Below are 102,089 nucleotides of genomic sequence, written 5' to 3'. Positions count from 1 at the left end.
GAGTAGGATTTCCCAGGGAGATGCTTACCGACCAGGGGACTCATTTCATGTCTCGCTTCATGGAGGCTCTCTATAACAAAATGCAGGTGCAGCATCTTGTATCGAGTGCGTATCATCCCCAAACCAATGGTTTGTGTGAGCGATTCAACGGTACCCTCAAACAGATGTTAAAAATGCTGGTTGAGTCTCAGGAATGCGTCTGGGAGCGGTATCTCCCACACCTGCTATTTGCTTACCGTAATTTTCCGCAGGCCTCAACGGGGTTCTCCCCCTTCGAGCTCCTGTACGGCAGGTGAGTTCGGGGACCACTTGGGTTGGCAAGAGAATCCTGGGAAGAGCCGAGCCCTCCTGCAGTGTCCATCGTGGAGTTTGTCATGCACTTCCGTGACAAGATGCAAACCTTCACACAGTTGGTGCATGACAACATGACACAGACCCAGGCTGACCCGAAGCATTGGTACGACCAGAACACCTGAGAGTGGGTCAGAGGGTGTGGGTGCTGGTCCCCATACCAAAAGACCAGCTTCAGGTGGCCTGGGAAGGCCCATACATCATACACCCACAGCTCAACCCTGTCACCTACATGGTCACGCTTGACCATTCTCAGGGTAGGCGAAAGGCCTTCCACATTAATATGAAGGTTCATCAAGAACGTGGAGCCTGAGTCCTAAATGTCTGCAACCTGCCTGAGGATGTGGAGGAAGACCCCCTCCTAGACATGCTAACCCAAGTGAAGGCCGGTGGGTCCATCTTGGATGTGGAGATAAGTGCCTTGCTATCCGCACACCAGCGGTCTCAGCTGCGAGCAATGCTAAAATCCTTCCAGGCCGTGTTTACCAACATACCTGGAAGGACTGAGGTAGCAGTCCATGAAGTGGACATCGGGAATCATACCCCAATCCAGCAGACATTCTATCGGATCTTGGATGAGGTGCAGCACGTTATGCACCAGGAGGTCGATGAGATGCTGAAGTTGGGGGTGATTAAACGGTCTAAGCGCGTGTGCCTCACCAGTAGTCCTAGTGCCAAAGGATCGGACCACCCGGTTCTGTGTGGACTACAGGGGGTTCAACACCATAATGGCCTCTGATGCACACCCAATGTCACGCATCGAGGAGCTTCTGAAGTGGTTAGTGTGAGCTATCTATCCATTATGGATCTGAGCCGGGGATATTGGCAGATTCCCCTGAGCCCCAAGGCACAGGAGAAGTCTGCCTTTATCACCCCCTTTGGACTGTACAAGTCTACAGTCATGCCTTTTGGCATTAAAACGTAAATATCCCTTTGATGAGGAGATATGTGACAAATGGGAGAAAGCGCCTAAGGTTGATGCAGCCATTGCGAGTACCGCCAGAGGTATTGCTTCTTCCCTTTGAGGACATGGGCGCCTTGAAGGACCCCCTTGACAAAAAGGCGAATGCCTTTTTAAAATCCGCTTGGGAGGCGTCAACCTGGGCGTTCAAACCAGCAGTAGCTGCCACCTGCGCAGCTCGGGCCATGTTAAAATGGTTAGAAGAACTAGGGGAACAAATAAGAGACAAATGCCCAAGGGATAGACTCCTGGAAGTAATACCGTCATTACAAAATGCAGTGGGATTCCTAGCAGACACTGCCATTGACTCGGTACGTTTTTCTGCCTGGGCAAGCGCCCTTTCCAATTCAGCTAGAAGAGCACTATGGCTAAAGAATTGGAATGCTGACTTCCAATCAAAGGTAAAACTTTGTGCAGTACCTTGTGAAGGACAGTACCTATTTGGGAAAGCGCTAGATGAAATTTTGGAGAAGGCAGCAGATAAGCATTTCCCTCCACCCCCCTTCTTCAGACGACATTGGTGTGACACGCGTCGATCCTTTCGGGGGTCAGGTAAAGCAAGCCGAGGCTGGCCCGCAGATAGATCCACTCGGGGGAGGGCTTGGAATGATAGAAGAGACGGAGGCTTCCTCTTCATTAAGCCCCCTCATAAACCAGACCCTAAACAACAATGACGCCAGAGCCCGGGTGGGAGGAAGGCTTCGTTTTTTCGTCCATCAATGGGAGACCTTACGGCCCTCACAATGGGTAATCGACCGGTTATCCAAAGGCCTACGTTTGAACTTTGTTACCCAGCCTCCTCATCGGATAAAAGTTACCCACGTAGCACTAAGAAACCAAAAATTGCTAGAAAGGGAAATCCTGCTTCTGGAAAAAGTCCTTTATAAGGGTACCACCACAGGATATAGGGAAGGGGTTTTACAGCACCCTATTCCTCAAGCCAAAACCGGACGGGTCACTAAGAACAATTTTCAATTTAAAGGCCCTAAACCAATACATCCGGGTAGAAAAATTCAAAATGGAAACACTAAAAATCAGCAATAAAATTACTGTCTCTGGGTTGTTACATGGCAGTGATAAATCTTACGGATGCTTACTACCATGTACCAATCTGCATAGAACATCAACAGTATCTGAGGATGGGGGTACGGCTGTATCAGGTGTATACCCATCTACAATATCAATGCCTCCCCTTTGGGGTGTCAATAGCCCCTCGTATCTTCACAAAAATAATTTCAGAGATAACATCCTATGTAAGGAAAGAAAATATTCTTCTACTTAGACAATTTTCTCCTTATTGCAGGCAGCCAGGAGGACGGCATGAAGACAGTAGCGAAAGTACGGGAGATACTGTCCTGGCTAGGATGGCTAATAAATTTTAAAAAGTCAAAAATGATTCCAACGCAGATACAAGAGTTCCTGGGGATTTAGATAAACTCAACCAAACATGTCTGTGTCCTTCCGGACAGGAAGGTCGAGGCTATAAAACAAAGGATAAGGCAAGCACAGAGTACTCGGTCCATCTGAGTGAGGGAGGCCATGTCTCTACTGGGTATGCTAACGGCAACGATCCTGGCGGTCCAATGGGCACAACTACATTACAGAGAGTTACAGTGGCAGATGCTATCAGAACAAGTAAAAAAACCCTTACAACTTGAACCGAAAAATCACATTAGCACCACAAATACGGGACTCTCTAAATTGGTGGTTAGAAACCAAAAACCTAAAAAAAGGGGTTTCATGGTCAATACACAATCCCCTGGTTCTAACAACGGATGAGAGTCCATTAGGCTGGGGGGCACACCTCGAAGATCATATCCTGCAAGGCCTTTGGGATCCCCAGATGGAATCGGCCTCCTCAAACCTAAAGGAACGAACGGCAGTAAGGCTAGCAATTCTTCAAGCAGAAGAAGACACAAAAGGAAGACATCTAGTGGTGTTGTCCAACAACTACACAACAGTTTCATACATAAACTGTCAAGGCGGAACAAGATTGAGACTGTTGTCCCAAATCTCTTACACCAGGGTCCGGTAACGCATCCTCAAGTGCACAACCTGCACCTCACTGCGTGTTACTTGAGAGGGGACTTCTAGCAAAGGGATTCTCGGACCTGTTAGTCACTACCCTGCTATCCAGTAGGAAAAAGGTCACATCTGTTAAATATCAAAACGTGTGGGAAAAATTTCTAGAATTTTCGGGATGACACCTGTCAAATACCATCCAAAAAGTTCCAGTGGCCGAGGTTCTAGAATTCCTCCAGAAAGGGTTGGAAAGGGGGTTGTCTACCAGCACTTTAAAAGTGCAGGTCTCGGCGCTTAGCGCCCTGTTTGACCAGAAATTGGCTAATCACCCCTGGGTGTATAGATTCATCCGAGCCTGCTTTATGGCCAGACCATTTAAACCCTGTCCAAGGGTCGCTCCCTGGGATCTAAATTTAGTATTGAATGCCTTAACCTCCTCTCCTTTTGAGCTTCTTTCTGCCATCTCGGTAAAAGCCTTACCCTTGAAAACTGTTCTCCTGATTGCCCTTAAGTCTGCTAGACTTATTAGTGAGATCCAAGCCATATCTGTAGATCCACCATATACTGTGTTTATGAATGACAGAGTAATTATTAAAACTGACCTGGCCTTCTTACCAAAGGTAAACTCTAAATTTCACAGGGATCAGGAGATAGTGCTGCCCTCATTTTGTGCTTCCCCCAAATCTCAGGGAGAAGAAACCTTCCATTGCTTAGGCATCAGACGTTGTCTACTTCAATATCTAGAAGTGTCAAAACCATGGCGTCAGTCGTCAGCCCTTTTTGTCTTCTTCTAGGGGGCAAACGGGGAAAAAAGGCCACAAAATCAACCATCGCACGGTGGCTTCGTATGGCTATATCACTTTTTTACTCCTCTTCGGGGCAAAGCCCTCCACTGGGTGTAACGGCTCACTCTACAAGGGCTATCGCCACATCATGGGCCGAGAGGGCGAACGCATCTATAGAACAGATCTGTAAAGCAGCAGTATGGTCTTCACCTTCTACTTTCTTTCGCCACTACAGGCTAGATCTGGGGTTATCAAGTCTTGCCCTTGGGAGAAAGGTGTTATCTGCTGTTGTCCCACCGTAGGAGTCTTTTCTATTTCTTCCTCTCACGTAACGGTGCTCTCACGGGGAAGGGAAAAAATAATTACGGGTAATTTGACTTTCCAGATCCATGACAGCACCGCACTAATTCCGCCCTATCTTGGTGATGGTAGTAATATATATATATATATATATATATATATGTGTGTGTGTATATATATATATATATGTGTGTATGTACTATATATACTCGAGTATAAGCCGAGATTTTCAGCCCACTTTTTTGGGCTGAAAGTCCCCCTCTCGGCTTATACTCGAGTCATACCCAGGGGTCGGCAGGTGAGGGGGAGCGGGGACTGTCTAATTATACTTACCTACTCCTGGCGCGGTCCCTGGCTTCCCGGCGCCGGCAGCTTCCTCCTGTACTGAGCGGTCACATGGTACCGCTCATTACAGTAATTAATATGCGGCTCCACAGCCCATAGAGGTGGAGCCGCATATTCATTACTGTAATGAGCGGTAACGATGACCGCTCACTACAGGAAGAAGCTGCAGCGTCGGGGAAGCAGGGACTGCACAGCGCCAGGAGCAGGTAAGTATAACGGGGAGGGGGAGCGCTGTGCTGCGCGATACTCACCTGCTTTCAGCGCCGCTCCATCTTCAGCAGTGGCGCTCAGGTCAGAGGGCGCGGTGACGTAATTAGTGTGCGCCCTCAGCCTGAACGCCAGTGCTGAAGATGGAGCAGCGCCAGAACGATCAGCATGTGAGTATTGAAAGCGCCGGGGGCCTGAGCGACAGAGGCGAGTGTGATTTTTTTTTTTTATCACAGTAAATGGGGCAGTCGTCTGTATGGAGCATCTATGGGGCCATAATGTTTGTGCAGCACTATATGGAGCCATAATGTTTGTGCAGCACTATATGGGGCCATAACGTTTGTGCAGCATTATATGAGGCCATAATGTTTGTGCAGCACTGTATTGGGCCATCACTTTTTTGCAGCACTATATGGGGCCATAACGTTTGTGCAGCATTATATGGGGCCATAATGTTTGTGCATCACTATATGGGGCCATAATGTTTGTGCAGCACTATAAGGGGCCATAACGTTTGTGCAGCACTATATGGGGCCATAACGTTTGTGCAGCACTATAAGGGGCCATAACGTTTGTGCAGCACTATATGGGGCCATAATGTTTGTACAGCACTATAAGGGGCCATAACGTTTGTGCAGCACTATATGGGGCCATAACGTTTGTACAGCACTATATGGGGCAAGTGTCTATATGGGGCCATAATCAATGTTTGTGCAGCACTATATGGGGCAAATATCTTTATGGAGCATCTTATGGGGCCATAATCAGCATTTGTGCAGCGTTATATTGGGCAAATCTGTCTATGGAGCATCTTATGGGGCCATTCTTAACCTTTATGCGGGATTATATGGGGCATATTTTAATATGGAGCATCTTATGGGGCCATAATGAACTTTATGGAGCATTATATGGAGATGCACTACCTGAGCCACATGTGTGGGTTGTAGAGTCCGTCTCATGCTACCACGAGTGTGAAAGCACAATCAACATTCAAAAGTGACCAAAACATCAGCCAGAAAGCATTGGTACGGAGATGTGGTCTGTGGTCCCCACCTGCAGAACCACTCCTTTATTGAGTGTCTTGATAATTGCCAATAATTTCCATCTGTTGTCTATTCCATTTGCACAACACCATGTGAAATTGATTGTCAAACAGTGTTGCTTCCTAAGTGGACAGTTTGATTTCACAGATGTTTGATTTACTTGGAGTTATAGTCTGTTGTTTAAGTGTTCCCTTAATTTTTTTTTTTGAGCGGTGTATTATTTTTTCCTCCATATTCAGTCTCTTGATATATTTTAGTAGATACTTTTCTTCCCATTTACTTGACATTTTTGGAGCCACTTTACTTATAACTCTGCATTGTGCTGTTCCTCCTGGGAATGTAGGACGTTTGATCCATATCACAGGGATACCAGATACCCCATCGCTTTGTCAATGGTGGAGTCTGACTTGAGATAACTGATCCTGAGAATGAGGGTTATGCAACTCGTTTAATGATGGGGGGTTCCTGCATAGTGGCCCTGGTTACCCAGCTTGAAATAATGGGTCGGTGTGCAATGTGAATTTGATTGTCAAACAGTGTTGCTTTCTAAGTGGACAGTTTGATTTCACAGAAGTTTGATTTACTTGGTTATATTCTGTTGTTTAAGTGTTCCCTTTATTTTTTTTTTTTAGCAGAGTATATTCCTTTCATCAAAAACGAGGGGAAGGGGGGGGGGGGGGGGAAGTAGGTACACAGCACCAGAGATATACTGTTGGGCTTCAGTGACTATTATAAAGCTTTATATAATATAGCTGGTCGTTAAAGAGATATTTCAGTGCAATCACTTCATGGCAAAATCAACACATACCTACAACAGAACATACCTTCCATACCAGAAGACAAATTGTTGGACTTAGGAAAGGATTTCACGTTAGAGGACCTGTCTGGGGACCATCAATGATCTAAAACCGGGGAAAAGTCCTGGCCCAGATGGGTACTCAGCTGGCTTTTACAAGTTGTTTTCCGCCTCACTGAGCCCAATATTTCTTACAGTATGTAACTTTATCTCTTCAGGAGGCTCCTTCCCTGCTCACATTACGGTATTACCAAAACCTGGTAAAGACCTTTCTTTGTGCAATAATTACCCCCCAATATCCTTGATAAATTTAGATATCAAAATATATGCAAAATGATCGCAAAAAGATTAGGTCCCCTTCTTCCGAATCTGATTAATCAAGACCAGTTTGCCTTTGTTCCAGGGTGAGAAGCAAGAGACAACACCATAGGGACCATTTCACTAATAGAGCAGGAAGAGAGGGGGACTCCATGTGTATCTTGTCGATTGATGCTGAAAAAGCTTTCGACAGGGTACACTGGGAATTCATGTCTCAGGTCTTAAAGGGAATTGGCTTGAAGTAAACATGCTCCAGAGGATCTAGGCTTTGTATACTTCCTATTGTGCAGTAGTTAACCCCTTCACCCCGAAGCCTGTTTTCAACTTCCTGACCAGTCCATTTTTTTCAATTATGACCACTGTCACTTTATGGGGTCATAACTCTGAAAAGCTTCAACGGATCCTGGTGATTCACAGATCATTTTCTCGTGACATATTGTACTTTATGATAGTGGTAAAATTTCTTCGATATTTGTGAAAAAAACGGAAAGTTGGCGAAAATTTAGCGTTTTTTTTTTTTTATAGTATTTATGCACTTAAATTAAAGTCATATCATACAAAATAGTTAATGAATAACATTACCCACATGTCTGCTTTACATTAGCACAATTTTGTTAACATAATTTTTTTTGTTAGGAAGTTATAAGGGTTAGAAGTTGACCAGCGATTTCTCATTTTTACAACAAAATTTGCAAAACCATTTTTTTTAGGGACCACCTCACACTTGAAGTGACTTTGAGGGGCCTAATCGACAGAAAATGCCCAAAAGTGACACCATTCTAAAAACTGCAGCCCTCAAGGTACTCAAAACACATTCAAAAAGTTTATTAACCCTTCAGGTGCGTCACAGGAATTTTTAGAATGTTTTAAAAAAAATAACATTTTAACTTTTTTTCACAATTTTTACTTCAGATCCAATTTGTTTTTATTTTACCAAGGGTAACAGGAGAAATTGGACCACAACAGTCGTTGTACAATTTGTCCTGAGTATGCCGATACACCATATGTGGAGGTAAACTACTGTTTGGGCACATGGCAGAGCTCGGGAAGGAGCGCCATTTGACTTTTCAATTCAAAATTTGCTGGAATTGAGATTGGACACCATGTCGCATTTGGAGAGCCCCTGATGTGCCTAAACAGTGGAAACCCCCCACAAGTGACACAATTTTGGAAAGTAGACCCCCTAAGGAACTAATCTAGATTTGTGGTGAGCACTTTGAACCCCCAAGTGCTTCACAGAAGTTTATACTGTAGATCTGTGAAAATTAAAAAAATCATTTCTTTTCACAAAATGATCTTTAAGCCCGCAATTTTTTATTTTCCCAAGGGTAACAGGAGAAATTGGACCCCAAAAGTTGTCCAATTTGTCCTGAGTATGCTAATACCCCTTATGGGGGGGAACCACTGATTGGGCGCATGGCAGAGCTCGGAAGGGAAGGCGCGCTGTTTTGGAATGCAGACTTTGATGGAATGGTCTGCAGGCGTCACGTTGCCTTTGCAGAGCCCCTGATGTATCTAAACAGTAGAAACCCCCACAAGTGACCCCATATTGGAAACTAGACCCCCCAAGGAACTTATCTAGATGTGTTGTGAGAACTTTGAGCCCTCAAGTATTTCACTACAGTTTATAACAGAGCCGTTAAAATAAAATAAAAATTTTTTCCAGGAAAATGATATTTTAGCCCCCAAATTTTTATTTTCACAAGGGTAACAGGAGAAATTGGACTGCAAAAATTGTCCAATTTGTCCTGAGTACGCTGATACCCCATATGTGGGGGGAACCACTGTTTGGGCGCACGGCAGAGCTCGGAAGGGAAGGAGCATCATTTTACTTTTTCAACGCAGAATTGGCTGGAATTGAGACTGGACACCATGTCGCGTTTGGAGAGCCCCTGATGTGCCTAAACAGTGGAAACCCCCACAATTCTAACTCCAACCCTAACCACACCCCTAGCCCAAACACCCCTAATCCCAGCCCTAATCTCAACCATAACCCTAACCACACCCCTAACCCTGACACACCCCTAACCCTGACACACCCCTAATCCCAACCCTAACCCCAACCGTAAACATAATCCTAACCCTAACTTTAGCCCCAACCCTAACCCTAACTTTAGCCCCAACCCTAACGTTAACCCTAACCTAATGGGAAAATGGAAATAAATACATTTTTTTATTTTATTATTTTTCCCTAACTAAGGGGGTGGTTAAGGGGGGGGGTTTGATTTACTATTTATAGGGGGTTTTTGTTTGGCAGCTGTCACACGCTAAGATGCTTTTTATTGTAAAAAATAGTTTTTGCATCACCATCTTTTGAGAGCTATAATTTATCCATATTTTGGCCCACAGAGTCATGTGAGGTCTTGTTTTTTGCGGGACGAGTTGACATTTTTATTGGTACCATTTTCAGGCACATGACATTTTTTGATTGCTTTTTATTCCGATTTTTGGGAGGCAGAATGAACAAAAGCCAGCAATTCCTGAATTTCTTTTAGGGGGAGCGTTTATACCGTTCCGCGTGTGGTAAAATTGATAAAGCAGCTTTATTCTTCTGGTCTGTATAATTATAGTAATACCTCATTTATATCTTTTATGTTTTGGCACTTTTACACAATAAAAACTATTTTCTATAAATTGTTTTTGCATCGCTTTATTCTGAGAGCTATAACTTTTATTTTTCTTCTGATGACGCTGTATGGCGGGATTTTTTTGCGGGACATGATGACGTTTTCAGCGGTACCATGTTTATTTATATCCGTCTTTTTTATCACATTTTATTGCACTTTTTGTTCGGCAGTATGATAAAGCATTGGTTTTTTGCCTCGTTTTTTAATTTTTTTTGCGGTGTTCACTAAAGGGGTTAACTAGAGCGGGTCATTACGTTTTTATTTACATAAATGGATTTATTGGAAAATATTTATTTTCTTTATTTGGGTATTTATTTTATTTTTCTATATACATTCTATTTTTTTTTTTTTTTTTTTACTTTATAACATTTTCCCCAGTTGGGACATCACTATATTTCATCAGATTGCTGATCTGACACTTTGCATAGCACTGTCAGATCAGCGATCTGACAGGCAGTGCAGGAGGCTTTCCGGCGTCTGTTCTCAGCAGGCGCCAGGAAGCCACCTCACTTCAGGACCCGGGAGGAGCCCTGTGGCCATTTTGGATCCGGGAACTCCATGAAGACCACCGGAACAACGCAATAGCATCGCGTTGTTCCAGTGGGAGAGCGCAGGGAGCGCTCGTGGGCATTGCTGCGGGGTGTCAGCTGTCACATACATCTGACACCCGCACGTGATCGCCGCGGTGCTTACCGTGAGACCGCGAGATCGTGTCTTCGTACTAGTACTGCGGTTTGCGGGAACACAGTTCCTGCAGAGCAGTACTAGTACGGCGCATGTCGGGAAGGGGTTAAGATTAATGGTGTACTTTCGAGCACATTCCCAATCAGGAATGGTACGAGGCAGGGGTGGCCACTTCCCCCCTCCTATACATACTAACAATGGAGTACCTGGCCACTGCAATATGCAATAATTCCTCAATCAAGGGAATTAATTTAAGGTCAGAAGAGCACAAATTGGCACTTTTTGGATGATTTCACTTACATATCTGGGAATCAAAACAACTGCTAAAATTTCTAAATTATATGATGCGAATTTCAAAATTGCCCTACATAATTAAATTAAAGATAATTAAAGATGGCAGCAACACAGGTGCAGCAATGCAATACCGATGAAACAGCCACTCTCAACCTACCAATCCATGGAGGGGGTGGCTGTTTGGTATATTAGTGCACAAAAGATAAAAATCTGTATGCGGTGTTATTCACAAACAGGTGATGCAGGGCATCTGGCTTACAGCCTATTAGTGATACCCATACTCTTAGATCTGGCGGGCTGCCCAGTGCTAACGTGGGGACTCTTGACGTGGGTTGCGAGCTTCCATATTTTGGCCATAATATCAGCTAATACCTCTCATATATTGATGTGGTGTTTGCACTTTATTTTATCCTTGTAAACTGTGGCATCTGTTCACACAGGATGCATTTTGGTTAGCACTGGGCAGCCCGCCTGATCGAAGAGTATGGGCTTCACTAATGGGCAGCACTGTGGCTCAGTGGTTAGCACTGCAGCCTTGCAGTGCTGGAGTCCTGGGTTCAATTCCTGCCAAAGACAACATCTGCAAGGAGTTTGTATGTTCTCTCCGTGTTTACGGGGGTTTCCACCAGGTTCTCCGGTTTCTTCCCACTTTCTAAAAACATACTGATAGGGAATTTAATAATAGGGTAATATATGTAAAGCGCTGCGGAATATGTTAGCGCTATCTAAAAATAAAGATTATTATTATCAATAATAGGCTGTAAGCCAGATGCTCTGCATCACCTGTATGTGAATAATGCCGCATTTTTATCACAGCCACCCCCTCCATGGATTGGTAGGTTGAGAGTGGCTGTTTCATCTGTATTGCTGCAACTATTTTGCTGCCATTTTTAATCCACTGCACCCCGATAGTGCATTTGTTTGGAGGCCTGGGCAGGTAAGCATCTCTGCCTTTTTTCTGGTGTTTTTTGAAAGATTTTAGACAGAGCAGTGAAAAGAATTATCAGAAGAGCTGTCCTAGGACCACCTGTGGAGGGCTACAGAAAGACCTGGAATCAGCAGGTACAATGTAATGCACTCCCCCTCCTTGGCCTGTAAGCATGCTCAACATGTGCAAGGCTCCATTGCTGAACAAAAAGCATGCTCATGTGCATTTAAAGTTTGCTCAACATTTAGAGTCAACTTGTGAAATACTGGGAGGATATAGTCTGGTGAGATGAGACCAAAATTGAACTCTTTGTATGTCATAATCAGGGGTGGATTAAGGGTAGCCAGGGTCCCGGGCTGTTCACACACTGTGGGCCCCCCCGGTCATGTGACGGGGGTCATGTGACAGGGGTCATGAGACGGGGGTCATGATATACCCGAACCAGATTATTCCAGAAAAATGGCCGGGCCCTACTCTACTGTAACCTATTAAATATTTGTTAAAATCTGCAATACAATTTAGGTATATCTTGACCAATAATATCACATACAAGGAACAAATACCACCGCACCATGACCAGACCACAAATTACAACCACAGTGATCGAATAATATCACATACAAGGAACAAATACCACCGCACCATGTCAAGACCACATATTACCACTTGGTGACCAAATAGCACATACAAGGGACAAATACCACAACACCATTTCCAGACCACATATTACCACCACATAGTGACTGAATACTACAATACTGATCAGTAATGAAAAAAAAACAAAAAACACAATACTATCACCATAAGTGCCAGTATTCACAGGAGATCTGTAATTAGTATGCAGTGTCTGTGTAGAGGTAATACAGAGATCACTGGTGGTATTATACACAGGAGCTCTGTATATAATGTATAGGTAATACAGTGATCACTGGTGACATTGTACACAGGACCTTTGTATATAGTATACAGTGTATAGTGTCAGTGTATAGGTAACACTGACTCACCAGTGATGTCTCTAGGTGAAGTCCTTCATCTTTCATCCAGCACAGACCGCCATCATTTCTTCCAGCCAGGACTCGTTTCTGCAGGAAATAACAGTTATCTCGAGCTCCGCTTGCAGAACACATTACTTAATTTTTCACAACTTCTACATTACACCACATGAAGAAAAAAAGGTGATAGTGTCACTCTGCACAGTAACAGGACCGACCCCCATTTAAAACAGTATACTCAAAAAATAAAATAAATACATCACTGCAGTAATAATATCCCTTAATTAGCCCCTATGGTAATAATATTCCCCACCCTGGCCCCGTTTATCTCATTCCTGGCTCCAGCCATATGTTCTCCCATCCTGCACTCATGAGTATCCATTCTACACCATATGATCTCCCCATCCTGCCCCATCTGTCTCCATCGTATCCATCCTGCCCCATGATCCAATCCTGCCCCATGTCTCCAATCATGCCCCGTGTCTACATTCTGCCCATGCCTCCAGTCCTGCCCCCAGTGTGTCCAGCATATTACCCCCAGTGTGTCCAGTATATTACCCCCAGTGTCTCCAGCAATCTGCCCCAGTATGTCCAGCATATTGCCCCCAGACAGTGTGTCCAGCAATCTGCCCCAGTGTGTCCAGCATATTACCACCAGTGTGTCCAGCAATCTGGCCCAGTGTCTCCAGCATTGCCCCAGTGTGTCCAGCAATCATCTGCCCCACTGTCTCCAGCATTGCCCCCCAGTGTGTCCTCCAGCAATCTGCCCCACTGTCTCCAGCATTGCCCCCCAGTGTGTCCTCCAGCAATCTGCCCCACTGTCTCCAGCATTGCCCCACTGTCTCCAGCATTGCCCCACTGTCTCCAGCATTGCCCCCCAGTGTGTCCTCCAATCTGCCCCACTGTCTCCAGCATTGCCCCCAGTGTGTCCTCCAATCTGCCCAGTGTCTCCAGCATTGCCCTTAGTGTGTCCTCCAATCTGCCCCAGTGTCTCCAGCATTGCCCCCAGTATGTCCTCCAATCTGCCCCACTGTCTCCAGCATTGCCCCCAGTGTGTCCTCCAATTTGCCCCAGTGTCTCCAGCATTGCCCCCAGTGTGTCCTCCAATCTGCCCCACTGTCTCCAGCATTGCCCCCAGTGTGTCCTCCAATCTGCCCCACTGTCTCCAGCATTGCCCCCCAGTGTCCTCCAATCTGCCCCACTGTCTCCAGCATTGCCCCCAGTGTGTCCTCCAGCATTGCCCCCCAGTGTGTCCTCCAGCATTGCCCCCCAGTGTGTCCTGCAGCATTGCCCCCCAGTGTGTCCTCCAGCATTGCCCCCCAGTGTGTCCTCCAGCATTGCCCCCCAGTGTGTCCTCCAGCATTGCCCCCCAGTGTGTCCTCCAGCATTGCCCCCCAGTGTGTCCTCCAGCATTGCCCCCCAGTGTGTCCTCCAGCATTGCCCCCCAGTGTGTCCTCCAGCATTGCCCTTAGTGTGTCCTCCAATCTGCCCTACTGTCTCCAGCATTGCCCCCCAGTGTGTCCTCCAATCTGCCCCAGTGTCTCCAGCATTGCCCCCAGTGTGTCCTCCAGCATTGCCCCCCAGTGTGTCCTCCAATCTGCCCCAGTGTCTCCAGCATTGCCCGCCAGTGTGTCCTCCAGCATTGCCCCCCAGTGTGTCCACCGATAACTGATCCAAAAAAATACAAACAAACAAAAAAAACAAGCAGTCTCCTCACCTGTCCGCGCTCCAGGTGGCGAGCTCCCTGCAGCAGCGCACACTCGCCGGCAACTGACGATGATGTCAGATGCCTGCGACGTGTGCGCTGCGGCCGACTTCAGCTGCCAGCCTCCAATTGGCTGGCGGCTCTTGTTGTTAACTATTGACGTGCGGGCGCGCGCCCGCACGTCAATAGGAAACCGCCGCAGCGCCGGAAGGGGCCCGGTGAGCAGATGAGAAGGGGCCCGATGCGGGCCCCCGCTCTCTGCCCACCGGGTCCGGGGGCACACAAACGCCACCCGGCGGGCAGTCACAGACGATTAGCGGAGGGTCAATCTGTGCGGTACCCCAGGGCCCCCCCAGACCACTGGGCCCTGGGCTACCGCCCATATTGACCCTCTGATAATCCGCCCCTGGTCATAATACATACCATGTTTGGAAGCCAAAAGGCACCACATATCACCGCAAAAACACCATACCAACAGTGAGGTTTGGAGGTGGGAACATCATGGTGTGGGGCCTGAGGCTGTTTTTTTAGCATACGGCGCTGTCAAACTTCATATACTTAAAGGAGGATGAATGGACAAATGTACCAAGACATTCTTGATAAAAATCTACCAGGATGATGAAGATGAAACAAGGGTGGACATTTCACCAAGACAATGATCTCAAACACACAGCCAAGGAAACTCTCAACTGGTTTCAGAGAACATAAAGTTGCTAGAATGGCCGAGCTGATCACCTAACCTGAATCCAAGAGAACATTTATGGGAGGAACTAAAGCTCAGAGTTCAAAGAAGGAGCCTACAAACCTTCAGGATGTGAAGTGCGTTTGTGTGAAAGAATGGTCCAAAATCGCACCTGACCAATGCATGCAGCTTGTTTCTATCTCCTGCACATGTTGCATGTAAATGTGCTGATTTCCAGCTTTTTTTCTTTTTTTTTTTTTTTCCCCACAAGGATACACTCAGAGGTAAATGCTGGTGTGAATATTGCTGCTTGAGGTCCGCAGTTAAGATGCTACATGGGAACATAGCCTTAGTTGCTGTGGTCTGTACTAACTGGAGCATCTAAAGGTGTTTCATAAAGGGAGGTGCTAGTCTCAGCCCAAAGGTTTCCCACGATGTAGTCACAGGATCCAATTCTTTAGGACCTCACAAAGCCCTCTGGTCTGCCATTTCTTCTTTATTACAGCACAGACCAGTGGAACCCAGGTAAGGATGGAAACAGGAGCTGAGGGGGTGAGTTAATGAGTAGTGTTATACCTAAAACTATCCCCTTTCCGTAGGTCCCCCAGGTTGGACCTCCAGTAAACCTGAGACTCTGCAGAGTCTGGGATCTAGAGCTGTTATCCGGATGAATGTTACCCCCTTCCATGGCATAGGGGACAGTTTGTGAATAACCATTTAAGGATCCTTAATTCGGTGACGTACACGAGGCCTAGTATTTTAGTTTTGTACTGTTTTCGTCCTCTAACACAAACAATCCCACTTGGAAACCAACAGAGTTTTCCCTTTTAATACAAGCTGGTCATAAAGGTTTACGCGCTACACTGAGCTCATAATAATCAAGTGATTAAGTGATCCTGGGAGTAACTGGTGGTAATGACGCACACGTCCCTGGCTCATTCCATCGCACATGCTCACAAAGTGCCGGCATTGTGGTGGCTTTCATTTGGGCTAAGGGGTAGAGATTTGTGGGATTATTTAAAATATAATACGGGGGGAAAGAAGTCAGGGATAGGATTTGTGAACCCATTCTCTTTGCCATGATGCATAGCTTTTTTTTTTTTTAAATTAATTTATCTATCACCAAGGTTATACAGGAAAAAACAGGAAAGTAAAGACCGGAACAAAGACTGAGAAAGCATTCCAAAAGGCTGGACACGAACAATAGTCAACTTAATAAATTAAGCTGCCTTGTCTTTAACCTACATCGCTTCATTTTTATGTGCTGTCTCAGGTATTAAGTCTAAAGGACAGGATTATTGATAATGGTGCCTTACTTATCAGCCTGTCAAGATTTTTTTTTTTACCTATTTATTTAGTCTTTACAGCTCGCTCTTCTTGTTGTCTTTCTCACTTTCTTGTGTTTGGGATTTCCAGTTAATTGAAATAAAAAAAATTCTAATTCTTCTGTCATTGCAAATTCTGAAAAAAAAAATAGAAGTCTTCTTCATGATTTACCTTTTTTGCTCTAAATGCAAACAATGAGTCTATATATAGTCTACAGTGCATATATATCAATCATTATTGCCATTTTAAGGGTCCCCATGCACATTATGCTAATGTTCGCTTAATCCGCTGATATCAATGGTTTCGGCCAAATATCTAATGTGTATGGGGCGCCGACCAACTGATAGCTGGAAGAGATGTTGGTCACATTGTTCTCTCTGAGAGAACCCGCTGGCTGACGTCATCCAGTGGCTTTCTCTTAGGCCAGTCTCACACGTCCAGATAATTCCGGTACCGAAGAAAACGGTAGGAAAAACCCGTGTGCTCACGTAGGCCATCCGTGTGGGATCCGTGTGATGTCCGTGAGAACGTTTTTTAGGGTCTGTGTGCTGTCTGTGCTGTGCGTGTGTCCGTGTATTTCAACAATTTTTACAATTTTAACCCTATGACAGGAAAAACGCACACGGACAGCATCCGTGTGCGGTACGTGTTTACACGGTCCCATTGACTTTAATGGGTCCGTGTGATCTGTGCTCTCCCACGAACACTGACATGTCTCTGTGTTTTGCAAACGGACACACGGTCCGTGAAAACAAGCTGACATGTGCAGAGACACATTTATTTTAATGTGTCTACATGAGTCGGTGTCTCCGGTACGTGAGGAAACTCTCACCACACTTACCGGAGCCACTGACTTGTGAAACCAGCCTTAGGCTAGTTTCACACTTGCGTTGGACAGAGCTGCAGAGGGCTGCGCAATTCCTCCATTAAGCCCTGCCCACTGCCTCACCTCTTCCATTCAACTCCACCTACATCAGCATGCATCCTGCGTACCTATCTTTAACATTGGGTATGCAGGCCATGCGAATGTATGCTGATGCCTCCGCTTGCGTTGTTTTGACGCTGCGTCGACCGCAACAAAATGCAACATGTTGCGTTCGGCGCAGCATCAAAAAGATGCAAGCAGAGGCATCTGCATACATTCGCATGGCCTGCATACCCAATGTTAAAGATAGTCCAAAAAAGGAAGCCGCACACCACTGTCTGTGAATAAGGAGCTATTTTATTTAGCCCATGATGGTGATGTTTCAGTTCAGTGTAGCGAACCTTTATCAAACAGTGCTTGGAGCTCTATGTGGTGCCCATAATGCTTTATGGAGCAATATATGGAGCCCATTCTATGTGGAGCAATATATGGGGTCCATTATTTTGTATGGAGCAATATATGGGGTTTATTCTGTATGGAACCATATAATAGGGCTCATTGTACTGTATGGAGCCATATATGGGGCTCATTAGTCTGTATGGAGCAATATGTGGTGCCCATAATACTGCATGGAGCAATATATGGGTCTCATTATTCTGTATGAAGCAATATATGGGGCTCATTATACTGTATGGAGAAATATATGGGGCTCCTTAGTCTGTACGGAGCACTATGTTGTGCCCATAATACTGTATGGAGCAATATATGTAGCTCATTATTCAGTATGGAGCAATATATGGGGTTCATTATTCTGTATGGAGCACTATGTGGTGCCCATAATACCGTATGGAGCAATATATGGGGTTTATAACTCTGTATGGAGCCATATATGGGGCTCATTATACTGTATGGAGTCATTATGGGGCTCATCATTCTGTATGAAGCACTATGTGGTGCCCAAAATGCTGTATGGAGCAATATATGGGGTTTATTATTCTGTATGGAGCATTATATAGGGCTCATTATTCTGTATGAAGCAATATACGTTGCTCATTGTACTGTATGTAGCAATATATGGGGTCATTATTCTGTACGAACCAATATATGGGGCCCATTATACTGTATGGAGCAATATATGGGGTTCATTATTCTGTATGGAGTATTATATAGGGCTCATTATTCTGTATGGAGCACTATGTGGTGCCCATAATATTGCATGGAGCAATATATGGGGCTTATTATTCTGTATAGAGAACTATGTGGTGCCCATAATACTGCATGGAGCAATATATGGGGTTTATTATTCTGAATGGAGCATTATATAGGGCTCATTATTCTGTATGGAGCACTATGTGGTGCCCATAATACTGTGTGGAACAATATATGGGGTTTATTATTCTGTATGAAGCAATATATGGGGCTCATTATACTGTATGGAGCAATATATAGTGTTTATTATTCTGTATGAACCAATATATGGGGCTCATTATACTGTATGGAGCAATATATGGGATTCATTATTCTGTATGGCGCCCTGTGGTGCCCATAATACTGTATGGAGCAATATAGGGGGCTCATACTGTATGTAGCAATATATGGGGTTCATTATTCTGTTTGAAGCAATATATGGGACTCATTATACTGTATGGAGCAATATATGAGATTCATTATTCTGTATGGATCACTATGTGTTGCCCATAATACTGTATGGAGCAACATATGGGGCTCATTCTGTATGGATCACTATGTGGTGCCCATAATACTGTATGGAGCAACATATGGGGCTCATTATTCTGTATGGAGCACTTTGTGGTGCCCATAATACTGTATGGAGCAATATATCGGGCTCATACTGTATGTAGCAATATATAGTGTTCATTATTCTGTATGAACCAATATATGGTGCTCATTATACTGTATGGAGCAATATATGGGATTCATTATTCTGTATGGCGCACTGTTGTGCCCATAGTACTGTATGGAGCAATATGTGGGGCTCATTATTCTGTATGGAGCACTATGTGATGTCCATAATACTGTATGGAGCAATATATGGGGCTCATTAATCTATATGGAGCAATATATGGGGCCTATTTTTCTGTATGGAGCCTTATGTGGTGCCCATAATATTGCATGAAGCAATACATGAGGTCCTTTATTCTGTATGGAACAATATACAAGGTTCATTATTCTGTATGAAGCAATATATGGGACTCATACTATGTGTAGCAATATATGGGGTTCATTATTCTGTATGAAGCAATATATGGGACTCATTATTCTGTATGAAGCAATATATGGGACTCGTTATTCTGTATGGAGCACTTTGTGGTGCCCATAATACTGTATGGAGCAATATATGGGGCTCATACTGTATGTAGCAATATATCGGGTTCATTATTCTGTATGGAGCTCTGTGGTGCCCATAATACTGTGTAGAGCAATATATGGGGCTCATTATTATTATTTATGTATTATTATTTATATAGCACCATTGATTCCATGGTGCTTTACATGAGAAGGGATTACATACAAGTTACAGATATCACTTACACTTACCGTAAACAAACTAACAATGACAGACTGATACAGAGGGGCGAGGACCCTGCCCTTGCGGGCTTACAGGATTATGGGGGAAGGAGACAGTAGGTTGAGGGTTGCAGGAGCTCCGGTGTTGGTGAAGTGGTTGGTGAGGCGGCAGCGGGGTCAGTGCAGGCTGTAGGCTTTCCTGAAGAGATAGGTTTTCAGGTTCCATCTGAAGGATCCAAATGTGGTTGATAGTTGGACGTGTTGGGGCAAAGAATTCCAGAGGATGGGGGATATTCGGGAGAAGTCCTGGAGGCGGTTGGATGAGGAGTGAATAAGTGTGGAGGAGAGAAGGAGGTCTTGGGAGGACCGGAGATCACGTGAGGGAAGTTATCGGGAGATTAGTTCAGAGATATATGGAGGAGACAGGTTGTGGATGGCTTTGTAGGTCAGTATTAGTAATTTGAACTGGATACGCTGAGGGAATGGGAGCCAGTGAAGAGATTTGCAGAGGGGGGAAGCAGAGGAGTAGCGAGGAGAGAGATGAATTAGTCAGGCAGCAGAGTTAAGAATGGACTGGAGAGGTGCAAGGGTGTTGGCAGGGAGACCGCAGAAAAGGATGTTGCAGTAGTCAAGGCGGGAGATGATGAGGGCGTGCACAAGCATTTTAGTAGACTCACGGTTCAGGAAAGGACGTCTGTCATTATTCTGTATGCCCATTATACTGTATGGAGCAATTTATGGGGCTCATTATTCTGTATGGAGCCCTATGTGGTGCCCATAATACTGTATAGAGCAATATATGGGGCTCATTATACTGTATGGAGCAATATATGGGATTCATTATTCTGTATGGCGCCCTATGGTGCCCATAATACTGTATGGAGCAATATATGGAGCTCATTATTCTGTGTCGACCACTATGTGGTGTCCATAATACTGTATGGAGCAATATGTGAGGCTCATTATTCTGTATGGCGCCCTATGTGGTGCCTATTATACTGTATGGAGTAATATGTGGGGCTCATTATTCTGTATGGAGCACTATGTGGTGTCCATAATACTGTATGGAGCAATATATGGGGCTCATTATTCTGTATGGAGCAATTCATGGGGCCTATTTTTCTATATGGAGCCCTATGTGGTGCCCATAATACTGTATGAAGCAATATACGGGGTTCATTATTCTGTATGAAGCAATATATGGGACTCCTTATACTATGTGTAGCAATATATTGGGTTCATTATTGTGTATGATGCAATATATGGGACTCATTATACTATATGTAGCCATATATGGGGTTCATTTTTCTGTATGAAGCAATATATGGGGCTCATTATACCGTATGGAGCAATATATGGGGCTCATTATACTGTATGGAGCAATATATGGGGCTCATTATTCTGTATGGAGCACTGTGTGGTGCCCATAATACTGTATGGCGCAATATATGGGGCTCATTATTTTGTATGGAGCGCTTTGTGGTGCCCATAATACTGTATGGAGCAATATATGGGGCTCATACTGTATGTAGCAATATATATAGTGTTCATTATTCTATATGGAGCCCTATGTGGTGCCCATAATACTGTATGGAGCAATATATGGGGCTCATTATTCTGTATGGAGTGCTTTGTGGTGCCCATAATACTGTATGGAGCAATATATGGGGCACATTATTCTGTATGGAGCGCTTTTCTGTGCCCATAATACTGTATGGAGCAATATATGGGGTTCATACTGTATGGAGCAATATATGGGATTCATTATTCTGTATGGTGCACTGTGGTGCCCATAATACTGTATGGAGCAATATATGCAGCTCATTATTCTGTGTGGAGCACTATGTGGTGTCCATAATACTGTATGGAGCAACATATGGGGCTCATTCTGTATGGAACAATATACGGGGCTCATTATACTGTATGGAGCAATATTTGGGACTCTTTATACTATGTGTATCAATATATGGGGTTCTTTATTCTGTATGAAGCAATATATGGGGCTCATTACACTGTATGAAGCAATATATGGGGCTCATTATACTGTGTGGAGCAATATATGGCGTTTTTTATCCTTTATGGAGCACTGTGGTGCCCATAATACTGTATGGAGCAATATATGGGGCTCATTATTCTGTATGGAGCGCTTTGTGGTGCCCATAATACTGTATGGAGCAACATATGGGGTTCATTACTCTGTATGAAGCAATATATGGGTCTCATTATACTGTATGGAGCAATATGTTGTGCCCACAATACTGTATGGAGCAATATATGGGGCTCATTATACTGTATGGAGCAATATATAGGGTTCATTATTCTTTATGGAGCACTATGTGGTGCCCATAATACTGTATGGAGCAATATATAGGGTTCATTTTTCTGTATGGAGCCCTATGTGGTGCTCATAATACTGTATGGAGCAATATATGGGGCTCATTATTCTGTATGAAGCGCTACGTGGTGTCTATAATACTGTATGAAGCTATTTATGGGGCTCATTATTCTGTATGGAGCATTATATGGGTCTCATTACTCTGTATGAAGCACTATGTGGTGCCCATAATACTATATGGAGCAATATATGGGCTCATTATTCTGTATGAAGCGCTATGTGGTGTCCATAATACTGTATGGAGCAACATATGGGGCTCATTATTCTGTATGGAGCAATATATGGGGCCTATTTTACTGTATGGAGCCCTATGTGGTGCCCATAATAGTGTATGAAGCAATATATGGGGTCCATTATTCTGTATGGAACAATATACGGGGCTCATTATACTGTATGGAGCAATATTTGGGACTCTTTATACTATGTGTATCAATATATGGGGTTCTTTATTCTGTATGAAGCAATATATGGGGCTCATTACACTGTATGAAGCACTATGTGGTGCCCATAATACTATATGGAGCAATATATGGTGCTCATTATTCTGTATGAAGCGCTATGTGGTGTCCATAATACTGTATGGAGCAATATATGGGGCTCATTATTCTGTATGAAGCACTATCTGGTGTCCATAATACTGTATGGAGCAATATATGGGGCTCATTATTCTGTATGAAGCACTATCTGGTGTCCATAATACTATATGGAGCAATATATGGGGCTCATTATTCTGTATGAAGCGCTATGTGGTGTCCATAATACTGTATGGATCAATATATGGGGCTCATTATTCTGTATGGAGCACTATGTGGTGCCCATAATACTGTATGGAGCAATATATGGGGCTCATTATTCTGTATGGAGGACTATGTGGTGTCCATAATACTATATGGAGCAATATATGGGGCTCATTATTCTGTATGGAGCACTATGTGGTGCCCATAATACTGTATGGAGCAATATATGGGGCTCATTATTCTGTATGGAGGACTATGTAGTGCCCATAATACTATATGGAGCAATATATGGGGCTCATTATTCTGTATGAAGCACTATGTGGTGTCCATAATACTGTATGGATCAATATATGGGGCTCATTATTCTGTATGGAGGACTATGTAGTGCCCATAATACTATATGGAGCAATATATGGGGCTCATTATTCTGTATGAAGCACTATGTGGTGTCCATAATACTGTATGGAGCAATATATGGGGCTCATTATTCTGTATGAAGCACTATGTGGTGTCCATAATACTGTATGGATCAATATATGGGGCTCATTATTCTGTATGGAGCACTATGTGGTGCCCATAATACTGTATGGAGCAATATATGGGACTCATTATTCTGTATGGAGCACTATGTGGTGCCCATAATTCTGTATGGAGGACTATACTGTCCAGTTTCTGAGCTATTGTAGAACTGACAATATATATCACTCATGTAATGTAAGAAGTGAAATCTTTGGCAATGTACTATACCTATATTTCTCTGCTGTATCTGTGCATCATGAATTGTGGTATGTGGTAAAGGGGCCCACAGAAACCTGGAGCCAGCCCTGGTTAGGTCCAACACTCCCATGGATCAGTTATTTCCTCTGGTGGCAGACGAGTGTATAGTTTACTACGAAGTAAAACAGCCAACTTTCATACTGTTTAGTGACTGCAGGCAGGTACTGCGGATCAGTGCCTATTCTCTGCAGTAGAATTTGATCTGTAGTACCCGGCAGATGCTACTTTATTTTTATATATATATATATTTTATTCTATATAATGTAGCAAAGTCAGGTAGGACTAGGTTAAATCCTTGCATTTAAAGTCTTCATATGGCTACGTTCACATTTGCGTCGTTGGGCGCAGCGTCGGCGACGCAACGCAACCAACAAGCAAATACACAACGCAGCGTTTTGCGACGCCTGCGTTGTCATAGGATCGCACAGAGCAGGAATTTTGGCGCAGGGAAAACGCTGTGCCTCTGTGCCCTGTCTGTGCGTCAATATGACGCATGCGTCGAAAAACGCAATACAACGCATTCCGGAGCATGTCCATGCGCCCCCCATGTTAAAGATAGGGGCGCATGACGCATGCGTCGGTATGCGTCGACGACGCTGCGCCCAAAGACGCTAATGTGAACGTAGCCGTAGATGCACCTGGCTAGTTTTGGCTAAGAATCGGTGGGTTCACCTTGTGTCAGTCTGCTGGGGTTTGAGCAGAGTGGATTGTTGTGAAGCCTGTGAGTGACCAACCAAGATGTGAGCCGTAGCTTGGAGGGAGACAACCCAGGACCTCTGACTGGAGACTACACTGTCTTAGGGAAGCTGAGTAGTCTTGTGTGCTGGAGCTGCTGAGAAACATGTGGAAGCTGCAACTGTGCCCAGAGTTCAATACTTCTGTTTGGTGCTGGATGCTACTTGATATATGTTCTTGACTACCGACATGAGAGCATAAATCATCAGAAAAATACTGCTAACTAGAGATACACCTTTAATTTGCAACACCACCAAAAGATCAAAATAGGTGCATATAATCTCTTACAATATAATGTTTATTGGATTTATACAATCATAAACAAATTTATTTTAAACGGAATAACCCAATGGAGGACCACATAAATACATTCACATAGATACACTTAGTATCATTTTAGTTATATCCTCACTTGTCCAAATAGGTATACAAGACTGTTAGTCCATGACAATCAAATTAAAGTATTAGTGGCCGGACATACAGCTCTGGCAAAAATTGAGACCACTGCAACATTTTTAGTTTGTCTGATATTTCTCTTTATAGGTATATTTTTGAGTAAAATGTAAATTTTTCTTTTATTCTATAAACTTCTGACAACTTTCTGACAACTCCAAATTTCCAAGCAATACATTTTGTATTTTCTGAAAATGAGAAATGGTCAAAATAACAAAAAAATGCATTGCTTGCAAACCTCAAATAATGCAAAAAACTAAGTTCATAATCATTTAGAAACAACAATTCTAATGTATTAACTCTGGAAGAGTTCAGAAATCAATATTTTGTGGAATAACCATGATTTTTAATCACAGCTTTCATGCGTCTTGGCATGCTTTCCACCAGTCTTTCACACTGCTTTTGGGTGACCTTCTGCTACTCATGGTGCAAAAATGTAAGCAGTTCTTCTTTGTTTGATGGCTTGTGACTATCCATCTTCCTCTTGGTTGCATTCCAGAAGTTTTCAAAGGTGTTCAGGTCTGGAAATTGAGCTGGCCATGACAGGGATTTGATGTGGTGGTCCTTCATCCACACCTTGATTGACCTAGCTGTGGGGCATGGCGCATTGTCCTGCTGGAAAAAAACAGTCCTCAGAGTTGGGGAACATTGCCTGAGCAGAAGGAATCAACTGTTTTTCCAGGATAACCTTGTATACATCATATACATCCTTCGCAAAGGTTAAACTGCCCAATTGCAGCCTTTCTGAAGCATCCCCAGATCATCACCGATCCTCCACCAAATTTCACAGTGGGTGCAAGACACTGTGGCTTGTACGCCTCTCCAGGTCCCCATCTGACCATTAGATGACAAGGTGTTGGGCAAAGCTGAAAATTAGACTCATCAGAGAAGATTACCTTACTCCAGTCCTCTATGGTCCAATCCTTATGGTAAATCCATCAAAATGGCTCTCCTTTGCTTCGCATTGATGAAAGGCTTTTTTCTAGCTTTACATGATTGGAGCCCTGCTTCTAGGACCCTTTTATGAACTGTTCTTGCCGTGCACTTCACCCCAGCTGCCATTTGCCATTCCTTTTGTAGGTCACTTGATGTCATCCTGCGGTTGCTGAGTGACATTAAGATGACGGTCATCCCGGTCAGTGGATAGTCATTTTTGTCCTCTGCCGGTCTGTAGCTTTATTGTCCCCAATGTCTGCTGCTTGACCTTGTTGTAATGGACTGCCGTCTTAGAAATTTTAAGGATGGAGGCAACATGACGCTCACTGTGTCCCTCTGCTAGTAAAGCCAGAATTAAGCCCTTCTTTTCCTTACTCAAGACTTTTCTTTTCAACTCCTTTGGCATGGTTTTAAAATTTATTTTTCGTTCCTGTTACTTCCGGGATATTGCTAGAACCTTGTTTAGCCATCCAGCTTGCCCTATTGCAAGAGGATTGTGAACACCACAGCAGTGTTTTTTTTATACTTTCCTTCGTTAAATACGATTTGGTTCAGGTGATCACCTAATCAGAAGCACATTAAGTAGAATGAGGTGACCTCTGGTTGAAATTCAACTGACACTGGAATGGAATGGCTGTCAGACATGTAGAGAAGGTGATTTTCATAAATCTGTGCGGTGGTCTCTAAATTTCTGCCAGAGCTGTATGTACTAAAAAGTGGAAAACATTACTGATCTGTCTGACAAGATGATGAGGTATGTGGTCCTGGTGCCCCAACATACATTGGGGCAAGGGGTTTTTGTTTTTTTCCTCCAACAAATTGGCGCTTGTGCAGTAGCATCTATGGGCATCTGCAGCTCTTCTTACGACTAACTCGCCTGCGACACACGCATAACATTGCTGCAGTCCGGCAAGTCTAAAAGAGAATCCGCGGTTGCTGTAAAGTAGGAGGTGGTTCGCCGGACTCATGTCTGTCAGCCACATATTACAGATCTGGTTGTAGGACCGGATACTTTTGAATTAATTTGCACCATCTCTAGCATTGAGTAATCCACTACAAACAAATGTACACTTGTCCCATGTTTTTAGGGACAAGTTAAGTCAATATGGTGTGAGGCTAAACACCAGACATGACAGGGTCACAAGCTCGTCTGCAAATTAATGAGACTAGTGCATGCTGCAATTTCGCCCCCCTCAAACTAGTGGTCAGTGTACAATAATGCCACCTTCTAAATCCATGGTCTCACCTAGTGTTGCAATGGTGGCCACAGCTGAGCCAGTATGCTAGAGGTCAGTGCCAGATAGCTGTTATAAAGCCACATAAGGGTTTGTAGTGCTCTATGGAGGAAGTCCAACAGTTATGGCCGTTATAAGGGTAGACGGTGGGTATAAAATGTAGCAAACGTTATCAGTTTGTGCAACGAGTCGTATGTTGTACACAGAATGGTACAATGCCGGAGGGGGGAGGAGTGTCAGATTTCGATTCCCTTTCAGTCATCCATGTGAACATTTAGGAAACCTCTCGTTGGCATTATTTACCTTGGATTTCTGTCACTAGGGCAAGTCATCTTTGTTTCAACTGATGATGCCTTTAAAAAATAATTAACCGGCTTAAGTGAGAGTCTTTGTCGTACAGGAGCAGTGTTTTCATGTTACCGGCAGTTCATGTAAGGATCTGCCTTGATTGACAGGGCCCCTTCCACATATAAGGCTGTGTATCGGAGTAGCTACAGCAGAGACCAGGCATAGAGCGAGGACCCGGCGGCTCCAAGGTCTGCTCACTCCTAATATTATTCGCTCATTAAATACCTTTTATTTCCAGGCATTTTAAGTGATTTATTTTATGTTGTTTTTTTTTTCTATTTAACCCTAATTTTTTTTATTTTACTGATTTGCTATGATATAAATATAGGTAGAAATGTTATCCTATAAATTGTGTATCCTGCACTAATGCCACTAGTGCAAGTGCTGTAAAGTTTTTTTTTTTTTTTTTTTTCCTCTGCTTCACGATCGCGTTAAATATTTACTTAAAGGGACATTTTGGTAGTTTATACGTGGGGAATTTTTTTCCATAAATGGATAATTAATTCCCCATCTGCGATATGTTCTTAACCAGTATTTTGGACTCTAGTTATTAAGAGTAACATTCATTATGTATTTGGGTTCCCACAGTGAGTATTTGGTGCGTTTTTTCCTCTGCAGATTTTCTGCAGCAATTAGGCTATTTGCATTGTTTATTTTTAATTTTTTTGCAATCACCTTTGATCACTTTTTTATTTGTAACTTATGTTTTTAATAAAAGTCTTTACTTTTGGAAACTTACTGTTAGTTGGCTTTGATAAGACTTGTCATGTGCTGACTACATGGGTTTTTTATGCGTTTTTTGCTTCTTTTTTTAAATCTGTGTATTCTCTGCATCTCATTCATTTTTATATGCATGTATTTGGGGCTAAAAATCATTTTTGCGATTTTTGTTTTGGTAAAAAATGGTAATCAAATTATTTAGTGGAAAAAGATTTTTATGTCTGAAAAAATAGTGACTATTCTGAAAAAAAAAATCACATTAGTCCAGGAAAAAATACACAATTACAATTTTGCGCAAAAAAAAAAGCCTTTAGCAAAAATGTAAAGTATGAACATAGCCTTAGACGGTAATCTGTGCAACATTTTTAATGAATCCTGATTCAAGAAATTATTATTTTAGCCAAAGCTACGTGCATATAAGGAAGCAAAATAAATTCCCAAAGGCGCAAATTTTTCAATCAAATATCTGGTATGTTTAGCCTGTGTTCATAGAGATCTTCTCCAAAAATCCTCCTCAAAAAAGTAAAAAAAAAAAAAGCCTCCAGAAATTTCACACAAAAAGGAGCATTTCCTGAAACTGTATCTTGAAGAGCTCGTGTGAACATGGCCTTAGACCAGGTGAATTTTCCATGACCTCAGTCACTAGACCAATTATTAGTCTAACTTCAGGCCATTTATTTGCGCTAAGGGGGGGTGGTCTGGAGCATTTTTAAACTTTACAAATCTCAGCCTTTCCTTTTTCTCTATACTTTGGAAAAGTCTATTTAAAAAAACTCAACAACTCTCTTTTATGGAGCAAATTAATAATGTGTCTAATTTGATTTGTCCCCACTCCTCCCTCTCCCCAAAAAATGCAATTAACTCCAGGTTTTTGGGCACCCACAATAGTAAATATAGAAGGTATAATATATGAAATCTGCTCCACAATATTTAGTAAAACTTTATTTACATGGTGGGTGACCATATAGTGGACTTTAATTAGGTCCTCGTATTTCATCTACCACATAGAATAGTAGTAGGTGCCGCTTGGCCTCGATGGAGGGTTAAAGAGGCTCTTTGGGCACAGTATCTATGGTGAAACTTTTTAATTACCTTTTTAATGAAATGTAATAATTGTGATTTTTCGCAGACATGGACTCCCACAGCGTGACCCTGATTTCCTTGAATCTTCTGATATTAAGTGGCTGCTGGAACACGCACGCCGTCTCCAACATCAGCCTGAGAACCTTCATCGGCTGCGCTGTGCGAGAATTCACCTTTTTGGCAAATAAACCCGGATGTAAGGGTTTACGTGTCACCACTGATGCCTGCTGGGGGCGCTGTGAGACTTGGGAGGTACCTTATTCCCTTCGATTGCTCCCTTTTTATTTTTTTTGTTCTTTTCACTTCCGTTCTAGAAAGTAAAATATTTTTACTTTGCTCACCGAAAACGACAAAATCTTTCAAAATAACACTTCTAAAAGGTTAAAGAATAGTAATGAGCGAGTGTACTCGTTGCTCGGGTTTTCCTGCGCACGCTCGGGTGGTCTCCGAGTATTTGTTAGTGCTCGGAGATCTAGTTTTCCTTGCCGCAGCTGTATGATCTGTGGCTATTAGACAGCCTGAATATATGTGGGGATTCCCTAGCAAACAGGCAACCCCCACATGTACTCAGGCTGGGTAGCAGCCGTAAATCATGCAGCTGCGTCAACAAAAACTAAATCTCCGAGCACTAACAAATACTCGAAGATCACTTGAGCGTGCGCGGGAAAACCCGAGCAACGAGTATGCTCGCTCATCACTATTAAAGAACAATGATTTTGGATCTCTGTAATGGTTACATTGCTGTCACATGGGGGTCTGGTGATGCCAATGTCTTCTCTAGGGAGATCACACATGATGTTTTCCATGCAGTCTTTTCCATTTTTTTTTATCTGGGTTTGACTCAGCCAAAAGCAAATAGAAGAGAAGGTTTTGTACTTCTACTTCCTCCTTGTTCTGTTCCGGGTGTAGAGGTACAGTTTTTTTTTCACCAAAGTTCATGCAAAACTTGAAAAAGGAGCAATCGTCTCACTTGTTCAAGTGCACAGCGAAACAATCCAGTAATGGCAACAGTCCAAACAATAGCCAGAACTCACATCATCTTAAAAGAATAGCTTTATTGATCCAGTAGTATAAAAGGCATGAAAAATGGTTGAATAAAACAGCACAAAAATTAAAAAGGCAGAAAAGAATTATGGAATCTGCTGTGCTCCCAGGCAACTTGTTTCAGACCTGCGTGGTCCTTTTGGCAAGCCAACAAAGGACCATGCAGGTCTGAAACATGTTGCCTGGGAGCATAGCAGATTCCGTAATTCTTTTCTGCCTTTTTAATATTTTGTGCAGTTGTGTTCAACCACAGTTGGTGCCGTTTATACTATATCCAAAACTACATGTGTTTTTAGCAGAGCAAACTATAGGGAATAAATTACACGTTTTTAGTGGTGACACTGAAATACATCATAAACATACAGTATATGATGCTATCAGTTTGGGTCAGGCCAGGAATTGCCTAATTCAGACATACAGGATTCACATGTGCAGCACCCCAGGGTCCTGGTCGTTGCAGTAATATCATTCTCCTCTAGGGGGGGGAGTGATGTTACGTATGAAGGCAATAAAGGAGATCACTTTACCAGGTATCACAAACCATGCAACACACTTCACACTCCAGTCCACCAGGGGGAGCCATGCTCCTATTTATTAGTTATTATTAACTGGTGGTCTGGATAGGAAGTTGGGCAGAAGCTGGCTGGGCTTCACCCAGTGAGCTGCTATCTGAGCTCCGCTCAGGTAGTTGGTCCCTGACGGGTGGGATCCTGTCCGAGGCCTAGACAGAAGGCCACGGAGCTGCGACTGCCTACCGATGCGGCAGCATCCTAAGAAAGAGACAAGACCAGCGAATTGTATTGTAGAGGGTGAGAAACAAAGTCATAACAAAAGGAGAGGAAACCAGAAGGAGTTCTGCCCTATACAGGCTGCCTCCTTCTGAGGTGCAGGATCTGGTAGCCGGAACACCGAGGGAGCAATCGTCTCCATGCCTTGCTCCAGAGACCGGCAGGACAGCTAATTCCATATTACCTGACCGACCTATACCCAGGAGGCACGGTGGCAACTTGTGGGGGCTGGGGCGTGCTAGAGTCCCTGTAAAAAGCCTCAGGCCACCAGTCATATGGGTTTGTTCCTATCCATCTGGGGGACAAAGAGAAATATAAAATCGACAACAGTTGTGAGGACCTTGCCGAGAAGCTTAGCAGTAAGGTACCACAACACTCAGGTGCTAGAGGAAGGCTACTAATTTCCACCTGGATAAGGGGACTCTAGATTTGCCTTCAGACCGGCCGGACTCTGCCTGCCATGTGATTTGGTGCTCTGCACTGTGGATACTGAAGCCTTCAGTAAAAGGTAAAGAGACTGCAACCTTGTGTCCTCGTTCTTCACTGCGCCTCACACCATCCACCATCTATCCATCTGGGAAGCCCTGGGGACATACTTCACCTGTGGGAAGGTATACCATCTAGCTGCCATAACATCACCCCAGTGGACCCCTAAGCAGCGTAGGTCACCCTGACCGAATACCACAGTTGGCGTCACGAACATTTCCTCTTTAAAGACCTTTTCCTTTTACAACGGACCTCCAGAGGGCCACGGACCGGGTCAGCCACCGTGACATCCCCCTTGAGAACTGAAGGACCCGGTACCGAGTAACCCCTAGCCCTTGGGGACGCTCCACATGCTTGTTCTATCCATGGTTTTCACAGAGAGATCATAGACCCATTAGAACCTGTTCTCATGTCCCCATGTTTTTTTAGGTCATTTTAGCCACAAAAAATATGGGGACATGTCAGATTTTGAGCCAATGCATTGATAAAATCTCACTTTTTCAACTTTATGGCATTGGGAGGAACTTGGAAGCACATGGAGAAATGTGCTTCCAAGTGGCTCAGTGGGTTGCAGTGTTTTGCTTTCCTGGGGTCTTGGGTTCAAATCCCACCAAGGACAACATCTGCAAGGAGTTTGTATGTTCTCCCTGTGTTTGGGCTGTGGGAGGAAACCCATGCAAGACATGTTGATAGTGAATTTACTGCCCCTATTTCTGTGGTAGCCCCATTCAGAAGCAATCTGGCAATTTCAGCAGCCCATGTGTAGTTCTTTTTTTTAATAGAGAATATATGATCTCTGTAATTTATCCTGATTTAAAGTTTTTCACTTTATTTACTACACTTACACTTGCAGTCGTACTCCGATTGATTTTCACATAAAACGTTAGTCTTTGTCCAAGATGTGACTTCAATGTTTCTTGCTGGAAAGTCTTTCCTCGTCAAAGAGTGACTTTCCAGCAAGATACATTAAGGGTATGTGTCCACGTGCAGGAAACGCTGCGTGTCTGACGCTGCATAGAGCCGCAGCGTCAGACACGCAGCGTCCAGATGTTACAGCATAGTGGAGGGGATTTAATGAAATCCCGTCTCCACTATGCGTGGTAACACGCATCCAGCGGCCCTGCGACTCCGGACATGCTGCGCGTCTTTTCAGATCGCAGCATGTCCGTATATCTTGCAGCGACGCTGCGTCGCCGCAAGATATAGCACAGGGCCCTATGGTGGGGAGCGATGATGCCAGATGTGTGCTGTGAACACATCCGGCATCATCGCGTCCCAGAAAGGGGGCGGGGCTTACCGAAGAGCGGCTAAGCCGCTCCGGCGATACCACCGGCCATCCTGAAAGTGGACACATACCCTAAGGGTCACGTGTAACTTTACGGCGTGGTCACGGTGTAGCCTTGGCCTGAAAGTCAATTTGCTTCTCAGTACAAGTTTCTCAGTAACAGTTTAGTAGAAAACAAAGCCATTTTAATTTAAAGGGGTTCTTTAGACTCTGATCACACGGCAGCATTGTTGTAAATGGAGCTGAGCTGCAGTGCCACCCAGAATCTGCAGACAGGAGTGACGCTGTTTTTTTTTTTTGTTGCTTTTTTTGAGTAAAGCAAATCCAGGATGGTTCAGTTCAGACAGGCGCTGCATTTCACATGCTGTCATGTCTGCAAACTTTTTTTTTTTTTGTCCGCAAGTGACGCGACCCAAAAATATACGTAATTATGTTTTTGTTTTTAAAAATAAGATTTTTCTGATTCCTTAGATTCTTCTGGATATAAGATACCGTATGCTTTATTACTACCTATGAATATCTCTATTTTCTTCTTACAGAAGCCTATCCTTGACCCTCCGCTCATAGACGCTTACCACAGAGTCTGCACCTACAATGAGACCAGGCTGGTCACAGTGAAATTACCCAACTGCATCCCCAATGTGGACCCCTTCTTCACATACCCCGTGGCCATCAGATGTGACTGCGGCGTCTGCTCCACTGCGACTACAGAGTGTGAGACCCTGTGAGGAGCCCCCAGAGGCTACAGGATTGTCTTTTTATACTTGTTTTATAGATTTATGTGCAGTAAAACTGACAGCGCCTCCTATAGGTAAATATAGTGTATGTACATAGACATGGGGAGCTGCCCAGCTATATATTCAGTGATGCCATAAAGCCCTGAGATGTTCCAAAGATTTTCTTGTCAAGTTTATTCTAATATACTTTATACCAATTCCTCACATTTTCAATATCTCCAATTGCTTTCAGTAAATGTAAGCAAGAATATTTTTCAGAGGCAGAAAAAAACCCTTTTTGATGTAAAGGGGATGTGTCGCATGTCTTGTGAGACAACCCCTCTAAATGGGTTAAGTCATAAATAGATGAGGGTCTCACCTTTCCCAGTTGTGGCTCACATCTGCCCGCCAGTGGGTGGAGAGGTGGCAGCTGACCATATGCCGCTTCTGTCCATATATTGCTATGGGTCTTCTGAATCCAGATGGGGGGGGGGGGGGGGGGGTACATCTGCTCATTGTGTACAGAACTCCTAAAGAAATGAGCCAGACACGTGCGCGGCCCCCACGTCTCCTCTCCCTGGTGGTCAGACTGTGTACAGATTGGGGGACCTCCTTTGTAGTGACTACTTCCTATTAAACACTTGTATTCTATGGCTATGTTATATATTGTTCCTTTAAATGTTATGTAAAAGTAGGAACTTCCTTATATTTCGAGTACCAAGTTACCGTTTTTGGGAAGATCTAGGTGACCGTCATCACCACATCCATTGTGATTTTCCAGCCTCCCAATGTGAAATCTGCCTTTTGTTCTATTTTCTTAAAGGGAACCTGTCACCTGAATTTGGCGGGACTGGTTTTGGGTCATATGGGCGGAGTTTTCGGGTGTTTGATTCACCCTTTCCTTACCCGCTGGCTGCATGCTGGCTGCAATATTGGATTGAAGTTCATTCTCTGTCCTCCATAGTACACGCCTGCACTAGGCAAGATTGCTTTGCGCAGGCGTGTACTATGGAGGACAGAGAATGAACTTCAATCCAATATTGCAGCCAGCATGCAGCCAGCGGGTAAGGAAAGGGTGAATCAAACACCCGAAAACTCCGCCCATATGACCCAAAACCAGTCCCGCCAAATTCAGGTGACAGAGTCCCTTTAATATAAATCCCTGTTGCCTGTGTGTTGTAGTCCAGTGGGCGGTCCTATTAAGTGATACTTTAACTAAGAACCCGCCCACTGGACTCCTAAGCCCAGAAGAAGCAGGGATTACAGTGAGAAAATACAAGTTATACTGCATTTTTTTCCCCAACAAACCCAAATATCCACCTGTTCAATATCTTCTGCTGGCAGATATGTGTAATGTGACAAGTTCCCTTTAAAGTAACAATTATGGTTCATCCAGTTTTCCCTAAAAATCAGCAGACTTCAGCATTAAATTGTGGTCCCCCCCATCCTTTGGCAAAGTAGGGTGCCAGCCCATTACATATAAGGTATATAAATATATTTATGAGCTTTCCTATTAATGTTACAGACATCATGATAATCTTCTGATTAAATGTATTTTATGTACAAATATTTGGACTGTTATTATATTTCCCAATTTTAAGATTTTTTTTTTTAATTTTTTTTTTTTTTACACCATAAAGTCACATTCCCTTGATTTTACTCTCTGGGGTGACACCAGACCTTTCATCAGATGCCTCAGAATTTATGACTATACCGTGAGAATTTATACCTGGATTTTGAAGCAGATTTTGCTTCAACACCCGCTTATGAATGAGCTTCCTACAAAAAAAAAAAATATATATATATATTTTTTTTTTTTTTTAAATTTACCAGCACCATGTTTTTGATGTAGATTTTGGAGCAGAATCTGATTCAAGTCATATGAAAAAGGTGTGTGACCTCAGTTAGCGGCATCATGCGGCAAAGTACTGCAACAAACAAGCATGTCATTAAAAAAAATCAGCCAGTTCTGACTTTTTGCAGCTTGCTGGTTTTGCTAAATTCCGGGTCACAATGCGACCCCACTCACCTGCCCTATACTGTGGCGTAGTAGTGAAATCCAGTGATTTCTGTCATCCTTAAAGGAAGGACCCTTCTTTGGCGCTTAGTCCATTAGGAGCCAGTTCAGACTACTGACTGTCCAAAGGCTGTGAAAAATTCTCCACAGAAGAGTGCACGTACCCTTAGGGTATGTTTCCAATTTCGGGAAACGCTGCGTGTTTGACGCTGCATAGAGACGCAGCGTCCAGATGTTACAGCATAGTGGAGGGGATTTCATGAAATCCCGTCTCTACTGTGTGTGGAGACGGGATTTCACGCATCTGGCGGCCCTGCGTTTCCGGACATGCGGCGCGTCTTTTTAGATAGCAGCATGTCCGTTTACCTTGTGGCGACGCTGTGCCGCCGCAAGGTATAACACTGGGCCCTATGTGTGGGGTGCGATGATTCCGGATGTGTGCAATGAACACATACTGTCATGATCCAGTTCTGAGATTATGTTCAGCTCTCTTGTCTCTGGACTGGTCATGTGGGAGTTAATCCTCTCTGCCTCACCCTGGAGCTGGCTGTGCTATTTAAGTCCTCTGCAGCCTGGGGGCCAGTGTCAGCTATAAGTTCATCCTGCACTGTTTGAGCTCCTGACCTGGATCCCTGTGCTAAGTGTTCCTCTTTGCCTCTGACTGACTGCACCCGTTTGTTACTTGTTCTGACCTTTGGCCTGTACCCCGACTCTGTCTTACGCCTCACGTTTTGGTTACCACGTTCCCGGTAGGTTCTGACATCTTGCTTGCCCCCGACGATTCTCTGCTCGCCCCTTCTGTACCGCGCTGCTATCTCCGTGTATGACCTTGGCTTGTTTCATGTCCCTTTCATTACCTGTGACACCTGTGTTGTTGTTCAGTGTAGCTGTGCTGTGTGTGCAGCCTCCTTTCCTTATCCAGCACCCCCTGGTGGAGATTGCTCCATACTGCACTGCAGCAGCACATCACACATCCGGCATCATCACGTCCCCAGAAGGGGGTGGAACGATTTTGCCGCTCCGTCCAAACCGCCGACCATCCTGAATGTGGACACGTACCCTTAGTGTTCCCCCTGCCGTTTTAAGTCTACAACTCCCATCATGCCCTTAGATCTGCAGGCTGTCAATGGTATGATGGGAGTTCTAGTTCTGTGGCTAGTGGAAAAAGCCATGATCAGGGAACATTGCTGTAACTTCTAGGTCTAGAGAGGGATAAGAGGAGAGTCTGTCAGCACAAAATGACTGTTCAAACCAAGCACAGGTGCATGGTGCACCCTTGGTGTGGCCAAACTGCTCAGTTCATCTTTCCACCTCCATGTTTTACACCCATCTCTGCTCTTCTCAGCCGGAGCTGTCAATCAAGGAAGAGAAGGGTAAAGGTAGGTGTGCTGAACCGATTGGGTGCACCAACCGCCTGGGCTTGGTTTGATCAGTCATTTTGAAAACCTTTTCGCCATTGTGGTCCCAGATTTTGAAATCATCAATAACAAATGTTGGACATGTTGGTTTGTGGGTTTTATTATATATAGTAAAGTCAACTAAAATGTAGAAAACAGAATCAGAAGCAGTTTCCAGTCTGCTATCCGTGAGACGTATTTCTCTCTCCTCGGCGCTAGTGGAAACAGTCATCATGTAGGCCCCAGAGAGCGGGCACCTTGGCACTGACCTTAGTGTTAATGACAGATCTCTTGCTTTTATCTACAGCTCAGAGAAGGTTCGCCATTTATCCTTCCAGATGTGAAGTCTTTACATTGGTAGTGGCGCACCCTGTCGCATACATACTGAGGGTGTCCATTAGAAGAGAAGGCACATATGGTATATGGAGGCGCGTCACAGTGTGAGGGGATGGGAAGGTGAGATACAGAGAGTTACATGTTGCATTATGGAGGCGTCACAGATCTAGGGCTCCATGCCCGACAGGAGAAGGTATTTTCTCTGGTCATATCCTCCATGTTGCTTTGTTCGCGGGCCGAGTGCTCTCATCTGTCCACACTCTGCGGTTTAGCTCTGCACAATAAACACCATCCGACCTGTAGGAATGAGCTCAGACAATTGTGCAGGAGTTGCGACACTTCCCGCAGCCTTTCTTCTTCTTCTTTGGGTGGAACACGGTGAGGATGGCTTCGTCAAACACGTTCTTGAGCCCTTTTTGAGTCAGCGCTGAACACTCCAGGTAGCATTGTGCGCCGATCTGTCGAAAAACACAAAGACGCGCACACTCAGCACATGATGCCATTCTGTTGGACCTGCTACGCACCGTTATGTCCTGCTGGTCAAGGCCAGGTCCAAGCCATCTCCAGATACGGTGCTGCGGCACGGTCATATCATTACCACCATGGTTAATGCTCTGATGTCTAGGGAGCTGCTGTCAGCATGGATAGGACTTCAAGGGAAGCTTTAGAAAAATTTTGATGTAGGATGGGTCATAAATGCATGACCGATAGCACTATGACATTTGGGAATCCCACAGATCAAGACTAGTGATGAGCGATCATGCTGGGATAAGGTGTTATCAGAGTATGCTCAGGTGCTGACACAGAATCTCCGCCGTGCTCGAATAATATGTTCGAGTCTCCGCAGCTGCACGTCTCACAGCTGTTTGACAGCCGCATCTCAGGCAGAGATTGCCTAACAAACAGGTAACCTCTGCATATGTTGCGGCTGCATAGCAACCGCGGGGACTCAAACATATTTTTGAGGCATGACAAAGCCACTCAATGAGCACCCGAGCATGCTCACTCATTACTAATTTAGGGGGGGAAAAAAAGGTCTGAGGGTGAAGGGCCAGTCTATTGTTTCTCCAGATCCCATACACAAGTGGTACCACATCTGTCGGTATGGAGAAATGCCAGGATATAGTCAGTAAGAAAAACTTTTTCACGTCCCCCTCTCTGATTGATGTGCAAATATTCGGTGGGGGAGATATATATATATATATATATATATATATATATATATATATATATATATATATATATATATATATATATATATATATATATATATATATATATATATATATATATATATATACACACAGTGGGGCAAAAAAGTATTTAGTCAGTCAGCAATAGTGCAAGTTCCACCACTTAAAAAGATGAGTGGCGTCTGTAATTTACATCATAGGTAGACCTCAACTATGGGAGACAAACTGAGAAAAAAAAATCCAGAAAATCACATTGTCTGTTTTTTTTATCATTTTTTTTGCATATTATGGTGGAAAATAAGTATTTGGTCAGAAACAAACAATTAAGATTTCTGGCTCTCACAGACCTGTAACTTCTTCTTTAAGAGTCTCCACTTTCCTCCACTCATTACCTGTAGTAATGGCACCTATTTAAACTTGTTATCAGTATAAAAAGACACCTGTGCACACCCTCAAACAGTCTGACTCCAAACTCCACTATGGTGAAGACCAAAGAGCTGTCAAAGGACACCAGAAACAAAATTGTAGCCCTGCACCAGGCTGGGAAGACTGAATCTGCAATAGCCAACCAGCTTGGAGTGAAGAAATCAACAGTGGGAGCAATAATTAGAAATTGGAAGACATACAAGACCACTGATAATCTCCCTCGATCTGGGGCTCCACGCAAAATCCCACCCGTGGGGTCAGAATGATCACAAGAACGGTGAGCAAAAATCCCAGAACCACGCGGGGGGACCTAGTGAATGAACTGCAGAGAGCTGGGACCAATGTAACAAGGCCTACCATAAGTAACACACTACGCCACCATGGACTCAGATCCTGCAGTGCCAGACGTGTCCCACTGCTTAAGCCAGTACATGTCCGGGCCCGTCTGAAGTTTGCTAGAGAGCATTTGGATGATCCAGAGGAGTTTTGGGAGAATGTCCTATGGTCTGATGAAACCAAACTGGAACTGTTTGGTAGAAACACAACTTGTCGTGTTTGGAGGAAAAAGAATACTGAGTTGCATCCATCAAACACCATACCTACTGTAAAGCATGGTGGTGGAAACACCATGCTTTGGGGCTGTTTCTCTGCAAAGGGGCCAGGACGACTGATCCGGGTACATGAAAGAATGAATGGGGCCATGTATCGTGAGATTTTGAGTGCAAACCTCCTTCCATCAGCAAGGGCATTGAAGATGAAACGTGGCTGGGTCTTTCAACATGACAATGATCCAAAGCACACCGCCAGGGCAACGAAGGAGTGGCTTCGTAAGAAGCATTTCAAGGTCCTGGAGTGGCCTAGCCAGTCTCCAGATCTCAACCCCTATAGAAAACCTTTGGAGGGAGTTGAAAGTCCGTGTTGCCAAGCAAAAAGCCAAAAACATCACTGCTCTAGAGGAGATCTGCATGGAGGAATGGGCCAACATACCAACAACAGTGTGTGGCAACCTTGTGAAGACTTACAGAAAACGTTTGACCTCTGTCATTGCCAACAAAGGATATATTACAAAGTATTGAGATGAAATTTTGTTTCTGACCAAATACTTATTTTCCACCATAATATGCAAAAAAAATGTTAAAAAAACAGACAATGTGATTTTCTGGATTTTTTTTTCTCAGTTTGTCTCCCATAGTTGAGGTCTACCTATGATGTAAATAACAGACGCCTCTCATCTTTTTAAGTGGTGGAACTTGCACTATTGCTGACTGACTAAATACTTTTTTGCCCCACTGTATATATATATACAGCTCTCCCATCCTGAGTGTGGCCAACAATTTTTTGAGTAGATCCATTCTCAAAAAAAAAAGAAAGAAAGGAAAAAACACAATCAAAAGAACAGCCCTGTTAATGTGTTTTGGAAAACAACTTGGTGTTCATATGTTCAGGCCTTAAAAGAAGTTGTCTCCTCCTGGTGCTTTCCGCTAGGAAGACGCTCAATACTTTACAATACAAACGAATGGGAAGGCTAAAAAGAGGCCCAGCTGCCTTTTTGAATCTCTAGTGGTTTCTTCATTGTTTAATGCAGGGGTCCCCAACTCCAGGCCTCGAGGGCCACCAACAGTGCAGGTTTTCAGGATTTCTTTAGTATTGCATCGGTGGTAATGTGATCATCTGCACAGGTGATGATTCCAACCCCTGTGCAATACTAAGGAAATTCTGAAAACCTGCACTGTTGGCGGCCCTCGAGGCCTGGAGTTGGGGACCACTGGTTTAATGGTATAGGAACAAAAAAAACATCAAGATAATGCCATTAAAATGATGTCCAAGAAGACTATAAAAAAAATTTAAAAAAAAAATGTGCAGGTGGAATAAAAAAAAAACAAAACACAATCGGAGAATGACCTAAAACAGAGGTGTCAAACTGCATTCCTTGAGGGCCGCAAACAGGTCATGTTTTCAGGATTTCCTTGTATTGCACAAGGTGCTGGAATCATTCTGTGCAGGTGATTAAATTATCACCTGTGCAATACAAGGAAATCCTGAAAACATGACCTGTTTGCGGCCCTCGAGGAATGCAGTTTGACACCTCTGACCTAAAAGACACTTTGGGTTTAAGTGACTCCCGATAAGGCAATGTTCCCACCATGATCAGTAAAAATGCACCGTGTCAAAAACTCACCCAAACTCATTGTGGGCCTAAAGGAGTGAGTCCTGAAGTCTTCTGCTTGAAAAATGGATGTTGTGAACCCGAAGAGGCCTGAGGAAAAAACATGCCTCCTAAGAAGGAGCGACTCAGCTCTGCCGGACAACTTACCATCTTTGCAAGTTTCATCCCTTGCTCATAACTGATGGGCTTCTCTTTCATGTAAAGAAGTCGAGCCAAGGTCTTGGGGTCATCGCGCAAATCAATCTGGAATTACAAATAACAAAAGACTGACTGTCACTTCCCAACAGAAGCCTAGTGTGTGCAGGTCCCGGTACAAATCACCACGTCCGGACCGGCTGCAGGTCTCCTAACTCCATCTCCATAGCATCATATATGTCTATCAGGCAGGTCAGGGCAGGATTCTCGTGGCCGTACTTAGACCCTGAATATAGGGTCTGTGCCACTGTCCCTCTTCTTCACCCACTTCTGAGTACTGATGACCGTATTGTGGCTGTGTTGTCTCATCTGCAGTTGGGGTCATGAGATCCGGGGTTGGGCCCAGCATTGTGGGCAGGAGGCTGAGTTCAGATGGGTGCATGAAAAGAGTGCCCTATTTTTTACATTCACAATTAAGCGTCTAAGAAAAAAAAAAATTACCTTTTTTTTTTAATATCTTTGATCATTGCATGTCCTTAGGCTAGTTTCACACTAGCGTTTTGAGGAGCTGCGGACTTCCTCTGTGAAGCCCCGCCCTCGGCTGCTAGCTCCGCCTACTTCTGCATGCGGCCGGCCTGCGTACCTATCTTTATCATTAGGTATGCAAGTCGTGCTGCTGTATGAGGATGTGTCGTTTTGACGATGCGGAGAAAAAAAAAATTGCTACAAGCTGCGTTCTACGCTGGGCGCCGCATCGTCAAAACGACACATGTGGAAGCATCCGCATACAGCGGCACAACCTGCGTACCTAATGTTAAAGATAGGTACGCAGGCCGCAGAAGTAGGTGGAGCTAGCGGCAGAGGGCGGGGCTTCACAGGGGAAGTCCGCAGCGCTAATGTGAAACCGGCCTTAGTTTGGCATTTTTTTTTAAACCCATTGAGTTTAAGGGGGCGAGTCTGATCCAAATAAAAACGTATTTTTCTTCTCCTCTCCCACATGAATGCTCTGTTTATGTGGGGATAAAAAAACAATTTATCTAAACAAGCAAATTCCTTCCTGAAAACCTGTCCACAATGCTGTGCTGTGGACCTTCCCTAATCCGTTACATCAATTGGCAGAATATGATAAGGGAAATCACATGGTCAGTACTTCCCTGATATGTTCCCGTTATGCGCTGGTTTCACAGGTCTCACATTCATGGGCCAATTGAGCACCGCAATATCCGGACCGGCTGCGAGTCTCCTGACCCAAACTCAGTGTCGTTGGCATTTATACGGCTGTTGAGTTTGGGACTGGAGGCCCAGCGGCCGGTCCGGACATCGCTGTCCTTACTTACGACAATTTCCCAGTTCTGACATTCACAGCCCAAGTTAATGGAAGGAAAGAACTTTTATAGAGCTATGGAGTAGTGGCTTATCCACTAAAAATCTCCATTAGGATGTGGACCCATACAGATTAGAAAACCATGGCTTCATTCTTTCAGAAACAGCGTCATCTGTACCCATGGGTTGTCTGGTATTGCAACTCAGTCCCATTGAAGTGAATGGAGCTGAGCAACAATACCACACACAACCCCTGGTCAGGGCTGGCAATGTTTAGGAAAGAAAGCAGACATCTTTTTCTAATCCTAAACATCCCCTTTAAGTCCTTCCACAATGTTGTCAGCTGAACACAACTGCTGTTTAGCACAGTCTGTTTTCTGGGAAGCTCTGGACGGTGCAACTTGAAGCTTTTTTTTGGGGGGAGCGATGCAAAATCTGCATCATAAATGGCACACAGGAGGTCCTATTGGTGTCATCACCTCATTTGTCAAAAGGCTTTAGACTTCTAAAGGTACCTGCTGTACATACATGTGCAATGACTGGTATCTGTACTGCAAAGCCTGGTATCGGTTTTGCAAGACTGATATCTGTATTCTGACACAATTACGGTATTTTAAGAGCTGTAGACAGCAACTCCTTGACGTTGCTGTTGGCTCCTGGGCTCGGCAGAAGGGACAATCTATTTACCTGTGTGCCTATTAGGACATAGGGTACATGTGGCATACAAGCCCTGAGCTCTGACACCCATTCCTCCTGCACGTTCTGATAAGAGGCTGGATTGACAACGGAGAAGCAAATCAGGAACACATCGGTGTTGGGGTAGGAGAGAGGTCTGAGCTGGTCATAGTCTTCCTGTAGAGAAGCAAGCAGATTTATTCACATTATTACTACTTTCCATATTTAATGCACTTATTTTCAACCCAACCACTCATTATTCAGTATAAGTGAGTAAATAAAAATATTTTTATAGTTTGCAACAAAAAGCAATATCTGATGTAGCCACTAGATGTCAGCAGTAACATATTCATAAAGCAGCGGGCTGCAGAAATGGGAGATGAGCTGCATCTACTGCTATACTGCTCTACCCTCTCCTAGTGTATCCTCACTCATCCCCTGTAGACTGTGAGCCCTCGCGGGCAGGGTCCTCCCTCCTCCTGTTCTTGTGTGTGCCTTGTGTTGCTCATGTTTATTGTACTTGTCTACATTTGCCCCGTTCACATGTAAAGCGCTATAAAAATGAATAATAATAATAAATAATAATAATAGAGAACACGTTTCGGGATATATAGGACCCGCTCATATCAGTCCTTGTACTTTACAATATGGCCAGGCCATAATCATATCAGCACTTTTTTGTTTTTACCTCTTCTGTTTCCGTCCTCATTCCTATTAGGGCTTCTTCGCTCTCCCCTCCCCCCATTCATTTTACCATCTAATGTACTAAAAAGGGGGGAGGGAAATCCAAGTGCAGCAAAACAGTAGAAAAAAAATTAATTTCGCATTGGGTTTGTGTTTTTTGTTAGGGTATTGTGCTGGAAAAATGGAAACCTGGTGGTTATGGTTCTCGGTGATACCAAGCTTGTATTCTTTTATTTTCTGTTAAATATTTTTAAAATTAGTCTCCTATGAAAACCAGGCCAAGGCCGGGCTTAACAGGAGTACCAGGATGGTGGCAATTGGGGTCTTTAGTAGCCTCCCACCCCAACAGCCATTACAAACCATCAGCACTCAATGATCATCACCTGATGCCTTAAATATCGCTGTCAATGATTGATAGTGTCTTTAAAGGGTTAATCATCCGCCATTGGCTCCCGACATGGAGCATATTATTACATCCTGTGTCAGGTAACAGTAAAAGGGGCACTTGTGTCTTATATACCATAGGAAGATCACTAGGATGTTCGGGGTCCTCTTGCACACGCTATCCTTACACTTCCAGGATTAATGGGGGCTCCAGAGTTTGTGCAGCACCCCAGGTAACCAGTTGCTGCAGTGATGTTGCTTTTCCTTCTGGGAAGTTAATGTCATGCTCAGAGGCAATGGGGTTCTCTTCACCAGGTAAGGCACACACATGCAACACATTCTGAATCCAGGCCAGGAGGGGGAGCTCAGGACCTGGATTCAGGGGAGCTTACCTTAAATATGGATATATGTCCTGGTCTGGAGGAGGAGTTAGGGAGTAGTTAGTGAGACACTGAAGTGGAAGGACATCTGGAGCCGACGTGAGAGGCCTGGCAGCCACGAGGGAGCTGCAGCCTCTGGAAGGAGGAAGACCTGAGGGGTTGAATGTGGAGGAGCCGGAAGGGAAGGAGCAAAGGAGAGGAACAAGGCTTAGAGGGGAACAGCGATGGGACACCCTCAGAGTCATAGCACAGAAGCCGGGTACCAGGAGCCCGAGGCCTCAGTGGAACTGTATGACACTTGGCAGAACCGGAGGATTAAGAACTTTATGTGATTGGCCCACATCACGCCTGAGGAGCCCAGGGCATGATAGACTCCCTGTAAAAAGGCTCAAGCTGCCTGTCATGCAGGTATCTGTCTCAGGACAGGGGGAATAGAGGACTCTGCAGGAAGCTTCAGGCAGCAGGCATCCCATATACAGCAAGCGCTAGTTGGAAAGGCTCACACACCTCTACTGGAACAAGGGAACCCTCCACTGCCTCTGGGTTGGCCAGGCCATGCCATCATCCGTGCCTGGTGCCCTGGACTTTGGCCTGCTAACCACAGTAAACCAGGTAAAGACTTACAACTTGTGTCCTTTACTCATTTACCGGCAACCATCATCACCACCATACACCTTAGGACCCTTGGGGACCCCGCTTCACCTGTGGGAAGTGTACCATCAGTGCTGCAATAACATCCCCCAGAGGACCCCTTTAACACCGCGTCGGTCCCACTATTGACCGAACACCACAGGTGGCGTCATGACAGACTTATAAACATTTTCCCCTTAAAAGACCGTCCCCTTTAGATGAGTCCCAGGGCCACGGAGCGGGTTGCAGCCACCATGACTTCCCCTTTAATACCTGGACCCGGTACCGAGTACCCCAGGCCCTTGTAGGTGCGACTCATTTGGATCATATCTTAGCTATATACTATCACTTTGAGATGGGAATACCCCCATTTATAAATTCTAGAGCATGAAATCTGCTATAGCAAAAATGCAAACCGTGTCAGACTGGGGCATCAAGGGCCACCAGCTACACTGACTTGGGGGTCCCACTGTTCAGCTACCTGCAAATATCACATAACCCTCATTCATATACTTGCCTATATTTCTATATAATAGTAAACCGGGTAGTTTGTTAAATGATTGTTGAGATGATGCCGTTGTCTGTACATAGGTTAAAATGTATTGTGCCAATGTGATGCCCGCCAGGGCTGTGAGGTACTCTGTAACGGGTCCAGTACTTAAAGGGGGACGGTGGCGGCAACCCGGTCCGTGGCCCTGGGTGCCCATGTTAAAGAGAATATAGAAACAAAGAGAGAGGGGAGCGCACATGAATGGTATCAGCCGGAAAAGAATGCAGAAAGGTCATAGACCTACTTACCGCAGACGGTTATGCTGGACAAACATAACAATGTGGAGTGGCTCAGGATTCCTAGTCCTGTGGGGCAGATGAACGGCATCTCCCAGACCTCAGCACAGTGGTATCAAGAAGGAACAGGACGATGATGGATGACTGAAGTCGGGAGATATGCCGCGTGCAGGAGACTCCGAGTACTGCGTCCCACGTGATCAAGGACCTGCCGGTCACGTGGTGGAAGGTCCTGGAGCAGCAAAGGGCAATTTGGCTTGTCAGCTGCAGCTCCCACCGCGATCCCTCAAGGAGGGACCAGTAAAGCAAATTGGAAAAAGTAAAGCGGTCTGCATGGAGCACTGATGACCGAGGCCACCGGAGCACAGGTTAGGGGTTTAAAATCTTTAATCACCTTTTTTACCTTTTTATTAATTTTCACCTGAAGAAGACAGCGATTGGCTGTTGAAACGCGTTGTGATTAAAGATTTTAAATCCCTAACCTGTGCTCCCGTGGCCTCTGTCATCAGAGCTCCATCCAGACCCCTTTACTTTTTTCAATTTGCATGTTAAAGAGAATGTCCTTAAAGGGGTTTTGAATAAAGTTTGTGTTTTTGACACCACCTGCGGTATTCGGTCAGTGGGGACCGACACTGCTTAAAGGGGTCCTCTGGAGTGATATTATGGCAGCTAAGATGGTATAACTTCTCACAGGTGAAGTTGGGTCCCCAGGGCTCCCGGTGTGTGGATGAAGATGGTGGGGGTGTGGTAAGAAACAGGACACAGGTTTGTAGTCTCTTTACCTGGTTTACTGAAGACTTCAGGCAGCCACAGTCCAGGGCACCAGACCATAGGTACAGGCAGGGTCTGGCTTGCTTGGAAGCTAGTTCAGAGTCCCCTTTACCCGGTGAAGTTAGAAGCCTTCCTAATAGCGCGGTAGGTGTAGTTCCTTGCTGCCTATGGCTTCTGTCAAGGTCCTCACAGTTTTCTTTGTCCTCCTTTAAAGGTGGGGCACAAACCCGTATGACAGGTGGCTCAAACCTTTTTTACAGGGTCTCTATCACGACCCGAGCTCTGTGCCACTGTGTCTCCTGGGTGTTAGGGCGGACAGGTGACATGTAGTCGAGCTTTCCTGACGGTTTCTGCTGTGCCTCTTAGTCTGACACAACCTCGGTCTTCCGGCTACCGGTATCTGCACTCTGCAAGGAGATAGCTGCGACTGAGCTATTCTCCCCCGGTCTCACTCTCCTGTGCTCCGCTCTCCTGCACGCTCTCTACAATGTGTTCTTCTCTCTGTGTTCTCTCAATCCAGGAGCTGCAGCACCCTCTTGGCTGCACGTCCTTCTGCCTCAGATAAGCTGATTCAGAGCTCCCCCTTCTGGCCTAGAGTGTGAGTATGTTGCATGTTTGTGTTTGCCTGATAAAGAAGATCTTCCTTCGCTTCCAAGCGTGACATCACTCTCCCCATGAGGAAAGCAATGCCACTGTGACAACCAGGACCCTGGGGTGTCACACCAACTACTCATTTGTGGAGAGCCGATTTCTGCATGGGGGCCCACCGGAGGATTCTCCTGTTTTCCGGTGGGCCTGTCCGAGCCTGTGTACAGATAGTACTTAGCTAGCCGTAATGTGCAACTAGAAGAATTTGTGATCCAACATGTAATGAGTGCAGCAAACAAAGAACCTCATGTGAAGATACATTTACTATAGAAAGGAAAGGTCTTGGCGTTCTTATGTGACATGGCAGCTGGGGACGGCTGCTCTCATCGTGCTCGCTCCGTCCTGTAATGGCTGCGTCACACTGTCGGCAGCGATACTGGTTTCATACAGTGGGATCATTGGCGCCAGGGTGTAAGTATAATTAGTCTCAGGAAGGCACACTCGGCCATTTAATCCAGCACAGCCTGAATCTGTTACATCAATAACCTTGTAACGTCACGGGACACTGTAAAATATGCAAACAGTGCGGGAGGATCAGCGTGTCCATCCGGCGCAGGTCATCAGCTGGATGGCTGCAGAAAACGCAAAAAAATGTACATAAAGATGAGCAGCATGTGCAGGATGCCGCTGATCCCTAAAGATCATGTACGCCAGAAAGTCCTTCTACTGTGCTAACGATTTCCAGACATGGCACGCATCCTACACTGGTGATACACTGTACTGCGCCACAGTTGCTGCGAGTATCATATACATTGACGCCAAATAAAAAGGCTCAAAGAAAGAAAATATTTTCTCCTTTTAGTCTCCTTTTCTATTATTTCTATTTTGCATGGTTAAAAAAGATAAATATTTAGGGAATATATTGAGTGTGACTCCCCTCAAAATTACTTTTCCATAGCTTGCTGGCTGCAGCAGGAGCCTCCCCCCTTTTGCAGCAGATTTTTACACCCTACCCTCTTAAGGGCCTGGTCATTTTTTTGTACTCTCATTTTTTTTCCTACCCTTTTTTTCACTTTTTTAAATTTTTTTGTCCTCCCATAACCATACCAGGACTCGATTTTTGTGGCATGTGTTGTAGTTTTGAATGCTGATAATTTATCATGTAATGTACTGAAAAACAGGGGGGGGGGGGGGGAAATTCCGAGCAGGGTGAATTAGTGGGGAAAAAAAATACAATCCAACATTGTTTTTTGGGGCTATATTTTTAGTACAATTAAACACACATGCACCCGACCCAATGTCAAGCAGGTCTCGGCGGGCACAGCACAGACATCACCGGACAGGCACCGGTAGCAGAGGGCGAGTACTTGCTGGTTATATTTCACATGGGATACTTCCATTTAAGAAGTGGCTGTCTAAATTGTGCACAACCTTTTTACGACTTTTTAGAAAAGTGCTGATGTCGGCAACAAAGTTTTGTTTTTTTAGTTTTTGCACTTTTTGGACATAAAATGAGCAGGGCTTATCCAAAGGAGTGTGACTAGAGCAGGCAAGGAATTCACTTTAAGGAGTTCTCTCAATGGGGAAAATTGCAAAGTACATATAAAAACTAGCACATCTTGTGTACATCTCGTTGCCTAGCTTACCGACCACCTTTTGAAGTTTAGCAGAGGTGGCTGGTTTATCAAGGCAAGGAGTGCACAAGTTCTATACCAGTCTGAAGGTGGTCTAAATCGCTGCAAAAACAAAATTTCCTCTGCTGGTAGAATAAGAGAGTGAGAGAGTGCACAGTTTGGGCAGCGGTGTGACAATGCCGCTGATTCAAACTGTCAATCATTTAAGAGCGCACTGTTAAGCAGGAAACCGGGAGGCTGTGGAGCGGTGCGCTCTTCAAGATCAATCATGAGAACAACTTTAATTTGTGCATGAAAACTGGGTTAATTGACCTTTTGGGGGAACTGAAAGCATAAAGGTGCCCCTTACTTCTACAAAACTAAGGAATAAAAACGTAAAACTTTATAAATTTCAAAGTATAAGAGAAAGTTGTATAACTTTCCATATATGTGGTGATTAAGCTTTATTAATACAAAAAAAAGGCCAGTGCTCTTGACATGTCTATATTAGTGAAATCTTTTGTTCCCCATACAAATAACAATGCAGGAGCATCGTTTCTGGCAATGCTGCATTGTGTGATGTCCCTCATTTACTCCTTTGAGAAATGTATGCACAAATCTACATCGGAGAACTCTTGTCAAGGTTGAGTCTGACCAGTCAGTGCATCTGTAGAACTGCGGACTGCTAAGACATTATCGCCCAAGGGTAATGGGAAGGAACGCCCGATTTGTTCATACATTTCCAGGAGGAATAACAGGGGGGATATCTGCATCTAGAATGGTAAGAAAAGCTGGGGGAATAAAATTATTTTCTAAGCAGACATGCCCGGAGAAGTAACAGCCCTGCTGACTATAGTTGCAGGTTCTTTAGGTGTCAAAAATGGAAATTCCCTTATTAGAGACGGCGGCCGAGTTATGGATTATTACAACTTTTTTTTTAACACAGTAATGTTTGACAGCTGTGAAATATACAATCTGTGGCAAATACCTGTCCTGCGGTGTCGTAGAGTCCCAGGAGATACTGCTTCCCTCCAACCGTCACCGTCACTGAAAGACAATACAAGAACATGTGCGGATATTAGCCGGGGGGCAGCGCTCATCCCTCAGCAGAGGGGGCTTCAAATCTCCTGTTAGTCTCCATTTCATTTTCTGCAGCCATAACGGAACTGTACTGACAGATATCACGTTTCATCGGAGGCGGTGGCGGCGGCGGCTCCTAAAACAGATGGTGCTAGTCATTGAGTGGCGCGAGCGCAACGTTCTGCACAGGCTGACGCTGATTAGTCATTTAGCAAACTGCAAAGACGCCACCGCCGCTCGTGTACTCTCATAATTCACGGGTCCGCACCTAAAGGACTACTGATAACCCCCCAAAAATAAAGACAACGCACAAATAATTCTTAGACTTCTGTATTACATCCCGGTAGAGGAAAATCACAACATTCTGGCTGCGAGCAGTGACCACTAGGGGGAGCCATTTTACCTCCCTTTATCATTGCATTCAATGGGGGCTGTATGCAGTTAGAGCCCCCTGGTCAGACCCCCTGAGATCATTCATTTAGTCAGTGACTGGATGATATGTTGTTTATGGGACAACCTCCTTTGAAGTTCATATACACCTAACCACAGTCTGAATGTATGATCCGGAACAGGGGTCACTAAATCTGCTGTGAGAATGGAGTTTTAAAAAAAACATGTAATAAATAGTTTTTGGAACATCTCCTTTAAAAGAAGACCTGTCGCATTTCATTACTATGTTGGATTATATATATTTTGTTTACCTGGTGTAAATCACACTGTTCTCCTGAATCCAGCGTTGTTTTTCTTTTGTTCCTGCTCCTCTGTGTTCCTGAGATATGGCCTCCTCTTTCCTGCGTGTAATGTAGTCTGTTTAGCCAACTGGGCTTGGTCCTCAAAACCACGCCCACAAGAGAGTTGAGCACCACACCCATTTGACTAAAAAAAAATGGATATTTATATACAGGGAAGATTAGGCCATATCTCATGATTGGAGAGGCGCAGCAATAAAAGAAAAATGTCGTCGGATTCAGGATAACAGCGGCATTAAAATAGAAAATAAAAAACATTTCTGACATGTGACAGTGGCCAATGCAAGCAGCCAAATTATAAGCATATAAAGAGGAGCCAAATATGTATGGAGGGCAGAGGAAGTCGTATACAGCTTCTCAGCTCCCCCTAGTGGTGACTGCAGGTAACTAGAATTTTATCATTTCGCCCTATGTGTGAAAAAAAAAATCACCAATTAAAGGAAGGGAAAATGTGTAAAAGTGGGCATTTAACTGATGTTGGAAATAAATAGTCTCAGCTGGGTCAAACTTTTCTGTGCTCCTGTACCTAGTCACTGTGTGCTTCTATCAGGCTGAGCAGTCACAACTCATGGGCTGTTTCTTCATTATTCCTTCTGGAAATATCTGAATAAACTGACAACTGGGCGTTACCATCCCTTCTAAAGTGTCCACGTCAGAGTGTGCATTCCGTCCAGTTGTCAATTTTTCTATATTTCCAGGCAGAACAACAGAGTAACGACATGATACAAAGATCTAAGAAAAGAGGCTCCAGAACTGGTATTTCCTAATACATAAATGTAAGGTGAGACGACTCTTTGGATACACCTATACACCTAGATGCCAACTTTTTTTTTTAATTATCGGCTTAAAAAGCCGTCTGTATTTAAAAGGGCCATGAACAATGAGAGGATGGCTCCGGAGAACGTATACTATAAAAGGAGCTTACAACACAAAGCCATCACACGTCGTGCCAGAGAGGACGGACCCCCAAGCCATAAGTCATGAGTGCATGGGAAGGAGAGAAGAATGCAAAGCAGAAGTGCAGATCCTAGAGGTGGCACCACTTCATGGGAAGGTACTTAAAGGGGTCGTACAGTTATCACCTAAACATGTGATAGAAGATAAATATATGATTGCTCAGGGTTCGGCTACTGAGACCCCCACTGATCCAGAGAAAGGGGGCCTAAATTCCCCTGTGTGGGTAAAGCTTTACTGAGTATGTGCAATCAATTCTCCATTAGCTGTCTATTAGGCTGCGTTCACACACATATTGTGGATTTTATCCAAAGCAGCCTAGTGCCGCTGCGCTCTTTCCATGGTTTTCTTGCACAATCTCAGTGAAAATACCACAATGACACAGGCAGTCTAAGGCTGCCGTCACACTATCAGTATTTGGTCAGTATTTTCCATCAGTATTTGTAGCCAAAACCAGGAGTGGGTGATAAATGCAGAAGTGGTGCATATGTTTCTATTATACTTTTCCTCTATTTGTTCCACTCCTGGTTTTGGCTACAAATACTGATGTAAAATACTGACCAAATACTGATAGTGTGACGGCAGCCTAACTTTTCTAGAAAGTTAATGGAGTAGCGCACATGCTCAGTAATGCTTCATTCACACAGGGAACTTTAGCATCCCCCAATCTTTAAATCGGTGGGGGAATGGTTTATCAGAGTCCCCAATGATCATGCATTTATCTTCTTTCTTATGGATAAGTCATATCTGTTGATTATGGGACAACCCCTTTGATGAAAATATCCACCTCCCAAATTACTTAAAGGGTTATTTCCAAAATGGTCGAGATAGGGCTCAGCAAAGCCACATTATCATAATAGCAGGGGCTCTCGGCAGTCGGATCCCCAGTGATCATTAGGTTACCCCTATAGTTTGGATAACTTTTTATTTTGGGAATACCACTTTAATACAACTCATACAATGATGTGCTGGCAAATGGTGCCCAAGTATGGCAACCGTGCAGATGTTGTTCAAGGGAAGAATACGTTTTTAAAATGTCATCCCGAACTATGTTCACACAAAGCCTTTTTTCAGACAGATATGCTCTGTTACCTACCTGAAAAAGCGTTAAATGCTAAAAATACTGAACGCGAGCACTGCAATGTAAAAATGACTCGCTGTTCAGATGTTCGGCCTTTGGAGCTTCTTTTAAGCACTTCCAAGTTTCCCAAAACGCAAAGCGGTTAAAAAGAACTGACCTGATCATTCTTGAAGCTGCTATCTTATACATACAACGATAAAAAAAAAAATAGTAGCAGCGAAACCACTGCAAAAAACGGCCGTAGAGACGGCAGAAAAGACACTCCAGGAAAAAAACGGCCGGTGTTTTCTTGGTGTCTTCTGCTTGAGGGGTAAGCAGGTGTTGTGTGCGCTAGCCATTTTTTGAGCTATTTGATATAAAATTGGTGGCTTTCTATGGATGCGTTTTTGAAACAAAGACTCAGTGGTTCCTAATAGTTTTCAACCACAGTTAAAGGACTTTTGGAAGACATCAGCCCAAAACTACTGTCAGGGTATGGTGGGAGTTGTAGTTGTGTAACATCTGGAGACCACTGTCCCCCGTATAAGTCTTCCATAGCCTTCGGTATATGTTCCCATCATTGTTAACATCTGACATAAATTTAGTAAATGAAGTAACAATAATTCCCGAGTGAAACAGATGGGAATGTGCCTGATTTTGGCTTAAATATTGGAATCCAAGTGTCTTCTCATCCTCTCGTCCCGAACACAAGATACTTGTGCTTTTCGTCAGAATTTTACTCGCCACACACATAGCGAGAAGCTGCTGGAGACTTGGCCATTGTGTGTAAACTATAGGGGGGTCTTGTATGGGACCCAAAAGTTGGAGGGGGGTTAAGAAATAAAAAAAAGAAAACTCAATAATATAAAAGACTCATTCCCTGCTGGCTTCTGTAAAACTTGCTGGAATCAATGAGTTTTGGAGAATCTGGGATGACCACAAAGCATCGGATACATGCCCTTTAAAGGGACACTGTCACCTGAATTTGGAGGGAACAATCTTCAGCCATGAAGGCGGGGTTTTTGGGTGTTTGATTCACCCTTTCCTTACCTGCTGGCTGCAATATTGGATTAAAGTTAATTCTCTGTCCTCCGTAGTACATGCCTGCACAAGGTGCAATCTTGCCTTGCGTAGGCATGTACTATGGAGGACAGAGAATGAACTTTAATCCAATATTGCAGCCAGCATGCAGCTAGCGGGTAAGGAAAGGGTGAATCAAACACCCAAAAACCCCGCCTCCATGGCTGAAGATTGTTCCCTCCAAATTCAGGTGACAGTATCCCTTTAACTGGACACATTTGCCATGACTGCAAGTTTCCTACTATATTGCAACCAAGGCTGTGAATTGACTGTTTTTGCTCTTCTACTTAGCAGCAGCTGCTATCTACCCTGATAAAAAAAAAGTACAGCTTAAAGTTATTTTTTTATTTAAAGATTTCTGAAATTCAATATGATATCATTTATATCTTTATAATAGTCAAAACTCCATTTCCTGATGCAGAGCGCCAAATCCTGTAAGATAACCCTCTGAATGCCTGTGATCACCACTAGAGGGAGCACACTGCATATTGTACATACACTGTTATAATAGTATGCAGTATGCTCCTGAGCTCCCTCTAGTGGTGGTTGCAAGCAATCAGTATGAGATTACACTGGATGGTGGCCGATTCTAACGCATCGGGTATTCTAGAATATGCATGTCCACGTAGTATATTGCACAGCCCACGTAGTATATTTGCCAGACACATAGTATATTGCCCAACCACGTAGTATATTGCCCAGCCACGTAGTATATTGCCCAGCCACGTAGTATATTGCCCAGTCACGTAGTATATTGCCCAGTCACGTAGTATATTGCCCAGTCACGTAGTATATTGCACAGCAACGTAGTATATTGCACAGCCACGTAGTATATTGCACATCCACGTAGTATATTGCCCAGTCACATATTATACTGCCCAGTCACGTAGTATATTGCCCAGCTACGTAGTATATTGCCCAGCCATGTATGTAACAGGTTAAAAAATAAAAATAAACATATACTCACCTTCCGAGGACCCCTTGAAGTCCTGGCGCCTGTGTGCGGTGCACGCGGCAGCTTCCGGTCCCAGGGTTGGTATGAGCGCAGGACCTGTGATGAGGTCGCAGTCACATGACAGTGACGTCATGGCAGGTCCTTCTGGCATAGCATCCTTGCCACCGGAACCTGCCGCTTGCACTGCCGAGGACAGGACACAATGTCGGAAGGTGAGAATAACGTCTTTTTTTTTTATTATTCTTATTTGTAACATTAGATCTTTTTACTATTGATGCTGCATATGCAGCATCAATAGTAAAAAGTTCGTCACACAGGGTTAATACCATGACAGACAGAGGCTGCGACCAATGAATATCCGTGACAGACAGACAGAAAGACGGAAGTGACCCTTATATAGTAGATATATAAATTTTTACCATATCTACATCAGGCTAATTTGGAATCAGAACAGCAACGATCCAACTGACATATAGATATATTATGAAATGACCTCATTGACGCAGAATTTTAGAGGAATTTTAAGGTGTGTCCACCTTATATTCTTTATATAAACTATGAATTAACGACTATATCAAAGATGCTCTTCCTTATAATCACCTTCTACTTAATTTGCTCCGACACGGAGTTCCAGCCTGTGTTGTACTCCAGAGCTGCATTTACAATTCTACATGTTTTCGAGCACACATAATTCCTTAGTGCAGTGCAGGCAGTCTCTACACCAGATGCTGTAATGTCATGTTGGAAATACTCACCTGTCAGAATAGGAGACCGGCTAAACTAAGAGGGGCGAGTCGGACATCAAAGTAGTCCATGGTTTTTCTTAACTGGCAAAATTATGAATACAGCTCTGGATTATATAATACTCTTATGTTAAAGCTATCCCTGTCATGACTTCTGATTAGTGGGCTGCCGTGCAATCCTGCTAATCAGAAGAGGAACTGGGGCTGTCACGGGTAGTAGGAAGTTTGCAGAGCTCTGGTCTAGCGGCCGTGGACTACCAACATGGCGTTTGGACCAGGGTCCTGTGGATCTAGCTCAACTCTAGTGGCTGCTATTTATGGCACTCTTCAGTAACAAAGCTTACAATTCAGGATATGCTGCATGTAAAAGTGTTCATACAGTAAAGGACAAGACTCCATCTTCTTTCTGTTCCCGGTGGTGTAACGCCAACCTATTGGGCACTAATGCACATTTATAACATGGCTCCGTACCCCAGGGTGCAAAGCTGGCACCAGATCTGCCACATCTCCTACAGCAGCATCCCTGCTCATGGTTATAATCCCGTCCAGAATGGTCTGCACCAGTGAAGACTCCCTTTAAACATGAACTCCTTAAACCGGTAAATGACATCAAATTTTTCCTAGAAGCCGGGGAGTTTGAGTTTTTTTTGATGGCACTGAGGGTCAAAAGAATCAGATTTCATATTTTATGAAGCTGGAATAAAGGAATTGAGGAGCGCTCCGATGTAACGTATGCCAAACCACTCCTGCTGCAGCTACATGTCTCCTGGCCGAGATCCCAGGCTCAATGCATGGCAAAAACACATGGACCCACAGACAAAGGTTCGTGTGTCAACCTTGCATCCAACACATTATGGGCTCGCACTTCACTTGGAAATTAAAATAACAGCTCCATTGTGGGCCCAGAGCATAAGATCCATCACACATCTGGGCGAATAAGAAATAAAATGTGCACACCTGCGTGCCACGTATCCTGGTACTGTGCCGCGATACGTGTGTAAAGCTAAAAAAAAAGAGGCAGATGTCCAAAGACTTATAAGGACGATTTAGTAATAATGGGCTTTTAACCCATTATGGGAATTTATTTATTTGTAACTAAAAAGGTCAAACAACTGAAAGTTGAGAAATAAAGTAAGGACCCATAAGAAAGTTAAGCTTTGATCTGGAGCAGGGATATGTCAAGCATGAATACTGAGGCCACTAGACATAAAACTGTAGAGGGATCACGATCTCCAATCTAGTTCATCCCAATGGTGTTGGGTGAGGATACGGATGGTCAAGTTCTTCCATGCCAAACTTCCCTCAACCATGTCTTCAAGGTTTCCTTCCTCAGAGAACCAAAGTTCCCAAAATGCGTTGGCTACTTTGCGGTCAAAAGTGTCCCCCCGTACTGGAAGAAAATGACATGACTTGAACTTTCAGAGGTATTGAGAGGAGTACGCTACCGACCACGCATTAGGAGATGGAACCATATCTCATGGAATATATTCTGGATTATTGGACATTGAAATGGACTTTTTACCATACACAAGGAACAATGAGAAATGAGATTTACAGATACAACCTAACTGGTACCACTGCATTTCTCATCTTATATATACTTCCCGTATTTTATTCTGCAATAACTCTTTTATAGTGCAGAAGCCATTTGCTATACTGAAAGAGGACCTACCACCAGATTATAAGTGGCCAGTTTTTGCACTTACTTTGTTCCCTGTGCTCTCTGAGTATTCTTTTTTTTGCATATTTTTTAAGCTATGGTTCCAGAGGCATTTTTATATAGTTAGCTAATTTTTGTGATCTTTACCAAGGGGGCAGTGCTCACAGGATAATTATGCTGAGCAGCCTAAGACATGCCCTAGAGGATCCTGTGAAGCATAACCCCTTGAAAATGTCATTAAAAAAACACTAAATACAAAAGTCCATATCTCTGTAGCCGAATGGCGAATTTAAAAGATATATATAAAAAAAATAAATGGAATACTCAGGGGAGCAGTGGGAATAAAATAAGAGCAAAAACTGTCCAGGTCTAAACTAGTGACTGGTCTTCTTCAAAACCGTTCATCCACTTTCATAAGAAAAACCGTGCAGGATATAGCAAAATAATCATTTGTCTAAATCACTCTATTCGAGGTTTTGGTATTAACCCGCAGCACGGACCGTCCTGTGCCTGCACTAAACTCAGCATCGTGCTGCTCGGCCGCCCTATTCCGTACAGATCTTATGGTGCTCGCTCCTGCACTGAAGCTGGTGGCTAGGAGCGACAAGCACGGCAATGTCTAGATTAGTGCAGTCGCAGCACAGACTTCGGGCCGGTCTGTGCAGTGGGCTAACAGCTAAAGGGAACCTGTCACCTGAAACATGCAATCTTGCCTTCCGCAGGCGTGTACTACGGAGGACATAGAATGAACTTCAATCCAATATTGCGGCCAGCATGCAGCCAGCGGGTAAGGAAAGGGTGAATCAAACACCCGAAGACTCCGCCCATATGACCGAAAACCAGTCCCGCCAAATTCAGGTGACAGGTTCCCTTTAAAGCCTCTAAGCTCTACTGCCAAGTCTTGCACTATCATCATTTTTCTTCTGCATTTGGAGATAAGCTTTAAAAGTCAGAAAAAGATGCTACAAAATTACTGTTCTACAATAGTAAAAAATAAAAATGGGGCCACCCCTCACCTGGTGTCCAAAGGAGCAGCTCCCTAGTTATCCAGGTAGAGGGCATGTGTGCACCAGTGTAGACTGTACGTCACACATAGTAAAGGGAGAGGGGCTGCCAGACAGTCCATGCCTAATACTGCATCTTTAATCATGATGGGTCATTAAATCTTCCAGAAAACCGCAATGCATTGGAAATCGGAATCGGCACCGGCATTGTACGCAGAGTGTGGTTTCAAATATTGCACCCATCTGACGCCAAAAAATCTAGAGTTACACTAAAGCATTCCTATGTTCCTTCCATGGTCATATTTAGGTCTACAGATTTTCAGAGGGCCCCTTAAACTGACCATAAAGTGCCTTCTTGCCATAGGGTACCTGCAAAAATCAGTGCGTGACCACAGAGTTTTTACAAGTCCTACAGCTGTCGTCTGTTTTGTCTGATGTACTGGTCATATGGTGATCATCTGGATAACGCAGCCTCTAAGACATTACAGCCAAGAGTGTCTGATGATGGATACTAAGAATTGAGCCAGTCATACATGGGTGATCTCTCACTGGCTCCTGCTATTGTGCTGATGGGCACCAAATTATGAAATACGACCAACGTCTGGTGGGCTTTTAATATATTCATAGAGGGGGACATGAATGTTTTTATGGTCACTGTGTAGGTAGCAATTGCTACACGGATAAAGGATCAAGTCCAGGAAATATGGCAGCTGTGAGTGGAAAATATGAGCCTGCATTGTAGGATCTATTCTTTATGGTTGAAGGATCTGACTGTGTGGTTTCCTCTGCTTTGTTCTCTGTTTTGTCTGAGCAGGTACCTGTATAAATAAATGACTTTTATCTGGACACAGAGTGTGTGAGCAGCCATGTTTACTTGACTGCAACATTTATCTCCCGTTTCCCCCATTGTACTCGTACCATCATGCCCGACTTTCTGCAGAAAATCATAGTATCCTTAGGATGATACCAAGCTAAGGAAGTTTCAGGGGGCTGCACATTTAATACTAATTATTTTTGTTAAAATGGCTTAAAAACGTAATAATTAAACTGAAAAAATGCCAACTTTGCAAAAACAACTTTGATAAAGGGACATGGTCGTCTAATTAATCTGAACCATGGGTGGCATGAATGGCAGCGTCATTGCTGCCGGGTATGTTTTACTGTCTTTTGTACCTTCATGAGCGAGAGTGTCATTTGACTGCACAGATCTGACTATGCAGAGTTTGGTTGTAGTCTGTTACCATAGAAACACACAGGATTGGTATACAGAAAATAATATATTTAAAAAGGACCTGTCAACTGATTCATGCTGCCCGAATCATGGGCAGCATTAATCAGAGTTTAGCTTCATTACTGCCACCATGTATGTTTTTATTCCAAAGCTCTATGTCATGTCAAAGAACACATGCTTAGAAAAGCCGACAGGGTATTATGTACCTTAAAGGGACACTGTCACCTGAATTTGGAGGGAACAATCTTCAGCCATAGGGGCGGGGTTTTCGGGTGTTTGATTCACCCTTTCCTTACCCGCTGGCTGCATGCTGGCTGCAATATTGGAATGAAGTTCATTCTCTGTCCTCTGTAGTACATGCCTGCAAAAGGCAATCTTGCCTTGCGCAGGCGTGTACTATGGAGGACAGAGAATGAACTTCAATCCAATATTGCAGCCAGCATGCAGCCAGCGGGTAAGGAAAGGGTGAATCAAAACCCCGCCTCCATGGCTGAAGATTGTTCCCTCCAAATTCAGGTGACAGTGTCCCTTTAAATGAATAATCTGGGGCAGGCCTCTAGTGGATTCTCCCCATTCCCTAGATGCACACACACAGGGAGAGACCTTGTCAGTCTTATGGAGCAGGGTTTGGAAAAGGTGCCAGGAACTGGCTTCTTGGACTAGTCATCTGATTCACATAGTTCCCAGCAGCTTCCCCCCACCCTGCTCCCCAAGACTGAACAGGTCTCTTTGTGCAGCCAAACTCTGATTAATGCAGCCCATCATTTGGGCAGCATGACTCAGATAATAGCTTCCCTTCCCTGAAAACTCCGCCCATATGACCGAAAACCAGTCCCGCCAAATTCAGGTAACAGGTTCCCTTTAAATCTCTCCAATTATTTTCCGTATACAGATCCTGTGTGTTTCCGTGGTAACAGACTACAAACAAACCCTGTGTAGTCAGATCTGTGCAGTCACATGTCTCTCTCATCTAGAAATATGAGACAAAAGGAGCTGTCGACATAGAAGGGGCTGCTATAAATTCGCATTGGAGCATCAGGACGCTTTCTTTGCCAAGTTTGCACAGCTGAAGTGTGAACATGATTATACAAGGCAAGCGGGTAGTAATAGCAGGAGAGCATAGTCCGCGCCGTTCTCAGAAAACCAGTGCTCATTACCCACGTTCACCTCCAGTCTGCAGGAATACACACATATTCCAGCTCTTCTATGAGCAGCCGCAAGGTATCTCAGCTGCCCGTCGGCTAAGCAGATGTTACTCTGGCAGCCAAAGTGAGCAAATCAGGACAGCGTGCCTTGATGGGAATAATAGGTTTCTATTTTAATACCTTCGAGACATTACACGTGGAACAGCCAGAAAAAAATAGATATACAGTACATATAAAATCCATAAGTAGAGATCTACGTAAAGTAGCAGATATGTTGCGTTTTGCCAAGTGCAAGACCAAAGTGTGCTGGCACAATAAAGGGAATGCCTAAAACATTAAATTTTTTTCCTTTTCCTGTAGAAAGTACAAAAAGCTTTTAAAAAAATAAAATAAATTCTGATGCATTGATGGACGCAGGAGATTATTTGATGTCATTGTTTGGTGTTTCCGTTACGTCACCGTCACATATGAGCTGTAATAATCTCTTCCTTCAGCCACAAGTCTCTGTATCGGAGTGGGAGATCCATTGTGATTGTACGATCCCACACAGACCCCGTATCATGCGGAAAATCCCAGCCGACACAACAGTCTTTGTATTTCTTAAGGAGATAACACAAAGGAGGCCACAGAAGGAACCCAGAATATTACATTAATGAGAGTAGACGGAGGCAGCACGCGTCCTGTATGTCCCAGCTGTACGTTAACCTATTGTTCCCCTCAAGCCAATGTACAGTAAGTGGGTTGTAAGGCTTCATTCAGACAAAGGTATTTTCCACGTACGAGAAACATGGTTTCTCCACCTTCTTCATTCTGACAGTCCGTAAAAATCGGACCGCACTCAACATGTCACACGAGTGCGGTCCTACTTTTTCATGGATATATGGACTTGCATAGCAGATTTTGATCCAGCCCCTCCAAGGAAAAAAATTGGACAGGTAAACTGTCCCATGGAATATCATAATCATAAGTACAAGTGCTGTCTGTGAAAACCATGGGTAGGACTTGTATGGGGAAAACTGATGTCTAAATGAGCCCTACGTCTAGGACTAACTTTTTTCGGGGCCCAGATTAGTTGATAGACCAAGATTAGAGATGAGTGAACCCGAACTGTAAAGTTTGGGGTTCATACTGGAGAAGGAGATAGATTTATTTTTTTTCCTCTAAAGTTTGGGTCCCCATTGATTCCAATTGTGTTTGTGTACAATTCTGGTACCCAAACCAAACTTTGGACTACCAGAACTTCCATGGATCCACTCATCCCTAACCAAGATATAAACAAAACATACAAAATCATCACCCAAAAACTCAAATCCCACAGAAATAAAGAAGACATTATCCAAGATTGTTACACATTATCAGTCGATGCATTGGGACCCCCAGGGACCCCCCACTCCTTCCATCTATTATGTATAGATTTGAGGTTGCTTGCAGGAATCTCTTCATAGCCCCCTGATGAGGATTGTTTCTGTCTATAGAGGTTTGGATACGTGGTGTGAAACAAGGGATGAACTTGTAACTTGTGCGGGGTGTGGACGGGGCGCACAATGAAGACACCCGGCACATGTAAACACTGACACTGCCTCCTGCCTATCACTCAGGAAACACATGTTGCTGGAGATTACTGGTCAAATCAGGATTCATTTTGTCCTTAGATGAGTAGAGATAAAAGCATCAGAGGGGAAATAATAGGGATAATAACAAGTACAAGGAATAATTCCATGTGTGCTCCAACCCAAAAGTGCCGCTGATAGACTGACCAGAATCGGTTACCTTCAATTTCTAAATAGAATTAATCATTCAGCATTCACAATTCTGCAGTCTTCAGAGCTGAAATCGCCCAAACATTCCTTGCTGGCTCAATGCACAGAGGTGACCTTGGTGATCCACATTCTGGTGAGCGCTATGTATATTTACTGCACCTAGTAGGTTCCAAATGTCACCATGGCCTTAAGAGGTTACTTTTACTTTGCTTTTCAACACTACTTGAAAGAAGCTGGGGCTTTGCTTTAGTATTCAGGAATGCTCTGCTCCCGTGCCTCTACTTGCCGGGGGAGCAGTGCGCTCCTGATCAGTGACAGTTTGGAATGGTGGCATCAGAGCTCCGCTGACTCAATCTGTGCAGAAGCAGCTTTGTCTGTGCAGCATCGGTGAAGTGCAGGGACACTGGCTGAATCTCTGGGTCTGGCCAGCTTTCATGTCAGAACTATAGGATTAAAACTCCCCTCTATTCTTGAGAACGGAGAGGATTTTTAATAGCAGGTAAATTGTCAAGTTGTATGTTTTCTGAAGTTCATCATGGAATTGAACTGCAGTACCACACACAACCTGAGGGAGTAGGTGGCACCGTTTTGGAAGAAACTGTGCGCCTTCCTGAAAGGTGAATAAATCAAATACAGTTAATGTTGATTATTCTACAATTAGGCCGACTCTCCTTCTACAAGCCATCTGCTATATTGTCATTATAAAAACATAAAAATAATAAACTTATATTTCCTGAACATTTATTCTCTGCAGCGCCCGGGATCTGATTAAGGTTCAGATTATTTAAAAAAAAAAAAAAGCAACGGATACATATCGTGGTGTAAATGGCTTCATTTCCCTGACACATACAGCAATACAGGACTAATTATATCTCAGCAAGAGGGAATCGAAGCTTTGTCAAAGCGGCAAAGAATTTTATTTTTAAGGATCTGAATTGCTAGTCCGTAATTACCAGGAGTAATCACATGTAATATACCCCTTATATTACATGGGATAATTAAACAATGACTGGGTATCACTGTTTCATATGTGCCTCTGGGGAGATAAAGGGGTTTTATCATCCTTAAAGGGACTCTGTCACCTGAATTTGGCGGGACTGGTTTTGGGTCATATGGGCGGAGTTTTTGGGTGTTTGATACACCCTTTCCTTACTCGCTGGCTGCATGCTGGCTGCAATATTGGATTGAAGTTCATTCTATGTCCTCCGTAGTACATGCCTGCGCAAAGCAATCTTGCCTTGTGCAGGCGTGTACTACGGAGGACAGAGAATGAACTTCAATCCAATATTGCAGCCAGCATGCAGCCAGCGAGTAAGGAAAGGGTGTATCAAACACCCGAAAACTCCGCCCATATGACCCAAAACCAGTCCCGCCAAATTCAGGTGACAGGTTCCCTTTAACATAATATGACATGTCCTGTGAATAGGCAAATGTCTAAAATCCAAAAATCTTCAAAGTCCGTCTGGAAAAAATAGAACTTTATTCCATCATTTTAAAATTGTCATATGCAGCAATATGGCAGACCTATGCGTTTCCTCCCTTATCCTGAGTTGAGACCCCCACCTAAGTTTATAACGCCACCTCCTCTCCCAGACACCAGTTCTGCCTGGTGAGGCAATGACCGTGATCTATGGCCGTTCCACGGGAGCGAGTCTGCCACCTTCTACCAGCTGTCATCAGTGGCTCTTGTTGCAGATTATCTGGACTGGTGCGACCCTTGCGCCACTCTGGCTAATTAGACGACACCAGGTAGGAGGCAGTACGCCAGCTCCCGTAGATTGGCCATTGATCACTGTCGTGACTGATGTAATTGGACGTACAAATTGATTCCTGCCAACTTTAGGTGCTGCTAATGCATCATTCTATATGGCAGCTTGATTGGGTCTTAGACAATTCCTTTAAAGGGTTATCCCCAAAATATGAAGTTATCCTCTGTCTAGTAGCCACCTCATCAGACAGGACTGGGACCAGGGAGAGGGATGAACTCTACTAGCGCCATATTACTTCTACATTTCCATTGGGGGATCTAGGGAAATTATCTCAAACCACCGTCTTCCTTCTCGGCATTCCTCATGACGGGCAACACCAGTTTAATCCTAGATATATTAGTGAATTCTCTGTAATCTCTCCCTTACACATGATCTCATTGAATGGGTTAAGTCTCGCCATCTTTGGGCTATTACTTCATAATAAATGTGTCATTCAATCATTTGTCACCAGTGCACAATACCGGCATTAATACAGACAGTGGGTGGATTTTGCATACTGATCTAATGCATTCTTCTAGAACAACGGAGCTTATAGAAGGTCGCCATTTGTTACCAAACCCCGTCTTGTGAGTACGTACAATATATCAGGCTAAATGTTTGACTTAAGTAGGTCCGATGTGCCAATAGTGGCTCTGTGCACAATGTCACACAATGAGACGTCAGCGCTCTTTATGATTTGGCACCATGTCAGCCTCAGATAAGAAAATTGAGTTCATTTACATCTCAATTTAGCGCAGCTGGAGACCTAGGAGTGAATGTAGAAAGCTTTCATAGTTCATTCTTGGGCTAATGGGATGGCGGGTGACCCATGGTGGAGACATTGCAATGTCAGTAACAGCAAAGTAAGCCTAGACTAGATGGATAAAGGCTTGGATTAGAAGGAACAGACATGGGACACAGAATCTGGAGCCTCCGGAAAATAAAAGATGAAGAGGACCTCTAAATTGTGCGGCCATTGGCTCACCTCAGGTGGCTGAAGTTTTATCCATAGGACCATCTGCAACAAGTTGCCCCACCCTGAAGGTCCATTTACATGGTACGATAATAGACTAGCGAGTGTTCATAGGAAGACTTGCTCCTAGTCATCAGGTCACTGGTCAACTGGCGAAAAAGCAAAACAATTGTACTGTCCCCATACAGTTATGGCAGCCATGTGCACGAGCCATTAATTGATTGTATTGTATATATTTAATCAACACTCATTTATGGTAGAAATTTGACCCCATAAATGGGCCTTAAGAGAGTCGTTGGCTCAGAGGTCTCCACAAATCCAATACTCCTCTACTATACATTGATACTTCAGGTGGACTTGAGATTAAAGAGTTGGAATGATTTTTGCCCAGGGGCCACCACTGGCAGCCATATTTCTGTCCTACCAAGATATTACCAAAATGTCAGTTATATTTCAAGGTCATCTCAGGTGACTGTTTAGAATACACTGTTCTGTGTGTACATGAGGAATACCAAGAAATCTGACTTGTATACTTCATTTTTTTAAGCTCTTATTGTCAGTTGTGTGTTAACTAATGGACAGAGACTTGCTCTTTTATGTCTCCCTTACACAGCGCACACAGCCATAAGGGCTCTACTTTTCTGTAGCACATGGAAAGGAGAACATTTTACAGTTGTACTGAGCTGTGTGGCTGTGAATCCAGTCCTCAGGTGAAATAAATTTAATGGAAGCTGCAGTACGATCTGCCTGATCTTTCTCAGTCCATAGACTTAAATAGGCAGCTGCAATCTAACACCTCACTGTGCTGGAAGGCACACTCGCTTTGAAAAACAGCTCATATCTATCTTTGTCAGAATAGTGGGTTCAGAAGGTCATTGGTGAGGAGAAGTGGCTCATGAGTGGAGAAAGAAGCATATTTCTCTGATGTTACAACTTTTATTTAATTCGCTTGAACTATGGATTCTTGCAAAGTTTGTTGAAAGGAAAGTGAACATTAATAGAGGTTTGTTCACGTGATGAAACCATTCACAAGTATCTGTACAAGGGGCATTCTTCCCATAGCGTCAGACCATGTCCCAACTATGCAGCATCTCTCTACACCCGTCATCACGATTTAAGTGGCATACGCATCCTCAACGTGTATACCGTTGAATAGAATAGTGGATCGACCATTCTTCCCGATGTAACTGGCCAGATTAACCCCCCCACCCAGGATATACCTGGGGTTAAAGTGGCCTAGGCCACATTATACCCCGGGTATATTCTGGCCTAGGCCAAACTCTACCCTGGGGTATAAATTGGACTAGGCCAGTTTATACCCCTCTGGGCCAGAAAATACCCCAGCTGCTGTAGATCAGATTTTTCATGCTTTTGAGAACCATTGAGTGATATACTTGATAACGGGGCCCCAGTCAGTGCACAGAGGTCCCAGGCAGTACATGGGGGCCCCAGGCAGCGCACGGGGGCAGAGTTAGCGCAAGGGGGCCCAGACAACGCACAGGGGCCCCAGACATTCCCACAGAATCAAGTGATATACTCAAGAACGGGGTCCCAGGCAGCGCACAGGGGGGCAGAGACAGCAACGGGGACCCAGGCAGCACACGGGCCCAGACAGCACACAGGGGCAGAGACAGCGAACGGGGCCCCAGGCAGCAAACGGGGATGCAGAGACACCGAAGGGGGCCCCAGGCTGCACACGGGGGGCAGAGATAGCGAACGGGGCCCCTGGCAGCAAACGGGGAGGCAGAGACAGCAAACGGGGTTCCAGGCAGCACACCGGGGCCCCAGGTAGCACATTGGGGGCAGAGAAAGCGAACGGGGCCCCAGGCAGCGCACAAGTGTAAGAGGGTGGTGCTATTATGGACAGTAAGGAACACACTGTCACTTTAAGAGGTTGCACCTCCTTGTCTGGCATGATGGAATGTTCTGCTTCTCCCCTGCAATAGTCGGTGTAATGAACTAGTCTGTGCAGAGTGCAGGTGTGGAGCTGGAGCAGCGTGTGTGAGCTTAAGCTTCTGCAGAGAGGACTTTTTGTGGTGATAACTGAAAGAGAGAAAAACTGTGTCCTGATATAGCTGCAAGAAAGCCACGAAGATACAGACAAAGGGATTTACAGTTTCCAGGAGCATCCCTAGGATCCAGAAGCAAGGAGAAGACCATATTTCACAGAGCTGACAGAAAGCGCACCACCGTATTAGACTGCTGGGGGCCCCCTGGGACTGGATCTGATTCTCAAACATCACCGTGAGTTTGTTCCTGTTTGGTGCACATGTTAGGGCCTAGTGTAGGCTTCAATAGTCAGTACACAACTAAGGGAGGAGCAGAACATTCCATCACGCCAGACAAGGGGGTGCAGCCTCTTAAAGTGACAGCGTGTTCCTTACTGTCCATAACAGCACCACCCACTTACACAGGGCCCCAGGCAGCACACGGCAGCCCCATGCATCACACGGGGGGCAGAGACAGCGATCAGAGTCTCAGGCAGCACACGGGGCCCCAAGCAGCACATGGGGGCCCCAGGCAGCACACGGGCCCCAAGTAGTGCACCGGGGCCCCAGATATCACACAGGGGCCGCAGACATCGCACAGGATAGAGTGATATACTCACTCAAGAACGGGGCCCCAAACATTGCACAGGGGGTCCCACACAGCACACAGGGGCCCTGCGCGTTGTCTCTTCCCCCCCTTGCGCGCTGTCTCATTCTGCCTGAGGCCCCTGTGTGCTTCCTGGGGCCCCATGTGCTGCCAGGGGCCGCTATATGCTGCCTGGGGCCCCGTATGCTGCCTGAGACCCTGTTCGCTGTCTCTGCCCCCCATGTGCTACCTAAGGCCCCACGTCCTGCCTGGGACCCCGTGTGCTGCCTGGGGCCCCGTTATTTCGTATATCACTCAATGGTTCTCAAAAGCCTGAAAAATCTGATCTACAGCAGCTGGGGTATATTCGGACCCTGAGGGGTTTAATCTGGCCTAGGCCAATTTATACCCCGGGGTATAGTTTGGCCTAGGCCATAATATTCCCGGGGTATATTCTGGCCCAGAGGGATATAAACAGGCCTAGTCCAATTTATACCCCAGGTATATTCTGGGCGGGGAGTTAATATGGCCTGTTACACCGCGCCTGTGAGTCTGAAACTCCATTCAATGAAGGCGAGACGACATCACTACATCGCACCTGCATCAGTATCATCATAATCACATAATCATAGCATCAGTACACATAATGTACAGACTGAAGCAGCACGCCGGGAAATAGGATAAGGTGAGTAGTTTTATTTATTTTTAAGACAGCAGCTGTAGGCACTAGTGATGAGTATACTCGTTGCTCGGGTGGTCTCCAAGTATTTGTGAGTGCTTGGAAATTTAGTTTTTGTCGAGGCAGCTGCATAATTTACAGCTGCTAGCCAGCCTGAGTATATGTGAGGGTTGCCTGGTTGCTAGGGAATCCCCACATGTATTCAAGCTGTCTAGCAGCTGCAAATCATGCAGCTGCGTCAACAAAAACTAAATCTCCGAGCACTCACAAATGCTCAGAGCCCACCCGAGCGTGCTATGGAAAACCCAAGCAACGAGTACACTTGTTCATCACTAGTGGGGACCTTTATGGTGAATAGGGGTGGGTGGGCCATGGGTGACATGTTGAGTGGGGAACATCATACTGCATGGGCTGGATTTGGGGGGACATCATGCTGAGTGGGGAGTTATCGAGCTATACTAAGTGTGGGGGCTGTGGAGTCATCATGCTGAGTGGAATGCTGCCATTGTGAGCCATCACGCTAAGTAGAGGGCTGGCACTGGGGGCCATCATACTGAGTGGGCGGCTGTGGGAGCATCATACCGAGGGGTAATTATACTGTGTGCACTGTAAGGACTATCATACTCTGTGAGTGGGGGCTGTGGGCGCACCAAACTGAGGGACAGTCATGTGTGGAGTTTTGTGGGGCAATGATACTGTTTGGGGGCATCCTACTGAGTGATGGCTATGGAGGTTTCAAAATGTGTGAGGGCCATCATATGGTCTGGGGGCATCATACAGACAGGTGTGGGGGTGTTTTTGATAGCAAATAATGGCCACGAAAGAAGTTTTGGGGTGAAAACAGTGAGGGGCTTCGAAAGGGGAATACTTACTGTGTTAATGTACTGCAATCCCTGTTTATAAAAGTTGGGGGACATGACCCCCCACCCTGATGAGCTTATCTTTATCTTTTTCTTCTTCTCTTTGGGGGGGGGGGGGGGGGGGGGGGGAATTAAAACTTTTTTTTTATGAGGCTCCATAAATTTCATATACACCCATAACACGATCTCTAAGGCATTGGCAACTTTTTGAATCTTTCAGCCAATACAATGGGTACAACGGGGACAATACATTTCCAAATTTCCAGCAAATGATCTGCATGTGTGTAGTGGACGAAGGTCGCATTTGTTCCTGTGGTCACCGTGCCACGCACGCACGCACAAGATTGCATAATTACATTATGAGATAAAGAACATAGTGGTTTAAGCTACGGGGGGGCATAGGTAAAAGTTGCACCTTGGTCTTGCTGCCTAGAGGGTCCTAATGGTGCATCTGTCACATGAAAAAACACCTGTGTAATAAACAGCATATCGTGGGTGGTGGTCCTGCTACAGATTTGTATTGTTGATTACCTGTGATGGACATGTGATGCTCCAGGGTCCTGGTCGTCACAGTGGCATTGCTTTCCTCATGGGGAGAGTGATGTCACGCTTGGAGGCAAGGAAGGATAACTTTCACCAGGTAAACACAAGCATGCAACAAGTTCACACTTCAGGTCACAAGGGGGAGCTTTTGATCCTATTTCTAGGTGACTCCCCTGTATATGCAGATATATTGTGGTTTGGAGGGAAAGTTAGTCAGATAGTGCCAGAGAGCAGCATACTGGAGCAGTCTGAGGCAGGAAGAGAGTATGAGGGGCCGTGCAGCCACGAGAAAGTGCTGCAGCTCCTGGACAGAGATAATACCGAAAGCAGAACAGATTGTAGCGAGCGTGTAGGAGAGAGAAGCACAGGCGAGGACACCAGCGAACAGACTGTCTCCCTAGCAAAGCGCAGACACCGGTTGCCGGAAGACCGAGGCTTTTGTGGGACTCTAAGACACATAGCAGAAACCGGCAGGACAGCTGGGTTATATATCACCTGTTCGCCCTAATACCCAGGAGGCACAGTGACGCATAGAGCCCAGGTCATGATAGAGATCCTGTAAGAAGGCTCGAGTCACCTGCCATACTGGTTTGTGTCCTATCCTATATGGGGGACAGAGAGAAGAACTGTGAGGACCTTATCAGAAGCCATAGGCAGTAAGGGACTACAATACCATGGCGCTAGAAGGAATGCTTTAACCCCTTTCTGACATCGGACGTACTATCCCGTCCATGTGGGGTGGGCCCCTATGACCATGGACGGGATAGTACGTCCAGCGAGATCGGCGGCGCTCACGGGGGGAGCGCCGCCGATCGCGGCCGGGTGTCAGCTGCCTATCGCAGCTGACATCCGGCACTATGTGCCAGGAGCGGTCACGGACCGCCCCCGGCACATTAACCCCTGGCACACCGCGATCAAAGATGATCGCGATGTGCCGGCGGTGCAGGGAGCCCTGAGCCCCCCGCAGCAACGCGATATGATCGCGTTGCTGCGAGGGTCTTACCTCCCTCCCTCCCTGCTCGAGCCCCGGATCCAAGATGGCCGCGGATCCGGGTCCTGCAGGGAGGGAGGTGGCTTCACAGAGCCTGCTTAGAGCAGGCACTGTGAAGGCTGCAGCGCTGCATGTCAGATCAGTGATCTGACAGAGTGCTGTGCAAACTGTCAGATCACTGATCTGTGATGTCCCCCCCTGGGACAAAGTAAAAAAGTTAAAAAAAAAATTTTCAAATGTGTAAAAAAAAATAAAAAAAAATATTCCAAAATAATGAAAAAAAAAAAATATATTATTCCCATAAATACATTTCTTTATCTAAATAAAAAAAACAAAACAATAAAAGTACACATATTTAGTATCACCGCGTCCGTAACAGCCCGACCTATAAAACTGGCCCACTAGTTAACCCCTTCAGTAAACACCGTAAGAAAAAAAAAAAAAAAACGAGGCAAAAAACAACGCTTTATTATCATACCGCCGAATAAAAAGTGGAATAACACGCGATCAAAAAGACAGATATAAATAACCATGGTACCGCTGAAAACGTCATCTTGTCCCGCAAAAAATGAGCCGCCATACAGCATTATCAGCAAAAAAATAAAAAAGGTATAGTCCTGAGAATAAAGCGATGCAAAAATAATTATTTTTTCTATAAAATAGTTTTTATCGTATAAAAGCGCCAAAACATAAAAAAATGATATAAATGAGGTATCGCTGTAATCATACTGACCTGAAGAATAAAACTGCTTTATCAATTTTACCAAACGCGGAACGGTATAAACGCCTCCCCCAAAAGAAATTCATGAATAGCTGGTTTTTGGTCATTCTGCCTCACAAAAATCGGAATAAAAAGCGATCAAAAAATGTCACGTGCCCGAAAATGTTACCAATAAAAACGTCAACTCGTCCCGCAAAAAACAAGACCTCACATGACTCTGTGGACCAAAATATAGAAAAATTATAGCTCTCAAAATGTGGGAACGCAAAAAATATTTTTTGCAATAAAAAGCGTCTTTCAGTGTGTGACGGCTGCCAATCATAAAAATCCGCTAAAAAACCCGCTATAAAAGAAAATCAAACCCCCCTTCATCACCCCCTTAGTTAGGGAAAAATTAAAAAAATGTATTTATTTCCATTTTCCCATTAGGGCTAGGGTTAGAGTTAGGGCTAGGGTTAGGGCTAGGGTTAGGGCTAGGGTTAGGGCTAGGGCTAGGGCTAGGGTTAGGGTTAGGGCTAGGGTTAGGGTTAGGGTTAGGGCTAGGGTTAGGGCTAGGGTTAGGGCTAGGGTTAGGGCTAGGGTTAGGGTTAGGGTTGGGGCTACAGTTTGGGTTGGGGCTAAAGTTACAGTTAGGGTTTAGATTACATTTACGGTTGGGAATAGGGTTGGGATTAGGGTTAGGGGTGTGTCTGGGTTAGAGGTGTGGTTAGGGTTACTGTTGGGATTAGGGTTAGGGATGTGTTTGGATTAGGGTTTCAGTTATAATTGTGGGGTTTCCACTGTTTAGGCACATCAGGGGCTCTCCAAACGCGACATGGCGTCCGATCTCAATTCCAGCCAATTCTGCGTTGAAAAAGTAAAACAGTGCTTCTTCCCTTTCCGAGCTCTCCCGTGTGCCCAAACAGGAGTTTACCCCAACATATGGGGTATCAGCGTACTCAGGACAAATAGGACAACAACTTTTGGGGTCCAATTTCTCCTGTTACCCTTGGGAAAATACAAAACTCGGGGCTAAAACATATTTTATGTGCGAAAAAAAAGGATTTTTTATTTTCACGGCTCTGCGTTATAAACTGTAGTGAAACACTTGGGGGTTCAAAGTTCTCACAACACATCTAGATTAGTTCCCTGGGGGGTCTAGTTTCCAATATGGGGTCACTTGTGGGGGGTTTCTACTGTTTAGGTACATTAGGGGTTCTGCAAACGCAATGTGACGTCTGCAGACCATTCCATCTAAGTCTGCATTCCAAATGGCGCTCCTTCCCTTCCGAGCCCTCCCATGCGCTCAAACGGTGGTTTCCCCCAACATACGGGGTATCAGCGTACTCAGGACAAATTGGACAACAACTTTTGGGTCGAATTTCTCCTCTTACCCTCGGGAAAATACAAAACTGGGGGCTAAAAAATAATTTTTGGGGGAAAGATTTTTTTTTACATTTTCACGGCTCTGCGTTACAAACTGTAGTGAAACACTTGGGGGTTCAAAGCTATCACAACACATCTAGATGAGTTCCTTAGGGGGTCTAGTTTCCAAAATGGTGTCGCTTGTGGGAGGTTTCTACTGTTTAGGTACATTAGGGGCTCTGCAAATGCAATGTGACACCTGCAGACCATTCCATCTAAGTCCTCATTCCAAATGGAGCTCCTTCCCTTCCGAGCCCTCCCATGCGCCCAAACAGTGGTTCCCCCCCACATATGGGGTATCAGCGCACTCAGGACAAATTGGACAACAAATTGTGGGGTCGAATTTCTCCTGTTACCCTCGGGAAAATACAAAACTGGGGGCTAAAAAATAATTTTTGTGGGAAAAAATTTTTGTTTTATTTTTACGGCTCTCCATTATAAACTTCTGTGAAGCCCTTGGTGAGTCAAAGCGCTCAGCACACATCTAGATAAGTTCCTAAGGGGGTCTACTTTCCAAAATGGTGTCACTCGTGGGGGGTTTCTACTGTTTAGGTACATTAGGGGCTCTGCAAACGCAATGTGACACCTGCAGACCATTCCATCTAAGTCTGCATTCAAATGGCACTCCTTCCCTTCTGAGCCCTCCCATGTGCCCAAACAGTGGTTCCCCCCACATATGGTGTATCATCGCACTCAGGACAAATTGGGCAACAAATTTTGGGGTCCAATTTCTCCTGTTACCCTCAGGAAAATACAAAACTGGGGGCTAAAAAAATAATTTTTGTGGGAAAAAAATTTTGTTTTATTTTTACGGCTCTGCATTATAAACTTCTGTGAAGCACTTGGTGGGTCAAAGTGCTCACCACACCTCTAGATAAGTTCCTTAGGGGGTCTACTTTCCAAAATGGTATCACTTGTGGGGGGTTTCAATGTTTAGGCACATCAGTGGCTCTTCAAACGCAACATGGCGTCCCATCTCAATTCCTGTCAATTTTGCATTGAAAAGTCAAACGGCGCTCCTTCCCTTCCGAGCTCTCCCATCCGCCCAAACAGTGGTTTACCCCCACATATGGGCTATCAGCGTACTCAGGACAAATTGTACAACAACTTTTGGGGTCCAATTTCTTCTCTTACCCTTGGAAAAATAAAAAATTGGGGGCGAAAAGATAATTTTTGTGAAAAAATATGATTTTTTATTTTTACGGTTCTACATTATAAACTTCTGTGAAGCACTTGGTGGGTCAAAGTGCTCACCACACCTCTAGATAAGTTCCTTAGGGGGTCTACTTTCCAAAATGGTATCACTTGTGGGGGGTTTCAATGTTTAGGCACATCAGTGGCTCTTCAAACGCAACATGGCGTCCCATCTCAATTCCTGTCAATTTTGCATTGAAAAGTCAAACGGCGCTCCTTCCCTTCCGAGCTCTCCCATCCGCCCAAACAGTGGTTTACCCCCACATATGGGCTATCAGCGTACTCAGGACAAATTGTACAACAACTTTTGGGGTCCAATTTCTTCTCTTACCCTTGGGAAAATAAAAAATTGGGGGCGAAAAGATAATTTTTGTGAAAAAATATTTTTTATTTTTACGGTTCTACATTATAAACTTCTGTGAAGCACTTGGTGGGTCAAAGTGCTCACCACACCTCTAGATAAGTTCCTTAGGGGGTCTACTTTCAAAAATAGTGTCAATTGTGGGGGGTTTCAATGTTTAGCCACATCAGGGGCTCTCCAAACGAAATATGGCGTCCCATCTCAATTCCAGTCAATTTTGCATTGAAAAGTCAAATGGCACTCCTTCGCTTCCGAGCTCTGCCATGCGCCCAAACAGTGGTTTACCCCCACATGTGGGGTATTGGCATACTCAGGACAAATTGTACAACAATGTTTGGGGTCCATTTTCTCCTGTTACCCTTGGTAAAATAAAACAAATTGGAGCTGAATTAAATTTTTTGTGAAAAAAAGTTAAATGTTCATTTTTATTTAAACATTCAAAAAATTCCTGTGAAGCACCAGAAGGGTTAATAAACTTCTTGAATATGGTTTTGAGCACCTTGAGGGGTGTAGTTTTTAGAATGGTGTCACACTTGGGTATTTTCTATCATATAGACCCCTCAAAATGACTTCAAATGAGATGTGGTCCCTAAAATAAAATGGTGTTGTAGAAATGAGAAATTGCTGGTCAACTTTTAACCCTTATAACTCCCTAACAAAAAAAAATTTTGGCTCCAAAATTGTGCTGATGTAAAGTAGACATGTGGGAAATGTTACTTATTAAGCATTTTGTGTGACATATCTCTGTGATTTAATTGCATAAAAATTCAAAGTTGGAAAATTGCGAAATTTTCATAATTTTCGCCAAATTTCCGTTTTTTTCACAAATAAACGCAGGTACTATCAAAGAATTTTTACCATTGTCATGAAGTACAATATGTCACGAGAAAACAGTGTCAGAATCACCAGGATCCATTAAAGCGTTCCAGAGTTATAACCTCATAAAGGGACAGTGGTCAGAATTGTAAAAATTGGCCCGGTCATTAACGTGCAAACCACCCTTGGGGGTAAAGGGGTTAATCTCCACCTGGAAAAGGGGACTCCCAACTTGCCTCCAAACCGGCTGGACTCTGCCTATCCTTTGATCTGGTACCCTGGACTGTGGCTGCCTGAAGTCTTCAGTAAACCAGGTAAAGAGACTACAAACCGGTGTCCTCCATTCTTTACTGCGCTATTCACCATCCTCATCTACACACCGGGAGCCCTGGGGACATACTTCACCTGTGGGCAGTTATACCATCTAGCTGCCGTAACATCACCCCAGAGGACCCTTTAGAGCAGCGTCGGTCCCCACTGACCGAATACCACAGGTGGCGTCACAAATATAAACTTTATTAAATTTCCCTTTTACATGGGTGCCCAGTGCCACGGACCGGGTGGCCACCCTGACATTCCCCTGTGAACACTGGACCCGGGACCGGGTACCCCACGGTTCTGGCGGGCGACTCAGATAGATCTAGACTTTACAGAAAGCGGCCATTTATGGCGCAGCCGGGTCTTCCAGCATGGAGATTGCCCTGCGCATGGTCAAATGTCTTTGCCAAAACTTTAACTCGTTCATCCCCAATGTAACCTTTAATTTTTGCCTCCTCATCCATAAAAATAGCCAGTAAATATTCGTCACATGCTGGGAAAACACAGGAAACCTTGAAGACGTCCTGTCCTTAATTTATACATGTTCATTACTCTCTCGGTGATCGGCCACGATCTGAGAGTTAAAAATAAACTTCCTTAAACGTGTCAGCTCGGAAAGGAAGAATCAATCACCTACAGTCACAAGCAATGCAGATCAGAGCTACTATATATGGTTTCATAGAACATAAGAATATATAACCAATTCCATCCATATAAACCACAAGCCATGAATACAGAATTAAACAATTATATGCCATATGCAGCAATGCATCTAAAAGGAAAAAAATGAAGGAACTTTGCATATGGTCCTTATTAAAAAAAATATCCTTTGTTTTAGGTCTACAGCTCCTATGAGACTCCATAGTACATGTACAACCGAGGCTGGCAAGGGGTTAAAGAGAACCCATCAGGACTATTTTACTTCAGAAAACAGTGTTCCAGCTGTGTAGGTCCCATTGCAACAATAAAAATGACACCTCTCTTGTAATAATCTGATGTGCCAGCGCTGAGAAATCAAGCTTTAAGTCCCATGCAAGTTAGGCTGAAAATGCACTCTGGGAATGTCCATAAGGCGTCCATGGACATGCCTCTGAGTCCCCCCCACCAGGGCAGTGGGGTACTCGGTACCGGGTCCGGTCACTCTTAAAGGGGATGTAACGGTGGTTGCGACCCGATCCGTGGCCCTGGGACTCAACAAAAAGGGGAAAATCTTTAAAGGGTTTAATAAAGTCTATTCGTGACATCACCTGTGGTTTTCGGTCAGAGGGGACTGATGCTGCTTAAAGGGGTCCTCTGGGGTGGTGTTGCAGCAAGATGGTGACGCTTCCCGCAGGTGAAGAGGGGTCCCCAGGGCTCCCAAGGTGTATGGCAGAGATGGTGGGTTGCCGGTAAATAATGGAAGACACAGGGTTGCAGTCTTTACCTGGTTTACTGGGGTTTTAGTAGGCCTCAGCCCACGGTACCGGCCACAGGTACAGAAGGAGTCCAGGCAGCCCGGAAACAAGAAGAAGTCTCCTTGGCAGGTCAGGTTGGGAGCCTTCCTCTATGCGCTGGGTTTCTAGTACCTTGCTACCTGTGGTTTGCTGGCAGAGTACTCCTTTCTCTCTCCTGTCCTAGGACAGAACCTGCACGGCAGGCAGCTTGAGCTGTACTCTTGGGGGTCTCTAACACGGTGACTCCAGGCTCTATCTGCTGCTTTGCCTCAGGTATGGTAGGGGCAGTATATTTATAGTCCTATGCCCTCCGGCTCTGCTGTGGACCTTACAGCTATCCACAACCTCAGGCTCCCGTTGCCCACTTTCTGTGCTCTGGCACTTAGTGGCCTAATGGTCACCTCCTTCAGCTCTCAATCGCTCCTTTCCTGTCTGCTCCAGACTGAACTGACTCCTCCTCCAGACCAGGATCTTTATTCAGGAAAGCTGCCCTAAAACCGTGTTTTGAGCTCCCTCTCCTGGCCTGGATTCAGAAGGTGTTGTGTGTGAGATTACCTGCCAAAAGGATCTCCCTTATCTCCAGGCATAGCACTAACCTCCCTGAGAGGAAGGCAGCACTACAGTGGTACCCGAACGCCTGGGGTGCCGCACCTCCAATGCACTTTCCTACTAATTTGCATGTGGATTCAAAGCTTGATTTCTCTGTGCTGGCACATCGGATTATTACAAGACAGGTATAATTTTTTTTGCTGTGCTAGGCTCTATACAGCCGGACCACTCGTTTTTTTAGTAAAATAATTTTGATTTTTTTTTTTATCTATCCATTTAGGGCGGCACCAATTCTTCATCAGACACCAAAATACTTGATCTCATTTTTTTTTCAGCCCTGAGAAACTCCAGAATGATCTGCATACAGTATGGAACAGCCATATTAGCCTCTCTTATATGTGCACTCTACGTTCCCCATTTAAAGGGAATCTGTCACCCCATTTTAGGCCTATAATCTAAGGCCACCGCCATCAGGGGCTTATCTACCCAAACCACGATGCCCATCGGACCCGGACCACACCGGGACCGCCTCTGGGTGAGTATAATATAACTTGTTTTTCTTATCTTTCAGGTTACATCGGGGGTTTATCAACAGCATTATAGAATGCTGTAGATAAGCCCCTGATGACGGTGGCCGCAGCTTATAGGCCAAAAATTGGGTGACAGATTCCCTTTAATGTCTTGTGTTGTGGGTGCAGGGAGATCATGCGTCAAGCACAGTATTAATATGGTAGCCAGATGTGCAGAGGATTTCTAGGAAACCTCTGCTGGGGGCACAAGACAGGACAGTTTAAGAGAAGCATTATAAATACCAAATAGAAACTTTAGACATCAAAAAGAAACAGCAGAATGTGAAACATTTTCCAGAAACCTGAAATAATGCATTCAAGGTTAGAGCCACGTCCCTCACAGTAACTGCAGACATATTGTTACTGGCCATAAATTTTGGGTTACACCATAATTTTTTTTTTTCTCATTACTACAACAACTACAATTTTACTGTCCATATATCACAAAGATCCTACAAAACAATATGGTCCAACCTCATAAACCATGAAGTAATACAATATTCCCAAAAATAATGGGGAAAGAAGAGGCATTAATGCAAGAAGAATAAAATGTCCAATATTTTATTAAATAGTGCAATTAAAAATATGATTTGCAAAAAGATCTTTTAAATACAAAGGGTATCAAAATTCAATACTAGGCAGCAACAGGGCAAATGGAATATGATAACCACACACAGGATATGAAAACCTAGGAATAAATTAGTATAACCTTATATCCCACAGACTCTACTCAAGGTCTACAAAATGTACACCAAATGCAATAAGGTGCAAAGTGCTAAAGACATATGGTCAGATGAGGACCTAATAGTCACCCTAAGTAATTGAGATGTGCCTTGAAATCTTTGAGAGATAATCATAGGTTTTTACACAGTGCTGTATGTTAAGGACATAATGAAGGCTCATATATTATGACTTAATAAGCGCAAAAGGAATGTGACAAACCAAGTGGTTAATGCATGATCTATCTAATGCAAAGTGCACTCAAAGGTAAATGGAACAGGCATTAATGCCAATGCGTAATACCATGCGCCCGTGCCGCCACCCCAACTGCGCCGTTTTGCCTATCAGGCTTCTTCCAGATTGTTGATGGCGCAGGCGTCGCCCATAGAGCAACTCCTCAATGAATAGTGACTTCCAGTCCTCCGCACTTGGAACGCAAGCATGGAATGCTCAAGTCACCGGATGTGCAGGGCCGGAAGTCACAGAGGAACTCCGAGCGGGGCATGCACAACTGAGTGCCAAGGTATCGGGATCATATCGCTGTTTGGAGGGGGCTTGTTTCACCCGGCCAAAAAACTGAAAAAAATACTATGAAGTAAAGCAAGAAAGAGAATCTGCATGATAATAGATGGAATGCTATCATAGTCATTTAAAGAGCCAAAAGTGAAAATACAAGTGACTCAATAGTGATATAAAGTGTAAATTAGGTCCAAATTGCCATTATGAAAGAATATTAAAAAAGGGAGAACATATTAAATCTCTTAATAGGTCAATCAGTGCTAGATGATAAATAAATTATAATAAATAAGCTAATAAATAATGATTATATATTATTGAATAGTGAATAAAAAATAATTGTAAATAACATCAGATATATTAGTTCAATAAAAATTAAAAGAAAGGAAATAACCAACCTCTATCAATACAAAAAGATAATTAATTACATAATGCATACTTATCCATGAGTTATGGATATAAATATTCATCATCTAGTACCAACCTCCATAGCTGTAACCAGACACAACAAAGGGCAAAACTACATGAAAGGACGGGATCACAAAAGAATAAATGAAGCAAAAAAAAAGCAACTATCAAAGACAAAAAGGTAAGTATGGATATTATAATGACAATCCAATGTAATTTTTGAGGAAGAGAATAATTTCCATGATTTAATATTAAACTTTTTTTGAAGTACTTGATAGTAAATTTTCGATAATGCTGATAGCCAAAGATGCTTTATTCATCCATGGGATTGAAGTTTTCATAAAGGTCCCATTAATCAATACAGTCCAATAAGGAATTACCAAAGAAAATGAATCTAAAAAATAATAATGGCAATAAAGTAAAAAATGTACTGTCCAGTCCGAATGAATGGAGAAGGAAGGAGCCTCAACTGCAAGAAACGACACAGGTAACCTCCATGCCACCACTCCTGGTGCAGCTCTAACCTTCACCCAGACCTTGGGGAACAACTCAACTCTGAGTTTCCAAATTTTAAATTGCAGGTCAAGTATCAGCAAATAATACAGAATAGTGAAATGGTTTTAGGGGTATGAGACTAAATAGAATGACATTTGTTCAGACAGCAACCAAAGCTTCCAGGTCCTATCAAAATGCAGAAAATGAAAATCATTCAGGAAAAAATGTCTCCCAAAACTGCTTTAGGAAATGAAAAACTAAAAAATATTGAGCAGTTTTTGCTTGAAAAGCTTTGTCTGCCTTAGAATGTCAGAGCAACGTCTTTATGTGTCTGATGTCAGATCAAGAGGGAGATGTTCACCTGAAATCAAGCATGGAGAAATGCTGCTGCTCAGTGTGAGGGGCAGGCTTTGCGTGAGGGGCAGGCTTTGCGTGAGGGGCAGGCTTAGCGTGAGGGGCAGGCTTTTCGTGAGGGGCTGGCTTTGCGTGAGGGGCAGGCTTTGCGTGAGGGGCAGGCTTAGCGTAAGCGGCAGGCTTAGCGTAAGGGGCAGGCTTATCGCGAGGGGCAGATTTTGCGCAAGGGGCAGGCCGCCTCTTTGTGCACCATATATTGCACAAATGTTGCAATCATACAGTGCCCACTCCTGCTGTAGAGCACTAAAGTGACGTTAATCAATAAGTGAATTTGGGAAGCTGTGGATGTCATTTGTGTACTTATTGTACAATACTAGCGTATAAAAAAAGTATCTGATTTTCATCCAGTAAAAGCAAACTACAGTACTTTTCTTCTGTATTTTCATCCATAGGTCAGATTTTTTTATCCGTTTCTTATGTTAAAGAAATGCAATGTTTCCATAAAATACTGTGGCTCCGTATGGGATCCAATTTTTGTTGCACGCCTATAGGCTAGAATGGGAGAGTCTCATCTGAATGATGCAATAGTAATTTACTATTATTAATGTGCATGATGCTAATTTTTTCATGTAGAGATTCAGTCCGTTGAAAAAAAAAAAAAGCACATTCATCTGAACAGCTCCAATATATAATATTGGTTCTAGTGCTCTCAGTGTGAGGCCAGTTTTTTCAAGGACAGCACTCGGATAGAACATACAGTCGTATGGACCTATCCTGTCACTTCTCATTTATAGTACTTGTCTCTTTGGGAACTTTTGAGCCTCATCAGGCTTCAGGGCTAAAAAGTGACTGCAACTCTGTTCTTCAAACTTGTGCCCACACTCTTCAGATTATTATTCAGCCCATTATCAAATGCAGCCCAGTTTTCATAGGCATAAGCACTAGCAGACAGGTCACTGCCCCCGCAAGTCAGCAAACTCATCCTACTCATCTGCTACAATACCCATTTCAATGATCTTTTAGACGGAGCGGAAGATTACAGTAATAATGAATCGGAGCTCTGCCACTGACACCTGCAATTTGCGCATTTGCTTAATAATGAGGTCAATGGGGGCTCCCATTCCATCCTCTCCCTATAAGAAGCTGCAAGTCCTGATTATCAGAAGCCGGAGTAATAAAATTAAGATTTAAATTATGAGATCTTTTTGTCTAATTTTTACTTTGATGACTATGAATTGCTCAATTATGAATACGTGGCTGTTTCCAATGAGGTTTACAGTCGGAGAGTCGAGGCCGCGCTCATGATAAATGAACTGTTGTGCTTCATAAATGTGTCTCCCCCGCCGCCCTCGCAGGTTAGCGCATTACACACAAATGCATTATGAAAATGATCTGCTTCCATTTTCCTCTTCATTGATCTCCACGTGGAGGAAAATCCATCAGTTAGTTCTGTTTGTGCTCACCATCTGTCGGGAGGAAGCCATGGATATTCTACCTTCACAAGCCGATTACATAATTGTGGCTCGGAGCAGCTGCAAATTGGCTTATCTCTGATTAACGTAAATGGGGGTGCAGATCAACTGATAATCTCTCTAGGGTAAGACGGTGTAGGCGATATACAGCGGTGTGCATGGTACTGAAGGGTAAATGGATAATGGTAGTAAAGAGACATGATCAAAGCACCCAAAATAAATAATCGCAGCCCCAAACTGTCCCATGTAGAAGTGTACAGTACTATTAGACGACATTAGCACTGTGCACTAATACATGGGACAGTGAGAGTCGTACTGTGCACTTATACACAGGTAACAGTCCTTAACCCCTTCATGACCCAGCCTATTTTGACCTTAATGACCTGGCCGTTTTTTGCAATTCTGACCAGTGTCCCTTTATGAGGTAATAACTCAGGAACGCTTCAACGGATCCTAGCGGTTCTGAGATTGTTTTTTCGTGACATATTGGGCTTCATGTTAGTGGTAAATTTAGGTCAATAAATTCTGCGTTTATTTGTGATAAAAACGGAAATTTTGCGAAAATTTTGAAAATTTCGCAATTTTCACATTTTGAATTTTTATTCTGTTAAACCAGAGAGTTATGTGACACAAAATAGTTAATAAATAACATTTCCCACATGTATACTTTACACCAGCACAATTTTGGAAACAACATTTTTTTTTGCTAGGAAGTTATAAGAGTTAAAATTTGACCAGCGATTTCTCATTTTTACAACGAAATTTACAAAACCATTTTTTTTAGGGACCACCTCACATTTGAAGTCAGTTTGAGGGGTCTATATGGATGAAAATACCCAAAAGTGACACCATTCTAAAAAATGCACCCCTCAAGGTACTCAAACCCACATTCCAGAAGTTTTTTAACCCTTCAGGTGCTTCACAGCAGCAGAAGCAACATGGAAGGAAAAAATGAACATTTAACTTTTTAGTCACAAAAATTATCTTTTAGCAACATTTTTTTTATTTTCCCAATGGTACAAGGAGAAACTGAACCACGAAAGTTGTTGTCCAATTTGTCCTGAGTACGCTGATACCTCATATGTGGGGGTAAACCAATGTTTGGGCGCACGGCAGGGCTTGGAAGGGAAGGAGCGCCATTTGACTTTTTGAATGAAAAATTGGCTCCACTCTTTAGCGGACACCATGTCACGTTTGGAGAGCCCCCGTGTGCCTAAAAATTGGAGCTCCCCCACACGTGACCCCATTTTGGAAACTAGACGCCCCAAGGAACTTATCTAGATGCATAGTGAGAACTTTGAACCCCCGGGGGCTTCACAAATTGATCCGTAAAAATGAAAAAGTACTTTTTTTTCACAAAAAAATTCTTTTAGCCTCAATTTTTTTCATTTTCACATGGGCAACAGGATAAAATGGATCCTAAAATTTGTTGGGCAATTTCTCATGAGTACACCGATACCTCACATGTGGAGGTAAACCACTGTTTGGGCACATGGTAAGGTTCGGAAGGGAAGGAGCGCCATTTGACTCTTTGAATGAAAAATTATCTCCATCGTTAGCGGACACCATGTCGTGTTTGGAGAGCCCCCGTGTGCCTAAACATTGGAGCTCCCCCACAAATGACCCCATTTTGGAAACTAGACCCCCCAAGGAACTTATCTAGATGCATATTGAGCACTTTAAACCCTCAGGTGCTTCACAAATTGATCTGTAAAAATGAAAAAGTACTTTTTTTTTTCACAAAAAAATTCTTTTCGCCTCAGTTTTTCATTTTCACATGGGCAATAGGATAAAATGAATCCTAAAATTTGTTGGGCAATTTCTCCAGAGTACGCCGATACCTCATATGTGGGGGTAAACCACTGTTTGGGCACACGGCAGGGCTCGGAAGGGAAGGCGCGCCATTTGACTTTTTGAATGGAAAATTAGCTCCAATTGTTAGCGGACACCATGTCGCGTTTAGAGAGCCCCTGTGTGCCTATGCATTGGAGCTCCCCCACAAGTGACCCCATTTTGGAAACTAGACCCCCCAAGGAACTTATCTAGATGCATATTGAGCACTTTAAACCCCCAGGTGCTTCACAGAAGTTTATAATGCAGAGCCATGAAAATAAAAAATAATTTTTCTTTCCTCAAAAATGATTTTTAGCCTGGAATTTCCTATTTTGCCAAGGGTAATAGGAGAAATTGGACCGCAAATGTTGTTGTCCAGTTTGTCCTGAGTACGCTGATACCCCATATGTGGGGGTAAACCACTGTTTGGGCGCACGGCAGGGCTCGGAAGGGAAGGCACGCCAATTGGCTTTTTAAATGGAAAATTAGCTCCAATCATTAGCGGACACCATGTCACGTTTGGAGAGCCCCTGTGTGCCTAAACATTGGAGATCCCCCACATATGACCCCATTTTGGAAACTAGACCCCCAAAGGAACTAATCTAGATGTGTGGTGAGGACTTTGAACTTCCAAGTGCTTCACAGAAGTTTATAACGCAGAGCCATGAAAATAAAATAAAAATTTTATTTTCTCTAAAATGATCTTTTAGCCTGCAATTTATTATTTTCCCAAGGGTAACAGGAGAAATTTGACCCCAAAAGTTGTTGTACAGTTTCTCCTGAGTACGCTGATACCCCATATGTGGGGGTAAACCACAGTTTGGGCACATGTCGGGGCTCGAAAGTCAAGTAGTGACATTTTGAAATGCAGACTTTGATGGAATGCTCTGCGGGCGTTACGTTGCGTTTGCAGAGCCCCTGATGTGGCTAAACAGTAGAAACCCCCCACAAGTGACCCCATTTTAGAAACTAGACCCCGAAAGGAACTTATCTAGATGTGAGGTGAGCACTTTGAACCCCCAAGTGCTTCACAGAAGTTTATAACACAGAGCAGTGAAAATAATAAATACGTTTTCTTTCCTCAAAAATAATTTTTTAGCCCAGAATTTTTTATTTTCCCAAGGGTTACAGGAGAAATTGGACCCCAAAAGTTGTTGTCCAGTTTCTCCTGAGTACGCTGATACCCCATATGTGGGGGTAAACCACTGTTTGGGCACACGTCGGGGCTCAGAAGGGAAGTAGTGACTTTTGAAATGCAGACTTTGATGGAATGGTCTGCGGGCGTCACGTTGCGTTTGCAGAGCCCCTGGTGTGCCTAAACAGTAGAAACCCCCCACAAGTGACCCCATTTTGGAAACTAGACCCCCCAAGGAACTTATCTAGATATGTGGTGAGCACTTTGAACCCCCAAGTGCTTCACAGACGTTTACAACGCAGAGCCGTGAAAATAAAAAATCATTTTTCTTTCCTCAAAAATGATGTTTTAGCAAGCAATTTTTTATTTTCTCAAGGGTAACAGGAGAAATTGGACCCCAGTAATTGTTGCCCAGTTTGTCCTGAGTACGTTGATACCCCATATGTGGGGGTAAACCACTGTTTGGGCACATGTCGGGGCTCGGAAGTCAAGTAGTGACGTTTTGAAATGCAGACTTTGATGGAATGGTCTGCGGGCGTCACGTTGCGTTTGCAGAGCCCCTGGTGTGCCTAAACAGTAGAAACCCCCCACAAGTGACCCCATTTTGGAAACTAGACCCCCCAAGGAACTTATCTAGATATGTGGTGAGCACTTTGAACCCCCAAGTGCTTCACAGACGTTTACAACGCAGAGCCGTGAAAATAAAAAATCATTTTACTTTCCTCAAAAATGATGTTTTAGCAAGCAATTTTTTATTTTCTCAAGGGTAACAGGAGAAATTGGACCCCAGTAATTGTTGCCCAGTTTGTCCTGAGTACACTGATACCCCATATGTGGGGGTAAACCACTGTTTGGGCACACGTCGGGGCTCGGAAGGGAAGGAGCACCATTTGACTTTTTGAATAAAAGATTGGCTGGAATCAATGGTGGCGCCATGTTGCGTTTGGAGACCCCCTGATGTGCCTAAACAGTGGAAACCCCTCAATTCTTACGCCAACACACCCCTAACCCTTATCCCAACTGTAGCCGTAACCCTAACCACAACCCTAACCGCAACACACCCCTAACCACAACCCTAACCCCAACACACCCCTAACCCTAACCACAACCCTAATTCCAACCCAACCCTAACCCTAAGGCTATGTACCCACGTTGCGGATTCGTGTGAGATTTTTCCGCACCATTTTTGAAAAATCCGCGGGTAAAAGGCACTGCGTTTTACCTGCGGATTTCACCTGCGGATTCCTATTGAGGAATAGGTGTAAAACGCTGCGGAATCCGCACAAAGAATTGACATGCTGCGGAAAATACAACGCAGCGTTTCCGTGCGGTATTTTCCGCACCATGGGCACAGCGGATTTGGTTTTCCATAGGTTTACATGGTACTGTAAACCTGATGGAACACTGCTGCGGATCCGCAGCGGCCAATCCGCTGCGGATCCGCAGCCAAATCCGCACCGTGTGCACATAGCCTAATTCTAAAGGTATGTGCACACGCTTTGGAAAACGCTGCGGATCCGCAGCAGTTTCCCATGAGTTTACATTTCAATGTAAACCTATGGGAAACAAAAATTGCTGTACACATGCTGCGGAAAAACTGCACGGAAACGCAGCGGTTTACATTCCGCAGCATGTCACTTCTTTCTGCGGATTCCACAGCGGTTTTACAACTGCTCCAATAGAAAATCGCAGTTGTAAAACCGCAGTGAAATGCGCAGAAAAACCGCGGTAAATCTGCCATAAATCCGCAGCGGTTTAGCACTGCGGATTTATCAAATCCGCTGCAGAAAAATCCGCAGAGGACCAGAATACGTGTGCACATACCGAAACCCTAACCCTAACCCTAACCCTACCCCTAACCCTACCCCTACCCCTAACCCTACCCCTAACCCTACCCCTACCCCTACCCCTAACCCTACCCCTAACCCTACCCCTAACCCTAACCCTAACCCTAACCCTACCCCTAACCCTACCCCTAACCCTAACCCTAACCCTAGTTCTAACTCCAACCTTAGTGAAAAAAAAAAAAAATTCTTTATTTTATTATTGTCCCTATCTATGGGGGACAAATGGGGGGGGTCATTTACTGTTTTTTTATTTTGACCACTGTGATAGATTATATCACAGTGATCAAAATTCACATTGGAACGAATCTGCCGGCCGGCAGATTCGGCGGGCGCACTGCGCATGCGCCCGCCATTTTGGAACATGGCGGCGCTCGGGGAAGAAGACTGACGGACCCCGCCAGGATCGGTAAGTATAAGGGGGGGAGATCAGGGCACGGGGGGGCGTCGGAGCACGGGGGGGGAGGGATCGGAGCATGGGGGAGAGTGATCGGTGTGCGGGCGGGTGGATCGGTGTGCAGGGGGGGGGGATCGGTGTGCAGGGGGGGTGGTTCGGAGCACGGGGGGGGATCGGAGTGCGGGGGGGTTTGATTGGAGCACGGGGGGGTGTGATTGGAGCACGGGGGAGCGGACAGGAGGACGGGGGAGCGGAGCACAGGACGGAGGGGAGCGGGCCACAGATCGGGGGGCTGGGGGGGCGATCGGAGGGGTGGGGTGGGGGCACATTAGTATTTCCAGCCATGGCCGATGATATTGCAGCATCGGCCATGGCTGGATTGTAATATTTCACCATTTTTTTAGGTGAAATATTACAAATCGCTCTGATTGGCAGTTTCACTTTCAACAGCCAATCAGAGCGATCGTAGCCACGAGGGGGTGAAGCCACCCCCCCTGGGCTAAACTACCACTCCCCCTGTCCCTGCAGATCGGGTGAAATGGGAGTTAACCCTTTCACCCGATCTGCAGGGACGCGATCTTTCTGTGACACAGCATATGCGTCACAGGTCGGATTGGCACCGACTTTCATGACGCATACGCTGTGTCACAGGTCGGGAAGGGGTTAACTAACATATTAAAGTGCATAGAACGACTCACTGTCCCTCAACTACCATATATTAGTATTTGATACACTGACGATTTTGCAAGTTTTCCCACCTACAGAGAATGGAGAGATCTGTAATTTTTATCGTAGATACACTTCACCTGTGAGAGACACAATCTAAAAATAAAAACAAACCAGAAAATCACACTGTATGATTTTTACATAACTAATTTGCATTTTATTGCATGAAATAAGTATTTGATCACCTACCAACCAGCATGAATTCTGGCTCTCACAGACCTGTTAGCTTTTCTTTAAGAATCTCTCCTACTCTGCACTCATTACCTGTATTAATTGCACCTGTTTTAACTCATTACCTATATAATAGACACCTGTCCACACACTCAATCACACTCCAACCTCTCCACCAAGGCCAAGACAAAAGAGCTATCTAAGAACACCAGGGACAAAATTGTAGACCAACACAAGGCTGGGATGGAATACAGGACAATAGGCAAGCAGCTTGGTGAGAAGCCACAACTGTTGGCACAATTATTAGAAAATGGAAGAGACGCGAGATGACTTTCAAGCTTCCTCGGTCTGGGGCTCCATGCAAGATCTCACCTCGTGGTGTAAGGAGGATTCTGAGAAAATTCAGGAATCAGCCCAGAACTACACTGGAAGGACATGGTCAATGGCCTGAAGAAAGCTGGGACCAGAATCAAACATTACTGTTAGTAACACACTACGCCATCATGGGTTAAAATCCTGCAGGGCACGCAAGGCCCCCCTGCTCACACCAGCAAATGTCCAGGCCCATTTAAAGTTTGTCAATGACCATCAGGATGAACCAGAGGAGGCATAGGAGAAGGTCATGTGGCAGATGAGACCAAAATTGAACTTTTTGGTATCACCTCCACTTGTGTTTGGAGGAAGAAGAAGAATGAGTGCAACCCCAAAACACCGTCTCAACCGAGAAGCATGGTGGGGGGAAACATCATACCCTAGGGGTACTTTTCTGCAAAGGGGACAGAACGACTGCACCATATTGAAGGGAGGATAGATGGGGTCATGTATCGTGAGATTTTGGCCAACAACCTCCTTCCCTCAGTAAATTACCAACCTCTCCATTCTTTGTAGGTGCAAAGTATGTAAAATCGACAGTGTATCAAATACTTATTTTTCCACTATAAGCATACATTACTATTTTCACAGTTCCTCAACTATACCATGTACAACACATTAATACACTCATGAGTAACTAAGGTATTGGTGCACAGTACTACTATCACAATCCTTCCACTGTACCTTGTATTAGTGCACAGTACTACTCTTGCAGTCCCATGACTGACTTCTGTAAAATACACAGTATTATTTGCGGTTAGACAATTGAGACCGTAGTACTGTGCACGTATACAGGAGTCACAGTCCCTCAACTAACATACTGTATATACAAGTGCACAATACGAAATTTGCAGTGCCTGAACTGCATCACATAAGTGCAAAGTACTAATCTTGCAGTCGCGAGTGACCTGTATATAGCTGTACCGTATTACTGTCCATCCACTGTACCATGTATACATGGGTCACTCGGGACTACGAGAGAAGCACTGGTCATTATACAGGGGCCACTCGGGACTGTAAGAGTAGTGCTGTGCACTTACAGTTAGGTCCATAGGTTGGACAGAGACAACATTTTTCTAATTTTGGTTATAGACATTACCACAATGAATTTTAAACAAAACAATTCAGATGCAGTTGAAGTTCAGACTTTCAGCTTTAATTTGAGGGTATCCACATTAAAATTGGATGAAGGGTTTAGGAGTTTCACCTCCTTAACATGTGCCAAAGCAACCCAGGAGTTTATTAAAGCAAAGAAGTGGAATATTATTGAATGGCCAAGTCAGTCACCTGATCTCAACCCAATTGAGCATGCATTTCACTTGTTAAAGACTAAACTTCAGACAGAAAGGCCCACAAACAAACAGCAACTGTAAACCACCACAGTGAAGGCCTGGCAGAGCTTCAAAAAGGAGGAAACACAGCATCTGGTGATGTCCATGAGTTCAACACTTCAGGCAGTCAATGCCAACAAAGGGTTTTCAACCCAAGTACTAAAAATGAACATTTTAATTAAAATTATTGAATCTGTCCAATTACTTTTGGTCCCTTTAAAAACAGGGTGGCACATGTTAAGGAGCTGAAACTCCTAAACCCTTCATCCAATTTTAATGTGGATACCCTCAAATGAAAGCTGAAAGTCTGAACTTCAACTGCATCTGAATTGTTTTGTTTAAAATTCATTGTGGTAATGTCTATAACCAAAATTAGAAAAATGTTGTCTCTGTCCAAATATATATGGACCTAACTGTATAGCAGAGAGGAGTGGCTATCATTGAACAGCTGAGACAATTCAAGTAGGAAAGCTTCAGGAGCTTCAGCTGAACAGTTTAGCCCTTGCATTGCTTGCAACGAAAATACCTGCACTGTGCAATACGATGGTGAAGTACTTCTAACCTGTGCAGGAGTGCATGAAACCAGACGGTGTGATCTTCTGGTTTCTCTTTCTATCACGGTATCCCCGTGACATGGAGAATTTCTACTACGATAATATAGGTGGGTAACAAGCATAGGAACCCATTAAGAAAAAAGGGTCTTTCTGACTCATGTTTTTTTTTTTTTTTTTTAAAAAGGCTTAACATATTGGATGTCATCTTCCTTTTTGTTATCAGGGGAGATAAGACACCGCAAGAGACGTTTGTCAGTGGGTTACTCACTTTTCCCCATATGACTGGGGAGTCTAGAGAGAGTAACTGTTGTCCAACCGCTACTGGTGGATAGCTTTAGACTGCACTTATCTTATGACCCATGTTCAGCTGGTGGAATGAGCTCCGCTAACTAGAATGACTCTCTACTTGGATGATTGCGGGAATCCTGCAGATTTTGTGCAATGGATCCCCTCCAACCTCTACAATATGCTGGTTTGAGCATCATCAAAATACAAAATGGGGATCTCCAAAGAGGACAACTGCTTTAAACTCCTATACAAGATGGAGGACACTCTACAAATACTTAGTATGTAATATTTATTTGCTCAATTTCTCTTTTACAATTCTTTGCATGATCATGTAGCTTTGTTTAGTATTTTACTGGGAAAAAACACATACTGACTATGGGAAGAGATTGTTCTTCACTTCATGGTCTTGTAAAACATGTGGCTAATCTCACAATGTAACCTGAGGACATCCAACACATCCAGTCCCATGAAAGAGCGTGACCGATGATGTCATGGGACCCTTGTCTGAAACTGCCAAGCATAAAGGGAACGCTGAACAGGAAATTTGTATGCAGTGTATTTTATATTATGACTCATTCTTAAAAAGAGCCTCCTCCAATTTATATGCTGCATACAAACTAAAGTGAGTAGGGCAGAAGTCCTTCGTGTTGGTCAGGTCCACTAAAAATATTCCCAAAAAACCCCTAATTCTGCACTACAATTAATCAGGTGGTTTTATAGATAAAGATTTGTCTGGAGTAGACCATAATATCTCATCAGGGAGTTTTATGAGGGGGTCCCTTATGATGGACCAATACTTATTAGTCAGATAGAAGAGCCGAAACATAAAGCGTCTCACCCTGAGGGTCCTGACAAGTCCATGAATACAAGAACATTTGATTCATTTCCGTAAAAAATGTGTAATACTCCATATCGCCTGCGGGGGTGTTGTAGGCAAATTCAAAAGTTTTGCCTTTTTACACAATATCATGGGAAATCTTGTGCTCAGTTTATTGTCAGGAGACCTTCAAAGAAAAACATTGTGTAAGGTTAACGACCCCGTCTGTTTAATATATTTTTCTAGGCCCCTCTAGTTCCTGTTGCTTTCTGCTGATCAGACTGAACGGGGTGAAGGCCGGGTTTTACTGCAGCTGTGACATTAAACACTTTTGTTGGGAAAGCACTTGCCACACTTCAAGAGAGATTCTTTCACTCTGTAGAAAAATATATTAGGTCTGTGGCAAATATGTCTGGAGGTCCTAAGGGGCCTTCTTGGCGTACCAATCATGGCGTCAACTATGTGCTTGTGCTCCTGAGTGCTGTGTGATAGCTGTCAATCATCCAGATGTGGCATACATCACTGCAGAATAGCTGATTCATCAGGAACTTATGATGGGGCGCTGCGGTCATGCACCGGCGTAATAATTACCGTCTCAGCAGTCAGTGATCGCCATGATTAACTCTGCAAGTATATTCATTGCTAATAAGACAATGTTAGAAAAGAAAAACTAAGAGGATGGAAATGCTAGAATAGTTTTTGAAACTTGTTCACAGATCTATCAATATGTACAGTTATGGTCTTAAGTGTTGGCAACCTTGAAATTGTTCCAGAAAATGAAGTATTTCTCCCAGAACATTACTACAATTGCACATGTTTTGTTATACACAGGTTTATTTCCTCTGTGTGTATTAGAACTACATAAAACAGAGAAAAAAGGTAAATTGGACATAATTTCACACACCTCAATAATGGGCCAGACAAAGTTGTTGACACCCTCAACTTAATATTTGGTTGCACACCCTTTGGAATAAATAACTGCAATCAGTCTCGTCCTATAACCATCAACAAGCTTCTTACACCTCTCAGCTGAAATTCCGGAGCACTCTTCTTTTGCAGACTACTCCAGGTCTCATATTTAAAGGTGTCTTCTCCCAACAAACAACACAGAAAAAGATACAGCCTTAGCTAACACCCTGGGTCACTTTATATAGGCATATTCCACCACCAATATCCTCATCTCCCGGTATGGTCACAGCCTTCACACCAGTCTCAGACTGGCCCAAACACACAGTATCTTCAGTTACTCTCTGTCTCACAAAGGCCTATCAGACCGCTCGTTCTCCAAGGCTGCCCTGATAGGCCTTTGGTCTCTGGAAGACTCTATCCTGGTTAATGTCTCCTACCAGACTCAAGTATGACTTCTATAGCTGCTCTATCATGCCTGTACCCCTGGCTGCATACTGCTTCATGTAGTAGTCTTGTAACCTGGCTGGGTCTGTTCCTGGTACTACAGCTATAGCCCCTTCAATCAGTTGAATGGTGGGGGTGACGGCAGTCAGACTCCTAATAATGTGATAAGGATGGTCTATCCTAAAGCTGGCATTAAACATTAGATGGCTGTTGGCTGAACAAAACTTGATCATATGGCCGACTGCTATCGCAGCCATCTCTCCTATACATATGACAGCTTGTTTGGCCGGGTGTTCCTATGTTCTCTATGAGAAAGCCGTAGGGTGAGACACACGGTGGCAGCTTACCTCCAGAACAATGCGATCAGCAGTCTGAAATCGGATATGCCCAATTGACTTCTGTGTCAGCCATCAGTCGGCCGGCATCTGTAACACCCCAGGTTCCTGGTTGTTACAGTGGTATTACTTTCCTCATGGGGAGAGTGATGTCATGCTTGGAAGGATCCCTTTATCAGGTATTCACAAACATGCAACATGTTCTTACTCCAGGCCAGAAGGGGGAGCTCTGATCCAGTTTGTGGGTGGCTCCATTATAGATATTCTGGCTGGAGGGGAAGTTAGAGCAGTCTGTCAGAGGGACAGAGCACAGTCAGTCTGTGAGAGAGACAGAGAGAGTTAGGAAGACTGAAGGGGCCGTGCAGCCACGTTGAGGTGCTGCAGCTCCTGGAAAGGAGAGAGAAAAAGATGTAGCAAGCTGTAGAGAGTGTGAAGGAGGAAAAGGAGCAAAGGAGAGTTGAGAGCAGGAGAGAAGCTGCGACTGGGCTTCCTCCACGCTGAGCGCAAATACCAGCAGCCGGAAGACCGAGGTTTGGGGGATGACTCTACGCCCCATGGCAGAAACCAGTGGACAGCAGATTGCAAGTTACCTGTCCACCATTAACACCTGAGGACACAGTAGCAGATAGAGCCCGGGTCATGATAGAGATCCTGTAAAAAGGCTCGAGTTACCTGTCATACGGGTAGCGTCCTACCAACAAGGGGGAAAGAGAGAAAAGGTGAGGACCTTGTGTGATTCCTAAGGCAGCAAGGGACTACAACGCAGCGCTAAAAGGAAGGCTTCCAACCCCACCAGGTAAAGGGGATTCCAGATTCGCTTCCAAGTCGGCAGGACCATACCTGTACCTGTGATCTGGTACCCTGGACTGTGGCTGCCTGAATTCATCAGTAAACCAGGTAAAGAGACTGCAACCCTGTGTCCTCTGTTTCTTTCTATACCACCTACCACCTGTCCCCAACTATATCGGGAGCCCTGGTGACCCAGCTTCACCTGTGGGAAGCCATACCATCCCTGCTGCCATAACACCACCCTAGAGGACCCCTTTAAGCAGCATCGGTCACCCCTGACCGAGTACCACAGGTGGCATCATGAACTTTTATTATTTCACAAACCCCTTTGAAGACTTTTCCCTTAACATGATCGCCCAAGGCCACGGACCGGGTCATCGCTGCCGTGACACATCCCTTTAAGTACCGGACCCAGTACCAAGTACCCCACAGCCCTGACGGGCGTTCCACATCCACATACACATTAGACTGTTGACTGATACTGGTGTGGTTTGGCCCACATCAGTCTAATGTATATGGGGGTCTTAATGGTACTCTACTAATAACAGTCCTCGGAAAAAGAACAATTATTGCAGGATTGTCTTCAGCCCGAGTATTTCAAGAAACCCATGGTCCATGGCCATACGGCCATATAGACATGCAGATTTGTGTTGGTATAAAGAGCTCTACTATGTGTTGGCGCAACATGGACATCATCGTCCCATCCTCTTGGCCTACAAATGTTCTTTTTCTCCATGAAGCAGAGTTGGCTAAGACCAACATAAGGCCCCATATCACGGCTGACTACAGTTAGTCACAGTAAGATATTTTTAACAGACCGGACACCAAATCTGGATTTCAGCAGTAACAGAACTCAAATTATAAACCGATTTTCACGTTTCTGTAAACTTTGACAACATTAGAGACAAATACAATCCTAATACTATGAGTAACATGTTTAGGTGACAACGCCAGGCTTTAATCCACAGAAACATCTACAAAAGTTATAGATTTTTCAAGGAAATGATGTTTAATTGGAGCTACGAGCGACGCTTGTTCTGCCTCCTCACCCAGTTTAAGAACCACAAAAATTTGAGGTCTGACCACTAAATAGCTTCACTTTCCGTAATGGGAAACTAATCCGCTTATTAAGGATGTCACGGTACGAACATGCATAATGGTGGTCGTCTCTTTTAGGATAAATAACATTCATTCCGGAGCATTTTCACATCAATATAATATTGTATATAATATTCGCAAATCGAAGCCTGACCAGTCAGTGGATCCAAGCGAAACCCTTCACTTCTGCAAATAATGTTTTTAGGACACATTGACAATTATTTTTTCTTCTTTTAGAGCACGAGAAAATAATGGACCTTTTTCATCAGTGCACTGGGACTGATTTTCATCCATTTTTGCTTCATGTGTCCCTATTGAGCAATAGTGCAGCATCTGGATAGAGCATGGCTCATTATGAGGTGGTCAAGAGGAATTAGGTGTGGATTTCTGGTTTTCTGATTTCAGAAAACCTTTCTCCTCAGGCTACAATTCATTTTTAATAAACTAAATATGCTTAATGCCTCATTCAGACCGGCATTTTTTTCATGAACAAGAAAAAACAGACTGATTATTTTGACCAGGCTTTGAATAGATTTTGGTCCGAGTGTCCACAGTTTTGCTCCACCTTCTCCTACGTGACAGACCGTGAAAATCGGAACCGCACTCGGATGTCATCCAAGTATCGTCTGATTTTTTTCTTGTACCCGTAGATTTGCATTACGGATTGTGATCTGATACTCGGACGTATCATTCGTGATAACCACGGATGGCAGTCATCGGCGAAAAACAAACGTCTGAATTAGGCCTCACTCAGCGTCTGGGCCGCTGGGTTCAGCGATTGGCTGCAGTGCTGTCAACATTATGTCAGTGCTGCAGATGATATCAGACATGGGCAGCAGATGAGGAGACACAGTGCTGGACCTGGGGAGGGTGAGTACTATACTTTTTTGTGTTCAAACAAACTGTACAAGAGGGACAGAGGTTTCCTAAACTAGAAAACTAGAAAACCTCTTTGAGGGTTCATATAAATTGCATCACCATGCCACATTATCGCCCAATAAATACACATCAAAGTGCCTTTGTCTAAAATATGTGGCATGCCGCAGAACAGTATGGGGCCATAGCATATCCACATTTCTATATACCAACTTATCGGGTATGATCAGAGGGATACAATCATCGATGGCATAATCAATAGAGAAAAAGGTCTGTATACACTAAAAATTTCCACCACCCTACTCTCACTCTTGGAGAACATATGCAGGACCCCTGTGTACAATACGTCTCTATATAAATATGACAATTAGTATACGTTACAGATTCTGTACCGCTGCCATATCTTACTTCAGCGTAGGAGGAAAAAGCTCAACTTTCATTAGAAGTCGACAGAAAACAATATTCGCAGCATGAATACATTATACAGCGATTAACACCATGACGGTGCTCTCACCCACGCTGTCCATTACATTTCATGACACGGGTGTAACGGGTCAACCCAAGAAAAAAAAATGTTACTCAGTTTTGAATGGTCGTCATTCAGACAATATGCTTTCTACAACAACTTATTCATTGTCCTGAAGACCAAAATCTAAGACTTAAAGTAGCCAACAAAAGACTATACATAAAGTATGGTAAGTTCTATTCCAAAAAATAAGTCCTCAAGTCCTCTCTTGGTTTCACCAATATTTCACTTGCTGTGTTAACACTGATCCAGAGCTGTGACTAACCATAGTCACCCACTATAGAATCTAAGGAGACGGTTACTTAGTCAACCGGTCACCCCCCCACTTACAGCTCCCTGATCTCCAGGATTAGACTGTCCTTCAAGGGATTGTCCTTTTTGGGTCCAGAAGTTGTTGTCTGAAGCAAAAAATTAATAAGCTGATGGCTTCTGTAGGTGTCATCAGGTTTAGCTCTCTAATCCCTCTTTTTTTCCTTATCAATGAAGTCCTTTGCTTTGGACAACTCGATTAGATAAAGGAGAGACAAATATAGTGGTGGAAAATATGTTTTAAGGCATCACAATTCATGAGAAATGGTGATTTTCAATAACTCAGCAGCCAAGAAAGGGAGCTTTAAAAGAAATAGGCTTTCCAAAGTAGACCACAGTCCTAAAAAGCTTACAAAGAGCTGCAATATGGCTGTGTGCATGAGTCTTTATAAGACGACTACAAGCCAGTAGAGACAGGCATGGTGATATTATTGAAATGGTGAGTCTCTAGAGATGATCCAGTGATCTCGGTAACACATTTCACTTCCCCCATATATGACGGAAAAAGTTAATGATTTATTAAGGGAAACAACTAGATAGGAAGGAAGAAGGAGGAATATGGCTGAATAAGACAGGTCACTGAGTTCAGAATCAGGTCCTAGGGATCATGGATACTAAGACCCTCACTGCTGCCCCATGTAACCGAAAGGATCTGTAAAAATTCATTTCTTATTGACAATTGACTAAAGGAGTATTCTCAAGTTTGCAAATTACTTCCCGATTACTGGGGATCTCACAGCTGGAATCCCATCAATCCCAAGATAGGAGTGCAGTAGTGGTCTCTGCATTAACTCTTAGTGGGAATGCCGGAGATAGCAGAGGGCTGCACTTGTCTGGTTTTTGGCACCCCTATAAGAATGAATGGAGCAACAGTACAAGTGATCAACTCCATTCACGAAGTCTCAGTTCTCGGGATCACTGGGGCCCCAGCAGCTGGTCCCCCAGTGATCGAGAAGTTATTCTCTATCCCAGAGGTCCCCAACTCCAGTCCTCAAGGCCCACCAACAGGTCATGTTTTCAGGATTTCCTTTGCATTGCACAGGTGATGCAATTATTACCTGGGCAAAACTAAGGAAATCCTGAAAACATGACATGTTGGTGGGCCTTGAGGACTGGAGTTGGGGACCTCTGCTCTATCCCATTGATAGAGGATAACTTTCACCCTCAAGACAACCCATTTAAACACTTAAAACTAATGTAAAGGACTTGAGATTATCAACCAACCAATATAGTCCGAAATAATGTTGTGGTTATTTACGTCCCCTGAAGAAGTATACACGAAACGTGCGTTGGGGTGGAGGGAAGCACTAGCTGATCCCGCATTAACACGCTGGACCCCACACTCGGACTCTCAGTGTCATAGGTAAATCCGCCTTTTATTTCAATTGTTTATATCTCTGAATTGTGCTACATTATAGCGTATACTAATGACATCACATGGGCACTTGTACCCTTTGTACTTTGTCATTATCTCTGAAACTAGATCATTTAGCACAGCAAATCTAGTCTAGCTTTCGATACTGGAATTTATATGGCAGATAAACCTGTTGATGTTTAAATAGGATATTGTCCAGCCAAAATCAGGTGGACATTTATGTCAATATAATATATGCGGCGACTGATACTGCTCCCCTCACACGAAAGGCACCTTGTTGAAATTTGTTAATTAAGTTTATATATGTGTTTTTTAACTAACGTTCAATAAAATATTGTAATTTTTAAACGAACACATTGACATCAGTGTTTATTACTGTATGTCCCTGATCATGTGATTGTGCTGGGTCATGCTGTTGGATTCTAGATTAATGTAAAGGACTTGTCTGTGACTACTAAGATGCCATAAGTATTCAGACTTGAGAGGGCGTACTTTGTAATGTGCTCTCCATAAAAATTTGGCCAAGCATTTCCTGGGAACTGCACTGAATGGAGGACTATAGAAGAATAACTTGTGCAATTTCTTTACAGATTTTGCACTGGTAAGGAATGCTGGGAGATTTCAGCTCTGAAGCCTGCAGAACTGTGAACGCTGCTCTGGTTTATAATCCAAGATGTAACGTGAGCAGTCTTCATCCAATCAGATTGGATCTATACTGAATACCTTACACAGAGGTCCTGTGAGGCTGCACAATTACCAGTGATCTTATAAAAAGTTGATCTGCATCCAAAAAAATCAAAGACCTAATTTATTTTCCAAAATATTTTGCATTGGCCGTATAGTAGAAGAAACATATGAGTAAGAGAAGAAAGGATCAGTAGGCACCTAATATCGTTGACTGGTCTGTGTGAGTTGATGTTTACTAACCTCCTGCATGTGTTTCCTCGATACTAAGGACACCAGGGAGGACAATAGATTACTATAAATTGTCAAAAGCCTCCAAGTCCATCAACACAATGGTAGAACTCGTATCATGTGGTCAGATCTTTAGTAAAATATCATATTTCATTGCAAAATGTATGTAACAAAGAACTTATTGTATTAAAGGGAATCTGTCAGCACGGTTTGTTTTTTAATTTGAGAGCAGTATGATATAGGGGCAGAGATCCTGATTCCAGCGATGTGTCACTTGCTGGTCTGCATGCTCTCGTTTTGATAGAATCACTATTTTCACTGCTGTGGATCAAGCAGAGCTCAAATGCTGAGTTGTATATAACCCCGCCCACACTCCTGATTGGCAGCTTCCTGTGCACACTGTCAGCAAGCTGCTAATCAGTGCTGGGGGTGGGGTTGGACCAGGAGGCACAAGACACCTAGTCATGCAGCGATAATCTCCTGCTGATAAAACACTGATTCTATTGAAACAGCAACACACTGCGCAGTAAGTGACACGTAGCTGGAATCAGGGTCTCTGCCACTTTATCATGCTGTTCTCAGACTACCTAGCAAAAATCAGCTGACAGATTCCCTTAAAAAGGACTAAAGCAGACAGTACGCCAGAGATATCTGAAAACTGCCTGAATAATAGTTTAAGGGGTAACGTTTCTCCTTATGGAGAGTGACATACCAGCTCTGGTTTGTCAAGAGGTGCGCTATAGAGTTTAAGTCCTGTTTTTCTCTGAAGAGGCAATTTGCATATGAATAATAGTTTGAAATCTGTAGAGTATGGACAGATTAAAAGGTTGGTCTTTAGGGTATTGATGTAATTATCCTTTGATGAGTGACCACTGATGATGTAAAATAAAAAAAAACCTGACCTTTTCACAACACCACCGCCGTACCACTTCTAATAACTTCATCTGTTTACTTATTTCTTAAATTGTTTTAATAAAAGTAGTCGAGTGAAGTGGTATAAATGGTTGGCATTATTCACACTGACTGGACCCCCACTGAGAAGACATTGATGGCCTTTGTCAGTAGGATGGCAGTCACTGGCGCATCATGAACCTTGTGAGCTCCAGTCCCAAAATCTTCAACAGGGCTCCTAGCTATCACAGGTCTTTAACAATTTAAGTCTTTTGAACTCCTAGGCCAGGGTTTCCTTACCTGTTTCCATTCCTCAAGAGCCACCAACAAGTCATGTTTTCAGGATTTCCTTAGTATTGCCCAGGTGATGGAACTATTGCCTGTGAAGGTGATGCAATTATCACCTGGACAATACTAAGAAAATCCGGAAAACATGACCTGTTGGTGGCTCTCGATGACAGGAGACAGGAAAGGAAACAATGGCCTAGGAGTTCAAAAGACTAAAATACTGGGGAACACTGTCTAATATTATGGGCCCAGGTGCAACTGCACCCATTAGCGTTACCTCCATGATGGCGGCAATATTGATCCTGAGTGATCCTACGAGAAACTTTCAATCAAGTTATAGGATACATATATGGTCAGTAAGGGCTTTCAGAATCACTACAACAGAGGACCCGAGTTTCTCTTTTTGGAAAGCATTGAATGGATTGGCGAGATCAAATGTGTGACTGCTCCATTCAAGCTTCTCTGAATTCGGGCTTGTGGTGCCTGTTCTAGTGATTGATGCAAGAGTCTAAGTAATCATATGGATGGATGACAAAAGTTTTTCATGAACCAACCCCTTCCAGTCATGAGGCATAATAGTCATTCATAGCAGTAGGGCCAACGGGCATGTTGCCAAATGAGTTATTAAAAAAACCCATGACCTGCGCCATGCCATGAAGATTGACCATAAAGTTTACAAATATGATTATTAAGAAGATAAAATAAGATGCCTGCATGCCCTTGAAGAGAAGAAAACTACGTAGGATAAGAGTGCGCTCCCTTACCTGCATAGTGGTCAAACACCGTTGGCACATACTGCTCAGGGAAGGCATCGTTGGCATAACTCATCACCAGACAAGTTTTCCCAACCGCACCATCGCCAACCACCACACACTTCAGCATCCTTCTCATGCTGGTAGCGCTGCCAGACCCACTGCTGTCATTTTCGTCTCTTTTATCCATGTCAGGCGTCTGCAAACTCCTTTCAGAGCAAAATAGAAACAATTATGGGTTCCAAATTCTTTTTTCGTAGTTTCTGAGAGGCTTGAACTCATAATGCACCCAACATTCTTCCCCAATGTCCTCCGATAATCATACTTTGCTACTCTGTGCGCCTGTAGGCTCGGTATTTCGCATGCAAGTGTTTGAGCCACTCATTGCTACAATTCACAGACTTCCCTGACTTTCCCTCATCCTGACACACACAGCTCAGGGTTTGTGCATCACAGGAGGGGGAATTAGACGTGTGGACGTCACTTGTCCCTCCAGTAGGCTGACCACAGAAATCAGAGCTTGCTGCTAATCCTCTCCCAGCCTCCACTATTTCCAGTATCTAATATGGAAGGGAGGGCTGGAGGATGGAGATTTTTTTTTTTCAGAATCTTTCTTTTTGGGCTTGCTCGGTGTCAGGAAATCATGAGTTTCCTGCTGAATTCCATATTAGGATCAATGGGCTGGAGAACAGTGAGAACAATGGGAGCTCTGTGTGTGTTTGAACTGTACAGGAACTTTGCCAAGGCTGTGAGTTACAATAACACTAGAGGTCCCACTGCAGACTCTGGAGCGAAACTTCCTCCTTCTTCTCCTCCTGGCTGGAGAGACCCAGATGATGTCACTGCAGTGCTGTAATCAAACTGCTACACCAAAAAGCACAGCAGGAAAGCAGAACCCCATCTTATTAACCGCTTCGCTTCCAGGATTCAATGCCAATATAACTACCTCCAGTTTGGAGGAATTTTACCCATCCCAGTGGTCTTCCTCAAGG

At 44.1% G+C, this 102,089-nt stretch overlaps 2 protein-coding genes across 3 annotated transcripts; one reads left to right on the top strand and one right to left on the bottom strand.

Annotated features, from left to right (window-relative positions):
* Positions 1–27,535: 27,535 nt before the first annotated feature.
* GPHB5 (glycoprotein hormone subunit beta 5) lies at positions 27,536–33,510 on the top strand. Its single transcript, XM_069745636.1, has 3 exons — positions 27,536–27,564; positions 29,226–29,431; positions 33,322–33,510. Exons 2-3 carry the CDS (start codon positions 29,228–29,230, stop codon positions 33,508–33,510), a joined length of 393 nt encoding a protein of 130 aa, XP_069601737.1. The 5' UTR covers positions 27,536–27,564; positions 29,226–29,227.
* Positions 33,511–37,008: 3,498 nt separating this feature from the next.
* RHOJ (ras homolog family member J) lies at positions 37,009–101,652 on the bottom strand. 2 transcript variants are annotated; one of them, XM_069733814.1, is made up of 5 exons: positions 101,110–101,652; positions 49,992–50,050; positions 43,180–43,344; positions 41,182–41,277; positions 37,009–37,706 (listed from the first exon to the last, which is right to left on the bottom strand). In XM_069733814.1, the coding sequence occupies exons 1-5, from the start codon at positions 101,285–101,287 to the stop codon at positions 37,560–37,562; spliced, it is 645 nt and encodes a 214-aa protein (XP_069589915.1). In that variant the 5' UTR covers positions 101,288–101,652; the 3' UTR covers positions 37,009–37,559. The 2 variants fall into 2 exon arrangements, with proteins under 2 accessions (XP_069589915.1, XP_069589925.1); XM_069733824.1 differs by having other exon boundaries at positions 41,047–41,277; positions 101,110–101,528.
* Between the last annotated feature and the right edge of the window lie 437 nt (positions 101,653–102,089).

The sequence above is a fragment of the Ranitomeya imitator genome, chromosome 1, assembly GCF_032444005.1.
Source record: "Ranitomeya imitator isolate aRanImi1 chromosome 1, aRanImi1.pri, whole genome shotgun sequence".
In the NCBI taxonomy this organism is placed as follows: Eukaryota; Metazoa; Chordata; class Amphibia; order Anura; family Dendrobatidae; genus Ranitomeya; species Ranitomeya imitator.
Note: the sequence above shows the minus strand (reverse complement) of the source record. Positions and strands in the feature narration are given on the sequence as shown.

Excerpts from the sequence above, each read along its gene's own strand:
- GPHB5 (XM_069745636.1), top strand. The coding sequence starts at position 29,228 with ATGGACTCCCACAGCGTGACCCTGATTTCCTTGAATCTTCTGATATTA. Across the intron at positions 29,432-33,321 it reads GGCGCTGTGAGACTTGGGAG|AAGCCTATCCTTGACCCTCC; the intron begins GTACCTTATTCC and ends TTCTTCTTACAG.
- RHOJ (XM_069733814.1), bottom strand. The coding sequence starts at position 101,287 with ATGGATAAAAGAGACGAAAATGACAGCAGTGGGTCTGGCAGCGCTACC. Across the intron at positions 50,051-101,109 it reads GGTGTTTGACCACTATGCAG|TGACGGTGACGGTTGGAGGG; the intron begins GTAAGGGAGCGC and ends ATTGTCTTTCAG. Across the intron at positions 43,345-49,991 it reads TCTACGACACCGCAGGACAG|GAAGACTATGACCAGCTCAG; the intron begins GTATTTGCCACA and ends GCTTCTCTACAG.